The sequence below is a fragment of the Somniosus microcephalus genome, chromosome 14 (assembly GCF_052327205.1).
Source record: "Somniosus microcephalus isolate GS21.2 chromosome 14, FLI_Smic_1.0, whole genome shotgun sequence".
NCBI lineage: Eukaryota > Metazoa > Chordata > Chondrichthyes > Squaliformes > Somniosidae > Somniosus > Somniosus microcephalus.
Genome location: NC_141000.1, coordinates 101,365,940 through 101,475,322, shown reverse-complemented (window position 1 = coordinate 101,475,322; position 109,383 = coordinate 101,365,940). Strand labels below are relative to the sequence as shown.

General features: G+C 42.0%; 1 protein-coding gene and 1 long non-coding RNA gene across 10 annotated transcripts; one reads left to right on the top strand and one right to left on the bottom strand.

The window, feature by feature from the left end:
* Nucleotides 1-551: 551 nt before the first annotated feature.
* synj1 (synaptojanin 1) lies at nt 552-106,335 on the top strand. Of its 9 annotated transcripts, XM_086007067.1 has the most exons (32): nt 554-767; nt 1,417-1,559; nt 23,576-23,662; nt 25,836-26,103; nt 26,461-26,686; nt 28,681-28,764; nt 30,254-30,315; nt 30,467-30,563; nt 31,874-32,046; nt 32,139-32,220; nt 34,145-34,297; nt 35,539-35,695; nt 45,302-45,325; nt 48,155-48,346; nt 52,142-52,226; nt 53,296-53,436; nt 57,503-57,695; nt 60,488-60,646; nt 61,533-61,689; nt 62,437-62,554; nt 63,554-63,769; nt 66,175-66,253; nt 72,160-72,322; nt 72,912-73,127; nt 74,441-74,575; nt 80,693-80,731; nt 82,070-82,117; nt 85,397-85,435; nt 85,554-85,630; nt 85,783-85,894; nt 88,154-88,383; nt 102,208-106,335. In XM_086007067.1, the coding sequence occupies exons 2-32, from the start codon at nt 1,430-1,432 to the stop codon at nt 103,087-103,089; spliced, it is 4,824 nt and encodes a 1,607-aa protein (XP_085863193.1). In that variant the 5' UTR covers nt 554-767; nt 1,417-1,429; the 3' UTR covers nt 103,090-106,335. The 9 variants fall into 9 exon arrangements, with proteins under 9 accessions (XP_085863192.1, XP_085863191.1, XP_085863193.1 ...); XM_086007066.1 differs by lacking the exons at nt 82,070-82,117; nt 85,397-85,435 and adding an exon at nt 97,043-97,063 and having other exon boundaries at nt 552-767; nt 35,530-35,695; nt 102,208-102,293; XM_086007065.1 differs by lacking the exons at nt 82,070-82,117; nt 85,397-85,435 and adding an exon at nt 97,040-97,063 and having other exon boundaries at nt 552-767; nt 35,530-35,695; nt 102,208-102,293.
* Nucleotides 74,987-83,930, bottom strand: LOC147107769 (uncharacterized). The gene is made up of 2 exons (XR_015080863.1): nt 81,971-83,930; nt 74,987-80,879 (listed from the first exon to the last, which is right to left on the bottom strand). It is a non-coding gene; the product is annotated as an uncharacterized LOC147107769 (long non-coding RNA).
* Nucleotides 106,336-109,383: the final 3,048 nt, after the last annotated feature.

Genomic DNA, 109,383 nt, shown 5'->3' with positions numbered 1-109,383 from the left:
GAGTGCCGTCCTTCAGATGAGATGTTAAACCGAGGCCCAGTCCGCTCTCAGATGGATGTAAAAGATCCCACGGCACTATTTTGAAGAGTTATCCCCGGTGCCCTAGCCGATACTTATCCCTCAACCAACGTCACCAAAACAGATTATCTGGTCATTTTTGCTGTTTGCGGGAGCTTGCTGCGCACAAATTGGCTGCTGCATTTGCTACATTACAACAGTGACTACACTTCAAAAAAAAGTACTTCATTGGCTGTAAAGCGCTTTGGCACGTCCTGAGGTCGTGAAAGACGCTGTATCATTGCAAGTCTTTCTTTCAACTTCTCACAATACCCACATTGGAGAAAACAATCCTGAAGCACCACCTGCGGGGGGAACAGGCAGCTGAACAAGGGAGAAGCACCAGACCATTGCGACCTGTTACGGCCGGGAGTGACGCCACAGAGGGAAAAAGACGGGCCTGATTGACAAGCGCCCGGATGGGTTTCCAGGAAGTGACGCCACAGAGGGGGGCGGGAGGGGAGAAAGGCGGGCCTGATTGACAAGCGCCCGGATGGGTTTCCAGGAAGTGACGCGACGGCCGGCTGGTGACGGAGAAGAAGCGGAGGTCGCTGCGGTGTTTTGAGCGGAGGAGCGAGCAGAGAGAGAGAGAGAGAGAGAGACAGCAGCAGCAGCAAGAGCAAGCAAAAGCAAAAGCAAAAGCAAGAGGAGGAGGTGTCGTCGCCTCAGTGGGCAAAGGGCAAAGGACGCCTTTACCGCATCAACCTCAGGTTTGTGATTCAGGCATTTAAATCCTGCAGTCCCAGCAAACCGAGGGAGCCTCCTCTCCCCGCTGAGAATAGACCTCCTCCCGCTTTGTGACGGGTTGCAGCGGCCGGAAATTATTTGTTCTCCTGATCATTGTTTGCTCTGTTGCTGGTCGTTTTTTTTTCATCTTCTTTCGACCTGACAGGCCTGTGACAGCAAACGAAAATCAAAGGGGGCCCCTTTCAGTCATCCGTTCCCCCCACCCCCCTGCTCTCCTAAAGGCATTTATTTTGTTGGCTTATAAGGTAATTTACCTGCTGATAATTACCCTTTGAAATGCATTTTTTATTAACTGCACATTGGCAACTGTGATTTGCCCTTGTGTTGAAAGGGAGAATGGGATTCTGCGATTATTGATTATGTCGAAAAAAGAACTTAATATTTAATGTGTACGACGTTTTAATTAAGGGAGGGGAGCGAACGTGACTTGTTTAAGAATCGTTTTGCTACAGGGCAAAACATAAGCGGAAATGACTATGTTATTTGGCTGCTTAAGTAAATGAAGACTTGACCTTAAAAATGGTGTGGCAATGATGGCATATCATTGTTTCTGATGACCACCTGCTCACAGTCAGATCTGCTAAATGTGCTACCTCTTATCTCTGTCGACAGGGTATTGGAGAAGATGGCATTCAGTAAAGGATATCGTATCTATCACAAACTGGATCCACCGCCCAGTACTTACAGTGTGATAGTAGAAACCCGAAACCGAGAGGACTGTCTGATGTTTGAATCTGGAGCTGTGGCTGTTCTCTGTAAGTAATAGATGCAGTTTACTTCGATTTTAGGCGATTTCACGTTTCAGTGGAATTTTTGCTACCCAGGGAATAGGGTTCAACAGTATTATTGGTCATTTTTTTCTGGTAACTGTTTTATTGTGAATAACAGCATTGAAGTTGCCTTCTAGTATTTCATGAGACTTCTGTTTTATAGTGATTTATTAAGATGTTCAGACTCCCTCTGCCCTCCCAGAAGTAAGATAATGTTATCAGTTGCATTAACAAATCTTCCTTTCCTTTCGAACATGCAGCCTGTGTCTTCCTTGCCAGCGATTTTATTGCTGCTGGTAAAGAGATTGCTGGGACTATAAAATAATTTATAATTCAGGCAAGGCTTTTTTATGCAAATCTCTCCACACATACTGGAGGAAGGAAAAACCTTTTGTACTCTACCCCATGTTATATTGGGCTAGGTATCACCTTGAGTTGAGGTGGACAGTCAGATCATCTTGCTAGTTTTTTAGTTGATTAAATTCTCTGCCTCAATTCTATTAGTGATGCCTCCTTAAAAGAGGATACTTGTGGAGTTGTCAATCGGTTGGTGACACTGGGGCAATCTAGTGTTCCCTTTGTTAGAAATAGGCCTTTGAAAAGAATACTGAAATTCATATTTTTGGGCGGTGATCCTTTAGCTTAGATGAAGAGTCTCAAACCAAAACATGAAACTACCTCTTCTCTCTTCATGTACAGTGTATATTCAGAATTTTGTTTTTATTTCAAAATTCTAGCATTTGCAGTTGTTTTTAATTGCAGCTTGAATGTGTATAGTTGTTTCAGTTAACTGTTGGTTGTACCTACAAAGCATACACAGGAGCATGCTGAGTGGTAGGAAAAAAAATATTGGATAAAGGACAATAACTCAGGATGGCTCTTTTATATAAAATCTGGTGATGTAGTGAAAATTAGTTTGTATTTGTGAAACAAAACCTAATGGTGTTCCAAGTTGGCACACTGTAGAATGGTATCAGTAAGGTAATGTTAGTTTTATGTTTGTAAGGATTCCTAAATTAATCATGCAAATGTTATTGCACATTTTTTCTAGTGTCAGTGGGCAGCACTCTCGCTTCTGAGTCAGAAGGTTGTGGGTTCAAGTCCCACTCCAGGGACCTGAGCACAAAAATCTAGGCTGACACTCCAGTGCAGTGTTGAGGGAGTGCTGCACTGTTGGAGGTGCCGTCTTTCGGATGAGACGTTAAACTGTATTTATCCCTCAATCAAAATAACAAAAAGATTATCTGGTCATTATCACATTGCTGTTTGTGGGAGGTTGCTGTATGCGAATTGGCTGCCGCGTTTCCTACATTACAACACCTTAAAAAAACTACTTCATTGGCTGTAAAGCGCTTTGAGATGTCCAGTGGTCATGAAAGGCGCTATATAAATGCAAGTCTTTTTTTCTTTTGAGTGAGATGCTCAGTATTTGCTACCTTATGGTGGGATTATATTTTGATTGGTAGAATAGCATAAATGACTTGCTTCATGTAGTCACAGTTTCAGTTCTGCGTTATTCTAACTGACAGTTTCGTCACTCTTTTAATCCTGAGCGGGACTGGGGGAATGTTTGGGGGGAGGTGGTGGGAAAGGGAATGGATTCAGGTAAAATGATTTTACTTGTCTCACCCCACAGTAAGTGTCTCTCCAGCAGCACTGCGGCTGCAAGGAGCCAATGACTCATCTCTGATTCAACCTGGATCTGAGAGGGGAATAAAAATAAGAATTTTAACTGGGTAGTTAGATAGAAAGAATGAATGAAAGACTTGCATTTATATAGCGCCTTTCACGACCACCAGACATCCCAAACCGCTTTACAGCCAATGTAGTACTTTTTGAAGTGTAGTCACTGTTGTAATGTAGGAAACGCGGCAGTCAGTTTGCGCACAGCAAGCTCCCACAAACAGCAATGTGATAATGACCAGACAATCTGTTTTAGTGATGTTGTGCAATCTGGAGATTTCCACTTGTCCAATGAATGTGATGTCTGCTTATAATGTGACTTTGGGCAGGCCGTTAGGATTTGTAGGTTGATGAGCCTTCAATAACCACAAAACTAGAAGTTACAGACTTAAACAAGTTGGCTTTTAATCACTAAGATCAGAGCTAACATCTCAACACGCCGACTGGTTCACAGGAATGAGTCATACAGATCCTGGGATCTTTATGTAAGAGAAGTCAGGGGCAGAGCCAAGACCTGGAACCTCCCAGGTTAGTCGGGAAAGAGGAAGTGAAACTATACACAGTGGGGGAGGGTAATATACATGAGTGCAAAACGAATACAGGATCAAGACAAACAGATTTCATTACATTCACCCCTTCTATAGATTTAGTCCATCAGGGTGATGTTTCTTAAAAGTTGGTATAAGTGAGTCTGTCAGGAGGTTTTGCAGTTCTCAGTGATCGGCGCAAAGCCGGTTGGGGTGCCTCTAGGGGAGTGGATTCTGGTTCCTCCGCTGTCCGGGCCTCCGCAGTGTCTTCCAGGTTAAAGTTGGGTATTGATACCTCTGGGCGTCCTGTCTCTTTTTGGTGTAGGTCTTCATCGGGTAGTCTCCCATCGTTCTCTCGGGGAGCGAGGTCTTTTATGGAAACAGTGTCCTCTCGCCCGTCAGAGTATTCGATTATAGGCGTACTGAGGGATTGCATGGAGGAGCTGTACCTTTTCCACAAGGGGGTCTGTTTTATGGCCTCTCGTGCTTCCGCAATAGTACTGTCCCCGGAGACGTCAGCCACACGGGTAGAGATATGCCCGAGGTGGATTTCCGGGGAAAACGAACATCTTTTCGTGAGGGGTAGCGTTAGTGGCAGTACATAACAGAGACCTTATGGAATGGAGCACGTCTGGGAGGACTTCCTGCCATCGGGAGGTCGGAAGGCCTTTTGACTTTAAGGCTAACGTGACAGCCTTCCAAACAGTAGCATTCTCCCTTTCCACTTGCCCATTACCCCGGGGGTTGTAGCTAGTGGTTCTGCTAGTGGCTATCCCCTTCGAGAGCAAGAACTGGCGCAGCTTGTCACTCATGAATGACGTCCCCCTATCGCTGTGTATGTAGTTCGGCATGCCAAACATGCAGAATAGATTACAGAGACACTTGATGACCGTGGCACTGGTCATGTCTGGGCAGGGAATGGCGAAGGGGAAGCGGGAATATTCATCAATGATATTGAGGAAGTATACGTTACGGTCGGCAGAGGGAAGGGGTCCCTTGAAGTCCAGACTTAGGCGCTCGAATGGCCGTGTGGCTTTGATAAGGTGTGCATGGTCAGGCCTGTAGAAACGAGGCTTGCATTCCGCACAGATGCGGTAGGCTCTGGTCATTGCCCTGACCTCCTCGATGGAGTGGGGCAGATTGCGGGACTTTATAAAATGGTATAGTCGGGTGACCCCTGGGTGACAGAGGTCGTTCTGGAGACCCTGTAATTTGTCCGTATGAATGCTGGCACACATTCCCCGCGATAGGGCGTCTGGGGGTTCATTAAGGGCTCCCGGCCTGTACATAATATCATAGTCGAACGTGGATAGTTCGATCCTCCACCTGAGTATTTTGTCATTCTTGATTTTCCCCCTTTGTTTGTTATTAAACATGAAAGCCACCGACCGCTGGTCGGTGAGCAGGGTGAAACGTTTGCCGGCTAGGTAGTGTCTCCAGTGCCGCACTGCCTCCACTATAGCCTGTGCCGCCTCTCTCGACAGAAGAGTGCCTGATTTCAGGTCCCTGAAGGGTTTGGGAGAAGGCCACAGGTCTCCCAGCCTGATTGAGGGTCGCAGCTAAGGCAAAGTCTGACGCATCGCTTTCGACTTGAAAGGGAATGCATTCGTCCACTGCACACACTGCAGCCCTTTCAATGTCCTGTTTAATACTGGTGAAAGCCTCCTGAGCTTCAGCTGATAGTGGGAAGGATGTCGATTTAATGAGGGGTCAGGCCTTATCAGAGTAATTGGGCACCCATTGGGCATAATACGAAAAAAATCCCAGGCACCTTTTTAAAGCTTTGGGATTGTGTGGCAGGGGCAGTTCCTTTTAGGGGGCATAATCGGTCAGGGTCCGGTCCAATTACCCCATCTTCCACCACACAGCCGAGGATACAGAGACGGGTTGTGTTGAAGACACATTTGTCTTCGTTGTAGGTTAGATTCAGCTTTAGGGCAGTTTTTAAAAATCTCGCAAGATTTAGATCGTGGTCTTGCTGGTTGTGCCTGCAGATAGTGACATTGTCCAGATAGGGATAGGTAGCTTGTAGTTTATTCTAGTCAACCATGCGGTCCATCTCACGTTGAGAAGACCGAGACCCCATTTGTTACTCCGAAGGGCACTCTGAGAAAATGGTAGAGGCGCCCGTTCGCCTCGAAGGCGGTGTATGGGCGGTCCTCCGTTCTAATGGGGAGCTGGTGATACGCGGATTTGAGGTCGATAGTCGAGAAGACTCGGTATTACGCAATCTGGTTGACCATTTCTGATATGCGGGGTAAAGGGTAGGCGTCCAGCTGGGTATAAATATTAACAGTCTGGCTGTAGTCAATTACCATCCGTTTCTTTTCGCTATGTTTAACTATGACTACTTGGGCACGCCACGGGCTGGTACTGCATTCAATAATGCCTTCCCGCAGGAGTCTGTCCACTTCCGCCTTGATAAAGTGTCTGTCTTCCAGACTGTACCGTCTACTTTTGGTCGCTATGGGCCTACAGTTCGGAGCGAGATTAGCGAATAAAGAGGGCGGGCTGATTTTTAAGGTTGATAGGCCACAGACTGTGAGTGGCGGCTGGGACCCGCCATATGCTAGCGTGGCACTTTCGTGGTGGCACTGGAAGTCCAGGCCCAAGATTACATTAACACAGAGTTCTGGCATCACGAGGAGTTTAAAATCCTTGTAGTCCGTGCCTTTTACAGTCAGTGTTACCACACAGTAGCCCAAAATGTCCGAAGTGTGGGGCTTAGCAGCCATAGCAATTCTGCTCCGTGTAGGGGTTACTGTTAATGAGTGCCGTCGTACCAGGCTAGGGTGGATAAAACTCTCGGTACTCCCACAGTCAATTAAACATTTAGTTAAATTCCCATTTACCTGTATGTCCATCATGGATTTTGTCAACGGGTGTGGCCTGGATTGATCCACCGTGATCGAAGCCACTGTTGGGCCCTGGGCGGCCGTTGAGTCAGGAAAAGATGGCGGATCCCAAGATGGCGGCCCGCACGGCATGCACGAGGCGGTGACGGAGTTGGAAATCGGATTCCCCCTGCAGACTTTGCTAAAATGCCCCTTTTTCTTACATTTGAAGCATGTAGCGTCCTTCGCTGGGCATCGTTGTCTGGGGTGCTTGGCCTGGCCGCAGAAGTAGCATTTCGGGCCTCGAGACATTGCCGCTGTAGTAGGACTCCTGGGTGAACTTCTGTGTGGGGACTCCGGCGGCGTAGAGCTGGTCTGAGACCTGGATGGGGAAGATGGCTGATTCTAAGATGGCGGCCCCCTCGGCACGCACGAGGCGGTGAGGGCCGCATGGCCGGAAGAATAAGAGTCAGAGTTTCTCTGGGCCACGTCCAGCGATCGCGCAGTGGCCACTGCCTTTTTTAAGTCCAGGACCTCCTTCTCCAGCAGTCTCTGCCGGATATAATTCGATTTGAGGCCCGTGATGAAGGAATCGTGGACCAATTTGTCCGAGTATGCGTTGGCCGTCACGGCCTTGCAGTTACAGTCCCGGACCAGGTCCTTTTAGGCCCTGTAAGAAATCATCCATTGATTCCTCTGGTCGCTGCCTGCGTGTAGCCAGCAGATGTCTGGCGTACACTTTGTTTACCGGCCTCTGGTATTGGGCCTTCAGGATAGTGATGGCCTCCGTGTAAGAGGTGGCGTCCCGGATGAACGAATAAATCCGATGACTTACGCAAGTCAGTAGACTCCGTTTATCTACCTCGCTAGTTGATGAGGCCCCCGCGAAGAGTTCGAAGCATTTGAGCCAGTGTCCAAATTGATTTGATGCTTCAGCAGAATGTGGATCCAAGTCCAGACGCTCTGGTTTTAGGAGTCGATCCATCCTAGTATTCTTTAGTGATTAAAATTGATGGGCCTTCAGTAACCACAAAACTAGAAGTTATAGACTTAAATAAGTTGGCTTTTAATCACTAAGATCAGAGCTAACATCTCAACACGCCGACTGGTTCACAGGAATGAGTCATACAGATCCTGGGATCTTTATGTAAGAGAAGTCAGGGGTGGAGCCAAGAGCCAAGACCTGGAACCTCCCAGGTTAGTCGGGAAAGAGGAAGTGAAATTATACACAGTGGGGGAGGGTAATATACATGAGTGCAAAACGAATACAGGATCAAGACAAACAGATTTCATTACATAGGTCTTGTGAGGAAGAGCTGTTTTGGGTTGTGTTAAGGCACATTACTGGTGGCTAAGCAAGAAAGCTTCAGAAAACACACCTATCCATAGGTTATATGTTGATAGTATAGCACAGTCCATGCAGGAGCAAGGTTTTTTTTTTTCAAAAGATCGTACTGTTGCCAGCATTACTTTAAAGAAACAAAATATTTCCCCTGCCACTTGACTTCAATATGTGCAGATTTTAAAAAGCTGTATGAAGTGTGAAGTGATTCATTTTGGTAGGAAGAATGAAGAGAGGCAATATAAACTAAATGGTACACTATTAAAAGGGGTGCAGGAACAGAGACCTGGGGGTGTACATACACCAGTCTTTGAAGGTGGCAGGATAAGTTGAGAAGGATGTTAAAAAGGCATATGGGATCCTTGGCTTTATAAATAGAGGCATAGAGTACAAAAACAAGGAAGTTATGCTAAACCTTTACAAATCACCGGTTAGGCCCCAGCTGGAGTATTGTGGCCAGTTCTGGGTACCACATCTTAGGGAGGATATCAAGGGCTCAGAGAGGCTGCAGAGGAGATTTGCTAGAATGGTACCAGGGATGAAGGACTTCAGATAGACTAGAGAAACAGGTTGCTTGGAGCAGAGAGGGTTAAGGGGAGACTTGATAGAGCCATTCAGAATCTTGAAGGGTTTTGATAGTAAATAAGGAGAAACTGTTTCCAGTGGCAGAAGGGTCAGTAACCAGAGGGCACAGATTTAAGACGATTGGCAAAAGAACCAGAGGGAACATGCAGAAACAATTTTTTTTTACATAGCAAGTTATGATCTGGAATGCACTGCCTGAAAGGGTGTTCGAAGCAGTTTTGATAATTTTCAAAAGGGAATTGGATAAATACTTGAAAAGTAAACATTTGCTGGGCTATGGGGAAAGATATAAAGAAGATACTAATTGAATTGCTCTTTCAAAGAGCTGGCACAGGCACGTGGGCCAAATGGCAGCCTCCTGTGTTGTATCATTCTACGATTGAGAAATATTTCTTAAGCTCAATATCTTGGAATATATATATAATAGCAAAATACTGCGGATGCTGGAAATCTGAAATAACAACAGAAAATGCTGGAAATACTCAGCAGGCCAGGCAACATCCGTGGAGAGAGAAACAGGGTTAACGTTTCAGGTCTGGGACCCTTCATCAGAACTGGAAAAAGCTGGAAATGTAACAGATTTTAAGCAGGTGCAGAGACGGGGGGAGGGGTTTAGGAGGGGAGGAAGGAATTGAAAGAACATGCTGTGAAAATGTTGCAAATGGGAATGGCAAAATCATACTGCATGAAAAATGGGGGCAGGGATTATTATCTGAAATTGTTGAACTCCATGTTGAGTCCGGCAGGCTGTAAAGTGCCCAATCAAAAGATGAGGTGCTGTTCCTCGAGCTTACGTTGAGCTTCATTAGAACAATGTATTAGGCCGAGGACGGAGAGATCAGAGCGGGAGTGAAGTGGAGAATTAAAGTGACAGGCGGCCGGAAGCTCCGGGTCACCCTTACGGACTGAACGGAGGTGTTCCACAAAGCGGTCACCCAATCTTGGAATACATCTTTGGTTTGGATTGACACAGTAGGAGAAAGATGCTGATCTCCAGAATAACTGCCCCTTTCCTCAGCTTGTTGCTGATGCTAACTGAGCAGAAATTGTCACTGTATTTGCCTGAAGCAAAATGGGGGCAAAATTCAGGGCACAGTCTGAGAACATGTGTGTTTTTAAATCAAATTTGTCAGTTTTCACATTAATGTGGACAAGTCTTCAATTTGGAAATACTTTACTATTACAGCATATTCTTGCTTTTCCCTTCATAGAATCATATAGCACAGAGAAGGAGGCCATTCGGCCCATTGTGCCTGTGCTAGCTCTTTGAAGGAGCTATCCAATTAGTTCCTCTAGTGACAGGCTTTTCACCTTCATTTCTATAGACCTAAATTTGTAATAAGTATAACTGTTTTTGCTATAATAGAAGGTTTGTAATAATGCAGCTAGGCTTATCATAGTGAGAATAAAGACCAAGATTTTTTGTATATTTTATGTTGTTACTATGTTGTACTTCATTGCCTCTCTACTGGAACCATGGGAATTTTGAAGAAATTTATCATCTGGGACCAGTTAGTAACAATGGAAAGATACATTTCTGATAGCAACAAATGTTTTGGGGAGGACTGTCTTTGCCTTATTGAATGTACTTAATGCTGACACTGGTACAAAGATTATATTTATTCTGTTCTTTTGCACTGTCTTTGTATGAGCAAAAATATAAAAGGAAGCTGTTGTTTCTACAATAGGGTCTATGGTTAAAAAATCTGTGTATAATATTTGAAACGGATGTCGACAATGAATGTAGTTGTCATCCATCTTCACAAGCTGGCTGAAGTAACCTGTTACCTTGCACCCACGCATATAAAATCTGTATCTTTCATCTCCTTTAAAAAAAAAAAAAAAAAAATCCATTTAACGCTTCTGTTTCCAACCTAGTTATTCATCATTACCAACAGAGGAGTTTTGTACTTCTGTTAACTTCCACTCTTAAGGCCATTTAAAAATCAAGCTGCAGCCATTCACGATGAACGGCGACATTGCTATTTAATAACAGAATACACTAGTCTGGAATTGTGCGTTTGCTTTTCTTTCTGGCAAGTTAAATATGTAATTATTCTTGCTGCAATTTTGTATATTGTTGTAATTCCACTAAGTAATCGGCTTTAAATATAAAAATCAGTCTTCCAAATATATAAAAAATCTACAAAGTTTTTTACAATTAATAATGTTGTCAGAACCCTGAAATTCAACAACTGTCTGTCACTGTCACCTATCAGATATCATATGTGCAGCTATGTAATTTGCCAGGTCTCACTAAAATAACTTGGTATTGCATGTCCTATATCTTGCAGGATATTTAAACAACACCACAGTCAGGAAAAATAACTTTTTAAAAACAAATTATGCAAGAGGGAGGGGAGGGTCAATGACTTTAAGGCCATAATCTAATTGTGAAGTTTAGATGACCAATGTGGACAATTTTTTCTGATAGAATTGCTGCCATGTAATTCACTGAGTGATATCTAATATCCTCTATTTCTACTAACCGAGTGCTTTTATCAGCTAACACTTGAAAGAACACAATGTCTCTCCTTTATTACCCCACTCTGAATAATGCCAGTAAAACAGAGTGCAGTTGAATAGACTGAAATAATATGTGGAGCCACATCACTGACAAATAAACAATTTAACGTGTTCATGTCCGCTTCAAAAAGATTATTGTAGGTAGGGTCTGCTGAGTTTATGTAAAAGATTGTAGAAAACTACAGGAAACTCTCGTTTAAACGGCACCTAATTATCTGGAATTCTCTAATAACCGGCAAAATTCAAGAGTAGGTTTTGAGGCTTCCGTATACTGTATAATTGTGGCTGTGTAACAGGGGACCTCGTACCTTTTGCCATGTAACCATGGCTCCTGCACTTCTGGCTGTGTGATCGGGGCTCCTGCACTTCTGGCTGTGTGATCGGGGCTCTCGTACCTTGGGCCATTGTCACTCCATGTCCCTTCTTCCTTATCCGGAATTTTTAATCACCATCCCGGTCCCATCGGTGCCGGATACCGAAGAGTTTCCTGTAGATGACCTGATTAGAAAATTAAAATATTTGTCTGGTTCTTTTTATATAAAAAAAAAAAAAAAATGCTATCCACAAGACTGCAGTATGTGGCTCCTGGCAATCTCCTCTTGGGCAGAGGCCTGTCTTAAATTGGGTGTTAGAGGAGTTACTGAAATAACCTGTGGTAATTTCCAACCTATTCCAGGTGTTGTACCTAATGAAACTCAGTAATTTAAAAAAAGTACTCTGGGTGCTTCAGCTTCTCAAGAGAAAGGTGAATCTTCATATGCACTTGATTGGTGCCTTAGACCTTGATTGGATTGAGTTCTGGTCACTGAATTTAAATACAGTAGTCAAGGCAGTAGTGCATACTCATGTCGAGCTCTTGCTTACATTGTTGGTTCAGAGCCATGCACGGTAATTATGTGGCTCATTGGGTAGCACTTCGAGTCAGAAGGTTGTGGGTTCAATTCCCATGTCAGAGACTTGAGCACAAGAATCTAGGCTGATACTCCAGTGCAGTGCCGAGGGAGTGCTGCACTGTCGGAGGTGCTGACTTTCGGATGAGACGTTAATCGTTTTTATCCCTCAATCAAAATAACGTTAAACCGAAGCCCTGTCTGCTCCCTTGGGTGGACGTAAAATATCCCATGGCACAATTTCAAAGAAGAGCAGGGGAGTTATCCCCGGTGTCCTGGCCAATATTTATCCCTCAATCAACATCACAAAACAGATTATCTGGTCATTATCACATTGCTGTTTGTGGGAGCTTGCTGTGCGTAAATTGGCTTCCTGTGTTTCCTACACTACAACAGCGACTACACGTCGAAAGTATTTCATTGGCTGTAAAGCGCTTTGGGACATCCTGTGGTCGTGAAAGGCGCTGTATAAATACAAGTCTGTCTTTTCCCCTGTTGTGGCAGAATAACACTTTGTTTTATTATTTGTGTCTTGGGAATTTTGATTCTTGTATTTTCTGTTGCAGCTGAAATGATTAAATAGTACCTACTCACTTAGTTCACTGCTTATTCTTGGAGCAATCCTATTTCCTAATCGGCCTGTTCTTCATCTTTTTCACTTGTCATTTAAATTTTTTTTTGTTGGTGTTTTAGAGATGTGATGCATAAGTTTTTGTGTTTTTATTTTGCAGCTCCCCCCCCCCCCCCCCCACCCCCGCCCCTTGGAAGATTCTGACTCGTATTGGGGTATGATTCTGCTGGCCCTTTGTCAAAGGAGCCGTTCTTCAGGTGTTAGTTTAGGCAGCATCAACAGGCTACTTGGCTACTTTACAGCGAAGATTAATTCTGTGGCCTAACCTAATGTTCTCACTTGCTCATTTTCCCGCAGGGTCATTGGATAGTGGTCAGGAGTGGAAGCCCTGCCTGTGTGTTTTCCCTACCCCCCAACCCAGAACAGTTAAGGAATCCCATACCACCTACACTGGAACCAAATAACTTGGCACAGACCAAGAATGAAACCTGGGACTTTATTGGTTTGTCTAGTCCAGTGTAACAGTGCATTTGTCACAATTGGCATAATTAATTTAGCAACAAATCCACCTATAGTCTGTACTATATACCGCCTGTGAAATGCTGGCAGTTTGAAATCTGAATCCATGGCAGGTTTAATTTGTATTGGGATTGATTTGGATTATGGGATTTGCTGCATTTTCATCGTCAATTAAAGGCTGTTTTCCACAGCACTCATTGTATATAGAAAGATGGGGTACTTTACAAGTTGGTAGACAGGGTACATTTTTTTAAAGGAAAGCAAATGTAATTATGATTAATATCTCAGGAAAAAAATGGCTTAATTAATTTCATTTTTTAATTACCATATTGCAGGTAAATGCACCCTTGTTTCTTCTTTTACTTAACTTTTCTGTATGCAAATCATTGTAAATGTAGGTTTTTCCCTTTCCTGTTTTAGCTGTACATTTTAGATGTTGGGTAAGAGGCAGTATTTGGGCCAGTGAAAGTAAAGATTCAAATAACAGACCAACATATTTTGGGAAGAACTTATAAGAGCTAGTTAATATTTAAATAGACAAAAATGTCTGTAGATTATTGGTTGAGCACTTAATGTTTAAAGAGAGTGTTGGTACCATTGTTGAGAACAGCCTTGTCCTTCACAATTATTCCACAACACCCACTAACTTATAGAATATTTGTCAAGTAATTCAGTCTAAATCACAATTATTTTCACTGGCTGCATAATTGAGTGGGGAAAAGTCACATTTTGCATGGGAGGAAAAGAAGAGTTTTGGTGACTTTTTACATGCAAGTTTGGCTTGGTTGGTAGTACTTGCCTCTAAGACAGACGGTTGTGCATTCAAGCCATTCTCCAGGACTTGACCACATAATGTAGGCTGGCACATCATTGCAGTACTGAGAATGTTACATTGTCGGAGGTGCCAGCTACCAGATGAGACATCTGCCTATTCAGATGGACATACACAACCCTTTTGAACTATTTGAAAAAGAAGAGTTCTCCTTGGGTGCTGGCCAGATTCCACCCTCAATCACCACCACCCTAAGCAGTAATTGGTAATTCATCTCATTTGCTGCTTGGGATCTTGCTATGCACAGAATGGCTGCTGCTTTTGCCTCTATAACGATGACTGCACTTCAAAAGTAATGAATTGGTTATGAAACACTTTGGGACATTGAAGATGTGATAAAGTGCTAGATAAATGCAGTTTCTTTCTCTTGTATATTAAGTGTCATAACTGGAGGGTGTTTGGACTACAAAAATGTTTTGGATAAACTACATTGGGGTATCAGTTTCTCTTGCTCCAGCATCTTGGTTCTGCAGGTAATGGTTAATTCTGTCTATAAGGGACAGAGTTGCCGGTATAAAAACTGAGAAGATTGCCACAGGTAGAAGTAATGCTTGAGGCTGGTATTTTGGGCTTCATGATCTACCAGTGTATAGTTCAGTGGGAGTACTTGGCAACCATGACAAGCACGTAGAATGCTAAGTGTATGGAATTCAGCATTTTCATTGAGGACACATGGGTATGATGCAAAACTACCAATGAGGCTTTGTATCAGCCTGGAAGTCACTGGAGGAGGAAGAGATTAAGTTACTGTTGACCTATTTTAACTTCTAAGGAAGTGCTTCACAGCAAAGTTTGCCATAACATTAGTGTTTTTAGTTTTTAAAAAAACCAAGAGCTATGGCAAACATAATTCATAGAAACTTACAGCACAGGAGGAGGCCATTCGGCCCGTCGTGCCTGAGCTGGCTCTTTGAAAGAGCAGCCATGCTTCGTCCCACACCCCTGCATTTTGTCTGTAACCCTGTAAGTTCCTCATCCTCCAGTTTCTTTCCAACTCTTTTAAAGTTATTTATGGAATCGGCTTCCACCGCCTTTTCAGGTAGAGCGTTCAAGATCGCGACAACTCTGGGGGGGAAAAAAATTCTCCTCATCTCCCCTCTAGATCTTTTGCCAATGATTTAAAATCTCTAACCTCTGGTTATTCACCCACTCGACAGAGGGAATAGTTTTTCTCTCTACTGTATCAAAACCTCAACAGGTTGTCGAACAAAATGTGGAGTCGGTAATATCAAACAATGGGTCACCAGTCAATGTGTACATTTTGAGAGTAGAATAAATGTGTGAAATTGGCAACTCTAACTAGACTGCATTTTTTCCTGTTCCACTTTAACTGCAAAATTAACTTGTACTGTAATGCAATTTCCTGATCAAAGAAGCCAGTTGCCTTGCTCATTCTACATATTAATGATAGAGGACCTTCTTCATCTAAACCTGTCTTGTTAAAATGGTAGATTTGACACTTGTAACAGCTTGAGCTACAAGTAGTTTCTGTCATGATTCTTTGAAAGCTGAACAACTTCAGAAGCTCTATAGAACCTAGTCAGGTAAGAGTTTGAGATATGATTTCAAATTCTGAAGGGACCATGACTAACTGTTTCACCTTGTCCAGAACAGTAGCACCAAAGCACTCGATCGGGAAACATACTTTCACTGAGCAAGTGATAAATTTATAGAACAGGTTCCCTAGGGAGTCGGTGAAAGCAGAAAGTGTTGATTCATTCAAATGCAAATTAGATAAATCTCTTTCAGAAAATATGCTTTGGGATGCAGTATGAGAGTTTGAGTCATGATGATGGATGGTAAGTGTAACCTGCTTGGGAGGAACAGGTGACCTTGGACCTATAGTTCCTGAAGCTTTCCACCACTGGGGATTTTCCTTGCCTCATGTCTGGGCCTGTTGTAGATTAACTGATAGAGATTGATTGCCATGATTAGTCAGCAACTCCATTATTGTTGTGTCATACGACTGTGAGAATGGTAGAAGGCAAACTAGATGCACCTAGATCTTTTTTTGTCTAGCAGTTCCTATGTCTGGAAAGGCAATTTTGGCAGGCAATTGGATCTTGCCCAGGCCTCCCGCTGCTCTCACCCAATGTGACAAATACGGAACAAAATATACTATACTGTCTTTGTATAAGGATTTGGTTAGGCCTCATTTAGAAGGCTGTGTCCAGTTTTGGCTCACTTGCATGATGGGTGATGTAGAGGCACTAGAAATGGTTCAGAGGAAAGCCACTGGATTGATACCTAATTTAAAAGCTATTCATTGTGTGGGACAATGTTCCCCCTTTTTTATTGGTGCGCGGTCCCTTTAAGTGACTGCGCAGGCCAATCAAATTTTTGTGCATGCGCAGTTTCTCCCATATAAAACCCGGTGAGCGGCTTGCGCGGGACCTTCACGCGGCCACGCTGTCGCGCAGCTTAGTGGGAATGTTGGTGTAGGAACGTGGCAAAAAAGTCATTAGTTAGATCAGAAATGAATGAGCGTGCGAACGTGGCAAAAAAGTCATTAGTTAGATCAGAAATGAATGAGCGTGCTGAAAAGTGTCTGTAATACTGGCAGCAGTGTGTTGAAACAGCTCTGTAAAGTCTCCGACATTTTCAATCAAAGTGTGACAACTTAATCCAGTTTTCGTGGAATATTGGTAATGATAAAGAAGAAACACAATTTAAGAAGACCTGAATATGGCAGTTTGACCTTGAATGTGTGGGTCGTCTTCCAAGAACCGATACTGCTGTTCTGTGGTGAGGCTGTTTTCAGTCCTGAACAATGAAAATGCTGCATGAGATAGTCTGAGCCAGTAATCTGTCCTGTTAGACTATTTCTGTTTCGCCATTTCAAATGTTAGACTATTGAGGGAGTGTTTCAGCACCAGTTTCCCCCAAAACCATTTTGTCAAAAATGGAGCTTAATCACACAACTTTTGTGATTTATTACTTAAAAGTACTGTAACTGAAGTGATAAGTTTAAACTGGGGAGGGAGGATTCGGGAAAGGGTCAATTCAAAAGCAGTAAGAAATGTCAAGGCTGTAGAGCAGAGTAGTCCAAGAGGACTGAGACCAGTTCTAGTGCCCCAGTTGCTGCTCTGGATGGTTACTTAGCACAATGATTGAAAATGGGACTCTCCAGTCTGTGTGGCTCCATACTGTACTAACCACACACTCGCTCAATGTCAGGGGATTGTTTAAATGTTAGTAGACTTGTAATTTTCAGGATCATGCTTCTCACCTTTGTTAAAAATTTGAAGCTATTTTCCAATCAACTAGTATTATTTCCATATTTCAATAAACTAAAATATTTCTCCCACATACCCACCACCATTACCCTTAATTGACATATTTGACTACATTTCAAATCACTCAGTTTTTTAAAATTGATTTTTCAGGGCTTTAAGGGATTATTTTGGTTTAAATACATCATGATATGAATGTATCAAAGCATTGATTGACTGAGTAATGCTTCTAAATTTCACTTGCTTATTTGTAGGTGGATGCTGTAGCTTAGGATATCAAACCTAAAAATGGAAATTCTTGTAAGCAGTTTTGGATAGCAAATTGTTATGCTGAAATTTGAATCTCCTAGTTTGTGTTGAATTATTGTGAATGCAATTTGCTTTTTTGAATCTAATTTGCATCCATCAGCAATGTGAATTGTTGACACATCTTTCATTTCCTTAGACTTGAAGGAGCATTTCAATTTAAGTAAAGTTGGTATGCCTCTTGTCATTCAACAATGGTACTAATTCTGAGTAAATCAGTTTTAAATTATTGAAAACTGATTAGTACAGATCACTGGCAGATCTGACGGTTTGGCTTGTTCTGTAGGCAGATCAAATAATACCACCGCATTAGCATAGATCATATTTCCTGTGTTCAGGTTTTGCTAATATGATGTGGCAGTTGGAAAGCACTGTCTTGTTCTCTACAGAAACAGATGAGCATAATTGAAACATTTAATATAAGATTTACTTTTTTTTAAATCCCGTATCCCAACCAAACATTTAAATTTGTTTCAGGGAGCAAATTCTCTTCCATCGGTCTGGTCAGGTTTCAGAGAAGGAAAAGCATTGGGGGCTCAGACTTTAAGATTCCATCCTTTTTTTTATAATATAGGTAAATCAGTGCTTCCTCCTCACTTGGGTCCTGCATAGCAGGTCATTGAAAAAGGCAAAACATTGGAGCGAATCAGCTGCGTGCTTTTTTGTTGCTTAAAGCAGAGAATGAAATCATAAAATCTATCTGTATTTACAGAATAATGGTGGAATGCTCCATAAAGAATTACGTTTCTGGCAATCTGGAAAAAGTTCCCATTTACAGACTTGTAAATCTTCTGCTTTCAAAGATGCAGGGAGGCAGGAGTTCTCACGATCAGGGATATGTTTGAAGAGGAGAAAGTATGCTCCTTATAGGAACTAAACACATGTTATGGGTTGACTTGGCGATATATATGGGGTGTAAGGGTAGGGAAATCTCCCACTAAACAGAAGCTTGATGAGTTTGAGAAATTAAATCCAAACAATAAAACCCACCTTTGTCAAAGCTGTACGCGCTCTTAGTACAGCTACTTTATTTTCCTAGGCAACTGTCATAAGGAACTTTCAACAATTGAGTTTTTTAAAATCCTGGAGCAAACAATTCACACATGGAACTTGTGAAGTCGCTATACAGTTTTACACATGCTTGAAGCATATTTCTCTGCCTCAACATTCATTCTTAAGGATCTTTTGTAACCCAGTAACCTGATGCCTGACATTTATTGCATTATCAATTTGTATTCTCTGATATGTAATTATTTAGAAGGGATGTAAGATTTGAGCAGAATAAACCAGCTGTTTGTAATACTGAAAAATTAAAGAGCAGTCAAATGAGTATTTCATTGAAATAGGCATGTTCTCAGTAGTTTCTGTTACTGCTGTTATTTGCTTTTATCTTTGACTAGGTGAATTATCTGTGCAAATGGAACAAGCAAGCTATTAAATAACCAAAATCCAATTATTACATGTTTAGCCAAGAATAATTAAATGCTTCTATAGCACAGTGTGAACTCCAGATACTGGAGTGTATGCACTTTAATCAGTCTGAACAATTCTGTCAGAAAAACGTGTTTATTAACTTTGATTTGATGCAGCGTTGAATTTTGTAATACAGATTTTTATACTGGTGAAAGCTCAAATCTGTGAACTGGAAACCAGTACACTGATGGAGCACTGAAGATTTTTCCTACTGTTGATTACACATTTTCACAAGAGTTGGGATGAAAATTAAAAGAAATGGTTTACAACCAATTAAATACTTTTGAAGTGTAGTTACTATTGTAATGTAGGAAATGTGGCAGCCAATTTGCACACAGTAAGGCCTCAAACAGCAATGAAAGAAATTACCAATTGATCTGTTTTAGGTCTTGGTTGAGGGGTAAATGTTGGTCACGACACCGGGAGAACTCTTCTGTTCTTCAAATAGTGCCCTAGGACTTTTTAAGTTCAGACAAGGCATCGGTTTAACCACTCAATGGAAAGATGGCGCCTCTGACAGTGCAGCACTTCCTAAGTACTGAACTGATGTTCCAGCCTAGATTATGTGCTTAAGTTTATGGAATGGGGCTGACTCTGAGACTAGATGCTACCACTGAGCTAAGACTTTCACCTAAAATTTAATGAGGTAGTCTTAATGAAAAAGATACCACCCTTGGGTATCCTGCTTTTGCTGGACAGCCCTTCTCAATACTTTCAGTTGGGATGAAAAATTGCAAATTAGAGGATATACGGCATAGAAACAAGCCATTCGGCCCAACCAGTCCATGCCGGCATTTATGCTCCACTCGAGCCTCCTCCCGTCTTTCCTCATCTAAATCGATCAGTGTAACCCTCTTCTCTTCTCCCTCGTATGCTTGTCTAGCCTCCCCTTAAATGCATCTATACTATTCGCTTCAACCACTCCCTGTGGTAGCGAGTTCCACATTCTCGCCATTCTTTGGGTAAAGAAGATTCTTCGGCATTCCCTATTGGCTTTCTTGGTGACTATCTTATATTGATGGCCTCTAGTTATGCTCTTCCCCACAGAGTGGATATGGATAGAATATTTCCACTTATCAAAACCTTTCATAATTTTAAAGACCTCTATTAGGTCACCCCTCAGCCTTTTTTCAAGAGAAAAGAGACCCAGCCTGTTCATCCTTTCCTGATATGTATACCCTTGCATTTCTGGTATCATCCTTGTAAATCTTCTCTGCGCCCTCTCCAGTGCCCCATATCCTTTTTATAATATGGCGACCAGAACAGTACGCAGTACTCTTGGTGTGGTCTAACCAAGGTTCGATACAGGTTTAGCATAACTTCCCTACTTTTTAATTATATCCCTCTAGAAATAAACCAGAGTGCTTGGTTTGCTTTTTTTATGGCCTTGCTAACCTGTGTCGCAACTTTTAGTGATTTGTGTATTTATACTCTGAGATCCCTTTGTTCCTCTACCCCACCTAGACTCGCACCCGCCAAGTAATAAGTGACCTCCCTATTCTTCCTACCAAAATGTAATACTTCACATTTATCTGTGTTGAACTTCATTTGCCAATTATATGCCCATTCTGCAAGTTTATTAATGTCCTCCTGTAATTTGTTGCAGTCCTTCTCCGTATTGATTATCCCCCCAATTTGGTGTCCTCTGCAAATTTAGAAATTTTTGTGCTTTTGATTCCAAAGTCTAAATCGTTAATATAAATTGTGAACAACAGTGGTCCCAGCACTGATCCTTGTGGAACACCACTACCCACCTTCTGCCACTGCAAATAGCTACCCTTTACCCCTTTTCTGTCTTGAAGCCAGCTAGCTATCCATTCTGCTACTTGTCCCCTGACTCCGCATTCTCTGATCTTGTTCATCAGTCTATTATGGGGTACCTTATCAAAGGCTTTTTGAAAATCTAGATAAATTACATCTACATTACCATTGTCTATTCTCTCTTACCTCTTCAAAAAATTCAGTGAGGTTGGTCAAGCAAGACTATCCCTTTTGAAATCCATGCCGACTATTCCTTATATTTTTAGTTTCTAAATGTTCATCTATTTTCTCCTTTAGTAGAGATGCCATTTTTCCTCTACTGATGTTAAGCTGACTGGTCTATAATTCCCTGGACATGTTCTATCCCCCTTCTTGAATATAGGTATTACGTTAGCTATCCGACAGTCTTCGGCACTACACCTTTTTCTAACATCATTAAATATGTGTAGTAATGCCACTGCTATCTCTTCCCTAGATTCTTTTAAAATTAGTGGTTGCAATCCATCCGGACTAGGGGTTTTATCCTCTGAGTTTGATTAGTTTATTTAATATATCCCCTCTTATTTTAAATGCACTTACCTCATTACTAATCTCATCATCTAGTGCCATGTCCACCTGTTCTCTCTCCCTGGTAAATACTGAAGCAACATAATTATTTAATATTTCTGTCATCTCTCTGTAGTTACCTGTGGTATTATCCTGTCTATCCCTTAATGGCCTTATTCCCATCCCAACCTTTTTTATTGATGTGCCTGTAAAATATTTTTTAAATTTTCTTTTATGTTCCTTGATGATTTAATTTCATAGTTCCTCTTTGCCTTCCTAATTTTTTTTGACTTCTCTCCCAATCTCTTTGTATTCTTCCCTTATCATGCACTCACCTGCTGTCCTTGTACTTAATGTATGCCTCTTTCCTTACCCTCAAGTGTTCCATTATGGCTTTATTCATCCATGGAGTCTCATTAATGTTTAGTTTCTTCTTTCCTTTTAGCGGAATATATCGTTCCTGCACACTGTTGAACACCATTTTAAATGTTTCCCATTGCTGTTCACCAATATTATTGCCCATTTTATTTTCCCAAGTTCTATTCTGAGCCCCTCAATCAGCTTTTCTCCAATCTATTGACCTGATTTTTGTCATACTTACGTCCTTCTCAATTATCATCTTAAAGCATATTATATTATGGTCACTGTTGCCTAGATGTTCCCCAACTTTTATTTCTCTTATCTGCTCTGGTTCATTCCCCATTACTAGATCCAATATCAAATCCTCCCTTGGGCTTTTTACATATTGGGGTAGAAAGGAGTCTTGTACACATTGTAGGAACTCCATTCCCTTATCCCCTTTACCTACCTCTTCTGTCCAGTTAATATCGGGGTAGTTGAAATCCCCCATGATGATTATTCTATGCTTTTTACTCATTTCCCTAATTTGTCTGCATATTTCTTCCTCCACCTCCCTTCCATTATTAGGTGGTCTGTAAACTACGCCTATTCGTGTGATTGATTCTTTATTATCTTTTATCTCTATCCATATGGATTCTATTTTTGTCTTTCTGATAGCTGCGTCACTTTTTTCTACTGCCTTAATGTTGTCCCTAATAAGTACAGCTACTCCACCTCCCCTCTTTCCTCCTCTATCTTTTCTAAATATGTTATACCCTGCAATGTTTGATTCCCAGTCCTGATTTTTCTGTAGCCATGTCTCCATAATATTAGGACTGACCTTTTCAGTATTAATGAAAATACCATTTCTTATTCGTTTGTCTTGAGACATCTTCAGAATCAACAAAGGTTAGAGAGAATGTGAGGCTAGCTGTTGCTCTGTCAACCTCCTCTTCCTCATCTGTGTGTAACCCCTTGGTGATCTCATTCACAAGTATGGGGTTAACTTCCATATGTATGCTGATGATGTCCTACCTATCCACTACCTCCCTTAAGCACACGACCACCCCTGTGCTGCCTGGCTGCATGTCATGGATGAGCCAGAATTGCCTCTAACTGAATGGTATGAAGAATGTTTTTGGCCCCATCATAAAACTTCACCTACTTGCCACCGAGTCCATCCTCCTCCCCAATGACTTGCTCAGGCTGAACCAGACCATCTGATACATCTGGGCCTTGTCTGACCCGGAGCTGAACTTCAAATTCCCCCGTCATATCCATCAGTTAGACTGCTTACCTTCACCTCTACAATATCGACTACCTCACCCCAGCTACTACTGAAACCCGTAGCTATGTCTTTGTAACCTCAACACTTGATTTCCTGAATTGTGTCTCATCCTCCATCCTGCATAAGCATCAGCTTGTTCAAAACTAAGCCTCTTGTGTCTGGTCCCGTACTTAGTTCCATTTGTCCATTATATCCATCTTTGCTGTCTCCCTGCCAATGCATCAAATTGAAATTGTATCCTTGTCTTGAAATCCCTCCATACCTCCACCTAACCTATTTTTGCAGCCTTCTCCAGACTTGTATTTTCTCCCTCACCCTTGGATCCTTCAACTCTGGGTTTTTGTTCATCCCCGTTCCCCCCCCCCGCCAGTCCCCCCCCCCCCCCAAAATACCTTTTGCTGCTCTACTGTTGGTAGCAGAACCTTCAAACGCCTTATTCTTGAACCCTCTGCCTAACCACCCCTGGCCTATCCACCTCTTTAAAAACTTTCTCATTTCAACCAAGCTTTTAATCACCTATCTAACTCTCATACTTTGACTCGATGTCCAGCCCTTCATTCGTTTTATCTATATTTTTATTCTTTTTCTCCCTTTTATGTAAAGTGCTTTGTAAAATTTTCTCTGTTAAAGGGTGCTGTGTACATGCAAATTATTTTTGCTTTTAAAGATATCATTGATGCCTTGAACATTTGGTGTTGGCCTTTTACTATTTCCTTTGCTTGAGACTTTTGTTTTGTTTCATACAGCATTAGCAGAGAAAGAGGCCATCAAAAACATGTACAACAAACTACTAGACGCATATGGCCTTTTGGGAGTTTTGAGGTTGAATCTTGGTAAGTAGCCTAAGTGACTTTCATTGTGTATACAATTTTAGTTACAACTAATTTCAACATTATTATTTAACATTATTATGGTTATCTTTAACAAATATGAAAATTGAGTAAACTCATCAATCATCTCCAATATTTGTAGTACCATTATGATTTAATTTTTTTTTTAAACTATCAAAACTTTGGTTACCCTTTATTTGCTGCTGTTCATTAATGTGTGACCGTCCTTAATCTGAGGATTTATGTCTGAAGTGATCACATGCCAAGTTAAGAGTTATTTTGCTGTCCGTGCTAATGACGGCCTTATGCAACTAAATTCCCTGTAAACAATCGTGGACAGTATGCTCTTGGAAATGTCCGAAGCTAAATTGAATGTTTCAAAGCATGATCCTGTCCAAAAAACGGTTGCATATCATTACAACCTTTTTTTTTTTGCATTAATTTCTCCCCACCTCCTCTGCTGAAGGGATTGACTCCTTGCTGGGATATGCTTCTACAGGCATCAGGCCAAGTATCTTGTTCAAGGGGCCATTCTTCACATGGGAGCTTAGATGCTGGTAGACTATTTTGATGTTGAGTCATCACTGCAAGAACCAATCCTATCCTCACCCAATTTCCACATGTATGGTTCCAGCAGGGGTCACTAATTAACAATCAGGAACATTGCCAATTTCTCTCCTAATGCAGGGGAGCTGAGGTTAATTAAAACCCCCCCAACTGCATTCTGAAATTGGTTGTTGGCAAAGACCAGGAATACAGCCTACAGCTTTCATAGTCTGTGTGACTCAACTACCAGTGCCATACCAGTTGAGTCATCAGATGAAGCAGGACCTTTTTAAAAATATTTTTAAAAGAGAACGTTCGTAATATTTACAAAATGATTCCCTTCTCTAATGCTTTGTCGTAATTTTAACAAAGTACGCAGCTGAATGCTGACACTATTTAGCTCGGATGACTGGCATTTTATGGCAGTGTCCAAACTGAATACCAAGATTGTTTTAGCAACTGGGCATTGCAAAGTCTTGTTTTTGAAGTTTCTTACATAAATTTAAAAAAAAATTGTTTGTGTATCTATTATAATTTGCACATTTTAAACATCACAATTAGCCTTGCAAGCTGTGAAAATGCTTATGTATTAAATTGTCAAATATTACTATACAGTAACATTTAGAATCATACAGAAGGAGGCCATCGTGCCGGCTCTTTGAAAGAGCTATCCAATTAGTCCCACTCCCCTGGTCTTTTCCCATAGCCCTGCAATTCTTTTCCCTTTCAAGTATTTATCCAATTCCTCTTTGAAAGTTACTATTGAATCTGCTTCCACCACCCATTCCAGATCATTTCGTCTTTTATTTTTTCACTGCATTTTTTTAACTTGTAACTTTTTAGCATGATCTTTTTCGAGCTAAATACATGGATGTTCAGAATTGTGGTCCAAATTTTGTTGTATAAATCAGCACAATGTTGCAATAACATTTTTGGTTAAATTCCATAAATTCGCTTGAGAGCCACTCCTGATCCTGCTAGAATGCTGCTAGTATGTTTCATCCAAATTAGGCCAGTAATTATTTAATCTACACTGGAAGAAATACTGATACTGTTGAACAGCAAGGAACAATCAGAACTCGTTCTGTTCTGTTCTGTTCTCTTACACGCAATGGCCTTCTGACATTTTTTGTGCAAACTTTGTGTTCATCACAGTGAATGATATTAGTCTTGGGGATTGGAACACTTTCTATTTCAAGTATCCAGTATTAGCAGCAAGTACTCTTGGGTCAGGTATAGCATGGCAGAATAAAGCTCCCTCTACCTGCCACAATAGTATACTTCAGCCTCAACCTGGAAAGAGTACCGCAGCCTCGAACTATGTATAATTTTTCCATTTGCTATAATGCCCTGTCTGAATGAGATGGTAAAATAATATTGGATTTCGGCCAGTTTTTTTTTAATAAGACCCTTATAACAGCAGACGAGGAGAACTTTCATCCCAGGCTCAAGGGGTGAATTGGCCTACTCCTGGTCCTATGTTCCTCTCACTCTGGACGGAGTTTGGAAGCTGATCTTAGAAGTGAAATGCAAATATCTGTCTAATTGCACCACTGGGTATCCTCAACAAAGCTTCTAGATGCAGCTAATTCCTATTGTCTGCCAACTCGCGTGCATGTCTCTCTTACAGGTGACAACATGTTGCGTTACCTTGTGCTAGTAACTGGCTGTATGTCGGTGGGAAAGATACAAGATTCTGAAGTCTTCAGAGTCACCTCTACTGAATTTATTTCTCTTCGAAATGAGCCTTCAGATGAGGAACGTATCTCCGAAGTACGGAAGGTGTTGAATTCTGGGAGCTTCTATTTTGCTTGGTCTTCCAGTGGTGTCGGTTTGGACTTGAGCCTGAATGCCCATCGTAGACTGCAAGAGCATACAACAGACAACCGTTTTTTTTGGTGAGTTGGAGGTTGTGTTGATGCCTAGAATTGAAGCAGTACAACATTATATTAAAGGTTGGCCTATAATACTTGGTGCAATGTTCTTTTATTTAAAAAAAAAAAATATAGAAATTATAAAAAGATTAGTATGAATGTTGTTTTTGCTAATTTAACTGTTTAAAACCTGTAATTTCCAGGTCATATGTTTCTAATGGAAATTCTTAGTGATGTGAATCTTAAGTCTTCTAAATGACTATAAACAAGGTGTACTCTTAGTTTTCAGATTTTTTTTCTAAATAGCTTTTTAGAATTTGCTGTAAGAGATATGACTCCTGACAAAAAAGGTTCACTGTTCTTCTCTCTTGTGCCTCATAGGAACCAGTCATTGCACTTGCACCTGAAACATTTTGATGTGAATTGTGATGAGTGGGTACTGAGACTCATGTGCGGAGGAGTGGAGATCAGGACCATCTATGCTGCTCACAAACAAGCAAAAGCTTGCTTGATTTCACGTCTGAGCTGCGAAAGAGCGGGGACAAGATTCAATGTGCGAGGAACAAATGATGATGGACAAGTAGCTAACTTTGTTGAAACGGAACAGGTGCAATATTTCTCAGTCGGCCCCATCTTTTAACTGTTCTTATTTGATGCTTATTTTGTTACAATCTAACTCATATACAGCAACCAAGTAACCATAGCAGCTATTTTAGCATTGTTAGCAGCCATTATCAAAATGATGTACTTTCCACTGTTTTTATCATCAAGATACAGAATTCTTAAAACTATAAATATAAAAATATGAAAATAATCTGATTTGTAAAAATGGCTGGAACAGCTAAAAGTTAAGAGCAGAAGTCAAAGAATTGGGATTGAAAATGATCATGCCCCACTACATGATGTCAGTGCTGTTCTATGATGTGTAATCTTTGTCATGACCATTTACCCTATTTAATGTTGTGGTGTGGGCTGTTTTCTTCCTGGTGCTAATGTTGTCTGACTGCAGCTGTTAAGCTTATTGTTCTTACTTTTTCCCCCCACCATTCATCCCCTTCTGCCTTTTCCCTGCATTACAAATACGATAAACCTATTTTACAGGAAATCCTTACCACTCATGATGACTTTCCCTCCTGCAGCCAGATATTTAGTCAAAACTAAGGGTTAGGATTTCTCTGGCCCACATGATCGTATGCACTGGGTTATCTTGCATAGATTACATAGAATTTTACAGCACAGAAACAGGCCATTTGGCCCAACTGGCCGGTGTTTATGCTCCACACGAGCCTACTTCATCTAGCCCTTCACTAGAGTGATCCCTGGGATGAGAGTGCTGTCCTATGAGGAGAGATCGAGTAGAATGGGCCTATATTCTCTGGAGTTTAGAAGGATGGGAGGTGATCTCATTGAAATGTATATAATTCTTAGAGGCTTTGACAGGGTAGATGCTGAGAGGCTGTTTCCCCTGCTGGAGAGTCTAGAACTAAGGGTCATAGTCTCAGGGTAAGGGGTTAGCCATTTAGGACTGAGATGAGAGATTTCCTCAATGAGAGGGTTGTGAATCTTTAGAATTCTCTACCCCAGAGGGCTGTGGACATCAGTTGATGAGTATATTCAAGGCAGAGATCGATAGATTTTTGGACACTAGAAATCAAGCGATATGGGGATCGGGTGGGAAAGTGGAATTGATGTAGAAGTTCAGCCATGATCTTAGTGAATGGCGGAGCAGGTTCGAGGGGCCGTATGGCCTATTCATGCTCCTATTTCTTATTCTTTATATTCTTAACTATCAGCGTAACCTGCTATTCCTATCTCCCTCATATGTTTAACTTGCTTCTCCTTAAATGCATCTATGCTATTCATCTCAACTACTCCGTGGTACCGAGTATCATATTTTCAGCACTCTCTGGGTAAAGCAGTTTCTCCTGAATTCCTTATTGGATTTATTAATGACCATCTTCTATTAATGACCCCTAGTTTTGGATTCTGCCGCAAGTGGAAACCTCTTCTCTACCGCTACATAATTTAAAAACCTCTATTAGGTCAGCCCCCATCCTTCTCTTTTCTAGAGAAAAGAACCCAGCCTGTTCAGCCTTTCTTGATCGTTATAATCTCTCGGTTCTGATATCCTCCTTGTGAATCTTTCTCACGCCTTCTCCAGTGCCTCTATATCCTTGATCTTGAGATCCGGGATTCCAGCCTCTGCAGTGCTTGACTGAGGGAATGTGGGTTCTGGAGCTATCGGGACTAGTGAGGATATTGAGGAATTTTCCCCTATTTCGTCTGCGTTCCATTTCCCCCATCTCCTGTTTCTTCTACTGTTCCAGGCAATACAAATAATAAGTACATGATGACGATACAAGGAAGAGAATGCAGAAACCGAGTTTACCATAAGATGTGGACATTTCTATCTAACAGCATCAAAAACATGTTTTAATTAAAACTTTACATTTGTTTCTGCTTTCTGTTCTTTTTTGTCATCATTCACTCATTATTAATTATATTGAGAATAAGAATAAAAGCATATGAACACTAGTTAGTCGTTGTGCTTAAACTACCGTTCACTTCAATCAGTAATGCAGTACTGTTATTTTTCCACAGGTGATATTCTTGGATGATTGTGTGTCCTCTTTTATCCAGATCCGAGGTTCTATCCCATTGTTCTGGGAGCAACCAGGTCTTCAGGTCGGTCTTTTAAAATGATGCGGCAACTTGTATTTGCAGGGTGTATAATTTTATCTATTTAGGTTGTTACAGTAAAGTATAGAATCTTTTATCTTTTTAAAAAAAAACTTTCTCCAAAATTAGATTTTAAAGTGTGGTTGTCTGCTTTTATTATAATATACTTGACATGTGTTTTATAAAAGTAAGAAATTTTGTCCCAAAATAATTAACTAAGGCAATATTTAAGCATGTAACTTAGTCACAGGATCTTACTCTCCTGTACCCTAAAGTTCAGAGGGCATTTTGGTTTAACTGGCAATGTTAGATTATAACTTGTCTTGACGATCTACTTTCAATCCCCTATCTGTAGATTGCTGACATTACCTGGCTTGAATTAAAAATACCATGGAGAGGTCATTTATTATTCAGATGACAAAAGCTAGTTCTGCTAATAGTCTATGATGCCACAGTCTTTGTAAATGTATATTACTATAGAAATAGATAGGATTGGATTCCAAATAATGGATGTGCGCTTGCATGAGTTAGCAACTCTCACTCCAAATATAGGTTTACCACAATGTCCCCCTCATCCCAAGAAAAATGTGATATTTATTTTTCAGTTTTTCTCTCCTCGTCTCCTAAAGGCATTGTCGTCTTCATTTGGGTTACAGTTTCATGCGCATTAATCACCCGTCACTGCCTCATGGGTGAGCCTTGTCTATAAATGCTGGCAGGCTATCTGACTGTTTAAAACACCATAGCCAAAGCTGATCTTACCTCTCTGTTTCCGCACAACTACTCATCTGGCAGAGTGGGTATTTTGCACTCGAGTGGGGACCCCTGGCTGATTTCTTTTTCTCCTGTCTCTAACCCCAAGAACACTGTGTCTAATCATAGCACCCCTACTGCTGCCCCAGCTGAGGATCACTTAGCATTGACCTGGGACTGAACCTCTGAACCATTGGCACTGCTTGCGGGAGTGAATATTGATAAACAATAACATTGTGGAATATGGATATAACAGTTCACTTATACTGCATTTTGTTAAACGGGGTTCACCCTGAAGAAACCCTGTGCATACTACAGACATCTCTATATATGCTGCTATTGCAGCCGACCCACTCCCACATCAGTATGCAAACCTGCAGAGGAGGGGTGGCAGGGATGTTTGTAAGAAAAGGATAATGACTTCTTAAAATATCAAGTTGTGATCCACCACTGCAATATTTAGCTTGATGAAGGGCTGCTAAAGCATATCGGGATTGAGGTTGGGGTAGTGGAGTGCTGAGCAAACTTGGCTACTTGACAACTAGATTTCAAAGTAAGTAAATGTGCTCTTTTACTTCCAGTCTCCCCTGTCTTTAGCTAGTTTAAGAAAGTACTTAGCTAAAAAATATCTCTTTAATTCTCTCAATTTTTTTTTATTGCTTCAACCTTTTTTTAAATGTTTTTAGTTGTTTCCTTATAATATTTCAGTTTAACAATCCTTCAAATCCTTGTGTGGTTATAGGTTGGGTCCCATCGTGTCCGAATGTCCAGGGGGTTTGAAGCCAATGCACCTGCTTTCGACAGGTATGGAAGCTGCTTTTAGCAGTGATTGTGATTTTCATTGAGCTTCAGTAACTGATGTATCTTTTTTGAAAAAAATTGCTTGTATTAGAGGTTTGTATTGTATTGTATTGATCTCCATTTCCCAAAATATAGTACTTTTGAATTTTTGCAGACATTACAGAACATTGAAAAAGCTATATGGGAAGCAAACTATAATAAATTTGCTAGGAGTGAAAGAAGGAGAGCACATGCTCAGTAAGGCCTTCCAAGTAAGTGACTAGACTTGACTGTGTAAGAATAAGTTTCTCAATACGCCAATTTTCAGGAAATCCTACTTCGTATGGTGCTTCAGTTCAACATTTTTAAAATAAAAAGCATGAGAACACGATTTTAAAAATTACATTTGTGCTACTTAGTTAAGTAACTCCATTTTATATGGCTGTTATAAATAGGAAATAATCACCTCCGGCTTTATTTTTGTTATGCATTTAATTGTTTCTACACTTGCTTTCAAACCCATTGTGAAAAAAATGCTCCTTGTTGTACTCAAATACTTATATTTCTCTCCTGCAGTCTTTCTGGTTTCTCCAAGTGAGATTGGTGAATTATAAGCAGATTTGTAGTTTCTTTGTGAGCCATCAGAAAAGGACATACTGCTCCATTGATGTCTTATCTGATTGGTAGTGAACAGTTGAGCTACACAGACCAGGAAGGCCTTAGATTGAATCCTCAGTCTACTGAATTAACAGATCTCAGTTGGGATAACAGTAGGTCGTGGTATGGTTGGTATCAGTGTCCCTGGGTTAGATAGCAGCCAGGGTTCCAACTCCTTGGGGAATAAATGCAACTTGGGTGGCAACACAGAACAGGCAATAGCAAATCCTCTGGATTTTCCATTGAAGTCAACGGAGAAGGAAATTGGGCAGAGTGCAGAACATGCTACTTGGGCGCTATTACCCATTTTGCACTGCTGCCCAAGACTAATTTTGTTCTTTCATCCCCTCCCCCTTTTCCCAGCCCCCAACTTGCTTTAAAATCTATTCCCTTTCCTGCTTTTTTTCTAGTTCTGACGAAGGGTCATCGACCTGAAACGTTGACTCTATTTCTCTCTCCACGGATGCTGCCCTGGCCTGCTGAGTTTTTCCAGTGTTTTCTGTTGTTATTACTAATTTATACATCTTGGCCACTGTCCAGCAACTCCTGCAGGAGGTCCATGCACGTGGAAGTCGGGTGAGGGTGTAACTGGGCTCCACCATGAAGCTCTACACATTGCAGTAATCTGCTGATGCTCACTCTCTGCGCTCACACAGGAGAGGTAGATATTTGGGCAAGGTATTGGAAAGCAACTCGTACTCAGGCAAGGAATGAGTGTTTAGGGGAGGAAACAAAAAAGGAGGAAGGAGATCCTATCCTTGGTTTTGGCTAGATCTTACTGAAATTCCCAAGGATGAGCAAATGGTTAAACGCCTTCCACTGTTTCGTTCCCTTAGGATTATGATTTTCGAGTGTTAAGTAAACTGACAACCACAAAAAAAAATGTATTATGCCTACTTATCTGAGATTTATTTCTTTATGCTAGAGTCACTTGAAGGCCTCTGAACATGCTGCAGATGTTCCCATGGTGAATTTTGACTACCACCAGCAGGTAAAGGGTGGGAAGGTGGACAGACTCGTAAATGTTCTGAAACCCAAACTGGAAAAATTTCTGGAGGAGTGTGACTTCTTTTACTGTGATTCCAATGGAGTTCAGAGGTAAGCTGATATTTCCATTAAAGTTTGGGTGGAATGTATCTATTGGAAGATAGTATGGCAGTTTTATTTGAGCATGAATGTTTTTTCCACAGGTGCCAGACTGGTGCCATCAGAACCAACTGTCTTGATTGCCTTGATAGAACGAATAGTGTGCAGGCTTTCTTTGGGCTGGAGGTATGTTTCGAGTTGCAGTTATTTATTATTCCAGTGTATTACATTAAACAAGTGTAACTGCTAGCTTTCTTGATCTCTGGACAGCAAAGACATTCACAATATATATCAATGATTTGGGTGAGGGAACCAAATGTAATATTTCCAAGTTTGCTGATGACACAAAACTAGGTAGGATTGTGAGTTGTGAGGAGGATGCAAAGAGGCTTCAAGGCGATTTAGACAAGTTGAGTGAGTGGACAAATACATGGCAGAAACAGTATAACGTAGATAAATGTGAAGTTATCCACTTCGGTAGGAAAAACAGAAAGGCAGAGTATTATTTAAATGGTGAAATAGATTGGGAAATGTTGATGTACAAAGGGACCTGGGTGTCCTTGTACACCAGTCACTGAAAGCAAACATGCAGGTGCAGCAAGCAGTTAAGGAGGCAAATGGTATGTTGGCCTTCATTGCAAGAGGATTTGAGTACAGGAGCAAGGATGTCTTACTGTTATACAGGGCCTTGGTGAGACCACACCTGGAGTACTGTGTGCAGTTTTGGTCTCCTTACCTAAGAAAGGATATACTTGCCATAGAGGGAGTGCAGCGAAGATTCACCAGACTGATTCATGGGATGGCAGAACTGTCGTATGAGGAGAGATTGGGTTGACTAGGCCTGTATTCACTAGAGTTTAGAAAAATGAGAGGGGATCTCATTGAAACGTATAAAATTCTGGCAGGACCAGACAGACTAGACACATTGCTCCGGCTCAAACCGCCACCCCGCGCGGCTCAATCCGCTCCGTTCGTGTCCGCGGAGGGCCCGCCCGACTCTCGGGCATCTCTCCACTTCACCTGACGGAGCAGCGCTCCGAAAGCTTGTGATTTCAAATAAAACTGTTGGACTATAACCTGGTGTTGTGTGACTTCTTACATTTGTCCACCCCAGTCCAACACCGGCATCTCCACACCATGGATGCAGGGAGGATGTTTCCCCTGGCTGGGGGGGCTCTAGAACGAGGAATCACAGTCTCAGGATACGGGGTAGGACATTTAGGACTGAGATGAGGAGAAATTTCTTCACTCGGAGGATGGTGAACCTGTGGAAGTCTCTACCACAGACGGCTGTGATGGCCAAGTCACTGAATGTATTTAAGAAGGAGATAGATAGATTTCTAGACACAAAAGGCATCAAGGGGTATGGGGAGAGAGCGGGAATATGGTATTGAGATAGAGGATCAGCCATGATATTGAATGGTGGAGCAGGCTCGAAGGGGTGAATGGCCTACTCCTGCTCTTATTTTTCTATGTTTCTAAGACCCCATTTCAAATCCTGTGTTGACACAACAGAAACAGTTTAGCTGCTATGTAGAATCTGTATGAGAAAGTTTTGATGGTCTTGTATTCTTTCACTGCTAGATGTACTAAGTTGCTAAAATGTCTGCAAAAGGGAAGTTTGAACTTTATTATTTAGCAAAGTTTACTATTTTCATGTTTGAATTTGTTATTGATGGTACAGAATCCATAATCCTGCAGTAAGTGTCATTGTCAGACCCTTGCACAATTTATACATGACCAGGCACTTTGTGAATTTATCAGCCTGGAAATGCAAAGCACTTTCTTGTTCACAATAACAGTTAAAAGCATTAATAAATTATAAAGTCTTACACTGTGGGTTATTCATATAAATCTTGCTGTCGTAAAATGTAGTATTTTATGGTATGCTGTAAACGTGAGTGAGGAGGAAGTAAACATTTAAACCTTGGGATTGTGTTACAACCAAATTATTCCCTTATCTTGGATGACTGCTTAGGATAGCTAAGATAGCTTATTATAATAAAACATTCTGGTGTTCAGTGCTAAGTTCTAAACTGGTAATGTATAGTTCAACCCTTAACTGAATTTTGATTGGTTATGCCCTCCTATATTTCCCCCACCCCAACAGATGGTTTACAAGCAGCTAGACATTCTGGGACTAGCGGAGAAGCAGCAGATGGTCACAAGGTTTCAAGAAGTCTTCCGTTCCATGTGGTCAATGTGTGGTGATTCGATTAGTAAAATTTATGCTGGAACTGGAGCACTGGAAGGAAAAGCTAAGGTACAGCATCATTTGTTGCATATGTTGCTGGAAAATCTGATGAAATAGTGCAAGTATTGATTTATACAGTAGATTTTTGCAGTTATTCTGCATATAGCTCTTTACCTATATGTACCTTGCAGGTACAGCTAGTAATTAGGAAGGCAAATTGAATGTTGGCCTTTATGGAAGGGGGATGGAGTATAAAAGTCTTGCTCCAACTATACAGGGCGTTGGTGAGACCACACCTGGAGTACTGCGTACAGTTTTGGTCTCCTTATTTAAGGAGGGATATACTTGCATTGGAGGCAGTTCAGAGAAGGTTCACTAGGTTGATTCCTGGGATGAAGGGGTTGTCTTATGAGGAAAGATTGAGCAGGTTGGACCTATACTCATTGGAGTTTAGAAGAATGAGAGGGGATCTTATTGAAACATATAAGATTCTGAGGGGGCTTGACAGGGTAGATGCTGAGAGGATGTTTCCCCTCGTGGAGGAATCTAGAACTAGGGGGCATAGTTTCAGAATAAGGGGTAGCCCTTTGGAATGCTCTACCCCAGAGAGCTGTGGGGGTGGAGTCATTGAATATATTCAAGGCGGAGATACACAGATATTTGAACTACAGGGGAGTCGAAGGTTGTGGGGAACAGGCAGAAAAGTGGAGTTGAGGCCAAGATCAGATCTGCCATGATCTTATTGAATGGCAGAGCAGGCTCGAGGGCCTACTCTTGCTCCTATTTCTTATATTCTTATGCCATTGTTGAGTTGAATTTCTGTGATATCGTAGCCTCGCCCTCCAGCAAGGGCTTCCAAAATTAATGCAGTGTACAGAACTGTACATTATTGTTAAGATTTCTCTTAAAGTAGAACGTTGAGCTTTGTCTTCATTTTAGGTGCAAGATGCTACCCTAGTAATTGATGGTTGTTTTTAACTGCACTGAGTAACAAAAGACATAACTATGTAGGTTATTCAGTAACCTTGATCTACTTTTCTTTCCCTGATTATTGCTTTCTCTGGGTGTTGTCCTAATGGTGAGTTAAATATACTAAAAGTTTCATAGAAAATTGACTTATTTTAACTTGTATTTGTATAACGCATTTTCGCATCTAAATATCTCAAAGTGCTTCATGCAGTGAACTCCTCTGCAGTACAGAGAATATTGTGATAATGTCAATACTGGGTGTATTAATGAAGCTGTGGAGTTAAATAATGTATTTCGTTCTTCACCGTAATGTAACTGCCTTTTTTCTCTAGGGCGGAAAGCTTAAGGATGGAGCTCGCTCTGTGACGAGAACCATTCAGAATAATTTCTTTGACAGCTCCAAGCAGGAGGCTATTGACATCTTACTACTTGGTAATACCTTGAACAGTGACTTGGCAGATAAAGCTCGAGCTCTCCTAACGACAAGCACTTTACATGGTAAGATAATGGTTGCTTCTATAAATGGTATAGTCAATATCAAATCATTTCAGTCAGTTTGCTCATATGCCTTGTATGGCAGTAGACTTGTCAACTGATGAATAACTAAAACTGCTGTTAAACTTGAAAGTCGGTTTAAACCTTCAAAGCAGCTTTTGGTTCACAATTTTTGTGTGTTCTGAAAATTATGTTTTGACTTTAAGACTTGCATTTATTTAAATACAAGAAACAGAATTTAAAATGTAGTTTGTGTAGAGATGCCCCTGATTACTTGTTTCTGCAAGGGATTGTGACTGCATTAGCTTTTGACTGAGCTTCTAGATGAGTGTCATGTGGAACTTTGGCAGGGAGATGAAAATAAGCTGGAAGTTTTCCTGTCGGAGAAGACTCGTCTTGACCACAATTTGGAAAAGATTATCCAATCATTCTGGTGGGAGTGTTTTTACTGATAAAGGGCATGGATGACTGAGAATAAGTCTCAAATTTCCAGAATTTGATGATTTAATTGCCTTTATCCATTTACTATAGTTCTACAAAATTTCCACAGAATAGAAAATGTGCCTTTCCTCGTTCCATAAGCCATTCATTTTACTTCCCCTCCTGTGCATGCTCGGATCATGGGGATGAATAATCCTGCACCAAAGCCTTTAACAAGACAATGCACAAGAAGGGCCTAAATGATTTTTGCTCAAATATTTTTTCCTGTCTTCAAATGGAAAATGTCAAGCTCCTGATCTAAGTTGCACTACCATGCCTCTGCTTTTTATTCTAGTACCTAGTCCAAGTGGCTATTCTTCTAAGTATGAGTAAGAAAAGAAAGGCTTGCATTTATATAGTCCCTTACTATGCCTTTCAGAACCATCTCCAAGCACTCCACATTTACATAAGTGTGATGGGAATTGTATTGTGTGTAAACAATACAGTGAATGACCAGTTGGTCTGTTTTTGGTGGTATTGAGGGAAGAATGTCCATCAGGAGAACTTCCTATTCACCTTTTGAGTAGTCCCATGGAATCATTAATGACCATCTGAACCACTGGAATGGGCAGATAGGATCTCAGTTTAACGTCTCGGCCAAAGGATGGCACCTTGAGCAATACAGCACCAGTGTAGACAGTCACTAAGATTGTTGGGAAAAATCTATACTAAACGGATAGCATGACTTTGAGGACTGACCAATTTTAAAGCCCAAACAAAACCTATCTTGGTCAAGGTATGAGCCTTTGGACAAACAAGGAAGCCTTTTAACATTGGGTATGGACTGGATATAGCACCCAATATTATGTACAGTTCATTAACTCACTGACTGACAGACTAAAAATTACAAATTTGTGCTAATTTAGAAGTAAAATGATACAGAACTAGAGTAAATCAACAGATTTGCTAGATTACAGTACTTTATATCATCTGTTCCAAAACAATTAAAGCTCTAAGCCGTGGCGCTCTTTTCATTAACTTTGTGTCCCTGATGAAAGCCTTTTATGCAAGAGATGAACTCTCTCAAAGTCCCTTATTTGTTAACGTCCCAAATAGTGGCACACCAAAATAGAAAAAAACTGAAGAACATGGGGTGCTAGTCTGCTTATATATCTCTCTCTCCCCAAGCTGGCATAATGAAAGATAACCTACATAATTAACCATTTCTGGTCCACTTTGAATCACTTCTTGCATTGGCAGATCTGTCAACAGGTCAGATTTTTTTGGGTAGAGCTATGCTCCATCTAGCCCACTTTGCCACAGTATTTCCATGGTGCATTACTAATAACTGTGAATCCCATTTGTTCACAAGAACTTGTCTAGTTCCTCCTTTTTTAAGATACTCTGTTCCACCACCTTGTGTCGATAATCTGCTCCACACACTTACCATGTTTTTATTAAGAACTTGCATTTATATAACACCTTTCACGTGCTCAAGACGTACTAAGGCGCTATAGAGGCAATGAAGTACCTTTTGATGTGTAGCCACTATTGTAATGCAGGAAACGTGGCAGCCAATTTGCTCACGGCAAACAACTTTGAAATAAATGATCAGCTGATCAATTTTAGCTGTTGTCTGAGGGAATAAATGTTGGCCACAACACCAGGAGAACTCCCTGCTCTTCAAATAGCGCCATGAGATATTTTATGTCAACCTGAGAGGGCAGACGGGGCCTCGTTTTAACTTCTTATCCTGAAAGATGGCATCTCAGACAGTGCAGCACTCTCCAAGTTATGGTGCATGTAGGAAAGAGTAGTATTGAGATCTTGCAGCGGCAGTACGAGGAGTTAGGGTCAAGGCTGAAGAGCAAAATCTCGAGTGGCAATCTCGGGATTACTATCGTTGCCACCCGCTGGGCAGATCAGGCAAGTATAGATCAGATCCATTAATACGTAACGAGAGATGGTGCAGGAGGCAGCGTTTCAGATTCCTAGGACATTGGGACCAGTTCTGGGATGGGGGAAGCTGTTGAGGAGGGACGGACTTCACCTGCACTGGAGGGGTACCAGTGTGCTTGCAGAAATGGTAAATAAGGCAGTGGGGTAGATTTAAGCAAGTGTGGCAGGGGGAGGGGTAAGCAGAACAGACTTTTGTTTAAGACTTTTTAGGATAAAAGGAGTAGGGGTATTAAAGGATGACCTGAATTGTGCTTGCATGAATGCAAGGTGTCTATAAGTAATAAAATGGGTGAGCTAGAAGAGCTGATAAACAGGGAGGATACAGAGGATGTAGGAGTGACTGAAACCTTGTTGAAATTAATTGATGATTGGGGAGTTAACGCAGGGTTTTGTGTGTTTTAGGAAGGACTGGGAGGAGGTATGGTGGCATTATTTGTTAGATGGGGACTAGTTACAATGGAGTTGGTTGCTGGAAGTGGTACTGAGTCTCTGCATAGAATTAAAGGACAGTAGAGGGAAAAAGTTAGTAATAGGAGTATGCTACAGGTCACCAAATAATCAGCGAGTCTAATGCAATTTTCTGGGAGACGATAAGACAGATCAGTCCCAAATCATCAGTCGCAATCCTGCCAGGGGTTCAATCAGTGCACAATGGGGACACTCTTCGTGCGAGCAGGAATTCATTGAAATTGAGAGAGACTCGTTTCTTAAACGGGTCGTTAACGAATCCACAAGGAGTAATGCAATATTGGATTTAGTTTTAATGAGGGAACATTAGGCAAAGTTAGAAGTAAGGGAACATTGGTTGGTGACCATAATGTACTGACAATCTGGGTAGACATTGAGGGTAGAAAACTAAAGGAAGCCAATTTAAAAAAAAAAAAAGATATCGCTACAAATTGCTATAAAAAAAAAATATAAAGTAGGTATTATGATCTAAATCAGGACAGATCCTCTGGTTACTTCACAAGAGATGTGCTTAGCAAACCGAGCTTTTTGGGCAAAAGGTTTTACCAAATTCCCAAAAACTAAACATGTAAGAAGAAGGGGCCAGAAAGAAGCCTTTTACCCTAGCTGCTGCCTCTACCAGCCAGCAGTGACTCTAGATCACTACCACCTACAGTACTGGCAGAACTCCTAGCCGTTTTGGGTATTGGGATCACATCTCGTCAGAAGCCATGTTCGTCCAATTTATGAGTAGGAGATTTTATTGGGCAATTGGAAAGTGTGCAGTGAGAAGCTGGTCCGCAAGGTGCAAAAGATGCTGCATGCTGGAGCTATAGAAAAGTGCTAACTTGTGCTGGAAAATGGTTTCATAGGTACTGATTGCCATCTGGTACAGTGGCCAGTCTGCATGTGAATGTAGGCAGTGAATGTTCACAGGTTATTTAACCATGGTGCGAATTTTTGTATACATCAGTTTCTCTTCTCTTAGGCAGTCCCTCGGAACCAAGGATGACTTGCTTCCACACTAGAAATGAGTTCTCGGGTGACTGATGAGTCCAATGCAGGACCTACAGTCTCTGGTGGGGCAGACGGTGGTTGAAGGAGCGGGTGGGTGGGGTGCTTGGGTTGACGTGAGCTCCTTCCGCATGGCTTCCGCTTGCTCCCGGCGAAGAGACTTGGTGTTCAGCACCTTCCTGGATACTACTCCTCCACTTTGTGTGGTCTTGGGCCAGGAATTCCCAGGTGTCGGTGGGGATGTTGCACTTTTTCAAGGAGGCTTTGTGGGTGTCCTTGAAGCGTTTCCTCTGCCCACCTGGGGCTCTCTTGCCGCGTTGGAGCTCCGAGTAGAGCGCTTGCTTTGGGAGTCTTGTATCGGGCATACGGACAATGTGGCCCGTCCATCGGAGCTGATCGAGCGTGGTCAAAGCTCCGATGTTGGCCTGAGCGAGAACACTGACATTGGTGCGCCTATCCTGCCAATGGATTAGCAGGATCTTGTGGAGGCAGTGTTGGTGGTACCTCTCCTGTGCTTTGAGTCGCCTGCTGTACATGGTCCATCTCTCTGAAACATACAGGAGGGCGAGTATCACTACTGTTCTGTAGACCATGAGCTTGGTGCTGGGTTTGAGGCTCTGGTCTTCAAACACTCTTCCTCAGGCGACCAAAGGCTGCACTGGCACACTGAAGGCAGTGTTGGACTTTGTCATCGACATCTGCCTTTGTTGACGGTAGGCTCCCGAGGTATGGAAAGTGGTCCACGGCCTCGTCGTGGATTTTGATAATCGGGGAGCAGTACTGTGTGGCGGGGTCAGGTTGGTAGAGGACTTTTGTCTTACGGATGTTTAGTGTAAGGCCCATACGCTCGTATGCTTTGGTGAAGGTGCTGACGATGGTTTGGAGTTCGACCTCCGAGTGTGCGCAGACGCAAGCGTCATCTGCATACTGTAATTCGATGACAGAGGATGGGACGACCTTGGATCTGGACTGGAGGCGACGGAGGTTGAACAGTTTCCCGTTTGTTCTGTAAATTAGCTCCACTCTAGCAGGGAGCTTACTGAGGATGAGATGGAGCATTGCAGCAAGGAAGATCGAGAAGAGCATTGGTGCGACGACACAGCCTTGCTTGACCCCGGTCTGTACGTGAATTGGGTCTGTGGTGGATCCATTGGTCAGGATCACGGCTTGCATGTCGTCATGAAGCAGGCGGAGGATGGTGACAAACTTTTGAGGGCAGCCGAATTTGAGGAGGACACTGCATAATCCCTCACGGTTGACAGTGTCGAAGGCCTTTGTGAGGTCAAAGAAGCTATGTACAGCAGTTGGTGCTGTTTCCTACATTTCTCTTGTAGTTGATGCGCGGTGAAGATCATGTCCATTGTGCCCCTTAGTAGGCATAATCCGCATTGCAACTCTGGCAGTTTAATACTACCTTCACCAACCAAACAATCAGGAAAGTTGTACTTCACATTTCCTCATTTCTTCATTGACAAACAGTATCACTTGATTTGCACAGAGCTTTAGATATTTATGTAATTAACCAAAACATTTACTCCATTGCCCAGTTGTTTGGTTTTCCATAGTTTTCTGTAAGAAATGCAAATTGCCAAACCGAGATTAATAAATTGATCTTGTACTGCTTTCTGGTAGTGCAGGGCCACCAGGCAAAGTAAGGACCCTCTTTATTTGTGCAGCAGCCTTTTTCTAGAGCAATGTACAGAGTTCCTCTTGAGGCTTTCTGTGAGCCAAGTTACAGGAGCATGTGGCTTGCTTCCACACGATATTGTCACCTTGAGCCATGAGATAAAGCCAAGTATTTTGGCACAGCCATACTCCAAGCCAGATGGATCACGCACATCCTTGGGGTCCCACTGCCAATTTTGACACTATTTTAGTATGCTCATATTTGGATGTAGAAGCGGAATGAATAAGCAAAAATGGTACAATTCCTACCATCGATATGATCATCCCTTTCTTGGAATGGAGAATTTAACCACATGCTAACCTCCCACCCAGCTTTTCCTAAAGATAGAGGCCCTTGTGAAGTGATTGACTTTCTTGTGTCTGAGTCTGGGTCTCTCCATTGAAGTAGAAAAGATTAAGAGGAGATCTGATAAGTGTTCAAAATTGAGAGTTTGAGGTAAACCGAAAAATATTTCTACTAGTCAGGGCATAAATAAGATTTTTTTTACGCAGACGGTTGTTAGGGCGTGGAATGCCCTACCAGAAATAGTGCTAGGAGTAGAATCCATTATAGCTTTTAAAGCGTAAGTGGATAACTATTTGAAAAAGAAAAATTTAGAAAGGAAACACATCAGAATGTGACTAAATTGCTGACTCTTTCAAACAGTGATGGGGCAAATGATTTTCTTATGTGCTATAAAATCCAATGTGTGTGGGGGTTAAATCCCTTTAAGAAATTTAAAAAAAATAGACTTGCAGTGGGCAACTGAGCATTAGTACAAGTTTCCATATATTTTTTATTCATTCCTGGGATGTGGGCATTGCTGACAAGGCCAGCATTTATTGCCCATCCCTAATTGCCCTTGAGAAGGTGGTGGTGAGCCGCTGCCTTGAATCACTGCAGTCCGTGTGATGAAGGTGCTCCCACAGTGCTGTTAGGGAGGGGGTTCTGGGATTTTGACCCAACAACAATGAACGATCGCCGATATACTTCTAAGTCGGGATGGTGTGCGACTTGGAGGGTAACTTGCAGGTGATGGTGTTGCCTTGCGCCTGCTGCCCTTGTCCTTCTAGGTGGTAGAGTTCGTGGGTTTGGAAGGTGCTGTCGAAGAAGCCTTGGCGAGTTGCTGCCGTGCATCTTGTAGAATGGTACACGGTGCGCCAGTGGTGGAGGGAGTGAATATTTAAGGTGGTGGATGGGGTGCCGATCAAGCGGGCTGCTTTGTCCTGGATGGTGTCGAGCTTCTTGAGTGTTGTTGGAGCAGCACTCATCCAGGCAAGTGGAGAGTATTCCATCACACTCCTGACTTGTGCTTTGTAGATGGTGGAAAGGCTTTGGGGAGTAATGAGGTGTGAGACACTCGCCGCAGAATACCTAGCCTCTGACCTGCTCTTGTTGCCACAGTATTTATTTATGTGGCTGGTCCAGTTAAGTTTCTGGTCAATGGTGATCCCCAGGATGTTTATGGTGGAGGATTCGGCGATGGTAATGCCGTTGAATGTCAGGTCGGTGGTTCGACTCTCTTGGAGATAGTCATTGCCTGGCACTTCTACTCCCATAAGTTCTATTTTCAGGAGGAAACAAAATCCAAATGTGTCTTCTAAATATTGAATGTGCATTTGAACTTTCTGTCTAATGTCCACAAGATTTCTGGAGATTTGTAATGCAGAACTTCAAAATACAATTACAGAAATGCATTTGCAAGAAGTTTAATCTTCTCCATTTTGATATGGAAAATTGTTGCTGAATCTTTAAAGGCTTAGCATTTGTATGCTGAAGATCTGGATGGTGGAAACTAGCTACATTGTTTCCCTTTTAAAAAGGGAGGAATGGCTACCAGGAAGTACCATTTAATGGCCAGTAATGTTTTAAAGTTTTTAACTTTTAGTTACTTTACAAGGTTCCACTTGTAATTCGGTGTCAGCTTGGCTCAATTGATATCTCCGAGTCACAAGGTTCTAGCCCCACTATGGACTTGAGCGCACAATCTGGGGTGACGCTTCATGCAATGCTGGGGGAGGCTGTGTTGGTGGAAGTGCTGTCTTTGGGATGATCTGTTAATCTGAGGCACCGACTGTCTGCTCAAGTGGATTTAAAAGATCCCAAGACGTCATTCATTAATTTCCTGTTTGCGCGGACTTGTTAGGTTCAAATTAATCAGTGTTTGCCTATATAGCCACAGCGACTGCATTGCATAAAAAGTAATCCTTGCCTGTGAAGCACTTTAGTATGTCCTGAAGATATGATGAGGCACTACAGTATATAAATGCACATTCTTTTGTCTTGCACGCTCCCTAGATGTAGTAGGTAGGACGAAACTATAGTTGCTCACTGTTTTATAGAAATGGAATTGCTAATACTGGGGCTTGAGTATTTCACTTGCACTGTTAGATTTCCATGTATGAGGATTTTATTTTTACTTTTGATCATTCATGGTTGTCTACCATACATATTGAAGGATCAGTTCAGACTGCAACAAGAAATAGCTGTTAACAATTGCAACAGAAAACCTCATCAACTTTAGTGATCTTAATTTTTAAAAAAAAGTGTTTTATTGACATGCTTACAAAACAGCAGTACCAATCCAACTGTTGAATCATCCTGGTCAATGCTGCATACGTTTGGTGAGAATTCCTGATCACACAAATTGCAAGAAAGAAATCCTACTTCGTACGCAGCGCAGTTCAGTAGGGCAGGTCAGCCAGGACTTCTGTTCCCTATTGCTATGCAGCAATTCCTGCTGGTTGTGTGAACATCAGGTGCAAAAGTATTGTGGTCAGCTGTGATTTTTCCCTTCATTCAAAGTCTGCTCCAACTTACTATTGAGGCTCGCAAATGAATAATGGCCACTTGGGTGAGTTACTGGAGGTTGCCCAGCATCTGCAGATGTCCTAGCTAAAGTCAAAGTCAACATCTTCAGGAAAGGAGGGAGCAGAGAATGTTGGTGAGAAAATTAGAAGGAAAAATTCACTTGTCTTTTTGGATCTTTTACTGAAGTTTGAGGATAAAGTTCCATCAGGGACTAAAAATTGCCCTTCACGCCTCTGATTAGTCATTTCATCCCTTTAATTTGTGCCAGGTGGAAATTCGGGTTAATGTTCTATAAGTTTGCTTTTTGATAAGGATTTAGCAAGAAATTGGACTTGTTTTTCAGTGCACAGCTTACTGGAAAATAGGGAAATTATTTTTTAAATATTTTGTTTCTAACTTTACCCTGAATCTTAAGTCAGCTTGAACTGTTCCTTAAATACTTTTGTGTCCTGTTCCTGTTGTCTTTTCCTATTCCCTTTAATCTTGTTCTGTCATTTGTATTGGAATCAGAATACAGGAAATTCTTTATTATCCGGCACCAACGGGACCGGCGTGGTGCCGGTTTATCAAAAAGTCCGGATTACAGAGAGGTATAGTTTAAAAGGTACGAGAGCTCCGTACACAGCAACAAATCCAGGCTTCCCTGTTGTTTAGCAACATGTGCAGGAACTCCGGCCACAGACCAAGTGGCCCTGTTGCTTAGCAACAAGTGCACGAACCTCAGTTACACAGCCACAGATTCAGGAACTGCCACTAATATGAAGTAAAACTTACCTGAACCTACTCCTGCATTTTGCCGGTTAACGGAGATTTCCGGTTATTTAGGCGCCGGTTAAAAGAGAGTTTCCTGTATATATTGGTGCAACTTATATCTGTGAAAACCTTGCAGATCATCATTTCATAAGCAGACACTCTGTCCTCCTGAGTCCTGCTTCCACTGGCAACCACAGTGGACTGAGGGATTACAATTGGTATTCAAAGACCATGCTGAAACTCTTTCCTAATTTTAACACTGCAAAAGTTTACTAAAATAAAACCATTTGTAATATGATCCAAGACGATCTGAAAACTTTGCTCTCTGTGGAGTTAAGAGAGAACAATATTTTAATAAGTGATTTTACAATAATTAATGTTACATAATAAATATGTACAGATTAATATGAGGAGGAAATAAGTTGCACCATGTGTTCAAATTGCATTTTTCTAGCATAATTGTTGTGTATTGCACAATAAGAGCTTCCTGTGCTTAAATGTGTTTAATGCTTTTTCTTCTTCTCTTGCTGCGGTTGCAGTTCCAGAATTGACACTTCAATCAGGTATAGTGCTTTGCCTAAAACCTTCTTAAATAACAGCAAAATCTGCCACTTTTTAAAAAAAATTGCCACCTTTTATTAATCCCTAATCATTTTCAAAGGAACCAAATCTTTATTTAAGTATTTATCATTCTGTATACATGATTCATTAGTTTTAAGATGACCCTGTTTGTTTTTCAAAATGGGTGAGAAAAAATTGAAAATTTGTTTATAGCATAACAGTCGGTATATCTGATGTATTACAATAAATGTTCTTTCTGTTGGGGATTAAACGTCATTCATTTATATTTAAATGCATTAAATTTGCATTACAATGCAGGGCTCACTCAAATACTGCCAAAAAATTTATGCGGTAATAAATGTAAACTTTTTTTTAAATAGCTGCAAAGTCAAGCACAAAAATTGTATCTTAGAAAATTGTAGTGAAGATGTTAATTTGATATTTTTTGGCAATTAATACCGGTGATAGCTTATTGGACTTATCAAATTTCTCCTGAGAAAATTTGGGCACTTTGCCTTCAAAACTAGTTTCTACTTGGTTTACATTCAGGCAAAGGCTGCAGTAGCTTAAAGAGAACATGTATTCTGCTGCTTTGTCAGTCTGCTACAGTAAAGGGAGTGAAATTCATGGTGTATCTATCACACACATAGGTAGCCTGAAAGCACACATTTTGTGTAGAACTTCCCCTCTTTTCTAACCCCGACATGTAATACCAAATTCTTGTGCAATGGCCAGGGCCACAAGAACATTGTAGATTCTGCACAAGTTGTCTCTACCAGCAAAAATCATCTTAACATAAGAATAGGAGCAGGAGTAGGCCATACAGCCCCTCGAGCCTGCTCCGCCATTCAATGAGATCATGGCTGATCATCGACCTCAACTCCACTTTCCCGCCTGACCTCCATATCCCCTGATTCCCCATGAGTCCAAAAATCTTGGGGATTTTGCTCCGCTCACCCTTCACTCCTAATGATAGCTCCTTCCTGTTGCTGTTCTGAGGGATCAAACTGCAGGAATTCTTGATCTTGCGATTCACGAGCATTTATGGGGGGTGTGGGAGCAGTGTGAACTGGGGAGTGGTGTATAGAGAGAGGAGTGGTAGTGTGAACTGAAGGAGGAGCAGAAGGAGAATGCCAGTGAGAACTGGAAGGAAAGGAAGAAGCAAAGGTTTGCCAGTGTATAGTGGGTGGGGGAGGAGGAGAAAATTGGCAGTATGAACTAGGGAAAGGGTGCGAAGAAGAGTACAAGTATGAACTGGGGAAAGGAGGGAAAAAAGTAGCTTTGTGAACTGGGATGGGTGCAGGGATAATAAATGAGTTAATGATCAGACTTAATAATTGAGAGTACCAGTACTACTCAAAATAGTTCACAATTTATTCAGAAGAAATTATGGAAAGACCTGCAATTTTTGCCAAAGATTTCAAGTGGCAGAGGCATGACCTGAATGGGCGCAGTGAATTGGGACGAGAGTTTCTAATTCATAATGTCACTGGAAAGGAACTTCATTATGGCAAATGCAGGGGAAGTTCTATGCAAAATGCCTGATTCTAGGCTACTTCTCATCTGCTAATCTGATGTGCACACCAGAGTAACTGAGAGCCATAAGTGTAGCAACTTCTCCCTTCATAACATGTAGGATTATGGGGCAATTCAATAGGTTATATTTCTCCATAAAATGAGCCCGAGTCCAACTGTGCAGATTTAATTGTGTTCATAGAATTCTAGATGCAACAGCATTGTGATACTAATTCACTATTGGATTCAAGGAGTCAGTGATAGTGGAACAATTGGTGCACTGAATCCATTTAATGTGCTTTGTAAATTATAATTCACTAAATCTGCTGCTGATCTGGTCATAGATGAGTACAACTAAAATAATTTAAAAGAGAAAACATTAAATTCACTGGATTTTCAATCAGATGGTTTGAACTATCTAATTGGTGATTTATAAAGCTGTAAATTTTTTGAAACTCCAATAGGGTAGAAGTCATCATACAAGAATTTTAGGCTGGCTTCATTATGTAAAAATATATTTATCTTTCGGAATTATGATAACATAGGCTGATCCTGTGGAGAATGCACCATAATTATAGATTCTTGTGTATAGGGATTATACTAATAAAGGTTGTACTTAGATAGAATTTAGAAAGCTGTATGCATCAAAACATCTGGGGGCCGATTTTAACTCCAGGCGGGAGTCCTGCAGGTGGGGGCCCAGGCAGATGGCAAACCGCCCAGCCATCCACAGCGTGAGGCCTGGGAGATTTGAACTCCTGGGCCTCATTTGCATAGACCCTGTCACACTCCCACATGGTTTTGGGCAGCAGGAGACTGCCGGCAGGCATCCAAAGGAACAATCCCCGGCAATCCGGTAACTGGTTGGGGGTGGTGGGGGGAGGGTTGGGAAGGTTGGTGGAGTGGAAGGGAAGCCCAGAGGCCCGAGGCATTCCATGTGGGGTGTGGAGGATGACTTCCCCTTGCAAGTCTCGGGTTAAAATTGCTACTGGGCCCTGAGGTAATTGAAGCTGGACTTGTATATTTAAAGGAGGGCCCTGCTGCCGTCCAGCCAGCGACCCCCATATCTGCTCAATAGAGCTGGTTAAAATTGCAACCCATGTGAAGGCAACACGATTGACTGGGATAAGTCGCTATGGCCATTTTAAATTTATTTTATTTTCACATCTCTCTTCCTCATTCCTCTTCCGAAGGGATCTTATTATTTCTTGAAAAAGATAAATGAGACATATTCTGAGTTAGGCTGCCCGGAACTGGACTATAATGTAAAATAATTTGTTTAGTTTGAAGGAAAACTGTGTGACATTGCTTTCCAGCTTCCCCTCGAGTCTTGCATGGGATGTGTGAAAACTATCACAAGTATACAAAACCAAAGCGCATCAGAGTCTGTGTTGGAACCTGGAATGTGAATGGTGGAAAGCAGTTTCGCAGCATTGCTTTCAAGAATCAAACCCTTAATGACTGGTTGTTGGATGCACCAAAAAAAGCTAATGTTCAGGACTTTCAAGGTAAGATCTTGTATTTAATGTGGTTTTTGGTAGCTTAAGCTGTTCACAAATACAGGTTTGTGTGGTATATGTAGTGTGATGTTGAGTTAGTAGCACATTATAGCAGAAGTTTGTGAACAAGCCAAATTAGTATGGTTCTTATTTTTATTCCTTTTAATTGTCATAGTACTTTTACCCCTTCAATGAGAAGGGCCACCACCACCCTCTCAGGGCATCGAGGGATGAGCAATAAATGCAGGCTTGCCAGTGTCACCCAAACCCCCCCCCCCCCCCCCAAGGACATTTCTTTTTTTATATCCCTCCTTGGCCTTGCCTATCCCAATCTCTGTACCCTCCTCCAGCGCTACTACCCCCACTCTCCCTGTCCAACCCCCCCCCCCCCCCCCACCCCCCAGCTCTCTGTTCTGTTGACTTCAGCCTCTTTTGCATTCATCCCAGCATTGGTGCAGTGCTTTTAGCCACCTAGGTACCACACTCTGGAATTCCCTCCCTATACTTCTCCACCTCCTTTTATGACCCTTCTTAAAACCTACCTCTTTTACGAAGCAGTTGTTTACCTCTCCTGATTTGTCCTCCTCGGCTTAGCAACTTTTTTTTTCCTTGTACCTATGTGAAGCAAATTGGGACATTTTTCTAAGTTAAAGGCCCTATTTTCAGAGGCCAGATTGTGCTGGTTTTTACTGCTTTTCCCCCCGTTTTGTTCACTATTCCCATTGTGCTGTATGTGTTTATTTATTTCCCATTGCATACTTTGGTTTTTATTTTTTTCCCCCCAAAACAACAACAATTTGTATTTATACAGCACCTTTAACATAGTAAAATGACCCAAGGGGCTTCACCGGAGCATTATCAATCAAAATTTGACACCGAGCCACATAAATGTTTTGATGAAGTAACAGAGGATTGATGAAGGGAATGTAATGGATGTTGTCTACATGGATTTTTGGAAGGCGTTTGACAAAGTACCACATAGAAGGCTGGTTAACAAAATTGAGGCTCATGGAATAGATGGGTCGGTGGCAACTTGGATAAGGAATTGGCTTAAGGATAGAAAACAGCGAGTTGTGGTAAATGGCTATTTTTCAGACTGGAGGATGGTAGACAGTGCTGTTCCCCAAGGGTCAGTGCTGGGGCCACTGCTTTTTTTGATATATATAAATGACCTGGATATTGGAATACAAAGTAGAATTTCTAAATTTGCCGATGACACACCAAACTTGCGGGGGGGTGGTGACAAACCGTGAGGATGATACCAATCGACTGCAACAGGACGTAGAAAGGCTAGCAGAATGGGCAGACAAGTGGCAGATGGAATTTAATAGAGAAGTGTGAGGTGATGCATTTTGGCAGAACAGGGAGAGGCAATATACACTTAATGGCACAGTTTTAAAGAGTGTGCAGGAACAGAGGGACCTGGGAATTAATGTGCATAGGTCCCTGAAGGTGGCAGGACATATTGAGAGAGTGGTTAACAAAGCATATGGGATCTTGGACTTCATAAATAGAAGTATTGAGTACAACAGTAGTGAAGTTATGTTGAACCTTTATAAAGCGCTGGTTAGGCCACAAGAGGAGTATTGCGTCCAGTTCTGGTCACCACACTTTAGGAAGGATGTGAAGGCCCATGAGTGGGTGCATGTGAAGGCCCATGAGTGGGTGCAGAGGGGATTTACCAGAATGGTTCTGGGGATGGGGGATCTTAGCTACAAGGACAAGTTGGTGAAGCTGGATCTGTTTTCATCAGAGCATGGAGCTTGAGGGGTGATTTGATAGAGGTGTACAAGATTATGACTGGTTTGGATAGGCTAGATGGGGAAAGGCTGTTCCCACTAGTTGATGGTACAAGGACTAGGGGACACAGATTTAAGGTTTTGGGCAAGAGATACAGGGGGGATGTGAGGAAAAACTTTTCTACGCAACGAGTGGTGAGGACCTGGAATTTGCTGCTGATGGAAGTGGAGACACTCGGGCCTAGAAATTGAGTGGGCTTTGCGCCCATTTTGCGGCGCTAGAGGTCATTGCGCTGGACTTACAGCCGGTTCAGAAATTCCCTGGGGCCCTACCATCGGCGGTAGACCGGTTGCGCTGCGCCGGCACCGATGACGTCATCGGTGTGCGCAGCGTCCCGGTTGCCGTGGTGACGGGCCCCAGCGCCGAAATTGAGTTGCGGCCGCCTCGCCTGTGGCAGCCGCAACTAAGACTCTGGCAACCGAGTCTTACAGGAGTTTGCGCCGGCGCATTAAGGTCGCGCGGCGGCCGGCCGCTTTCCTGCCGGCCGCCTGCCCGCACCTCCCTCCCCGGACTCCTCCACCCCCCCCCCCCCCCCCCCCCCGCGGAACAGATGCTTCTGGGCTGCGAGCCCGGCACTTCCCCGAGGTGCCGGGCTCATTTTTGTGAAGATTTTACCGGCCAGCGGGCGGGTGCAGGCAGCTCCTCCTTAACTGAAGGAGGAGGCCTGCACTCCCCGAGCCTGCCGCACCGCATCGGGCGCCGCAGCGCCGGAATAGCGCCGCAATGCGGCAGGTAGCGCCCATTTTCAGGCGCAAACACCCTTCAGTAGCGCCGGCAGCCGTTTGGGCGCGGCGCTACTGAATTTTTGGCGCGCGCAGGGGGACTTAGCACCGGCGCTAACTTTCCGGCGCTAAAGCCCTGGCGCGGCGCCAACTGAATTTCTAGGCCTCAATGTTTTCAAGGGGGAGACTGGATAGGCACTTGAGGGAAATAAACTTAAGGATAGGCAATAAATGCTGGCCTTGCCAATGATGCTCACATCCCATAAACGAATTTTTTAAAAAAACAAAAAAAAACTTGCAGGGCTTCGGGGATAGAGCGGGGGAATGGGACTGACTGGATTGCTCTACAGAGAGCCGGCACGGACTCTATATGGGCCAAATGGCCTCCTGTGCCGTTTGACTATAAGGAGATATTTGGGCAGATGAAGGTAGGTTTTAAGGAGCATCTTAAAGGAAGAAAGAGAGGTTTAAGGAGGGAATTCCAGAGCTTAGGGTCTCGGCAGCTGAATGCACGGCCACCAATGGTGGAGTGATTAAAATCGGGGATATGCACGAAGCCATATACGATGGGTCGAATGGCCATCTCCTGTACTGTAAATTTCGATGATTCAGAGTTTGGCCTGGTGGGCTAGGGGAAGGGAGAGAAGCAGCAGAGGCAGCTGAACGAATTCTCTCAATCTTGGTGACGAAGAAGTCCGTGAACGCCTTGTACTTGTTGCAGATGAGGGTGGAGGAGGATGGGGAGAGGGGTTTAAGATGGTTTGCAGTAGACTGTTGCTCACTTTTTATCTTTTGAGGGCCTGTTTTTGTCTTTTTGGTTCCCCCTGGTGTCGTCTTTGCCTTATTTTTTGAATTGCCCTGCCCCATGTCGCTCTCTTTCTTGGATTACACTTTCTTGTTGTCTCTTTTTTTACTTTCAGTGTAACTTTACTCCACTCATCCACCAAACCCAACTCTATACATTCCACTCTGCATACCTTAACTCCTCACAACGCCAGTCTTTCCAAATATTTACTTCCCCAACCCCCACAATTACTCATTAGCCCGTGCTCCCCATCAGTACTATGTCCCAAGTACACAAAATGATGGTTTGACTAAGTCCATGTGATGGTTTGTGACTGCTGTATGTATAAATCTACAGGATGCACTGCAGCAATTACCAAGCTTGTGAAGATTTACACTGCCTGGGTCACCTTCGTTACCACTTCTCTCCCTCTTGACCCTGTCAAATTTATTAAGTACTAACAAATTTTCTTTCACTTTTTTATTTTTTCCATTCCAGACAAGGGGAGTAGACCTGTGGACATTTTTGCTATTGGATTTGAGGAAATGGTTGAGCTGAATGCAGGAAATATTGTAAGTGCAAGGTAAGTAGTAATACATTATTTTTAGTTTTTGTCGTCCTAATTTTCTCTCAAATGAAGTGAAATGCAGACTGTGCACTCTACCTACTAGGGTCCCTTTTTATGTGATGTGGTTACACACCGAGATAAACCAAGTGATTTTACTTTTTTAAATAAATAATTTTGGGTTGACTTCTTTAAGTAGGAAACGTACCGATTCATCGTTGCTGTAGAATGAATTTTTGCGTTGAATTATTTTAAATGACTAACAATTGGGTTTCTTTTTTTGTCTCTAAATGTAACAATCCCCAAATTATTTGAATTTATTAAAAAGCATTGTATTTTTCATATTGCATTTATATATCCTATTTCAGTACTTTTAATATAGGTCCTTCAAAAAATGTTGTCTATATAATTTTTGGAGACTGTTAAATTTCTAATATTTTAATTGAACCCTGAAGAGGCTATTTAAATCTCTCCATAACATGCTATACCTTAATAATCCATGAAATAATTTGTTTGTAGATTGCAGTGTTCATTTTAGTCATGTGTTTAAGTAGCAAAGTAGAAAATAAGCTGTAAAGCACCAATTAACTTGCATCCCTGCTAACACTGGCGTTTCGGGGCCAGTACCAATTCAGGATTTTATTTTTCAACCTCCTACTCGGCACAAAAGTGAAATGTAGCACTGCTGCCCCAACCTCTCATACTGACCGTTGAGTACAGTGATTAGAGCACAGTCCATAGGTACCAGTGTGATCAAGATTTGCCTACAGTTGAACCTGAAACCAGGTTAGCATGTTGCATATCCTGGGCTTTTACTACATAGAAAAGTGCTTGAAAATATCAGTGATTTTGTTGTATTTCAATATGATCCATCAGATCAGATATTGTCCAGTAATATGCAACATTTCTAAGGTTCTTGGTTGACTAATGAAACGTGAGATCACATAAGTTGCAGCAGCATTTTAATTATACTATTGTCATTTAGCTGTCACCAGTCTCCCACATTCTCTTCCATAATGTAAGTATTTAAAAACATAGTATTATTATCTGTGTATATTAGTTCTTATTATTTACAACTGTTTGACAGCACCACTAATCAGAAACTATGGGCAGCTGAGATTCAGAAGAGTATCTCCAGGGATTACAAGTATGTTCTTTTAGCATCTGAGCAGCTCGTGGGTGTCTGCCTGTTTGTCTTTATCCGACCACAACACGCACCATACATCAGGTTAGTCTGTGTTGCAGCATGATTTGACTATGGAAAATATTTGATGTTAGCTGTATTTTCTACTAACCAAGAAAAATTTAACATTGTAAAATTATCTGAGTAATACAGTGACTTGTGCAAGTGCATTTTTTTCAAATTAAAAATTCCATACTTTTTACTGAGGCATCTCGTCTTAACCCAAATTTGACTGACATACTGTATGGTAGTTTCTAATGTCAATCATTTGAAGATGAGTTATTTATAAAAATTATACCAGTGTCAAATATTTAATTTGCCAGAATTGAAACACCTTGGGCCTGCCAAGGTGCCAATCAGTAGGACCATCAGATGACTTCCACTGGTAACTGTGGATTTTGACCATGAGCGCTCTGGTTCCTCCAAGTACTTTTGAAATTAACTAAAAAACCTCACCACATTATCCAAAACTGTATTATGGTGCACTTAAACTCCAAAAATAATGCTCAGAGATAGAATTCTGAGTGATCTGTAATCGATACAAAAAGTAGTAACTCTGGGGTGAGTGGAGTAACAATCGTTGATCTCACAAGATAATTATGGCTGAGAAAGGCCATTCGGCCCACCTAATTCACCCATCAAGAATGTCCCTAAAGCCCATTTCAGTGTCGAGTTGGTTCTTAAATGATCCTAGAGTCTTCGCCTTCATCATTCCATCTGGCTGTCTTTCCACATGTTGGTCACTCTTTGTGTGAAGAAGAACTTCCTGATATCAATCCTAAATTTGTGATCCTTTGTCCAGCTCTTGCAGTTTAATTTAGTTTTTCAGATTTACCCTTTCCATTCTGTTTACTATCTTGTATACCTCTTTTTAAGATCACCCCTTGGATGCCTCCTTTCAAAGCTGTGAACAGTCCAAGTTTCCACATTAATCAGACCTCTAACACCATTAGAATCAGTTTCTGTTGTTTCTATTTGTGGTGTCAGATTATAGGACTGTAGGGTTTTTCATTTTTGGCTGACCTTGAAAGCAGTCTTTGCTGGCATGGCAGTGGTAATCAATGTTCTATAGATTACAGAACGGAAGCTTTAAAAAGGACAAACTAGAGCTTACAAGTTTAGCAGTTAACAAGAAAAATGACAATGGTAGCAGTAACCTTTTACTACCCAGAAGTGAGTGCAGTAAACGGTTAGCCTGGTTTTGCTCTTTCCCGTTAACAATACAGTACAGTTTGATTTGGTCCATTATATTGCTTTCTTTCAAAGGCTAAGGGCGGAAAAATTGGATTTAGCCCATTTTGGGGTGCTAACCTCGCTGGGGCGCTAATTTTAGCACCCTGAATAAGTTCGCACCCCAATCCTGTAAATTCAGTAGTAGCGCCCCAAGAAGGAGGTGGAGTGCTACTGGAAGTGCTCCACCTCCTTAGGGCGCTACTACTCAATGTCGTGGCGCTACGTGATTCAAGGGTAGGGGCCTAGTGCTGTGCGCAGCGGGGCCCTGCCGGACCACCGAGGAGCCGGATGCCGTGGACACAGCCCGACACTCGGCGTGCCAGGCTGAACAATGGCGGCCGGCACCCCGCATACAAATGTGATAGGGGGCAAGTGCTGGCAGTCAGCCATAATGAAAATGGCTGCCCAACACCTGCCTTTTAAATTGCACCACTGCTGCAAAACTGCCTCCTGATCCTGTCGCACATATCACCCGGCGATAGGTCAGGGGACGCAAGGGATGTTTGTGGCCGCGCCGGTGCAATGGAGCAGGGCATTACCGGCTACCGCCGCCGCTAACCTCCTGCTGAATTTCACGGAAGACGTTAGTGGTGCCGCGCCCGAACGCAAGGGCATTTGCGCTCCGAACGAGAGGCACAAAGCAACCCAATTTCTAGGCCAAAATATCAGGGATGTATTTTAAAATACAAAGACAACTTTTGATCAAAATATCCAGAAATGCTATTATGAACCATAGATCTATTTTGGAGAGTTTCAACAGCTGTTCTGTTTTTAATTTACATTGGTATAGTAGTTGCTTTTTTAATTGCCCCTTTAAACTCTCCAGATGTAATCTTTATTGGCAACTTGTATTTCCATCACTGTTAATTTCAGCCAATTATTATAACAGTAGCTTGGGGTGTGCCATGCACTGAGACAGTATGCCAAGCATAGAGGCAGTGATAGTAAAGGTGCAGCTAAGGTGGGCTGGTCACCTAGTCCAAATGCCTGATACTAGACTATCCAAGATGGTATTCTACGGCGAAGTGAAGCTTGGTAAACACTCTCATGGTGGTCAGTTTAAAAGGTATAAGGATTGTTCAAAGACCAATGTTTTTATTAAAAAAAAGTGACATCTGAACTGACACATGGGTGCACGATGCTTGTGACGTGAAAACGTTGCAAGAGATGATTCACGTTGGCATGCCAAAACTTGAAGCAAGTCATATATCTAGCGAGAGGAAGAAAAGAGACCCCATAGGAAATTAAGGAAAGATCAGCTCTCTGGCCAATCTGACATCTGATGTCTTGTGTGGGGGAGAGCAATATTCACTAAAATCAGATTTGATCGTTAATGAGAACCCACAACTTGTACTAAATTGGAGATGAATCATAGACTGTCGTCATTGACAACGATGAGCAAACCATCATTAGCTGGGGGTGTTCAAAAATCTTGCTGCTTTCCAACTATCGTTGCAGGATGACTCAGACATTGAGTTACATATCAAAATAGTTTTTTTTAAATTAGTTTTTATGGGATGTGGGCGTCGCTGGCAAAGCCAGCATTTATTGCCCTTGAGAAGGTGGTGGTGAGCCACCTTCTTGAACCGCTGCAGTCCATGTGGTGAAGGTACTCCCACAGTGCTGTTGGGGAGGGAGTTCCAGGATTTTGACCCAGTGACGTATATCAAAATAGTGATACAGGAAACTTTTTTATCCGGCACCGACGGGACCGGCGTGGTGCCGGTTTATCAAAAAGTCCGGATTAGAGAGAGGTATAGTAAAAGGTACGAGCTCCGTACACAGCAACAAATCCAGGCTTCCCTGTTGCTTAGCAACAGGTGCAGGAACCCCGGCCACAAGATCCAAGCGTCCCTGTTGCTTAGCAACAGGTGCAGGAACCCCGGCCACAGATCCAGGAACGGCCACTAATATGAAGTAAAACGTACCTGAACCACCTACTGAATTTTGCCAGTTAACAGAGATGTCCGGTTATTTAGGTGCCGGTAAATCGAGAGTTTCCTGTATATTGCACTGTATGGATTTAAATATCAAAGTTCTAGTAAACTTCTACTGTTCAAATAATAGCTCAATTTTGATTCATATTTAGCCAATCCACTGACGCATGTCTGTTACCTTATTCTATTGAAAGAAATACTTTTTTTTTTCTTTTTTATTCTATTGCTATTTTTGCTTTCACAACTCAGTGCCTTAAATAGTTGCTGGTCTTAATTGGAGGCCTATCTGTGTGGTTTTTGGTCTGACTTTTAGAAAATTATTGATTACCCAAATATTGTGTGATGGTGGCTATTCCTTTCATAATTAAACGTAAACTCCTTCAAAAGACTGGCTGGTGCAGTGGATTAGATGTCGTTCTTTCACCTCTGGACTTGGTTTCAAATCCAGCCCAGGGTGCTGTGTGAAAGGAGTTTGGGGAGTCTTAATCTAGTTCCTAATGTGTATCAGCTCATGACATAAAACTATTCTTAATTTGACATTATTTGGCTTGGAATCGGAAGTCTTGCAGCAAGAATTCAAGAGAAGGTTGGTGTGGAAAATGAAAAATTGTGCAGTAAGGGGTGCTGTTCTAAGATTGAGGCTGAGGCACGTTAGGCCAGAATAAATGGAACTTTACCCTCTAGCAAACTGCTGTACCTGACTGCGACCTTGACTATCTGAAATGAAAGGCATCCCATTCTCTAGTACTAATATCAATCACCTTAAGCACAACATTTGCAAAATAAAAGTCATAATTGAAAGGTAAATATCTTGCCACAAACATTGAGTTGCTGTGAAAGATAAGGAAACATTCTTGACTTATTAAAACATTTCTTTCAAATAAATGTGGTTAGAGTCGGCTGTCCTGTTTTGCTAATCAGGGTTATGTGTTCTGTTTCAGGAATGTAGCAGTTGACACTGTAAAGACTGGAATGGGCGGAGCCACTGGTAACAAAGGGGCAGTTGCTGTACACATGCTATTCCATACCACCAGCCTCTGCTTCGTTTGTGCACATTTTGCTGCAGGCCAGTCGCAGGTCAAGGAAAGGAATGAAGATTACATTGAAATAGCTCGCAAACTGAGTTTTCCAATGGTATGATCAGCATCACTTGGATAAATGCAGTAAATTAATATTTTCAACCTCATTTTGCATTGAAATGCAAGCATTAAGGGGGTCTCATTAGTTCCTCTGTAAATTTTATTTTGGTAGTTGGCACAATGCATGAAGTATTGAAGTCTAAAAATAAATGTGTGCTGTTTAATTGGCAGTTATTTAATCAAAGTTAAAATTACCCCCAAACTGTTTTATTTTACTTTTGTCCACAAGCAACACCCATGGGTGGAAGCCACAATTGCAAGGAGCACGGTTTGGAGATACGGTTGCAATATTAGCCCTATATACATGAGGGCAAGTTGTTAATAATTGATGCTGTTACAGAAATCTAACCTTATTACTGTAATATCCTGCTCGCTCTTTTTTTAAAATGGCAGCATGTCCTGTTTGTTCTGTAGGTGACTTGAGCAAGGCCATGTTTATTGCCCATTTGTAGTGCCTCTGAATTAAGTGGCTTCAGAGGGCATGAAGACATTTCCCACATACCACAAAGACCTTGGGCATATGTAAGCCAGAGTGGGTAGAGGCAGCAGTTTCCCTCCTGTGAAGGACATTAGTAAATCAATGGGTTTTTACAACAATCCAGCAGCTTTCATGGTCATTTATATGGTGCCAGCCCACAGATTACCAGATCTATTGAATTCAAATTTTACAACTTGTCATGGGATTTGAGCTTGCAACCTCTGGTATATAACCATTCTACAGTCACACCTTTTGTAGGAAAAATAGTACGATATATCTCTATCTTGTATGATTCTTATTTTAATAAACATTGCACAGCACACCTATTTCAACCAACACTACCTCCCTACACATCAGCAGGTTCAAAATAAGCTGCAAGTATACAATAATGCCTAGCTGTAATCTTCAGATCCTGTTTGCATTGTCTGGTGGGAGTTATGAACTCGCCTCACTTTTGGGAGAGGAGGGACATTGCTTATTCAAAGTCTGCTTACCATTGAAGTGTTTAAATTGCACCATATATCTCCATGATTAGTGAGCTGAATGAGATTACTTTTCTAAGAACTTTTTTTATGCAGAAAGCTGTAATACTACAGGAAATTCTTGATTGACTTTGAATGTCTGCATGTATGTTTAACAATTAAGCTGAAATTAAGTTGTTTCACTGAATATTGAGGGGATATAAAATTTTCAATTGCATGAAAATTAGAAGAATGTAGGAGTGCTGGGTAGAACTAAGAACAAAATTGCCAAACAGCAGCTCAGGAACTAAAAGTTCCTGGGCCAATTGTTGCACTTCTGCAAAAATTGAGTTGGTTTAATCCATTTGCAGCTGGTGTGTTGGGTGTAGTGCCTCATAAGAAAGACAACCAAGGGAGGAAAGTTAAGAGAACAGCAACCATAGTAGTATAAATAAAATACAGGAAACTTTCGATTTACCGGCACCTAAATAACCGGAAATCTCGGTTAACCGGCAAAATTCAGGAGTAGGTTTTACTTCATATTGTACTTGCCTTCCTCCATCTGGTGCTGTGCAAGGGTGTGGCTGCAGCTGTTGCTAAGCTACAGAGACGCTTGGAACTTGTGGCCATTGTTCTGCACTTGTTGCTAAGCAACAGGGTTTGTTGCTTTATACGGAGCTGTCAGCTCTCCATATCTTTTACTATAGCGTTCGGTTATCCGGAATTTTTGATGAACCGGCACCACGTCGGTGCCGGATTTAAAAAAAAGTTTCCTGTAAAGTGGGTTTACTGAGTTTTTAGCTGAGCTGTGCAGACTGGGAAGGTCCCAGGTTTGAACTCTGGTCTTTGCTACATTAGTTGACCTCTGCTGGAAGCACACCTATATGAATGGAGCTATCCTGCCTCATTGCCATTGAATATGTTGCTATCATTGTTGAGTCACACATAAACGAGTAATGACCACTTGGGCAACCTGTGCCCATGGAACCAAACCCCAGCAAGGAGTCATTACTTTCCAGAGGGGGTGGAAAGAAAATTTGCAAGGAAAAAGAATAAAGACAAAGTTGCAACAAGAGCGAGGCTAGAGTATAGAGGTAAGGGGTGGATTGCCTATCACAATAAGGGAAATATTGGAAGAACCTGCCCAGATATGGCAGAAAAATTCAAGTCTTGGATGGCGTTGTGCTTTATTTTAAGTTAGGAGACAAAAAGTGTTCAGCATGGAAAAGAAAACCAGGCCTTTTGGGGGCATTATTTAAATCCATGCTAACACGAGAGTACAATTTATTTAAAAAACACATTTTTAAAACTGAAATATATTCTAACAGTTTCAAGTTTCCACACACAACTCTTAGACAAAGAAGGTTGCTGAAATATCTACTATTGAGCCAGCTGGTTTTCCCTCTCTTCAGTTGTTGTAAGTGAAATGATTCTTGGTGCATCTCCTTCACGGTTTCTTCCATTAAAATGAGTACATAGAAAATTACGGAAGATGTGCACCTGAGATGCACTCCTGGCGTGAATAGCTCTGCGCCATGAGCGCTGATGATGAAAATCTACCCTGTTGTATTGAATTCCTGATCTTGGGAGACTATGAATGAGATGTGCCAAGAATAACTTTGTAGTAAAGACCAACAAAATTGGCTAAAGTATATGTCAGTGAAATAAACACACAGATTTTTAAAAAGCTACAAAATCACTAATGGAGAGAATGGTGCATGTTTTGACTATCCAAAGCTGAAGACCTGAAAATCAAAACACTTAAAACAATGGATTTTTTTTTAAAGTGGAAAAACAATTGTTAATTTTGAATTTAATTCTGAACCATGTGCTCTTCACTTTCTGTAGGGGAGATTACTGTTTTCTCATGATTATATATTTTGGTGTGGAGATTTCAATTACCGCATTGATCTTCCAAATGAAGAAGTGAAAGAGCTGATCAGACAACAGAACTGGGACTCTCTTCTGTCAGGAGACCAACTTATTAATCAGAAAAATGCTGGACATGTAAGATGAAAGTTTATTTTGAAAAAAGTGAATGTTGAAATTTATTAATATTAAGTAGCTTGTGCATCTTTTGAAAGGTGTGTTTAGAATATTGCTTTTGTCAAATAAATACTTTACAAGGGCAGGGGAAGCAGGGGGAGGAATTGTAAAGAGCATGTCTTGATCCATCCTGTAATTGCACTTGGATTACCAAGAAATAAATGACATCGGGCTCCTTAACATGACATGTAAGCCATCTAGGTCATTTAAATTGAGGCAGTGTGTTTATGTCCTATCACAAGCTGGTAGTGCTGTCATGAAAGGCCTCCAGCCTGATGCACACAAGCTATAAGAGCATCAAGATGATAAATTGTTACGGAATATGGAAAGAAGTTGTAAATCGCTGCAATAAACCATTACTTTCAGATCCACAACTAAAGAATGTTAATGGTGGGGCAATAAAACATGCAAGATTATCTCATCGGTCATGATATTAGGAGGCAGTTATACTGCTACTTTTGCTTCAACTCCATTGAAGTTTGTAATCTTGCGCCATATTTTAAGTGGTCAGCCAGTCCATCAAACCTCCTGGGAAATTTAAACTTAACTCAACATGAAAAAAGCTGAAAAGTTAACAGGCACTCCAACCTTTGTCTTCATAACAAAAAAGAGTCTCCCACTCCTCAGCAAGTAAGCCTCTGCACTTATGACCAAGCACACATGCACAGTGCTTCTTTATTACTGACCCCCCTACAACCTAGAGTTGTGTAACTCAGGTTTACAGGGTCATCCTCTATAAATATTGTCCTGAGACAATATCTGTCGTATAGCTCTCCAGTGAGGAGTGAATGTACTAGTTTTCAGTCTGATAATCAGATACGGCAGTTAAATCTTTTTGTTTTTATAGATTTTCCGAGAATTTCTAGAAGGCAGAATAAATTTTGCTCCAACATACAAATATGACCTGTTCTCTGATGATTATGATACAAGTGAGAAATGTCGAACTCCAGCCTGGACAGATCGAATTCTTTGGAAAAGAAGAAAATGGCCTGTTGACAAATCAGGTTTGATAAATTTGTTGTATTGCAGTACCATGCTAAAATAGCATCTTGCTCCTTATTCCTCACACTCGTCTGTTTCCTCTCATGTTGTCTTCACCCTTTGCACTATAGGGATAATTCCACACTGTTGTCGCCCTCAAAGGGAAGCTTCATTTGCAGGGAGCGCAGGACGGATATAGGGCTACTACATTGTTGGGGAACCCCAATTCCCCAACCCATGCTTCCTGTGAGCACAGCTGCTCGGTGGAAACATGGATTTACTCCTTAATTTTTCAACTTCTTGTGTGTGACTGGTTGGTTGTTTTGAAAACAGAATAGTATCTGTGTTTAAAGGATGCATATTGTATCAAAAATGAAAAATAGCTTATCATTTCTGTTAACTTTAAACTATTACAAAAACAGTAAGTCAGCTGCTGCTCCAACATTCTCATTTTGTGCCAAGGCCTGCCTTCATTTTTGTCAGGAGGTGCAACAGGGTCTTATGCAGGATTTGAGTAGACTTAGCCCAAAGGTCATGGGCGGCCCAAAGGTCATGGGCGGCCCAAGTTATAGCAGACATATTTGCCTCACTTTACTTCCATGGAGAATTAGTAGTTGACGTGCCGAACAATAGAGTTTAAAAGTCAAGTGCTTGATGTAAATCTATCTTTCAAATGAAAGAAGCTATCCATTGAGTTCCACTGTTTCTTGCAGAGGGAAGTTGTGGGTGAGGAAGTTCATGCTATATTAATTATATTCTGTATTTTCCAGCTGAAGACCTAGATTTACTGAATTCCAGTATTAAGGATGAACCTAAGCTAACTAATTCATGGAGTCCTGGAACACTGGTATATTATGGAAGAGCAGAACTGAAAACATCTGATCACAGGTACACCAAACATGTCATTGTTGAAGCAACATGAAAACTAGATTTAAAAAAAAAAAAAATTAAGCCAAATGTCTGAAGTGTGCAAAAATCTACAATTTAAAATCATTAAGATTTATTTTGTCATTTGATTTCATAGTAAGCTGGTCACCCAGAAATTAGGGTATTTTTAAAACCGATGCCTGACACTGCTGGCGGTATTGCAGAAAGCCTATATTGAGGCACTGGCCAAGGATTTACTCCACTGTGCTACAGTGATGTTCATTGTTGGGCTCTCCAGGAACAGATTTGCGATTGTGATCAGGCAATCTGGCACACAATAGAGTAGACTGGTAGGAGAATTGTCTGCGTTTCTATCCTAGGCCTCTTACTAACTGATGGAGAGATAGTAGGGGCTATAGAGTTTTCTTGATTTATCTTGCTGTCTTCTCAGTTGGCATCTAGATACATGGCTGGAGAAACTGCAAGTGCAAAACAGCCAGTTTACTGTTCTGCCTCCACCGCTCATTCAAAAGTAACGTCGTCGACATGAGCAAGTTCTACTTTAAATTTGCGTATGATATGATGTGACATTGGGGTAACATAATCTACTAAAATGTACTTTCAATTTGATAAACTGGTTCCTTGAAGTTCAGGAGTAACTTATTTCAGGACTGTGGAGGTATTGGAACCTAGTTATAGTATGTTCAGCTACGACAGTCATCAGATTCCGTGGTCGTTCCCGGAGCCTCCTTTAACTTGTAATGGACAAGTCTGTCTAAAATAACCTAGTCTGGGAATGGCTACATGAGAAAACCTTTGTATGCAGCACAATTCAGCCAAGAGAATTGGTATGTGTGTGTGGATTGGGGGAAGGGTAAGAGAGAAGAACCATAAGCACTAATTATGTATTTCACTCTTTATTGCGATCAGCCCAACGATGCTCCATTTCTTTTGTCTATTTGTTATAAATTGTATAGTTCTGCACTTAAATTGTATATAATGTTCTTTTTATTTTGTTAGGCCTGTCATTGCTACTATAGATATAGACATATTTGACATTGATCCCGAGGCTCGACAAAGAGTATACAAGGAAGTTATCGCTCTTCAGGGACCACCCGATGGCACAGTAGCAGTGTCACTGACCAGCTCCTCCCCGGACTACGACTATTTTGATGATAACTTGATAGACCATTTACTTTCACAGTTTGCTGCATATGGTGATGTTATTTTGATAAGGTAACAAACTACATATGTCTGTCTCTATCCATCCAGCCTGTGCCTAGTGTGTGAACAATCCTTTTTAAAAAAAAAAAAAAAAAAATGAACAGTAATTGACCTGGAGCCTGAAATGCCTTCCAATCTGTAAATTCTCCTTACTAAGCAATAGTTTAAGCTCTTGATTGACCTGTGGTAGTGTTTACTTAACAATTAAGGTTTATAGTATTAAAGGCACACCACTGCACATTCACAGAATCACAGAAACCCCACAGTGCAGATAGAGGCCATTTCGGCCCATCGAGCCTGCACCGACACATATCCCACCCGATCCCCGTAACCCCACGTATTTAATCCCCCCTAACACTAAGGGTCAATTTATCATGGCCAATCAACCTAACCCGCACATCTTTGGACTGTGGGAGGAAACCGGAGCACCCGGCGGAAACCCACGCAAACACGGGGAGAATGTGCAAACTCCACACAGTCACCATTGTCAGAAGAATATTGGCCCAGAATTTGCGGTGGGTAATAACAGCAAACTAACAGCGTTTGCTGTTTATACGCCTTTGAAACTGACTGCAACTGCAGGATGTAGCGCATGCGCATCCTAACACGGAAATCCTGAAGTTGTGGTCAGTCATTCACTGCTCCAACACTGGCTGCGCTGTAGCCCCCACTCCCCCCACAGTTGGCAATCCGTGTAATCTGTGAAATGGGGGAAACTGACAAAAACTTTGGCTCTTCCGCGATAATATCGCTGTTAACTACCCCATTAGACCCTTTTGGATTAGGTGAAACTGGAGTTTTAAGTGTATTGACTGTTAAACAAATGTTATGGCCCTGATAAACTAATTTTAATCTTGTGGCCTGTCAAATTAACCATTTAATAAAAATTACAATTTTTAAGAAACATTAAAGAAAAATATTTTTTAAAAAGATGTTCATCTTTATTTCAGGTTTACCTTTTCCCCATGTGAGTGCCCCAATCTTTGCTTTGCTCTCTAACATTTTAAAAAGTTAGACTCAAAAGCGCTTACTCACTTCCTGGTTCTCGGTCTGTGAGAATTCTGCATTGTGATTGGCTGCTTAAACAACTTGTTGACATCACAGCAGTTCGCACGAGGAATTCCCCATTAACTTACACTGATTTCAACTGCATGTCGGAAAGGCCATACTTATCACCAGAGATCGCAAGATCTTTGTGGGAAGCTTACTTCGGGGCCAGTGGCAAACACCTTTGCTTTGCCACTGACTGCAATTTACAGGCCAATACGTTGTGCATTACGTGGTATAATACTTCTGTCTCTAAACCGTGTATCATCTGATGACACGGGAGACAATTAACATGGATATATTTTTTTCTCTGCCAATCGCCTTTCCTCCTCTCCTAAATGTATTGACTCCTTGCTAGTGTATCATTCCACTGGCACCAGTCACCATCCAGTCCCTTACCCACATGACCACTGTTTATGTGCAAGCCTTGCCAGTAAGTGTTGGCAGCTATTCAACTGTGGATGGCATCACTGCCGGCTGCAGTACTGTACCTGCCGAAAGTGTACACAGACATGGATTTCCAGCTGGGGCTGCTGGATAGCAATTGCGAGTGGTCACCCTGGTGAGGCCAGAAGAAAGATTGAGGACCAGAGTAGCGGTTGGGCCACAATTGGGCAGTTGGGGGGTGCGGGGGGGTTAGAAAAAGATTTTATGCATCGAAAGCGGTTAGAATGTGGAATTCTCAAGGGCAGGGGAAGAAGCTGGATAGTTGGCTTACACCAGGCATCTAAGGTGGAGGGAAAATACCAGCATGTACTTGATGAGTCTGCTGGCTTGTTTCTGCACTGTAACATTCTGTGGTTCTATAAGTGCTACTGAAATAGGATTTGCTCTTAGAGTCTGTTCACAAGAGATGGCTTCACTGAAAAATGCTGTAACATAGAGATGCAAAATTTCTGTTTACAATACAGCCTTGTAATTTCCTGACATTAGAATTTTCTGTCAATCTCTTAAATTCTCTATCTGCAGAAATGATTTGCTAATCTTGCAATGTGAATACCTTGCAACAAAACATTATTACTAGACATGAGTCAGCACTGCACAGATGGCTGCTGTTGGCACAAAAACTACATAAAGTGCACCTTAAGGTAGCACGTTCTAAGAAAATGTCATGGAATGATTTCAAGACTGTAATTGTATATTTTGGATACAATTAATTTTACCATTGGCGTGTCACTAGTGTGGTTCCAAACAAACCCCTTGATGAGAATTAATAGCTTATAATTACCTTTAATGCACTCTGGTAATATTCTGTAGATAATGATTGTTACACTTTTGTCACCAGATTTACCTTGTCCGTTGCACCTGCTTCTATGTATTTGGTGTATATCTAAATATAAAAGTCTGATTGAAAAATGTCCTCTTTTAAGGTTTGTGGAAGACAGAATGTGGGTGACATTCATGGAAGGCAGTTCTGCCCTCGCAGTGCAGAAGTTAAATGGCACTGAAGTAAGTAAAAGTCCTATCCGGAGCGTATTGTAAATGGGATTTGCTAAATTTGCTCGTGAAGTGTTGACAATATATTTGCACGCCAAGTTTTTCTTTCTTTCTCCTGACCTTGCACCCTCTGTAAACGAGTTCATCCAAAACGCTGCTGCCCATACCCTAACTTGCACTGTTGACCCATCACACCCGTGCTTGCTGACCTACATTAGCTCCTGGTCCGGCAATGCATAGAAACATAGAAGATAGGAGCAGGAGTAGGCCATTCGGCCCCTCGAGTCTGCTCCACCATTCAATGAGATCATGGCTGATCATCCAAATTGAGTACCCTGTCCCTGCCTTCTCCCCATATCCCTTGATCCCTTTAGCCTTAAGAAATATATCCAACTCCTTCTTGAATATATTTAATGAATTGGCCTCCACTGCCTTCTGTGGTAGAGAATTCCACAGGTTCACCACTCTCTGGGTGAAGAAATTCCTCCTCATTTCTGTCCTAAATGGCTTACCCCTTATCCTTAGACTGTGACCCCTGGTTCTGGACTACCTGGCCATCGGGAACATCCTTCCTGCATCCAGTCTGTCCAGTCCTTTTAGAATTTTATAAGTTTCAATGAGATCCCCTCTCATTCTTCTAAACTCCAGCGAGTATAAGCCCAATTGACCCAATCTCTCCTAAGTCATTCCTGCCATCCCAGGTATCAGTCTGGTGAATCTTCGCTGCACTCCCTCCATGGCAAGAACATCCTTCCTCGGATAAGGCAACCAAAACTGCACACAATACTCAAGGTGTGGTCTCACCAAGGCCCTGTACAACTGCAGCAAGACATCCTTGTTCCTGTACTTGAACCCTCTCGCTACGAAGGCCAACATACCATTTGCCTTCTTAACCGCCTGCTGCACCTGCATGCTTACCTTCAGCGACTGGTGCACAAGGACACCCAGGTCTCGTTGCACTTCCCCTTCTCCCAATCTATTGCCATTCAGATAATCTGCCTTCCTGTTTTTGCCACCAAAGTGGATAACCTCGCATTTATCCACATTATACTGCATCCGCCATGCTTCTGCCCAATCACCCAACCTGTCCAAATCATACTGGCGTTTCTCGGCATCCTCCTCACAGCACACACGCCCACCCAGCTTTGTGTCGTCTGCAAACTTGGAGATATTACATCTAGTTCCCTTGTCCAGATCATTAATATATATTGTGAATAGCTGGGGTCCTAGGACCGATCCCTGCGGTACCCCACTAGTCACTGCCTGCCACTCGGGGGGGAAAAAGACCCGTTTATTCCAACTCTTTGTTTCCTGTCTGCCAACCAGTTCTTTATCCAAGTCAGTACCTTGCCCCCAATCCCATGTGCCTTAACTTTACACGCTAATCTCTTATCGAAAGCCTCCTGAAAGTCGAAATACACCACATCCACTGGTTCTCCCTTATCTATTCTACCAGTTACATCCTCAAAAAATTCCAGTAGTCAAGCACGATTTACCTTTTGTAAATCCATGTTGACTTTGTCCGATCCTGTCACTGTTTTCCAAGTGCTCTGCTATTACATCTTTTATAATGGATTCTAGCATTTTCCCCACTACCGATGTCAGGCTTACCGGTCTATAATTCTCTGTTTTCTCATTAGCTACCCTCCAATCCATGGGAACTGTTCCAGAGTCTATCGAATTTTGGAAGATGACCAGCAATGCATCTATTATTTCTAGGGCCACTTCCTTAAGTACCCTAGGATGTAGATTATCAGGCACTGGGGATTTATCGGCCTTCAATCCCGTCATTTTGTTACAAATGCTATGTGCATTCAGATAAAGAACTTTCAAATATGTTTTGTAACACTTAGTTCCTGTTTTTTCCCTTTTTAGTACTTTACTTTTTACTCCATACCTTCTGTCCCTTCCTGACACATTCTGTTTTTTAATTCCCCCACTGCTACCTAAGCCTATGACCTTCTCTGTTGTCATTTCTATTATTTGCTCTCTAGAAACTTCCCCCCCACTAATTAGTTTAAAGCCCTCTCTACAGCCCTAGTTATATGATTCGCCAGGACTCTAGTCCCAGCACTGGCCAAGTGGAGTCCGTCCCAACGGAACAGCTCCCTCCTGTCCCAGTATTGGTGCCAGTGTCCCAAGAAGCAAAACCCATTTCTCCCACACCAGTCTTTGAGCCACGCATTTAACTCTTTAATTTTATTTATCCTAGCCATATTCGCTCGTGGCTCAGGTAATAACCCAGAGATTATTACCCTTGAGGTTCTGTTTTGTAATTTGACCCCTAGCTGCTCATACTCCTTTAACAGAACCGTCTTCCTTGTCCTATCTACGTCGTTTGTACCATCATGGACCACGACAACTGGATCCTCCTCCTCCCACTCCAAGTTTCTTTCCAGCCCAGAAGAGATGTCCTTAACCCTGGCACCGGGCAGGCAACACAGCCTTCGGGACTCCCGCTCTTGACTGCAGAGAACCCTATCTATCCCCCTAATGATACTATCCCCTACCACTACAACATTTCTTTTTACTCCCTCCACTTGAATGGCCCCCTGTACCACGGTGCTGTGGCCAGGTTGCTCATCCTCCCTGCAGTCCCCGCTCCCGCCCTCACAGGGAGTAAGAACCTCGATCCTGCTGGACAAGAACAAGGGCTGCGTCTCCTTCAACACTACATCCTGGATCCCTGTACCTTCCTCACTTGTAGTCACACCGTCCTGTCCCTGACCACAGACTACATCTGCAGTAATTAACTTCATAGGTGTGACCATCTCCTGAAACATAGAGTCCAGGAACTTCTCCCCCTCCCTGATGTGTCGCAGTGTCTGAAGCTCGGTCTCAAGCTCCATAACATGGAACTTGAGTTCCTCTAGCAGCAAACACTTGTCGCAGATATAATCACCGTGAGCCTCAATGGGGACCACCGGCTCCCACATCTCGCAACAGTAACACATCACCTCCATTCTATATAATTAATTACATTTCTTATTATTAGTTATGAAGACCCTGCCTGGATATAGATGATAATGTCACACCACTATTCAAAGGACTTACCAACTTAAAGGTATAAAAGAGAAGAGAAGGAAGAAAACCAACCAACCAGCTGATCAACCTCCTCCTTGAATACTGTCTGTGGGGCCTGTTTGGTTGACTCGTCTCGCTGCTCTGCCTCCGCAGTGCTGTCTAAGCCTGGGAGTGGGGAACAAAACAGAGCAAAAAACACACCCTCACCTCCCACTTAGCAAAACTCCAGCACCACTCAATGCACAAAGCACTCCGTGCACTGCACTAGCCCCTCCCCTTTTATACCCGGATTCTACTTCCGGTTTAAACTGCCCAAGAGTTTAAAAAACCCTTAAAATTAAACTTACTTCAAATAATTGACTTCTTAACACACTAAAATTCACAAAATACACTTAAATGATTTTTCTCCCACTTGGCAAAACTCCAGCACCACTCAAAACTCCAGCACCACTCAATGCACAAAGCACTCCCATGAACCCATAACCTTCCGACTCGGAGGTGGGAATGCTACCACTGAGCCAAGGCTCACTCCATTGCAATATGTGTATGGGAACTCCTGGGAAACTGGTCCATTGTGGCCAGGTAAAGAAAGAACTTGCATTCATATAGCACATTTCACATTCTCAGGATGACAAAGCACTTTACAGTCAATTGACTATTTTTCAATTGTAGGCAAACATGATAGCCAATTTTCACATGGTCCCACAAACCGTAATGAGATAAATAGTCAGTTAATTTGTTTGTGGTGGTGATTGAGGGATGAATATTGTCAAGTACACCATGGAATTCTTTGCTTTTGTTCATATACTGTCATGGGATCTTTTGCATCTATCTGAACAAGCATTCCAAAAAAGTCAGGTGCTAGGGCTGTTAAATAGAGAAATTGATCAGTATCTGGCCAATGGCCAGTCAGAAGAGTAGAGTGCCTCCTCTGATCAACTACTATTCTTTCCCATATCCCATATATTTATTCCCCCCCCCCCCCCCACACACAACTCTGCCAAGTTACTCTCCTGAAAGCACCGAGAAACGCTGAGGGTAAGATTCCACAGTTGCTCGCCACCTTCTTGTTCCTCACTGAGTAGGCTTTCTTGTGTCAAATTTAAAATTGATTGTCAGCAGGTTTGATTGTGGGAGCTATTACAGCTGAGCCCAATCCTCTACTCACCTGAAGTGCACACGTGCCCTTGCAACAAGGGTCCCTGGATATCGGTAAGAAAAGGAACCTTGGCTGATTTCTCCCCACTTCCACTTAACCTAGAGGCTCTGAGGCAATGGTAGTGTAGTGGTTGTATAACTGGACTCCAAATCCATCGGTCTACTAATAATCCAAAGAATGAGTGTTCAAATTCCACCATGGCCATTTCAGAATTTGAATTCATTTATTTTTAAATCTGGAAGTAAAAAGCTAATATCAGTAAACAAGTGACCACGAAGCCATCAGATTGTAGTAAAAATCCAACTGGCTCACCAATGTCCTTTTAGGAAAGGAAACCTGCCTCCCTTACCTAGTCTGGTCTATATGTGACTCCAGTCCCACACCAATGTGATTGACTGACTCGTAATTGCCCTCTGAAGTGGCGTTTACTCATGAATAATCTGCTCACCGATAGTTTGACCTGATCTGTTAGTTGTGGGATCGCTTATTTCTGTCTTGTAGCATGCTGCATTTGTTGTTTAGCATGCAAGTAGCCCTCTGTTGCAGCTTCATCAGGTAAACATCGTTTTCACATGCTTAATGCTGTTCTCAGTATGCTCTTCTACACTCCTCATTGAACCAGGGTTAATTATGGTGATCGAGATGAGAGATATGCTGGGCCATAAGGTTACAGGCTGGTAGGTTCTTCCAGGATGCCTTGGCTCCAGACCTTATTACAACATCAACAGTATGCAGGCCTTTAAGGTGTCAGCCTTGGCTCAGTGATGGCACTCTCATGACTAGGTCAGAAGGTTGTGACTTCAAACCCCATTTCAGAGACTTGAACACATAATCCAGGGTGACACTTCAGTGCAGTTAGAAGGATGAAAAATTGTATGAAAAAGGAGAGAAGAAATAAAAATTGAAAATTTACTGACATTTCAATTATTTGCACTTTACCTGTAAAAATTCTAGATGTTCCCTATGAGCTTTTAATCCTCTTCCTGCGCTCGGATATCTCTCTGAACCAATGCCGATATTTTGTCCAAGATAACTAGCCTGTTCCATTTTATGCCTTCTAAGTATTACAGATCATGTTGGCCAGTTGCAAATATGTTTCAGTCGGCCGAGCTATTTCTTCTTTAGATTTAAGTGATAGATTTTACAGGTTTAGTGCTGTAGACTGCGGATTCCCAAATGATAAACCACAGTCCATTTCCAGACTACGCTATCACGTACAATGAGAGGAGTCCACTGATCAGCTGTGCAGAGGATTGGAGGAGCCTTTTGGGGGTTCTCCTCAGATTTCGTTTCTTTTTAAAGGGAGGAGAGTCTGAAAGAAAAAGCATCAGTTGCCTGCAGTAACAGAAAAAGCACCAGGAGCAGTAATGAAGAATTAAGAGGGAGAGTAACACACAGGGAGAGAATGAGTGGGAGAAACACAGAAATAGGTGCAGGGACAGAATAGCAGAGACACAGAAATGCAGTAGCAGAGAAGCATAACGAGCGTAGGTAGAAAGCAGCAGAGGTAGAAACAGAGGAGAAGAGTACTAGAGACCTGGAAAGACACTTCTATTCACTGTGTTAAAACTAGGAATTTCATGGAGTCCCAAAAGAATGTTATTAAAATCAATAAATAAATGAATCTTGCCTGAATACTGACATAGAAGTGACTAACTTGATAGTCCTTTCCAGAATCACTGAAACATATCTTGCTGAAAACGTTTTTGAAAAAAATGCCATTGCATCAATGCAGGTTTTGGGCAGGACAATCAATATCCGTCTAAAGAATCCAGATTGGAGCAGCAGATTGGAGGACGAGATGAGTCTGGAAAGAATTGGCCTTGGTTTACCAGTCTCTGCTAGTTCCACACTGCTTGGCGAGGATACAGATGTTTCCGCTGACTATGATATGGAAGGTATGTAGTCGGTATTCAAATATATAAGCATTTAGTTTAAAATCACATTTTCATCATTTTAATTTCTTTAAATTAGGTAATGACCTTTTTACTATGTATCGTAAATTTCTAAACTGTAATTCGATGCCACTTAATTGCCTGCGCAGTATATTAAAATGCATAAAAACTTGTAGTAAAATGATTTGGCTGTGAATAAATCAATGATCCACAGACGAGCATCTATCAGAAATTAATTTAACTGTTTAAATGTTTATCTTACTTGAGTATATTAACAAATTGCTGGCAGTATATGAAATTAATAACTAAATGTCATTTATAACTGAAACTGTTATGAAATGAAACCTGATCGTTGAGTATTTGGGTATTCCGCAAAGCTTTAATTGCAGAATCCCATTATTGATCAACATCAGTGGGCAGTCGACTAATCACTTTTGCAATTTTAAACAAAGAATAATTTTAGCTTGGATGATAACAAGTGCAGTATGCAGATTCAGCCAAATGTAAGAGTTGGTCAAGTTTAGTACAACTTTACAAGCATTTGTTACTAGTTTGTATTGCATATAATGTATCTAACACTGTTTTAATACAGGTGATGTGGATGATTATAGTGCTGAAGTAGATGAAATCCCTCAGCATTTGCAGCCTGTCTCTGGTTCAGGTTCAGCCACCTCTCCTGGTTCAACCCCAAGGACAAGTCCCTGTCCATCGCCCACAATACCAGAGATGCCTCCACCATCACTGCTTAGCAGACCAAGTCGAGCAACTCCAAGACCTTCCACAGTTCTACAAGAACAGTCATATCAAGGTAAAGGTTTGCTGTGAATATCAACAGTTCATTTAGAAATATAGAACTCATTGTATGCAAACTAGTAACAAACTTCTCTTGTAACTTTCTCTTGAGAAAACTACCTACACATGGTCATTACTGGCAGTGCTATGATTTAGTTACAGATGTACCAGTTCATTTCAGCAGCTACCAGTTTGCATTCTCAGCACAAAAGAAGTCTATTTCCATAGTATTATGAAACATGAAAATGACAGGCAGGTAAAGACCGCCTGGTCCATCAAGCTGCCCCATAGTTGCGATCCCTGAAGCATCATGATTAGACACCCCCTATCCTCTAGAAGCCATGTAATCTGATGAGAGAAGCAAAAAGGCAGATAAAAACCCATGGCCAGTTAGGGGGGAGAAAAATCTGAAAAGTTCCTCTCCAATGCCCTTAGGCAATCAAAACTAGTTCAGGAGACCGCATTGACCATGCTTATATTGCCTATTATTTCATAAGATGTGATCTTCACACCCCAGCCAGGAACTGGTCCAGCTGTATTTTATATGTATGCAGAGAATCAGCACTCATTGTACGAGCTGGCAACTTGGTCCATGGATCTACTATTCTCTGGGAAAAGAAGAACTGCCTCACAGCTAACCTAGCCCAAGCTTTGTGTAACGTATGCATGATCCCTGCTCTTCCCCAATCCATCAAATTGAAATAATCTATCAATCTAGTCATTAACTATTTTATATACCTCTCGCAAATCACCCCGCAGTCTATGCATTTCTAACGTGAATAGAGACAGCTTTTTAAACCTATCTTTGTACACCATTGATGGATGCCTAAGCAAGGACCACTGGATTTCAGTCAGGGGGCAGATTTGTCTGAAAGTTATAATAAATACATTATATTTCAAGTGTAGTTACCTTTTATTGGCTACCCACAATAAAAAGTGTCATGTTTAAATTCTAGGATAATAAAAAATGATTTTATTTCTCATCTTACAAAAAAATACATTATGCTTCTTTGTCCAACAGCTTGTTTAAAATATTAGAATGTAATGATGTAATATGAGAAAAATTGGCCAGTCTGGGTGACCTTTACAGAATTTTTTTTTTAATTGCTTATTCATTTTTGCTAAATTTTATGCATCAGAAACAAACGAGGTCAATATTGGGAATGTTAATCATAGACTTCTGTAAATAGTTCACCTAGATTATATTATGGTTATTGTTTTCTTGTGATTGGCACAATTATTTCCACTATATCTGATCTAAGGCCCTGCCCATTGTGTCATTATTGTTAAATGATTGGTTATAAATTGTCTTTTTTTTTAAAAAATCAGCTTCTTCAGAGTTCCAGCAAGTTCCAACACACAAGGAAAGTGGTCAATCCCTGGAACCGAAACGGCCACCTCCACCACGTCCTTCAGTACCTCCTTCAAGACCTGCTCCACCACAAAGACCACCACCTCCTTCAGGTAGATGAGGATTATTTCCCCAATCTTACTTCAATAAAGTAAAAGTGATGCAAGACAATTCAGCTTAGCTGAGTACTTAAGTTGGGATTAAAGAAAAGAAAATGACTAAACTTAGTCAAGACATCCAAATGTTCTTAGACTTTTGTATGCAAGGTTCTGTGTAGCACATACCTCTTTTGTTTTGTTACTTTTGCTAGTACTGGTGTGATAATCATTGAGTACAATGTCAAATGTGTTCCAAAGTTAGATTTACTGGTCCTAGATAGACAAAACTAGAGTGGAATGTTCATTAGCTACCATCACTTGCTCTGTGTATAATGGAAATTGACAAGTAATCAAAAGTCCTCAAATTTTTGTCCTACACATGTGGTGCAACAATGCCCTTGGCACAGGAACGAGCACACTTAATAATACATCTAACAAAAATATATAGTTTTATTTAGCAAGAAAAAGGGATTAATACAAATAACAAAATATTACGCTGTTTTGATATCTCTCACAAGGCATAAATTCGGGATAATCAGAAGGCAGATGATTGGAGTACAGGAAACTTTCTGGCATCCGGCACGGACGGGACCGACGTGTTGCCGGTTCATCATCAATTCCGGATAACCGAACGCTATAGTTAAACAAACCCTGTTGCTTAGCAACAGCTTCAAAACAATCAGCACAGCTTGCAAGCATCTCTGTAGCTTAGCAACAGCTTCAGTTAGACGCTTGCACAGCCAGAAATGAGTTTAAAAAAAAAAAGTAACTAAAAGTAAAGAAAAGTTACATGAACCGACATTTCCGGTTATTTAGTGGCCGGTTAATCGAAAGTTTCCTGTATTGATCATAAAGGTTCCATTGCAAATTCTTTCACAAGCAGTTTTCAATTTGTTTGTACACTGGTTGGCAAATCCATCAACTTTAGCCCTTTCAGGATTGGAGTAACATTCCTGCACTAAATAGCCTAATTCTGCTTCATATTCTTTAGTAATGTATAATCATTTTATAGATGTATGATAAAAATATAGTTCAAAAGTTGAACATTTCCAGATAATTTAACTTTACTGTTTATATATAAAGAAAAGAATGAACTTGCATTTATGTAGCACCTCAGGACATCCCAAAGCGCTTTACAGCCAATTAAGTATTTTTGAAGTGTAGTCACTGTTGTAATGTAGGCAAAAACCAATTTGCACACAGCAAGATCCCACAAACGGCAATATGAACTACGTGACCAGATGATCTGTTTTAGTGATGTTGGTTGTGGGATAAATGTTGGCTTGGAGAACTCCCCTGCTGTTCACATGGAATCTTTTACATCCACCTGAGATAGCAGACAGGGATTCAATATAACATCTCATCTGAAAGATGGTACCTCCAACAGTGCAGCACTTCAGCACTGCACTGAGGATGTAACTAGTGGAGTAGACAAAGGGGAACCGGTAGATGTGGTGTATCTGGATTTTCAGAAGGCCTTCGATAAGATCCCACACGAGGTTGGTGAACAAAATTAGGGCACATGGAATTGGGGGTAATATACTAGCATGGATTGAGAATTGGTTAACAGACAGAAAACAAAGAGTAGGGATAAACGGGTCTTTTTCAGGGTGGCAGGCTGTGACTAGTGGGGTACCGCAAGGATCGGTGCTTGGGCCCCAGCTATTCACAATCTATATCAATGATTTGGATGAGGGGACTAAATGTAACATTTCCAAATTTGCTGCTGATACAAAGCTAGGTGGCAGTGGCAGATGTGAAGAGGCTTCAAGGGGATCTTGACAGGCTCAGTGAGTGGGCGAGAACATGGCAGATGGAATATAATGTGGATAAATGTGAAGTTATCCACTTTGGTAGAAAAAACAAAAAGGCAGAGTATTTCCTAAATGGTAAAACATTGGGGAATACAGATGCTTAAAAGGACCTGGGTGTCCTTGTACATGAGTCACTGAAAGTGCAGGTGCAGCAAGCCATTAGGAAGGCAAATGGTATGCTGGCCTTCATTACAAGAGGATTTGAGTACAGGAGTAAAGAAGTCTTACTCCAATTATATATGGCCTTGGTGAGACCACACCTGGAGTACTTTGTACAATTTTGGTCTCCTTACCTAAGGAAGGATATACTTGCCATAGAGGGAGTGCAATGAAGGTTCATGAGATTGATTCCTGGGATGGCGGGACTGTCGTATGAGAAGAGATTGAGTAAACTAGGCTTGTATTCTCTTGACTTCTGAAGAATGAGAGGGGATCTCATTGAAGCATACAAAATTATTACAGGGCTTGATAGGATGGATGCTGGGAGAATGTTTGTTTCCCTTAGCTGGGGAGTCTAGAACCAGGGGCCACAGCCTCAAGATAAAGGGTAGGCTATTCAGGACTGATGAGAAGAAATTTCTTCACACAGAGGGTGGTGAATCTTTGGAATTCTCTATCCCAGAGGGCTGTGGAGGCTCAGTCATTGGGTATATTCAAAACGGAAGTTGATAGATTTCTGACTAGTAAGGGCATCAAGGGATATGGCGATCGGGCCGGTGAATGGAGTTAAGGCAGAAGATCAGCCAGGATCTTATTGAATGGCGGAGCAGGCTCGAATGGCCTACTCCTGCTCCTATTTCTTATGTTCTTATGTCAGCCTGGCTTATGCGCTTAAGTCTCTGGAGTGGAGTTTGAACTACAATCTTTTGACTTGGAGGCGAGAGTGCTACTACACAAATAAAGTGCTTGAATCTTAAGATACTGCAAATCCTTTGTGGGAATTGGGGGGTATTGAACAAAAATAATCATCATGTTGTATATAATGGTGAATAAGAGTGTTTGTAAATGGAAGAACGATCAAAATGGGAGGTAAATATAGTATTCCAATCTATCTGTGCAGCCTGTATCTTTCAGTATCATAAAGTGTGTAATATTTGTACATCAAGTCAGTCATGATGTATTGCTTCAGTAAATTTGCTGGATTACAGCAATAGCTGAACCCACTATTGACTATCTGATTTAAGCTGCAGCAGGACCATGGTAAATATCAGAAGCTGTACTCCAGGTTCTGGACTTGTATTTACTATGCCACAGAAGATCTACTCTTTGTTATGAATTAGACTCGAGCAAATTTAATACTCAGTAGGGTTAATGTGCTGAAATCTTGAACTATTGGCTACTACCTTCAATGATAAATGCAAAAGAGGAGATAGCAGCTAATATGCGTTTGCTTACTGAGGCAACAGTGCTTCCTACTAGAAATATAGAGGGATCAGGGGATAGAGATCACTGAGAGGAAATAAAAATGTGAGAGCCAGTAATACTGTATTTCCAGAATCTTGCCTGGATGAGTGCAGCTCCAACAAGACTGAAGAAGCTTGACACCATCCAGGACAAAGCAGCCCGCTTGATTGGCATACCATCCACCACCTTAAACATTCACTCCCTGCACCACCGGCACACCGTGGCTGCAGTGTGTACCATCTACAAGATGCACTGCAGCAACTCGCCAAGGCTGCTTCGGCAGTACCTCTCAAACCCGCGACCTCTATCTCTTAGATGGACAAGGGCAGCAGGCGCATGGGAACACCATCACCTGCCAGTTCCCCTCCAAGTTGCACACCACCCTGACTTGGAAATACAGGTAGACTATCCTTTATCCGAAAACCTCGGGACCAGCCGTGTTTCGGTTTTCGGAAAATTTCGGAAGGCGGGTCGGCGGGGGTCCGCAGTCGTGGCTTGTCCGTCGCTGCTAGCCTGGAATGCAATGAAGTTCCGCATTTCCACCAACAGGTCGTCGTGCTCGGTCGGAACAGGGGCCGGCACCACCGCGGGCTCAGAGCTCTCGTTGCTTTCGAGCCTTTGGAAGAGAGTCAGGTGGTTCGGCGGGGGGTCGTGCGCACGACTTGCGCTGACCCTCTGCTCAGCGTAAGTCGGCGGGGGGTCGTGCGCATGACTTACGCTGACCCTCTGCTCAGCGTAAGTCGTGCGCCACTCTGGTCATGTCGTGCGCACGACTTACGCTGACCGAAAAAACCTTCGTTTTTTTTTTTAGAGGGTTTCGGTTTTCGGAAGTTCGGATAAAGGGTAGTCTACCTGTACATCGCTGTTCCTTCATAATCGCTGGGTCAGAACTCCCTCCCTAACAGCACTGTGGGAGTACCTTCACCACAAGGACTGCCGCGTCTGAAGAAGGTGGCTCACCACCACCATCTTGAGGGCAATTAGGGATGGGCAATAAATGCTGGCCTTGTCAGCGACGCCCACATCCCAGGAACGAATAAAAAGAAACTAGAGATGATCCTTGTATTTCTTTTGAGCTGAATACTGCAGGTGGTGTAACAATCCCTGCAACTTCAAAAATACAAATGAACACTTTGTTAATTTTTTTGAACTAAAGCGAAACCACTAAAATAAGTAACTTTTATGCCAACTTGTGCGTCTGATTTTTGTAGTGAAATGAAGAAAATCCTTCTGCAAGGGATTATCCTCTGCAATCGAAATTATGTCCATATTGAGTTTTACAGTTATTCTGTGACTGTGAATGGGCGCAGAACAGTGCATGTCCATCTTGCCATTCTCTGGGATTTCTTGGTGGGATGCCTTATTGTTCTATGTGAGGAGAAACAGCAGTCGCTTTGCTTAAAAAAAAAAAAAAAAGAGCGAGGGGAAACGAGTTAATTTAAATCGCCCATCCTTTCTGCAGTCTTAAGATGCCTAGAATGTGTGCAGATTGGTAATAGTGGGAAATGGGACCACTGGCAAAAGGTCAAAAGATTAATCGTTTTCATTGTTAATGTGTTGCCCTGCGTGCAACGGGCGCAAAGCACATTCCAGCTATTTGTTTTTTGGGGATTTCTGGACATTATTACTGCTGCAGCAAATATTGCTAATCACATTCTTGACAGAGTAATAGATAATCCTTTCATGCTTTCTAGAAATGTATGTGTTTTGACTTAAATAGATTAAGAGGATACATTTTTATTTGTTGCATCCTATATTTTGAGTAATTCTCTTGCGTGTATAAACCTTTTGTGAAGGCTGCTCTAATTCTAATTAGAGTTCACTGCAAGTGTACAGCTTATCCAGTTTGATCACAGTACAGGAAACTTTTTTTTTTATCCGGCATGGACGGGACCGACGTGGTGCCGGTTCATCAAAAATTCCGGATAACCGAACGCTATAGTAAAAGATAGGGAGAGCTGACAGCTCCGTATAAAGCAACAAACCCTGTTGCTTAGCAACAACTGTAGAACAATGAGCACAAGTTTCAAGCGTCTCTAGCTTAGCAACAGCTGCAGCCACACCCTTGCACAGCACAGATGGAGGAAGGCAAATAAATATGAAGTAAAACCTACTCCTGAATTTTGCCGGTTAACCAAAATTTCCGGTTATTTAGGTGCCGGTAAATCGAAAGTTTCCTGTATATGCTCAGAGAACCAATGTGGCTTAATCAGCTTAAATGGATGCTGCAATATTTTTTTTTCTTAATTATCTGCTGGGTTTGTATTTTAAATTGACTTGCAATGAATGGTCTATATATATCAATGTATTTTTACATTTTTTATTAAACTAAGTAACACTTAAATTTTTTTTATATTATCCATTTACTATTTCACAAAGTCAGGATTCAAACAGTTAATGAGTTGGTACTTTTCAGAGGAAGTATTTAATTGTGTAGCCTGTAGCCAAGAATACATTATCTGAATATTTAAAACTCTGTCTGTGCGTGTATGGCTTACCTATTTCTGTATACAGGAAACTTTGTGCTATCCGGCACTGATGGGACCGAGCTGCTGCCGTTCCCTCAAAACTGCCGTACACTCCAGAGCTAATGTTGAAACATACGGAGATTTTCATCTCCGTATGAATCAACAAACCCTGCTTAGCAACAGCCTCAACAGTCGGCAAGCGTCTCTGTAGCGTCTCTAGCTGAAGCTGTTGCTTAGCTACAGACGTTGCAGAGCTTGACTGTTCAAAAAAAGCAAAGAAAAGAAACGAAAAGAATAAAAAACGGCTCCTGATTTTTGCCGGTGGCTCGAGCTTGCCGGACGGTTCGCCTCCGGATAACAAAGTTTCCTGTATTAACACTAAATTCGTGCATGCTTCACAAATACTAATGTCCTTCTCTTCACTATAATCCTCTTGCTTCACTAAGGAGCTAGAAGCCCAGCACCTACAAGGAAAGAATTCAAAGGTAAAAATGACATGATATTTTAAGAGACATTTTGATTCATTTCCCTAAATGCTCACCTGTGGTTATAATATTTACATCTACAAGATATTTTGCATGCTGTGTGTAGAACTGAAATGGTTTTCTCTGCCCTTCAGTAAAGTAGGTGTTTCTGTTTAAAAAAATAGCATTGTTACTTCAATTTTGCATCTTTTCTTGTCCCTGCAGATCCCAAACCATTCCCAACCCAAGAGTGTACTGGCCTGTAACCTGCTGTTATGAGTTTGTGTCAGAAGGAAATGAACTATGGGGGTGTGACTTACCCTTTCATTTTAATCTCTGTGGGAGAGATTCGTACTTTCCTCTAAGCACACAGGCAATAACATAAAAAAACACATAGGGCATAGGTGGCACGCATCCACTATGTAACTTGCTATACAACCATCAATAATTAAATTGTATAGTATTGATGAGACATTTCATACTTGCTTTGCTCATTTGATGAGCAGTAATAAGAGCATCCTTATGTAGGAGTAATTGATGACTATCTCCCTCACTCTCCCATTCCATTAATGAGAATAGTATCTTTCCATTTGCATTTAGTGACTTTTAATATAACATTCCTTTGACTTTGCACATGGAAAAAATTATTAATAATTAATGGTTGAGATAGAGATTGTCAATGCACCAAATTTGCCATTTCTGCTTTGTTAAAATTCTTATCTGATGAAATAATCACTTTTTGCTTCTGATCAATATAAAGTGGGAACAATACTCAACAACAACAAATAATTTTACTTCCTTCGTTAGCAACGGATCATTTTTAACATCTAATTATTTCCAAATCTTGTACTGCAGGAGCTATTCCCCTTCCATTTTGGCCAGGTTGCAGAAACTCCGTCTCCATTAATATTTTCCTTTTTTGTTTTGTGATTTTTTTTTTTTGTTAAATGCGATTGTAACTCTTGTAACTCATGCATCCTATGTATTGAGCTAAACAATCACAAACCGCTATCTAACGAAATCAGTAAGACTATAGTAGGCATTGATAGTGCACTACACAAAGTGTTGCTCTCCACTCTGCTCAGTTCTGCTTGACTATTACTCCCACTAATTGTCTGTTGGAAACTCAATATTCGAGTATGCCACACAGTGTGGGCTATCTTCTTCCTCGCCAAGTACCTTTTTTATTTCATTTGTGCATCTGCTTTTGTAAAAGGTAAATGGGTAAACCTGCAGCTCTGTAAATAGTTAGATTTTCACCTGTATTTTGGCTTGGTTTACTTTGCTGTTTTCTGCCCTTGGTGTGTCCATTGTGATGGTTTCTGTGTAGAGAACATATTTTCTTTTTATTTCCATAAGGTCCTGGGGCACCAGTCAGTCCAGGGTTAGCTAGAAAGGAAATGGAAGGTAACTCTTGTTCGTCATGTAACAGAAGTATAATGCGTTGGAGTTAAACGAAGGAAATCTTTTTTAAGTTTGTGTTAAAAATAACTATTAGAAATAATTGGTTGTTGCATGCATAAAGTTGTGATATTAACTTGATTTGTCTATGGAACTTTGTGGCTTGTGTTCTCTTCACTTCCAACATTTCATTGGAATAGAAACTTTACAATCTTTCCATGAAAGCAGAATGTAACTTTAAAAATAAGACACAGCAGGTATACAAAATATTCGTACTTAACAATTTCTGAATGGTTGTTTGAAATGTAGTGCAGGCAGTATGCCTGCCTTCCCAAAGATGGTCACAGGATCTAGTGCCAGGGATGCATGGATCAATCTTTCATTCTCTCTTTTTTTTTCTCTCACTCTCTCCACCCTCACTCCTTCCCTCCCTTTCTCTCCCTCCGCGTCCCCCGCCCCATCCCATCTCTCTCGCTGTGCCTCTATTTATCTTTCTCTCTCCTGAAACTGTTTAATCAGTTCTCAATCAACGCACTATTGCTGTGTGCTATAACTGAGAGCATTAGCTATGAATCACTGACTGCACAGCAGTTGACTAAGGTTGCTGCAAGTGTCACTCTTGTCTGCCTACAATACTGATAGCGTTTTCATAGCAAGTTTGTATTCGTGCACTGAAACAGTCAACTTTGTTCAATTGAAAAGAACAATAGTTTAATATATTGGTTAAACTCCATGACACTTCCGATTAAGAATTCAATTGAATTGGATAGGCAAATGTAAAAAGTTGCATCAGTTATAAACTCAACCCCTAGAGGAAGCCAAGAGGCATTTCAATAGGAGTAAACAATCTGATTTTATTATTTAACATTGAAATGTGGATTAACTGATTCCTTAAATCTGTGCCCATCTTTCCCGGAACTCCATGTTTGAATCCCTCTAATCAGGTTTCCGCTCCTACCACAGTACCAAAACAACACTTATCAAAGTCACAAATGACATCCTACGAGACTGTGACAAAGGTAAACTATCCCACCTTGTCCTTCACTACTTGTCTGCAGCTTTTGGCATGGTTGACCACACCACCTTCCTCCAACACCTTTCCACCTTCGTCCAGCAGGGGGGGACTGCACTCGCCTGGTTCCACTCTTATCTATCCAGTGGTAGCCAGAGAATCACCTGCAATGGCTTCTCTTTCTGCTCCTGCACCATTACCACTGGTGTCCCCCCAAGGATCTATCCTTGGCCCACTCCTAGTTCTCATCTCCACGCTGCCCCTCGGCGACATCGTCCGAAAAAAGCGTCAGTTTCCACATGTACGCTGGCAACACCCAGCTCTACCTCACCACCACCTCTCTCGGCCCCTCCACTGTCTCTAAATTGTCAGACTGCTTGTCCAACATCCAGTATTGGATGAGCAGAAATTTCCTTCAATGAAATATTGGGAAGACGGAAGCCATTGTCTTCGGTCCCCGTCACAAATTCCGTTCCCTAGCCACTGATTCCATCCCTCTCCCTGGCAACTGTCTGAGGTTGAACCACACTGTTCGCAGCAGGCAGTTTGTGACCACATATCCGTGCTATCACTAAGACTGCCTATTTCAACCGCCATAACATCGCCCGACTCCACCTCAGCTCATCTGCTGAGATCCTCATCCATGCCTTTGTTACCTCTAGACTTAGAAACATAGAAGATAGGAGCAGGAGTAGTCCATTCAGCCCCTCGAGCCTGCTCCGCCATTTAATGAGATCATGGCTGATCATCCAAATTCAGTACCCTGTCCCTGCTTTCTCCCCATATCCCTTGATCCCTTTAGCCTTAAGAAATATATCCAACTCCTTCTTGAATATATTTAATGAATTGGCCTCAACTGCCTTCTGTGGTAGAGAATTCCACAGGTTCACCACTCTCTGGGTGAAGAAATTCCTCCTCCATCTCTGTCCTAAATGGCTTACCCCTTATCTTTAGACTGTGACCCCTGGTTCTGGACTCCCCCGCCATCGGGAACATCCTTCCTGCAGCTAGTCTGTCTAGTCCTGTTAGAATTTTATAAGTTTCAATGAGATCCCCTCTCATTCTTCTAAACTCTAGCGAATATAAGCCCAATCAACCCAATCTCACCTCATACGTCATTCCTGCCATCCCAGGTATCAGTCTGGTGAATCTTCGCTGCACTCCCTCCATGGCAAGAACATCCTTCCTCCGATAAGGCGACCAAAACTGCACACAATATTCAAGGTGTGGTCTCACCAAGGCCCTGTACAACTGCAGCAAGACATCCTTGCTCCTGTACTCGAATCCTCTCGCTCTGAAGGCCAACATACCATTTGCCGCTTTAACCGCCTGCTGCACCTGCATGCTTACCTTCAGCGACTGGTGCACAAGGACACCCATGTCTCGTTGCACTTCCCCTTCTCCCAATCTATTGCCGTTCAGAAGATAATCTGCCTTCCTGTTTTTGCCACCAAAGTGGATAACCTCGCATTTATCCACATTATACTGCATCTGCCATGCATCTGCCCAATCACCCAACCTGTCCAAATCATACTGGAGTTTCTCGGCATCCTCCTCACAGCACACACACCCACCCAGCTTTGTGTCGTCTGCAAACTTGGAGATATTACATCTAGTTCCCTCGTCTAGATCATTAATATATATTGTGAATAGCTGGGGTCCTAGCACCGATCCCTGCAGTACTTGACTATTCCAATGCACTCCTAGCTTGCCTTCTACTTTCTACCCTCCGTAAACTTGAGGTCATCCAAAACTCTGCTGCCTGTGTCCTACTCACATCAAGTCCCGTTCACCTATCGCCCCTGTGCTGGTTGACCTACATTGGTTCCTAGTTCAGCAACGTATCGATTTTTAAAACTCTCATGCTTGTTTTCAAATCCCACCATGGCCTGGCCTCTTCCTATCTCTAATCTACTCCAGCCCTCCAAGATAGCTGCGCTCCTCCGATTCTGGTCTCTTGAGCATCCCCAATTGTAATTGCTCCACCATTGGCAGCTGTGCCTTCAGCTGCCAAGGCCCTAAGCTCTGGAATTCCCTCCCTAAACCTTTCTGCCTCTCTTTCCTCCTTTAAGACTCCTTAAAATCTACCTCTTCATCTGCCCTAATATCTCCTTATGTGGCTCGCTGTTTGATAATGCTCCTGTGAAGCTCCTTGGGACATTTACTATATTAAAGGTGCTATATAAATACAAGTTGTTGTTGTATGTGTAATCTGCACATTCAGTACAGCAATCAACGTGAAATTTGCTTAATTCCCTCCACATGCTGCGTAGTACCAAAAAGCCCAGCACAAGGCAGAAAAGAACCAGAAGGTAAACTTCTATTTAAACTGATAAACAAATATATACGCCTGTGTATATATATTTGTTTAAGTGTAAAGATGAAAATAAAAACCATTTGATGCTACCCAGTGTTTTTTTTTCTCTGCAGGCCGTGGCCAACCATCTCCACAGGCAATCGTGAGTTCAGCTAGTGCAGGAGCTGGTGCTGCCTCCGCCTCCAGACCGGTATGTTAGAGTTCAATAGAGAAAATGTTCCGATCCTGTTGTGTATTCAATGTAACCAGAGGGGGAGATTTAATTACTTTTGCTATAATTCTAAATTAATGTGGACTAACTTATTTGAAACTTTTAGTTACATTTCAGTTCTTTCATTACAGAGCATACCACCACGAGCTGGGGTTATCAGTGCACCAGCTAATGTGCCCATCAAGCCAGCTGTAGGACTGCCACTCTCAGAAGCTCAGAGCAAAACTCCAGAACTATCAAAAGGTTTGTATTTCTGAGCATGTTAAAGGAAACCATTTCTAGAGTTTCCCTAATGGTCCGGTTTCCAATTCTTTCTACTCTTCCTTTATAGTTTCCATCTCTTCCCACTCTGAAGTTAGTGAACAATAACCATTTGCATTTATATACTGTGTTTAACTTGGAAAATGTCTGAAGACACTTTACTGAGGGGCAGAGAGGTGGAGGGAGGAAGAGGAAACGATTAGGGAAAGGACACCAAACCATGAAGGGAAAGGGTAGGGTGACCAAAATGTTGGTCAAAAAGATGGATTTTGAAAAGACTTTTAAAGATGGAAATAGAAGAGAAGTTATGCATTTAATAAGAATATTCCAAAGACTTTGCCACCAGTGGTTGAGGCAAAGAGAGGAGACAATGGACAAATGGCCAGAGTCCGGTGTGGGAGGGGATAGAAGGCTGCAGGAGTTTGCACAGATTGAGTTGGGCAGGGGTGATGGGCGAGCAGGACATAATACAGTACAGGATACAGGCAAATGTGTTCGATCAGTTGGAGTTTATGTAAAATTGGAGGCCATCAAGAAGGACATTAGCGCAATTGAGTTTTGAAGTAACAAAAAGATTTGTGGCAGAGGGATTAAGGAAGGTGCGGAGGTGGGCAGTGTTATGGAAAAAGAAATAAGCAGCTTTAGTAACTGATAAGATGTGGGGTTTGAATCTCAGCTGAGGGTTGAACAGGATGCTAAGATTTTGCACAGTCTGGTGCAGTCCAATTGAGTGACCAGAAAGAAGCATGAACTCAGTGGCACAGGAGTTGAACACAAGCTATCTGATCTTGTGTCTATGCTGCTTTGCAGTCGGTTACTAGAAGATATGTGATGGTTGCGTGTGCTGAGTTACTGACCCATTGACTTTCCTGTCATGAGGGAAGCAGTTGAATTCCACTAGAGTTGTAGTTAGCATTGTGGCAACCCAGGCAACTTTTTTCCCTCTTCCTGAACACCGTTTAGTCATGACTGAAGAAAGTAGTTATGACTGTGAGGAGAGTAGTTATTCCTCATTTAGTGACAACAAATGTCTTTTCCCCCAGCTATGATACTTTGTAATAACAAAACACCACTATCTGTGGATGGCCCAGATTGCCATATACAAATGTGATCATGGCTATGGCCCTTGATTGCACTCTTTCATTACCTCCACTTCTCCCTCCATGACCCAATTGAAATCAGTTATGGATGCAAGCTCTTGTTCTATCATTGCACTTTGGGATCAGTTTGATGCCATTTTTAAAAATCCTTTTACATTCACAATACTGGTTACTGTCCTTGTTTTTATTCCTTTTAAATAAAAATTAGTCTGTATATGTTGTGTGCGAAATGTTCAATGTTTGGGTTGAGCATTACTTTTGCTGCCAAGATAAATGAGGAAGGAAAGTAATACACTTTGAAAACTGAGTGAACTATCAGCTAGATGGAGAGTTTCAAAATAAACTTGACTATATTTACACCGAGTCCATGCGCCCCTTAAAATAGCATGCTGAGTAGTCTTGTGCAGCTATGTCCCAGCAGAAAGTTGATGCCACCAGAGGGGAGGCCACAATTTTTTAATGTGAGAGTGTTTTTATTACATGTTATATTTCCTCTATCAATATTCTAAATCATTATGCTGATCCTTATCAGTCAACGGTATATTCTGTTGAATTCAAAATACAAGCTTCAAATTGCAAAGACTTGCACTGGAATTCACACCAATCTGTTTTGAATTGCAGCCCAGATCTTCATGTTGGCTGTTTACAGTACTACAGCAAGAACTCGATGAAGAATAAACTCCAGCTTAATTTTTTTTAATTCTTAAAAGTTTCCTGCAGAAAGCTCTGAGAGGTTTGACAGTGTAGTTCATTGACTGTTGCGCACTGAGTTACTGTTATCCTGTAGCTCGCTCTTTAACTCTACCAGCTGATGATATAAACTGGTATGGTCCATCACCAGTAAGGTATTCTGCAGTATTAACTGCTGATTTTTGCATATCTGACCTGCTACCCGTTCTAAAAGAACTGGTCAGATCTATGAAAAATAAGTCAGTGATTCTGGATTAGGACATGATAACTTTATTGAAAGATTTTTTAATGATGCATTTTGAGTTATCCACTTTTCACTTTTTTGTAAATACTGAAATATAGTTCAGAGAAACTTAATTGATCTGCAAAATTGCAGATATAAAGGAATCTTAAATATCACTTTAAAGTGATAAGTAAATGTCATCTAACACTTTTTCTGTCTGTCAATTAGGACCAATACTCTTGCCGGAACCACTCAAGCCAAAAGTTGCTACCCCTCTTCCACTGCAACCTTCCCCAATAAGTTCACAGAAGCTACAGGAGCCTCTTAAACCTGTTGGTTTGAAACCTATTTCTCAGACACCGCCACCTTCTCATAGCTTAGATCATCTAGCACCGCAGGCTCCACCCCGCAGCAAATCCGCCCAGAACCTGCCAGTAGAACCTGTTATTGCAGAGCAGGTAAGTAGCAACACAATGGTATCTATTAAATAACACTGCTTTATATATAGATAACCGAAAAACATTTTTGTGTAGAACACCCCTGCATGTGTGAGATCTTACAGAAAATGGGTCCCAGTTTCAAAGTAACTTAATATCACACAAGACTGAAAAGCCAGTGAACAAATCATTCTACTATTGACTGTGAACTAATTTTGTGAGCAGAACATCTTCCTTACCAAATCTTTACATATCTCTAAGTCTCCGCTATATCAAAGTTACTAGCCCTGATTTTAACTCTGGACGCGAGTGTGGCGCACCGGGGCAGGGCAAGTGGTAAGCTCGCATGATGGCGCCGGCGTGAGACACAAACATTTTAATACCTGGGCCTCACCCGCACATTGAATGTCAGACTTCTGCTCGATCCTGGCAATAAGCACGAGATGGCCAGTCGATAGGTGGGAACAGGATATTGGGCAGCAGGAGCCTGGTAATGGGAGTTGGTGGGGGAATGGTGGAGCCTGGGCAGGGGAGGTCCAAGGTTTCGATGTGGGGTCTGGAAAAGCACTTCTGTTCCTCCTGACCCACAAGAAAATCCCCCAAAAATTAGAAGTACTTGCCTTCCTGGGCCTCTTCTGGTCACGCTCCTGTTTGATGGCAGGTTTCATTGGCAGGGCCGGCACTGTGCGCAACTTGCAAGATTCGTAATTAAAATCGCGTTGGGTTCCTCATTGTGTCCTCGGATCCCAACTTTGACATTCATGAGGCTCACGCCTGATGCTTTCCAAAATCCAGAAGTTAAACTGGTGGCAGGTGGGGGCACGGTGAGAACGGAGCAGTAAGTACTTTACTGTTGTTTTACCTCTGCTTGTCCCATTCTCGTGCACGGGAGATTAAAATCAGGGCTACTCAGTCAGCCCACTGCTAGGTCTACCAAAATTGTTTCTTCAGTACCTGCCTATTATACTGTAACCTCTGCTATTATCAGTGTGTTTCTGACCAGTATCTTAGTACTTTTAAGGTGATTTCAAGGAAAAAATGCAATTATTGAGGGAAAATATTCATTAACATCATTTAAAAAAAAATTAATTATACATGTAAATTTTAAATAGTGCCATGTAATAACTTAAATCCATTATATTCATGATTGGAAGCTTTATTTTGTGGTTAAATATATGACAGCCTTCCTCATGGAACAACCAAACCTGAATATGTAAAACTGAAGCCTGGCCTGTCACCAGTGTGAAACTTTTATTCATATTCCCTTTTTAAAACTTGTGTTTTCTTTATAATCCTTGCATTTCCAATGCCACATTCTCTTTCCCTAATAAGGGGGGGCAGCTAACCTGCTCCTAAATTTTGTAATAGTCCTGCTATGTGAAGGGTCATTGGGTGTTCCTTTCCCTTTGTGCCTCGTGTCCCTTTTTGTTAAGACTTCAATTGATTAGTCTCAATTGGGACTGGAAAGTCACCATGTAGGAAATTATAGATGTTAACATGTACTACTGCTCCATGATGTAGCCCATTTGGCAGCCAATCATGAATTTAATAATTTTTTAAAAAATTCCTCAATGATTTAGCAAGTTTGTAAAGTGCATAGCTGAGCCATACGGACCAGGTAGTTCCCAGACTTGATCCTTGATTGTTCCTGAATTGGTTAGTCTGGGCCAGGGCAGCAGTAACGGCAGTACAATTGGCATCCGTATCCTTAGGTTAGAGAAGGGAAAAATCGACCAAAGTTCCCACCCCTGATTGCTACTCAGTGGCCCTTGCTGGAAATGTGCACGTGTAGATATCAGGTGAGGACAGAGTTAAGCTCTTTGGAGAAAATCCCTCAGAAGTCAAACAGTTTTTTGATGCTCATTGTTACAGCTCGTGCTTGAAAAATGGCCATTTGGGCATGTCACAATAGAGCTACTGGCACAGTGGAACATTGCTCTAGCAAGGAGTTGATGCCTTCATGAAAGGGGGGACTGAAAATTATTGGGGAAAATATTCATAGCAACATTAAGACTCATTTGCATTGTTAAGTTGATCATATTTGTAAATTTTAAAAGTACTCATTTAAAATATACCAGTATCCCAAACCTGTGGTCATCTAATGACCAACTAATGACTATTGTCCATTGAAAGGGAGTAAGGGAGATAAGCAGGGTCTCTTTGGGGTTAAGGTGGCTCCAAGATGACACAGCTAGTCATAAAAAAATTGGAAACAAGTCCGTGGCATAGAACCTGAGCCGCAAAGTATTCCAGGGCACTTTTGATGATTTTTGAGCAACCAGTTATGATTGGCGCATGGAGGGGGTAGACTTGTTTCTGGGATCTGGGATAGTTCCTGCTCATCTCCAGATAACCTGCAAGCTATTGCCTTAATGGGTTGGATGGTTTTGGCTGGACAAGCAGTGGAAAGATTACCAGTTCTCTCTGCTGGCAAGCTGCACAGTTTTGGCTGGTTAAACCCCAGAAATATCCTGCATACACTTTGGTGTCCCTCAGCTCTGACTCTTTCCAAATTGTTTATAAGCTCTTCGACTTGGGTAAATGTATTGTGTGTCTACAGAGAGAGTATGTGCACTCCATATCTGGCAAACGGAAACTCTACTTCAATGGATTTCTTAGTAATTTGGTTTGGAAACTCCTGAGCATGGTTTCTGTGGATGTCAGAAGCAGGCAGACCAAATAAAAACAGAATCTGAGCTTCTCAAAAACTGCTACTGCCTCTCTGGATTATTATATTCCATTGCATAGATCCTTTTATTTTTGATGGGATGGGGTGGCATCAAATAATAAAGTATTAAATAAATGTAATAGTTCCAGGGGAATTGAGTAATACTAAATTTTAATGCAAAACTGCTTTTGCCACGGAATAAGAAAGGGATTCAGTTCCCCACACTGCTCAATTCTCAATTTGAACTATGCTGAGCTATGCCTAATTCAGTTCTGGCATTTCCTTGAAAAGTGAAGGAAAATTAGATAGTATTTTGCAGCCTGTGTGATGATTGCAGCCTCCTAATGGCTAGCCAAGAGGACATATGCAGAGGTGCAGTAACCCTTACCCTGCAGCATCAATGGTAGCAAACATGAGCAGACTGTAGAATGGGATTAATTTACCCAGATATAAAGTTATCAATGTGAGGAAAATAAAGCAAAGAACATAGCAGAAATACTCCCTGTAGTTTGTGTGGTTTAAACGAAAGACACTAGAACTGTAAAATGGTTGAGGCAGAGACCATTGCCTCATTTATGGGAAAAATTGGATAATATTAGAGGAAGATGCAAGGCTGTGGTGAGTGAGCAGGGTCGCGGAATGAGTTTCGGACTGCGCTAAAAAGGAGCCGGCAGACAGAATGGGCTGAATGCCCTCCTTCTGTACCGTAAACTACTTTGGTTTGTGCATAATGAATTATTAACTTATGTTGGGAAATCTAATAATTGAATATTGCAGTGTTTGATTTATATTGTATATATATCCTATAGTCCAATCTTCAGTTGTATTTGGTAATGCACTTTAGTTTTACTTCTAGTAACGATTTTAAAGCACAACAGCAAACTTGTTACAGGGATTTATCATGGTCATAACGGCACATTCAGCCCATAGTCCGTGCCGGCTCTCTGTACAGCAATCCAGTCAGTCCCATTCCCCAGCTCTATCCCTGTGGCCCTGCAAGTTTATTTCCCTCAAGTGCCTATCCAGTCTCCCCTTTAAAAACATTGAGTGTCTCCGCTTCCACCACTTCCGTCGGCAGCGAGTTCCAAGTCCTCACCACTCGCTGCATAAAGTTTTTCCTCACGTCCCCCTTGTATCTCTTGCCCAAAACCTTAAATCTGTGTCCCCTAGTCCTTGTACCATCAACTAGTGGGAACACCCTTTCCCTGTCTAACCTATCCAAACCAGTCATAATCTTGTACACCTCTAACAAATCACCCCTCAACCTCCTTTGCTCTAATGAAAACAAAGCCAGCTTCTCCAACCTGTCCTTGTAGCTAAGATCCCCCATCCCCGGAACCATTCTGGTAAATCGCCTTCACATCCTTCCTAAAGTGTGGTGACCAGAACTGGATGCAATACTCCAGTTGTGGCTTAATGAGCGCTTTATAAAGGTTCAGCATAACTTCTCTACTTTTGTACTCAATACCTCTATTTAGAAAGCCCAAGATCCCATATGCTTTGTTAACCACTCTCTCAATATGTCCTACTGTCTTCAGGGACCTATGCACATTCACTCCCAGGTCCCTCTGTCCCTGCACACTCTTTAAAACTGTGCCATTAAGTGTATATTGCCTCTCCCTGTTCCTTCTGCCAAAATGCATCACCTCACACTTCTCTGCATTAACTTCCATCTGCCACTGGTCTGCCCATTCTGCTAGCCTTTCTATGTCCTGTTGCAGTCGATTGGTATCATTATCACTGTTTGCCACACCCCCAAGTTAGGTGTCATCGGCAAATTTAGAAATTCTATTTTGTATTTCAATATCCAGGTCATATATATATCTGACCCTGTCTACCATCCTCCAGTCTGAAAAACAGCCATTTACCACAACCCGCTGTTTTCTGTCCTTAAGCCAATTCCTTATCCAAGCTGCCACTGACCCACCTATTCCATGAGCCTCAATTTTGTTAACCAGCCTTCTATGTGGTACTTTGTCAAATGCCTTCCTAAAATCCATGTAGACAACATCCATTGCATTCTCTTCATCAATCCTCCCTGTTACTTCACCAAAAAATTCAATTAGATTAGTCAAACATGATCTGCCTTTTACAAATCCGTGTTGGCTCTGCTTAATTAGCTTAAACCTCTCCAAGTGCCCGTTAATTTTTTCCTCGATTTATTGTTTCTAAAACTTTACCCACCACGGATGTTAAACTGACCGGCCTGTAGTTACTAGGATTGTCCTTGCACCCTTTCTTGAACATTGGTGTCACATTTGCCACTTTCCAATCCTCGGGCACCTCCCCCGCATCTAGGGAAGATTGGAAAATTATGGCAAGCCCTTCCGCTATCTTCTCCCCCAATTCCCTTTGCAACCTGGGATGCAAGCCATCTGGACCAGGCGACTTGTTCACTCTAAGCATACCCAGCCTTTCTAGTACATCCTGCCTATCAATTTTCACCCCTGCCATTGTTTCTACCTTTTCTACTTCTACCGATATTTTGTCAGCATCCACCTCCTTAGTAAACACAGATACAAAGTACTCATTGAGTATTCTAGCCTTGCCCTGCACCTCTAAGCATATACCACCACCTTTGTCCCAAATAAACCCCACCCCGCCTCTTACTACCCGCTTACTGTTTACATGTTAGAAGCTTTTTGGGTTCCCTTTTATGTTGACCACCATTCTACTCTCATATTCTCTCTCTGCTAATTGTATTTTCATTTTCACTTCCCCTCTCAACTTACTGTATTTGGTCTGGTTCTCCCTTGAAAAATTCACCTGACATGCATCATACACCCTCTTTTTTTTGTTTCATCATCTTCTCTATCTCCCTCGACATCCAAGGAGCCCTTGCTTTAGTTCCCTTACCCTTCCCTCTTGTTGGAATGTACCTAGCCTGTACTTGGAACATCTCCTCCTCAAAGATCACCCATTGTTCCATTACAGTTTTTCCTGTCAGTCTTTGGTTCCATTTTACCCTGGCTAGATCCTTTCACATCCCATTGAAGTTAGCCCTATTCCAGTTTAGAAGTTTCACTCTAGATTGTTCCTTGCTCCTCTCCATTGCTAATCTAAATCTTATGATACGATGATCACTCGTACCCAAGTGTTCTCCCACAAACACTTGGTCGACCTGGCCCACCTCATTCCCCAGCACCAGATCCAGCAATGCCTCCTTCTTAGTTGGGCCAAGAACATACTGGTCAAGGAAATTCTCCTGAACACATTTCAGAAATTCCTCCCCCCTCCTTTTCCTTTACCCTAGCATTATCCCAATCGATATTTGGGTAATTAAAGTCCCCCAATATCATCACTCTATAGCTCTTGCATATCTCTGCGATTTCCCTACAGATTTGCTCCTCTACTTCCCTCTCACTATTTGGAGGCCGATAGAATATCCCCAATAGCGTGATCATACCCTTTTTGCTCAATTCTAACCAAATGGATTCTGTCCTTGTCCCCTCAAGAGCATCCTCACTTTCCAACACTACAATGTCTTCCTTAATCAGCACTGTCACCCCACCTCCCTTTTTTTTTCCTTCCCTATCTTATCTGAACACCTTGTACCCTTGAATATTAAGTGTGCAGTCCTCACTGTTTTTAAGCCACGTTTCCATTATTGCCACACAGCTAATTGTGCTTGTAGCTCACCAACCTTATTCACCACACTGTGCATTTATGTAAATGCATTTTTGAATTTTTTGTAATTTTTCTTAGTCTGCTCCTCTCTAATATACTACTTCTGCCTCTAGTACTATCCAACACACTCACACTCTTATGTACCATATTCCTCTTTTCTACTCCTATATGCTGGTGCCCATCCCCCTGCCAAGCTAGTTTAAACCCTCCCCAACAGCACTAGCAAACCTCCCCGCGAGAATATTGATTCTGGCTCTGTTGAGGTGTAACCTGTCCGGCTTGTACAGGTCCCACCTTCCCCAGAAACGGTCCCAATGCCTCAGGAATCTAAAGCGCTCCCTCCTACACCATCTCTCCAGCCACGCATTCATCTGTTCTATCCTCCTATTCGTGTACTCACTAGCACGTGGCACCGGGAGTAATCTGGAGATTACTACCTTTTGAGTCCTGCTTTTGAATCTCTTTCCTAGCACCCTAGTCTGCCTACAAGACCTCATCCCTTTTTCGGTGATACCGATATGGACAACGACCTCTGGCTGTTCACCCTCCCCCCTCAGTGTCCTGCAGCTGCTCAGTGAAATCCTTGACCCTGGCACCAGGGTGGCAACATACCATCCTGGAATCATGCCTGCATCCACAGAAGCGCCTATCTGTTCCCCTAACTAATGTATCCCCTATCACTATTGCTCTTCCACTCTTCTTCCTCTCTCCACCCCCCCCCCCCCCCCCCCCCCCGTGCAGCTGAGCCACCCATGGTCTTGGCTCTGGCTGCTCTCCCCAGACGACCCATCACCCCCACCAGTTTCCAGAACTGTGAAGCGATTAGCGAGCGAGATGCACTTTGGGGATTCCTGCCCTACCTGCCGGGTCCTCCTTCTCTGTCTGGTGGTCACCCATTCCCTGCACATTCTGCTGCTGCTGGGTGACCACTTCTAGAAATGTGCTTTCCAAGTATTTTTCACCTTTGCGGATGCACTGTAGTGCCTCCAGCTGCCGCTCAAGCTTTGAAACCCAGAGTTCGAGTTGCTGCAGTTGCCGACACTTCCTGCACACGTTGTCATCCAGGCCGCAAGACGCGTCTACGATGTCCCACATGGCACAGGATGTGCAAATCACAGGACTGAGCTGCCCTGCCATGCCTCTATTTAATAGACTATGGAAGTAATTTAGCAGAAATAAACTTGAAACTTAACAAGAAACACTCAACAGCTACCCACCAATCAGCACTTCCCTCTATTAGAGAGACTATGAACTACTTAGCAGAAATATACTCAAAACAGAACAAAAAGTTAGTCCATTCTTAAACTCCACTTTATTGTTGGGATGTTGCAACTGGCCTCGATATCCCCAGGCTAGGGAGGCAAAAATTTAACCAGTCTTCCTGCTTCCGATTGCTGTCCAGTGAGCTTGAAAGTACTCACGAGTGGACATTGGCTTGCCTGAGGTGCCCTCTATGATGGAACCAGCATACTGATCCTTACCATCTAGGCTCCTACGTAAAGAATGACTGCTTGGGCAAACTACCAGAGGGCTGCCGGCACCTGTGGAAGTGCATCTCAGCATGAGGTACCACCTTGAGGAAGAGAAATTTGGTCAGTTGGGGCAGGGGGAATAAGTTACATTATATCAATTACATAGAATTACACAGAATTTTACAGTACAGAAACAGGCCATTCAGCCCAATAGGTCTGTGCGAGTGTTTATGCTCAGCATGAGCCTCCTCCCACCTGACTTCATCTCACCCTCTCACCCTGTCAACATATCCTTCGATTCCTTTCTCCCTCAAGTGCTTAACAAACTTCCCCTTCAATGCATTTATGCTATTCGTCTCGGCTATTCCACGTGGTAGCGAGTTCCACAGTCTAACCACTCTCTAAAGAAATTTCTCCTGAATTCTTTATTGGATTTATTAGTGACTATCTTATATTGATGACCCCTAGGCTTGGACTCCCCCACAAGTGAAAACATCTTCTCGACCAAAACCCTTCATAATTTATGGCTTTGTTAACCTGTGTTGCTACTTTTAATGATTTGTGAATCTGTACCCCTAGATCACTTTGTTCCTCTACCCCATTTACTCTCGTTTTCCAAGGAGGAGGTGGCCTCCTTATTCCTCCTACCAAAATGCACCATCACACTTCTCTATATTAAAATGTATTTGTACTTTGTAGCATTTGTTGTGCATGTTTAAAATTTGTATATAACATGCAGCAGTAACCTTAAATAGGGATCATTTTGGCATATGGTGTAAATATTCAACATTGATACAAAGAAGGAAACTTGTGACTAGTGTTAGAGCAGTGGCTGTCCAGCAACTGTCCAGTGGTTAATGACTTCCTATTTATTGCTTTTCTCTTTCTGATACTGTCTCTTTCTCACAAGCAGGAACAACCATCAGGGTGAAAGGTATTGAATTAATTTTCAATTTTCTATGTGGTTCTAATAACTTTTATTTTATTTCACTATATTTTTGATGTATGAACTGCAAAACCTCATACATCAGCAATTTTGCCAGTCTTTTGAAATGCACTTTTCCTCATTTTGCAAAATACTTACCACAGCCTTTTAAATTTTATTTTATTCATATATATGTTAGATCTACTTAAAGCTTCTATTCAGTTTACACATAGCTGTAGAAAATATTCATTAAACATTTTTTCCAGGAAGAAGAAAAGTGGTATATTGCTACTCATGTTTTCATTGTGTTAAATTTGAAGCTTGGTTAAAATATTTCCCTGGTTAACAATTCCCACATAAACTTAGTGGTATCAATAAATCAGTTTTTTTTTTAATTAAATTACATCTGATAATACCCCCTTAACTCCTAAATTTTGCCATGCCTACAACTTTTGAGATCCTGAGGCATAAAGCTGCATTGCTTGCCAAATAATTTCTATTCCCAAAATGATCAAGATTATAGTACAATTTCTGTTTTGAACCTTGGGTTCATCCCAAGAGGTAAAATCTTCTGTGTTTGTCCTCTACTGACCAGTGTATTATTCTGGTTCTCCAATCAACAATGTTATGTTCTAATTGATAGTTGACGTGTGAGCAGCCTAGCAATAAATTTACCTCCTTACTCTGCATCCATTTCAACAACACAAAGTAAACTTACGTGCGTACCCATTAAGGTTTTTTTAATTAAATTGTATATTGGTCCCACTTGATTGCTTTCAAACTGTACCAAATTTGTCTGGAACTCCTATCCACTAATATCTTAATACATGAAAAGTTGGGATATTAGTTCAGCAATTTTATTCTCTATCAGAACTAACTAATAAGGACAAATCTGATGTCCACCTCAAACAGTACGTATTATTACAAAGAAATGAACATTTTGTAACTGAGTATCTTCTATACAACAGCTTTTCAATCACTACTGGAATAGTCATCCTGTTGTATTCCATATTTTGTTTTTGTTTCCCATAATGTGATATTACTATAAGCTTTCCTGAGAACCTTGAAATGCTTAGTAGACAGAATCTTTCTGTGCTTTGAAATCTGTCCTTTTTCCCTTCCACTTTTTGGACCAAGGTTTTGGACCCCTCTTAGGCTGACTGGATGTAGGTCTCCTGTGTATATGAAAGATTTCCAATCAGATTGAAACTGCATGATTCAGTTTACTCTCCAGGTGGTATTAGTGTACTGCACAATATGGTTCTTAATTTCAGCATTATTTGGGATCACTTAGAGAGAGAGAGAGAGAGAGAGAATAAACTAAAGAGGAAAGGTAGTGTCACCACTGTTTTTTCAAATGAGACTAAAGTTGACCAATAACATACTGGAACTTCACAAATATAAATTACCACAGATGAAGTAGGAAAATGTAGACTTCCACTTCTTTAACTTGATAACAAAAACTTGCATTTATATAGCGTCTTTAACATAGTAAAATGTCCCAAGGCGCTTCACAGAAACGTTATCAAATAAAATTTGACACCGAGCCACATAAGCTAATAGGACAGATGACCAAAAGCTTGATTAAAGTGGTAGGTTTTAAGCAGCGTCTTAAAGGAAGAGGTAGAGAGACTGAGTTTTAGGAGGAATTCCAGAGCTTAGAGCCTAGGTAGCTGAAGGCATGTCCGCCAATGGTGAAGAGATGAAAACTGGGGAGGCCCAAGAGGCCAGAATTGAAGGAACATCGTGATCTTGGAAGTTGTAGGGCTGGAGGAGGTTAGAGATAGGGAGGGGCGAGGCTATGGAAGGATTTGAAAACCAAGATGAGGCGTTGGCAGACCAGGAGCCAATGTAGGTCAGTGAGCACAGGGGTGATGGGTGAATGGGACTAGGTGCGAGTTCGAATACAGCCAGCAGAGTTTTGGGTGAGCTCAATTTTAGAGTGGAAGGCCAGCCAGGAGAGCAGTGGAATAGTTGAGTTTAGAGCTAACCAAGGCATTGATGGTTTCAGCAGCAGGTGAGCTGAGGCAGGGATGGAGACGGGTAAAGTAAAAGTAGGTGATGGAGAGGATATGTGGTCGGAAACTAGGCTCAGGGTTAAATAGGACGTCAAATTTGCGGACGGTCTGATTCAGCCTTAGACAGTGGCCAGGGAGAGGGATGGAGTTTGTGGTGGGACTGAAGATGATGGCTTTGGTCTTCCCAATATTTAATTGAAGGAAATTTCTGCTCATCCAATACTGGATGTCGAGCATACAGTTTGACAAATTTGAGCCAGTGTAGCGAGTAGAGCGAGATGGTGGTGAGGTAGAGGTGGGTGTCGTCGGCGTACACGTGGAACCTGATGTGTTTTTGGATGATGTCGCCGAGGGGCAGCATGTAGCTGAGAAATAGGAGGGTGCCAAGGATAGATGCGAGAGTGGGAAAAGAAGCCATTGCAGGTGATTCTCTGGCTATAACTGAATAGATAGGAATGGAACCAGATGAGGGCAGCCCCACCCATCTGGACAACGGAGGAGAGGCATTGGAGGCAGATGTTGTGATCAACTGTGTCAAAGGCTGCAGAAAGGTAGAGAAGGATGAGGAGGGATAGTTTACCACAGTCACATAGGATGTAATTTGTAACTTTGATAAGGGCAATTTCAGTGCTATGGCAGGGCCAGAAAGCTGAATGGAGGCATTCAAGCTTTGCAGGAAAGATCGGCACTGATTTTGGAGGCGACAACATATTTAAGTACTTTGGAGAGGAAAGGGAGGTTAGAGATGGGGCAGTAGTTTGCAAGGACAAAGATGCCAAGAGTGGTTTTCAGAGGAGAGGGGTGATGACGGTGGATTTGAAAGGGAGTGGGTCAGTACCTGAGGAAAGGGAACCGTTAACAATATTAGCTAACATGGGGTCCAGAAAGGGAAGTTAGGTGGTCAGCAGTTTGGTTAGAATAGGGTCAAGGGAACAGCAGGGTGGGTCTCATGGACAAGGTGAGCTCGAAGAGGACAGGAGGAGATGGGAGAGAAACTAGAAAAAGATGTTGGGGGAATCTTGGGGGAAGTTTGGCTTGGTGGGCTAGGGGAAGGGAGTGAAGCGGCAGAGGCTGTTGAATGGATGGTCTCAATCTTAGTGACAGAAGTCCATGGGCTCCTAGCACTTGTTGGAGGTGAGGGTGGAGAGAGATTTAAGAAGAGGGTTTATAGTGAAGAGGAGAAGCTGGGGGTTAATCTTTGCATTCCAGAATGATCCTGGAATAGTGAACAGTTTTAGCAGAGTAGATTGGGATCCAATAGTGCTTTATGTGCTGTAGCCAGATTTGACTATGAACGTTTATGGTGGACAACTGGTTTGGCCATTGTCTTTATCCCTTGGACTTAAGGGAGTGGAGATAGGGGCCGTACCAGGGGGAACGACCAGAGTGAGAGAATATAGTTTTAATGGGGACAAGGGCCTCAAAGGCGGAGGTGAGGGTGTGATTAAGCAGATCGGCAGCTGCAGAAATATCGTGGTGAATGGAGGGCCAAAAGCTAAAAAGTTGAGAATTTGAAAGTGCTGTTGTAAGTGATTTGGGGGGGAGAAAGAGTTCTTTCCAGGGGTAGACACAGAAGGAAGTGGGGTTGGAAGTGGGAAGGGGGACGTGAGTGGTAAGGGATACAAGGAAGTGATCAGAGATGTCCTTATGTGATTGACATGATGGGAAGTAGAGAAGTCACATGAGATGGCAAGGTCGCATGGGTTGCTGTGAATATAGGTAGGTGAGTTTGTATGGAGGGAGAGATTAAGGTTGGATAGGAGGGCTGTGAACGTAGAAGAGAGGGCATGATGAGTTGAGATGGAGGTTGAAATTACCAAGGATGAAAAATCACTCAGTGCAGAGACTGAGGGAGGAAAGCAGTTAAGATATCTCGGTGAGAAACTTGCCATGGTACTTGGGTGGGCGGTAGGGAACGAGGAGTTTAAAAGGAGAGTGAGAGTTGGAACAAAGTTGAAATGGTCAAAGGAGGAGAAGGTGCCAGAGGAGTAGGGGGACAGACCAAGGTGCGATTTGGAGATGAGCGCCACACCACCACCGTGGTGGTCTGGCAGGCAAGTGGTGGAAGGTATAGCTAGGCGGGTAGGCTTCATTAAGGGGGGGGGGGCGCTGGGGGGAGGAGGGGGGTGTCATCACCAACGTCCTGCGCAGCCCGGGACCAGCTTTTTCAATGTAACGTTTCGCGTATGCATGAAATTGAATGGGCTGCGCAGCTGCTTAAAGGGGCCGCACAGCCCCCCAAAAAAGGAAACATTGGTCATTACTCGTCAACCAAGTTTCTGTCAAGGCCACGATGCAATCATCCACAGTAAGCTCACGGATGGCAAGGGCCTTGTTCACTAGTGAACGGACATTCTGGATGGGGTGGGGTGTGATAGCTGATCCGCTGGCAGAGTCCACAGGCTCTGCTGGGCGGGGTGAATGGGACAGGAAGGAGGTTGGCAAGATTAGGCTCCAGCGGGCATGCTGGATGGGAACGTCGGAGAGAGAGTAGGATGGGGCAGTTGGCGTTTGCTGCTTGTAAGGTGGCAGTGACTCGTGTCTCGATGGGTCCTTTGGAAGATACCAAGAGAGGCACAGAGGGAAGCTGTGGGCTTATCCAAGAGGGAGTCGAGCTTGGGATGGCGGCAGGAGAGTAGGAAGGTCGAGGTGTGGTGAAGAATTGGGCTTGGAATTTGGGGGTGGGGGGGTGGAAATGAAAGGAGGCATGACGATAGGCGTATGGAGAAAGTAAGAAAACCGGGAAATAGAAGTGATGGACTCGGGTCCAGATAAGCACAAACGTGCATAAAATACCGACCAAAATGTTTTAAAATCCGCTTGTCAAATTGGAGTATAGTAGCAAGGAGTTTCTGATCTTGGCCATATTGCTGTGGGATGGTGCTATGTGGAGGCCATATTTCCACACTACAGGTAGTAAAGGAAAATCATGAATATTGCTGTTACATATGTAGTCATCGGCTGAAGCAAAGACAGAGGCCTGGGAATATATCACTCAGTAGTAATAATTTGGGAAAATTAAATGGCAAATTTATTATTTTAGTTTTCATTTCAATTAAGGTAACATTTTGAAGTAGTTCCAAAAATGATTTTTTTTCCCCTTGTGTAACATTTTATTTTTGTTTTTTTTAACAGCTAAAAGCCAATATTAACGGAATTAACAATGGAGGACCATCTAACATTGACCCTTTTGTTGACCTTTCACTTGACCGGCTTGCTGATCCTTGGACAAAGACCCAGTTATCAAGTGGAAACACTAGGTTGCAGCCAGCATATGCCTGTATATCTCCAACTTTGTGCCAGCAACAATCCATCCAGCCCATTGTATCAACACAAGCTAATTGCATGCCATTTGTACCTCCCATTCCTCCCCGAAGTAAATCACAGGAGAGCTTCCAAATCTCTCCTAGTCCTTTGAACTTTCTGGCCGATGGCAATGCCTCCAACACAAACCCTTTCACTGGAAAAACTGGTTACAATCCATTTAGGACTGATGCTCAGAACCCTGTTCAGAGGCCTGCTGTTGCGTCACAGCTGTCTTTGCAAACCAGCAGCAGTTATCCTGTCCTGTCCACTAACTCATTGACTGCTGGAGTTGGAATTGGCAAAATTGCCTTTTCATCAAATCCTTTTGTTGGCAACAATATCCTTCAAAGTAAACCTGCTACAAATGACAAAATACAAACCAGTGGGTGGGTGACCTTTGAGGATAATGATTTTAGTCTAAAAGAAGGAAATCTGTCAACAGGTGCAAAGCAAATTGACGCCCAGGACCCTTGGAATGAGAATGTTAGCAATTTGTCATTACAGAGCGCGCACAAATTATTTCCAGCTACAGATTTTGGGTTTGGTAGTGACTGGAATACAAGTAACACAGCAACTGATGCAACAGTACCTGTACCAGCTCAAAGAGCACCACCTCCTGTACCTTTCAGATCAAATGTCATCATCCCAATCCTGCCATTCAACTCCGAGGCACCTGCCTCTTTATCAAAACAAGACTTTACCGAAAGATGAGAGGTGTTCCAATAAGATGTGAAGGCTGATTTTTTTTTTAATGTTACTTGTAATTTGAATTCCTTGTCGGGGCTTTACATGTGCAATATGTTGTGTTTAAAATGTCAAACAAACACTTGGCATCTCTTGTACAAGAAGATCAGCATTGGTTTTAAAGTATCGGTAATGATTTTGTATGGTCAGCAAATTATTACAGTATTTTGTTAAGGGTGCAGATTCAAAATCTGCTATTTCCTGGATGTGATATCAACAAATCAATGGTTGCTTGGGAATTAACCTGGTACAAGATGCAGTTAAAATGACTAATGCAAGGAGAAGCGGTAATGCTATGGATTACATAACTGATGTTTTCATTAAAAATGTGAAGTTTCACTGGTTAAAGTAACACTGTTGTACTCTGAACCTATCCAAGAAATCTTGGTTCAAATCTGACTTGTTATAAATTGCATTATAACTAACCAACGTTAAACTATGTGACGGTCTAGTTGTTCTGAGGGTTTGCATAATTTTCACCCTTTGTAACACAGGTTGGTTCAGATTATCCAATTCTGTATTCTTATAATAAAACTGCCAGAACATTTTAATATATCTAATTAAAATCCAAGGTTGTTGCTAGGATATTGGTGAAACTGAACAGTGAACGTCACCATTCAGCATGTGAAGTACTTACTTTTTCTCTCTTATTTCTCCTTGTTCTTGCTTTTGTTTATCTTGACACACTCTGCTCCTTCCTCGGCAGGTTAGGAGTTGGTTTTGTACTAATGGACAGAGATATTACCCATGCTGCTCAGCGAGCGTGAAACTGCTCAGTTTCTTACTGTGATTATACAATTGTTTGACTATCACTAAGCTGCATTCATGGGCTCTTCTAGTAATGGAATCAAACTGACACTTGCCTCTGTGTAGTGGTTGTGGGCATACTGCACCCCTATTGAAGCGAATTGGGTTGTATTCATTGTTGTCAGGCCCAGTATGCCTATGGAATGCATCACAGTGCACTGTCCTTTGAGCACTGTGGCCTGAGTTCAACTGATGGGATGGAAGTCTGTTCACTCTGACTATAGGTCTTTGCAGAAGTAAATTTGGGCAGTGCCTACCTAGTTCCTAGAAGGCATGATACAACATCATCGGTATTAAATTAGCAGCTTCGCTGGGATGGCTGTTGGAGGAAGTGCAAATAACGGTGTGCTTTTCTAAATGGCACAATTTTGGGAGCAACATAGAGGGAGCACCTAAACTGCTGTATCTCACTTGGGGGGTGGGAGGGATTGATCCTGACATTGCATCTGTGAAATTTGATAATGGTCTATTCCTAAACATTAATGTCCCATGTCTTAATGAGCACAAAAACTCTCTTCCCTCCATTTTACACCTGCCCAGAAGGGATAAAATTAGAAAATTGCTGGTTAATAATTGAACCTTATTCATCAGCAGGTGGGTCTGTATTAAAGATAATAACACTAACTGCCAATCAATTACTATGATTAAAATCACATTACATTATTAGTCTTCACTTATGAGTCTACATTGGTGTCCTGGCCAATATTTATCCCTCAACTAACATAAGAAAAACATTATCTGGTTATTATCACATTGCTGTTTGCAAATTGGCTGCCACGTTTCCCACATTACAACAGTGACTCCACTTCAAAAGTACTTCATTGGCTGTAAAGCGCTTTGAGACGTCCGGCAGTCGTGAAAGGCGCTTTATAAATGCAAGTCTTTCTTTCTTTCCTTGCATTACCTTTGTACATCCCCTAGCATCAACCTTCATCCTCACCAAAAAGTTAATTACATCTCTTCCTAAAACTTAGGCTTTCATTAAAGAAAATGAAAGCTTACCCACTATTTTTTCCCTGGCCCACAAGCAAGAGGCTACAGTGTAAAACTGCCTCTAATTTGTCACTAGTTATGACAAATGACGTGTTCTATTCCCAGCACCAGCGTCCTTCATGTTGTCAAGCACACTTAGCCCCCCCCCCCCCCCCCCCAAAAATGTCCTATCTACAAATTAATTTTATTTTATATATATATATCATACATTTATAACCTATTCAAACCTACTGGTGATTTCAGCAGTTAGGTCAAAGTTTGATTTATGGAAAAATGTATTTCACAAAGTATGCAAGGTCATTGCAGTAGATGGTGAAACAAGGCTACTGAATAATGAGACCAGAATCTGTTACATCAGTAGAAATTGTAACTATTTCAAACTGTCCTCCAAATATTACCAAAGCCTGGACCATTGTCTGACATTTTAATTTTTTAATACAGTACTACATTCTTCTGTTGGTTTGACAGTGCAAATGTTCATTTGTAAGGTTTTTGCTGCAACTGTGTGTTAATGTATTGAACTGACTGTCACAGTGCACTTCTTTATGTTCAGATGCAGTCAATAAAAATGTTATTGTCATAAACCAAGCAATCTATTTAAATGTGGATCAGAAAACAGGCGGGTGATCCTTTTTGTCCATTTTAAAAACTGCCCTCCATATCATTGCCTTTTATTGAGCCAGCTAAATATTTCTGAACTGCATTAATGTATGAAAATGGAATGGCCCTTTCATCAGGTGAAATGTGGAATATATGACTAAAAATGCTGAAACAGTATTTAAAAAAAAAAAAAAAAAAATTCTTGCAGCCTTGCTGTAGATAGTGCATTGGCTAAATTCTCACTACTGATATCCAAAAGAGGCATTATAATGATGCTTGTTGCTGCTCTTTTGCCTGTGGTGCAATGGGAAATCGCTGTTTAAAAATTCCTTTCCTGTCACATTTCAACTAAATACACTTATACATGCAAATAGTGTCTAAGTGTATAACTCTTAATTCTAGTATCCAATTTTAAAACTTTCAATGTGCAAGTACAGTGTTGCTGGTGTGCAAACTCCCAGTTTGTAACTGTTGAGCTTTCCACTGACTTCTGTGGTTTATGAAAGGACTGCAACAAATATGTAATTTGCAACACCTTAAACAGTGTTTACAAAGTCCTATCTGCAATGTTTCAATGTGGTAACCTGGCTGTTTATAGTTTTTATAGGTCTCCTGATCTTTAAAGTGTCTATCAATGTGTATCTATAATCCTACAAATTAAGCTTGGTATATTATATTCAGCAGACAACTTGTCTTAATCTTTTCCTGAAGACTGCAGTATTGAGACTAATGTGTGCACAGTAAATTGTACAGATCCTGTGATGTCCGAGTTGTATTTTAATTCAATAAACATAGCTGTATCCTATAAATGTATTTTCGGAGTATGGTAGTTTTTTTTCTCTTTGCTAAGAACAGCAAAGCAAACGAGCTGAATCATGGTGTGGACGAGTGTGCCCAAAGAACAAGTTGAGAAACTGCAGGCACGTAGCCTGTGATATGCTGTCCATTGGAGAATCAGACAACACTGTCTAGGAGCACTGCTCCACACCAGAACCACCTCTGGACAGGAAGTCACAGAAGCAAGCCACTCGGTTGTAAAAACAATTTACGAAGAAAGCCCATCAACACTTTCTCCGGGAAACTAGGGAAGGGCAATAAACATGTTCACAGGCTGCAAACAAGTTTGAGATGTTCAGGTCCAATACTGTACTGGACTTGCTTGTCACCAACTGCTTAATCAAGGTACTTGTGACAGGCTTTGACAAAAAGATGTACCTACTGTCAGGTGGACTTATGCTCCAGGGTGCTCGAAGTTGGAACTTGGGTGCTTAATGACCAGTTAGTGTAAACTGGAATCCCCCTCCCTACAACAGTTTCCCTTTCTCACTACACATTCATGTCATAGCTTGCTCCTGGATGTGACACTTGGGGTGAAAAACCCTTCCACTGAATGCCTGGAGTTCTGAACCATATTGTTTGGATACATATCTTGCATGCACCAGCTTAACCTGTGTCGTAACTGTTATTAAAGAAAGATCAGGGCAAAATACATTTCACCGCTCTGCAGCAGTGTTCAGAAGGATTGTATCCCAGCAAAAGTTAACATCCAGCAGGACACGTAGGTGCTGATATGAATAAACAATTGGGATAGATGTCCTTGTACCTTCCAATCAGTACTGTTGCAATCCTTTTTTGATTCTTGAAAAACCACAATACTGCATTTGGTGACACCCACCACCCTATCATCCAGGTTAACCCTATCATCCAGGTTAACCCAATGATCAAGATTTTGAAAAGAGTGCACTCGATCCCCAGGTAAGTGATAATACATATTTTCTGCAAAAGGATTCTTTTATAATTCTCAGGATAGTGAAGACTGTCCCTTACTATATCATTGAACATGGAGACAGTGAATAGGATGGGTGATAGTGGACAAACTTGCCTCATTCTTTTGAATGAGATCGATTCAGTAAGTTTCCTATCTACCTTTACACAGAATTTGGAGCTGGCATATACATCGTAGATTCTGCCATGTACTCCCAAATCTTTCAACTTCTTCACAAGACCTGCATGAAAAGCTTTAAGATTGACAAAAATGTAGCTCTACAAATGTGCAATTGGGTTAAGGCTGTTGATTTCAGTGAGGCAACTGGTGGGAGTTGGGTCCTACTCGTTTGCACTCTGGATCCCTGCTTTACAAAGTAGAGGCTTCAGCAAATTTTAGGATTATCTATACAACAATAACCTAGTACAGGTAAACAGTCAATGTGACCTTAAAAGGGGAAAATCCTGCCTGTTAAACCCCTTGGATGTCTTTGAAGTGACAACCTAAGTGGATTGTGGCAAACCCTACAACATGGTGTACTTAAACTTCCAAAAGGCATTTGACAAAGTTCCACTTAAAATGCTACTAATTGAGCTCAAAGCTGCAGGGATTCAGGGCAAGTCTTGGGAATGGATAAGAAATTGATGGTTAGAAAACAGCAGGTAGTTTGTCGACCAATGACTTAAGATTCAGAAACTCAAATGCAAATTGTTCAATTTTGCAAGTGCCACCAAACTTGGAGGGGAAGTGGAATTGAAGGGTGCAGCTGGACAAAATATGTACCGGGTAGAATAAGGGCAGATGAAAATATGAGATATAAGATAACTGGGAAAAGTAAATCCAGAATATTACAGGACAAGGGAACACCGGTTCAAATGAGTATAATTTAAATTTATGACTTTTTTATTCATTCCTGGGATGTGGGCATCGCGGGCAAGGCCAGTATTTATTGGCCCTCCCTAATTGCTCTTGAGAAGGTGGTGGTGAGCCGCGGCCTTGAACCGCTGCAGTCCTTGTGGTGAAGGTACTCCCACAGTGCTGTCAGGGAGAGAGTTCTAGGATTTTGACCCTGTGACGATGAAGGAACGGGGATATATTTCCAAGTCAGGATGGTGTGTAACTTGTAGGTGGTGGTGTTCCCACGCGCCTGCTGCCCTTGTCCTTCTAGACTTGTGTTCTTGCTCAGGCCAACATCCCCAGCATCGAAACTCTGACCACGCTCAATCAGCTCTGATGGACGGGTCACATTGTCCGCATGCCCGATTCGAGACTCCCAAAACAAGCGCTCTATTCAGAGCTCCGGCACGGCAAGAGAGCCCCAGGTGGGCAGAGGAAACGCTTCAAGGACACCCTCAAAGCCTCCTTGAAAAAGTGTAACATCCCCACCGACACCTGGGAATCCCTGGCCCAAGACCGCACAAAGTGGAGGAGAAGCATCCGGGAAGGCGCTGAACACCTCAAGTCTCTTCGCCGGGAGCAAGCGCAAGGAGCGCACGTCAACCCAAGCACCCCACCCACCCGCCCCTTCAACCACCGTCTGCCCCACCTGTGACAGAGACTGTAGGTCCCGCATTGGACTCATCAGTCACCTGCGAGCTCATTTTTAATGTGGAAGCAAGTCATCCTCGGTTCCGAGGGACTGCCTAAGAAGAGAAGACGGTAGAGGTCGTGCGGGTTTGGGAGGTGCTGCAGTGCATCTTGTAATTGGCACACACTGCAGCCACGATAAGCAGGTGGTGGAGGGAGTGAATGTTTAAGGTGGTGGATGGGGTGCCAGTCAGGAAGTTTCTAACACAAAATGCCAGTGATGTGCCTCAATAATTCCGAGACTCGAAGTTAGCAGAACAAAAACAAGGCTTTTATTAGCTTAGAAAGTAACACGTAAGAGAGAGAGATGTCTTCCTTCTGGAGACTGGGGCTAGACTGAAGCTAGCTTACAAACGGGGCCAGGTATGGGTGGAGCCCTACACACAGCACATTCCAGTACACAATACAATGAGGTCTGGGGGAAGGGAAATGACACTGAAACCGATCTCAGTCACAGGCAGTGGTGAATGGAATATTTCATCACATTCACCCCTTCTATAGATTTAGTC

Coding starts and splice junctions, on each gene's coding strand:
- synj1 (XM_086007067.1), top strand. CDS start 1,430: ATGGCATTCAGTAAAGGATATCGTATCTATCACAAACTGGATCCACCG. Junction 74,576..80,692: donor AAGACCACCACCTCCTTCAG/GTAGATGAGGAT, acceptor TGCTTCACTAAG/GAGCTAGAAGCCCAGCACCT. Junction 80,732..82,069: donor TACAAGGAAAGAATTCAAAG/GTAAAAATGACA, acceptor TATTTCCATAAG/GTCCTGGGGCACCAGTCAGT.